Source organism: Chelon labrosus, assembly GCF_963514085.1.
Source record: "Chelon labrosus genome assembly, chromosome: 18".
Classification (NCBI taxonomy): Eukaryota; Metazoa; Chordata; class Actinopteri; order Mugiliformes; family Mugilidae; genus Chelon; species Chelon labrosus.
In genome coordinates this window covers 14932311-15076489 of record NC_140351.1, presented here as the reverse complement: position 1 = coordinate 15076489, position 144179 = coordinate 14932311, and the positions used below count along the sequence as shown (strand labels likewise).

The 144179-nt window shown below is 41.4% G+C and overlaps 2 protein-coding genes across 3 annotated transcripts in view; one reads left to right on the top strand and one right to left on the bottom strand.

Annotated features, from left to right (window-relative positions):
- cdh19 (cadherin 19, type 2) overlaps positions 1-478 on the top strand; it is a 22571-nt gene extending 22093 nt beyond the window's left edge. Inside the window, exon 12 of the mRNA XM_084566682.1 lies at positions 1-478. This exon is cut by the window's left edge and continues 1126 nt beyond it. The gene's annotated coding sequence lies outside the window, so the exon portion shown is untranslated.
- A 23961-nt stretch (positions 479-24439) lies between these two features.
- Positions 24440-127409, bottom strand: LOC311503458 (cadherin-7-like; the record flags this gene model as incomplete). Of its 2 annotated transcripts, none has more annotated exons than XM_084566183.1 (11): positions 24440-24976; positions 34461-34744; positions 39057-39174; positions 53535-53656; positions 57818-57954; positions 58995-59248; positions 62148-62335; positions 64459-64626; positions 78574-78693; positions 88960-89254; positions 127173-127409. In XM_084566183.1, the coding sequence occupies 11 exons, from the start codon at positions 127407-127409 to the stop codon at positions 24440-24442; spliced, it is 2460 nt and encodes an 819-aa protein (XP_084422309.1). The 2 variants fall into 2 exon arrangements, with proteins under 2 accessions (XP_084422309.1, XP_084422310.1); XM_084566184.1 differs by having other exon boundaries at positions 24440-24954; positions 34496-34744.
- Between the last annotated feature and the right edge of the window lie 16770 nt (positions 127410-144179).

The window sequence follows — 144179 nt, the reverse complement described above, 5'->3', positions numbered from 1 at the left end:
CTGCATCACTGTGCTCATGTGTGCGTTGTGTTGCACTGAGCGGGGAGTGCACAGGGGATTTATCGGAGGGTTTTTCTTGCTGAAAATGTCTTCCCGCTTCAGCTCGAAATTAGACTGTTGAGAACAGACTGAAGACCAAAACAAAGAAGCTAAGTTGCTGAGTGGGGACGCAATAAAGATGGCACTTCTCCGCTGGTTCATCAATACAAGTGACTCTTTGAATTTGCACCACAGTATTTGGTCTTAAAATATATTATTTAACCTGATTTTACCAACCGATTTTCTTTTCCCAAAAATAATGATTTGATTTGTGCAGCATTACTGACTTGAGCATTTCTAATTTTCTATGTTATTTGCAATATCGTTCTGTTTTTATCATGTTGCTGTTTTATATTCAACATTTTGGCCCATAACACTTCATATTATATGTGTATTTTACATTATAAAATCTTGCAAGTAAATATATACACCGTCTCCCTTCTTACTGTCTCCCTTGTGCCACATGGGCCTTCTGAGGGTGTCCTGTGGTGTCTGGCAACACAGTGCTGTTAGTGGATGAGGGTAGGGGCCTCTGTGGATCAGGCTTGATCCAGTGCATCCCACAGATACCTGATCAGTTTGGGATCTAGTGAATTTGGGGGCCAGTGTGCCTGGTCTGGTCTCGGTGGGTGGTACATGTCTCGGTAACATCCACATGAATGCCAGGTCCAAAAGTTTCCCAGCAGAACATTGCATTGTCACAAGATGGTAAATGTTATTCACTTCAGCTGTCAGTGGTCATAATGTTCGGTATAATATAGATTAAATTTTTTTTTTTCCTGCTTATTCTTATTCTCACAAAAATGAAAGAGATTATCCATTGAATACATGTATTGTGCTGTATGGCATGGCCTTCTGCTCAGTAATGTGAGATTGAGAGAGGAGAAAAAGTTATCCAAGACTTCATTTGAAACTCTTAAGAAACACAACAGCTGGAGCTGTATGAAAAAATCGTGCATAATATACAGTGCCTGACTCTTCTCTGCTTTCTTCATGGTCATTTGACAAACACAACATGCTCGCAGTTAGTTGTGTGGGTGGCTGCTCATGGGGTGACTTGAGGTAATTGCGTGGTGATCAGGTCCAGCCCCCTTCACCTTCTTATCCACTAATTGGGCAGTTTGCAGTCTGTGAAGGTCGGCCTTTGGCTCGGAGAGGATGTGGTTCACACTAAAGGCAAAAGAACTACACAATTTCATATACAATCTTATTTAGGAAGGTAGCTGGACCACTTGCTGTAGGAGACAATATGACGGAAATAACTAATTACTTGACTCTATTCATCATTTCCCTTCCTGCCGTGGTTACTTGTATGACTAGGTGCGGCAGTCAGCGGGACAATTTCCAGACATCACTGAAACTCAAAGTGGGCTTCAAATAGCTTCCACTGTTGGAAACAATCTATCTGGCCAGTGCTTTTTAGACTAAATCATTGTCTCACAATGGCTCCTAAAGACACAGGTGTTCACAAAAAAAGGGCCTTTTAAAGTCTTTTCAAACCAATCTCCACGGTCCAACATGTAGGGTATTGGATTTGCCCGTAAAGGCTCTGTTATAATTCCCTTTTCAATGGTACCTTAATGTCAAAAGTCATTCAGCTCCTGGTGTCATTTAACCTTCTGAATTTCTGCCATTATCCATGGTGAATATCACGGGTAATTTAACCTAACAGCCTTTTTCTTTGTGTAATTATACCCATTACAGCAACGTGAAGGATTTCACTCCGTCAACTATCTCTGCTCTCTTCTGCTCTCCCGCACAGGTTATGGATTCAGCTCTTCTTTTCAAGCCTGGTGCCAAACTCATCACACAGCGCCACAATGCTCACTAGAGGGTCTTTGAGAAGGACGCTCATTTGGCAGACAGTGAGATGATTGAAAAGATGCCTGAAAGGGTTTTGAGAGCCATTTTTTAAAAAAATCATTAGCAACACGTATGCCTTAAGGTTTGGTTGAAAAGGGAGCAAATCATTCACGTGCAATTTCGTAATGTGAACATAATTATAGAGTATAAAGATTAAAATCTGGATGGGATTCTGAATATCACAACACCATTTTAGTGCATGTATCTAAAAAGCTCTGAAGGAATATGTCCGTACAGAGTCTCAGTCCATATGATAATTGTAGAACGCACACTAGACCAAGTTTTGAATACGCCGTTGTTGGGTATTTTTCTCCCACAAGGCAAGGCACAAAGGAAACAGAGAAGCTGCTCAAAGGAGCCAATGAAACATCTCCAGGAAGATCTCAGGAAAACATAAATGAGTAATCAATCAGTCATATTCTGTCATTTCACCAAATACAGCACGGCTCATCATCAAGTAGTCTTTTGGCGATCCAGCCAGGAGTTGCGGAAGCATATCGGTGTAGACTAAAATGGTTGACAAAAACTAACAAACAAATTTACCTGCACCTTCAGAATTAAAATAAATATTAGATCACAAAACATGGTCAGAAAGAGAATAATAATACTTCCACTTGGTTTCAGAAACAACCTCTGTTGGCGTCGCTAGACATTACTCCACAGACAATCAGAAATCATGATAATGTTAGAGTCGCAGGGATATGAATATTCAAGATGCTTATGAAATCATCAGTGCATGCCAGGGATCCCAGGGATTATTGTGCAGACCAAAGTTTGAGGGAAGTTGAATCAAGCTGAAATATAATGGATCTATTATAGTAATTATTATAATAGAGGCATCAATTCCAAAAACAAAACAAAAAAAAAAATCCACAAAAATAGCATGTAATATGGTCGGGTTTCTGACAAAAGGAAACATAAAAAGTTATTTTTGTGCCTTACACTGCTTGAATTGCCGACGTAATGAGGTGAGTGGAAGGGGAGTGGAATGGAAAAAAATGGTCTCATCCTAAGAAACAAACTTGCATGTAAGCTCCGAACCCAGTATTAGCTGTTAGATCCAGCTATATGGATGGTATTTAACTGAACTGCAAGAATGAAAATTGAAAGTTACTGCGTGCTCATTGTTGTTCACTGTATATAAATAGAATGGATTGGCTGCTGCCTGATGACATTTAGAAGGAAGTTCATTGTGTTATGCTAATTTCTATCTATCTATCTATCTATCTATCTATCTATCATAGGCAACTATAAGATGTCTGTCTACAATGAATGTAAGTGGATCTGTGGCTGTATACTTACATGTTAATATTACTCTTTTATTGATTAGCCTTGTAATGTAAAATTGAAAGCAATTGTGCAGGAACCGGACAAAAACCTGATCTTAGTATGTACCGTAAACATAAAAACCACATTAATCAATATTAAACCACACTCACTACTCTGCAATATAAGCAAACTGGGTTGGCTGGCAGAAATAGCTTCCATGTGTGAGCTCTTACAAGTAATCAGGCTGTTATCGCCACAGCATGTGTGCTGGAGTCAAATCTGACAGCAAATGTGTTAAAAGATTATGCAAAGTTTAATATTTTAGGATTTACAGAATACATTTCCTACAAGTTGTTTCGTGTGAGCCTTTGCTATTCTGGTCCATTAATTAGCTTCCCCTCATCGGAATAAGTCTTGGGGTTTGTCACACTTTGAAATGAAATTAATAAGTAATAATGCCATGCGAACAAACTTTGGAAACTTGTTTTGTTGCTCACTGGACACTAATTGGTGGCAGTTGTTGGGTGTAATATTCTGCACCCTTAGGTTGAAAGTCTGATAACATGTCATGACGAAACTGGATTATTATGAAGCTTTTAGTTGGGTCGATGCATCTGGCTGAAGAAACTGTTTAACATTGCATATTGGCAATTTACTAGAGAACCCTCTGCCCAACAGCAATTGTTGAGTCGCAGCAGAGCAACAAAGTTTGCATTTATCCACATGCCAGAGTGAAGAGGTGTACTGGAGAGGCTTGATTTATAGATATGTGTGGACACTTTCTTTGTGGTCCTCAACAATGGCGACTTTCATTGTCCATGAATGTCAGTGTCTAGGCAAAAAAAAAAAAAGTCGCACACACCTTCTCCTCAGGAATGAAAAAAACTTTCCATCACTGGCTAGCTTTTTGATGGCATAGTCACAGACAAATGCAGACATGTGAACGCAAAAATGTACACGCTCACAGTGTTGGACACATGCGTAGGTTACATAGCCTCTGCAAAGATTCACTAACTCTACAGATGTTACCAGCTGTTGCTAACTGGCTAATGAAGCACCAGAGAAATCAATGGTCACTGCGTAGAGGACTTCTACCTATTTTTGAACACAGATAAATCAATGTACAAAACCGAGAAAATTCAAAATGGGCCATTTACTTTTGGGGACATTGTATGGTCCTCTTGGGACATACTACACTTAGAACTACTGGTACTACTTAAAGGGGCACTACTGTTTTTTACAACCTGGACCTTGTTTCTGTCATAAAATACGATCGTTTACTCACCCATATAACTTCTGTGTAATTTGTATTCCTTCAGGAGATAAGTAGATCAGCGTATATCCATGTAGTGGGAGTAACTGGGGCACCGAAACGCAGCCTCTAAATAACGCATTATCTGCCGCGAAACTCGTTAATTTCACCAATATTTTGTTATCGTACGCTAGTGCTATTCCCCATTGAGTCCGGAATTAGCTGTCACCATCATCTAGGGTCTGTAGTTTGACCTAGATGATGTCTTCTGACCTGGATGATGTTGTCTCTGAGCGTCGCGCACACTCGCGATGGTTGGCTTGTTTACCTGTAATTTGCTACTGCTAGTTTTTTACAACATGGCTGAATATTTTTCCGATTCTGAGGTTGTGGACGAACCATAGCACCAACAAAATATTGGTGAAGTGAACGAGTTTCACGGCAGATAATGCGTTATTTAGAGGCTGCGTTTCGGTGCCCCAATCACTCCCACTACATGGATATACGCTGATCAAATTATTTCCCGAAGGAATACAAATTACACAAAAGTTACATGGGTGAGTAAACGATCGTATTTTATTCTGCTTCATAATAATAATAAAAAAGATAATACAAATTTAGCAATCAGCCCTTTCAAATCACCTCTTCCTGTAATTAACAAATAGCATGTCTAGCAGACTGTCATGTGGTTGTAGAGTTAGTGAATCTGTTGCTTATTGCCAGTCTTTATTTTGGACATAAAATGAACGCATTTATTTAAGTTTGATTCAAAATGGAGATTGCAACTCAGAGCTTACTGCGGCTTATGAAATCAGAGCAGCGAGCTACACAAGTGGCAACAGAGAGGGCCGTGAGAGGCAGAGAGGTCCATCTTTCTATCAGCTTCAAGCCCCATCACTGTGCACCGTGTTTATGTGACAGATAAAAAACATTTCATTGAGAGAAAGATTATTTATTGTTTATCTTTTAAGGTTAAAAAGATATTGCCGTCACCTCAACTGTGGTCCTGAGACTGCACGGGCTCATACCTGAGCACCAATCACTTCAACTCTCTCAGGTTACTGTATCATTTCCTGCTCCTTTTACGTGTTGCTGTTTATTTTTGTACCTAACCTTGCACACTGATATAGCACCTTGTACAATAACTGAGCACCCGTAGCTGTGCCAATTAGGCTACAAAGTTGCCATTGATGGTGCCTGATGTTGGACCTTGCCATTGCTGAGTTTGGCTTTCATTCATTGAGGCATTCCTCTTTCCCTGAGCTGTTTGATGGGTTTGAAGTGGATGTAGTGAGGGGAACTGAGTCAGATATGGCACCTGCTCAACTGAATGAAAATGTGTCATTTGGAGCAGAAGTCAAAACCTTTTTAGCATTCTAAAAAAAACGTTTTGCTTCCTTGTCTGGGGGTTCAATCAAGACAGGCAAACCAAGCAATTGACAGGTCATTCACAATGAACCCATTGGACTCAACTTTGTAATAGCCTTACACAACTAAAGCTCTGTTTTGCTCACTGGATAAATTTAACAAAATTTAAACCTCCATGGAGTATAAATGCCAATAAATGATACCTGAAGAATTTAGTTTTTGCTGTTTAATTATTTATTTGTTTTGTCGTGAATATTTACATGTCCTTAACTCCTTCAATGAAAAGCTGTTTGAGTATCTCTTATTCATGGGTGAGATTAAATTGCACCGAAATGGTGAAGTGGTGCACCATCAGCAGTATTGTGGGCACCATACGAAACAGCTCCGGCGAAGAGGGAGCTGAGTCCGAAGGCAAAGCATTCAATTCGCTCGTTGAGCTACATTTCAACCCTCACCTTGGGTCGTGAGCTTTTGGTATCACAGACACAAATGTAGGACGGCTGGGCTCACCCTCACAGACGGGAAAAGGAGCTCAGGCGTCCAGCGGGAGCCAGTGGAGGTGAAACGGGGCATCTGATTAGGATGTCTCATGAGCACCTTTCAATAACTGGAGGCTTTCTGGACATGTCCAACTTGTAGGAGACTGTCTGGGTAGACCCAGGAGACCCTAGAAAGGTTATGCGGTATATCATCCGATCTGTCTCTCCCAGGAACAGGTTGCTCAACGCTGCCCCAAATAAAGAGCTTTAATTTTACGGGGAAATACTTGAACCTAATAGAATAGATTTTTAAGTTCATATTTTGACAATCAGAATTTTACCATTTTATTGCCTGACTATATTCACAAACTAGTCTCTGACTTTATCCATGTTTCTGTTAGTGCCAGTTTTTAGAGGTTTGTTTTTTAAAAGAACTGCCCGATGCCGAGAAACCAAAACAATGGGCTGAAAGATGCTAAAGGGGAGGCAGAGGGGCGATACATCTCTGGTTAGGTCACATTTGATCCAATATCAATTTAAAATATTGGGCAGAACAACTTTAAGAGTTAAAGCCAAGCAGAAGCAAAAGGCAAGTGTAGAACTGAGAAAATATTTTTTGACATTGTTACCACGTTTAAGGTCAATCTATATTTGCAGCCCTAGCGTATTAGGGAGACGGTTTCACCCAGGAACTCCTGGCTGGAACCAACATAAAAAGCAACAAGTCATGGGTCAAACAGAAAGGTTTTCACAAAGTTCCCCACACGGCTGGATCCAGGGCTGAACTATGCATTTAGATGATTTGTATTCCAGATAAATAATGCAAAGGTTTATCCTGTCCGCACATTCTTTTTTCCTTACATGAAAATAAACAGTGTATGAGCCCTTTGCCTTGTTTGACTTGTTTTTTTTTCCTCCTCTCAACGTGCGCTGCTGAATTTACAAAAAAGAAAATTACATTTCACTTGTCATTCACAACACATCCACTCGATCTGATTTCACATTGTTCTTTCCTTAGGTCTGTTGTATGAAACTACTATTATGGAATACCAAAGGCCTGGGGTCCAAAGTGAAAAGTCCCATTAATAAAGAAGAGATTACTTTCAGTTGCTGTCAAGACCCTGTGCCGCTAAAGGATTGATGCTCTCACATTAAATCAGCCCCTTGAAAGGTCCTTCTAAAACTGTATGAGTGCCAACTGTATAGGTAATTTTTTTCCTATATTATGTTTCACTTTCAGTCCATGTTCGTTGGTATTATCAGGGTATTGACATTGGGATTTTCTTTGTTTTGTTTGTTGGTTTGGTCATTTCGGAAAAAGCGGATTTGACACTTTTTTTTCTTACTTTCTTTCTTTCTTTCATTCCCTCACTTTCCCCCTCCTCGGAGCCACAGGGTTTGTTGTTCACTTTTTGTTGTCTGAGCCATCATTCAAAATGCAGGGCTTTCTTCTGACAGGCACTGAAGCAAGGAAATGAGAAATGACTTACACAGTTTAGCTCCTCTTCATTTTCACTTTCCTTATTATTATCAAACACGCGCACGGGCGGAGCACCCGCGTAAACACGCGTGCGCAGGCGCGAGCGCTCGCGCACGCCCCTCGCACTTTCATAGATGATTAGTGAAGTCTCCTCAGCAAAAAGACACCTAAATCTGTAAAGTGTTGAGAGGTTTTTTGTCAACGTCCACACTCCGTGACGTACAGTACATTTAGCAGACTTTGACACAGCAGAGAGTGATGGCCCCTGCACACCACTAATTAGCTGTCATTTATAATTGATTAAGGCCTGAATGTAAATAATAAATGGAAATTGAATTTTATTTGGGGTGTCTTGTCAACTGCGTTTGCCTAAAGCAAAAGCAACTGAGACTGGATGTAAATATGGATCCATAATTACTAAATCATTTCTGCATCAGATTTGGTTAATCATTATAAATGGTAAAGAGCAACTGGAGGTGTCACCATCTATCTATTAAAGTCATTCCAACTTCTGGCCATGAGAAAACGAAGGACCGGGTTTTGGTTAAATTCTGCCACTCAAACTTGACTTTACACTTTTACTTCTTCCTGCTAAGATCAGTTTTCTTTCACTTTCATCTGGAGGTACAATCTTATGGTGCTTTCACACCTAGTGCGTCCTAGTGCGTTGAAAGCCAGGAGCGTTTTTCCCCACCGGGTCGGTGTGAATACAGCAATCACGCTGATTTCCGTAACAAACCAACCGAGTTGACACCGCTTACATAGAGGAAGTCTTAGCCCGCTTCCAATCACTCCCCGCGGCGGTTTGTTTGCAGTGAGAACACGTGTTAAACACATACTGATATGACTACCCGTGTAATGACATAACCAAGCACTTCACCTGACGTGTCTTTGGAACGGAAACTGCCGGGCGACTGGGTCGTGGCGTGCCTCCAGAGCACATGTTCTCTTCTGGAGGTGTCTTGCAGCAGCACAGCCTAGATACTCAAACTCAACGTGTTGTTCATATACAGAAAGCTGTCACATGAACCACAGAACAGCAATAAATTCCAGTTCCCGCACACACTGCGGATGCATTTTCTATTCGATTACTGCCTTTTTTTCCCCTGAAATCCCAGTTTTTCATAAAAATTATGACCGATGAAAAAATAGTTTGTGTGTAGTGTAATGTGAATAATACATGGAAATTGAATTTTATGTCTCGTCTACTGCATTTTCCGAAAGCAGAGCTGAGACTTTAAACATGGATGTATAACTACTAAATCATTTCTTCATCAGATCTGGTTAATCATCTAAACAGGTAAAGAGAAGCTGGAGGTGGACCTTGGGGTTTTGTTGTCTCCATATTTACTAAGGTAATTCCAAGCTCTGGTCATGAACAGAAAACCAGATGGACCACGGTCTTCTTCTTGGTCTGAACCAGTCACTTAAATCCTGGCAGTGAAAACACTAATAATCACGTTTTTGTTTGTTCGTTTTTTTTGGTTGCAAAATTAAGAAATGAATGAACCATGAGCCCTGTGACAAACTGGTGACCTGTCCAGGGTGTACCCCGCCTCTCACCCAATGGCAGCTGGGATGGGCTCCAGCCCCCCCACGACCCTTCACAGGACAAGCAGGTTACAAAAGATGGATGAATGAATGAATGAATGAATGAATGAATGCACCATGTCAGTGAATCAGTGCAGAGGTGATGTTCTTTGTGCCTGCAGATCTTTTCACAATAGACAAATCCCTTCCAAAATGACCAACAACTCCTCCATCACGCCACTAAACTGTGCAAGATGCTAATACTAATATTTGTGGTCAAAAGTGCATTTACCCAAGTACTTTACTTTTCTTGAATCATTCCAATTATTCTACTTTATGCTTCAACTCGATGCAATTTCAATCGTATTGATTTTACGAACGAAACGTTGCAAAATTGCAGCGATAGTTGTGACTCTGTGGCTCATCAGAACAGACACAGGAGTCTTATATTATTTATACCAGGTCACCATGTAGCAAAGTTGAAATTTGTTTCACATAAAAGAAGGAAAAATGGTTACACTACACTGTTGCCCATAAAGTTGGAATAAAAATATTACACACAAAAACACACACACACACATATATACAATATATTGAACAGAAGATTCTGCATAATGAGAACATTAACCTCTCCCCTTATGTTGGTCATGCTTGGTTAATTTGGACAATATAGGACATTTACCTGTAAAAAAAAAAAATAAAAGGTTAAAACATTACTGCTGTTCTTATAGGATCTAAATATATCTTCAGTAAATATTATATGAAACTGAAACTGGTCAAATAAAACACAACTCTACAATAATGTGCAGATGAACCCTTTCCACTCTAAGGGGAGTCTATACTGGAAACTGTTCACAAAATGAAAAATATCACACTTTTTAGCAGACTTTCAAGCATGGTACAATGAGTGAAAAGACTGCCAAGAACTACCATGAAGTGGACGTAGCATTTCTGCTGCATCAAATTTGACGGAACTGTAATTTTTCTGATTTTCTCGAGCAGGTTTAAAAACACCAGTGTCTGTCTAATATACACTTTTGATCAGACAGGAGCAAAATTGCAAGAAATATTAGGTGATGCAATTAAAAGCAAGTTCCAGCAAGTACGTATTCAGCTGTCGTCTTCACCGCAAGTGTAAAAGTTAACGCGCGGCTGCTTTTATTTTGAAGGCTTAGTTATACGCAGCCTGCGTTACAGTTGGCTTGGCCCTCCTTTGCCGGCTTTGACCCCGTGTTAGAGTGCATTTCAGTGCATGCAAGCAGTTTTAGTAATCAACACCAGCCAGCCCGCGGTCCCTTCTTGCATCTTGGATGTCTGCGCGTCTCCATTGTGTATGCGCATATTGTGAAGAGTGTGCTCTTCGAGTCAGAAAAAAAGCCATCGATGCAGTCCTCAGAAGCAGCACATCATTAATAACGGAGGGACCTTTGAAGATCCCGCATAAATGTCTAATTAGGTTTGGTAACCTTTAGGAAACTCAAGTGGGTGAATACTAAACAGGCCTGGAGATCTTGTACTGCATGGCAAACTAAGCACTCAACATGTGGGAGAGAGCGCTGACATTGAGGAGGTTTGCTCCCCTGCCTGAAAGGGCATGCAATTTAAGGCACATTACAAGCGCGTCTGAACTCATTGGCCAATTTCGGGCCAATTTATCGCAGTTAACCATCCTGTGTACACACGTCATCCTGGAGGTGGAACAAAAATATGCCGTGTTTCTTTTTTTGTGTGTGTGTGTCCTGCCCTTCAAGCTTTGTGGATCATTGTTTTGCATAACTGCGACAAGCCTGCGTGGCATTTAACAGACCCTTAAGTCTGAGTATTCTAGCCACCAGCCATGTTCACACTGATCCAGTGTTAGAATAATGTGACCTAGAAAACATAAAAAAAAGCAACAAAAAAAAAGCACCAGGGTTGTTTTGTAGTACAGTGTCCTTGTCTTGGTCTAATAACACACGTATTAAGAGATGACAGCATGTAACAATAAAAATGCTGCCATGTGTCGTTTTAATACGCCCAGTCTCCTGCTGACACAGAACCGCAGGCAGTTAAGCTTCAATCTTTAAATGCAGCTGGAATCTCATTTTTGCTGAGACTTTTTTTTTTTGTTTCTTGTTACCGCAGATTTACTCCAAAATGAACAATAAATTACTCTTAAGCAAGTGGAAGAAAATGGACGGTTTAATATCAGTCGCTGGAATCTGAATGCGGTAAAAGGGTTTATTAATTGTGAACGTAATCCTTCGGCTTCGGCTAAAAACCGCTCGCACCGTTCAGAATCTTTCTACATTTGGGCATAAAAGTGACCCAAAACGTCAGCGGATTTTTACACCAGCCCTGCAAATAGACGAGGAGAACCCAGTTAAACAAAGGAAACAGAAACAGTATACTTGTACACATGTTTGTTCAGGAAAATGAGCCAATATTACATATCTGTGAGGTGCAAAAGTAAGTGGACTTCGAGAAGTTAAATTCAAGGCCAAATGAAGGAGTCCATCTGTTCAGAAGAACATATTCAATATGCAAGACCTACACACGTTCTTACTGAAGAACTGTAAAACTACGTGTGATACATACAGGAAGAGAGCAGCGGCGATCTAGCGACAAGACACCATGTCATGTTAATTAAATTCAGTGAGCTGAAGTAATTACAGGCGATGAAACCTTTGGGCGACTGAAAGTGGGTAGCTAACGAGTCGAACTTATCTCAACTTTGAGGTCACGACCAGCTGATACAGTCGTGCAAAAGGTTCCTCAAACATTAACCGCAAGGAAACACCGGGCTCCACGTCGGTTCTTACCACTGAGTTACCGCCATTAAGGTTTGTTTTTGTTTCCAAGTAGAGAGACGGCAAGAAGAGTTCATTCTGTCAGTCACTCAAATGTACACCGATCAGGCACAACATTATGACCATTGACTTGAGAAGTAAATAACATTGACCGTCTTGTGACAACAAACTAGAGCCTGGAACATCCAGTAGCGACCACAAGCGCAAGCAATAAGCAAATTGCTTTATGCTGTATGTGCATGAGGCTTGTCCTCTCATTAAAGAGGACAGATTTCAAAAGCTGTGTCTATAAATACACGATTCATATGTCAAATTAAAGAGGAGCTGTGTTTTTCAACCTGGATCTTATTTCTAGCATAAAATACAATCGTTTACTCACCCATATAACTTTTGTGTTATTTGCACTCCTTCAGGAGATAATTAGATCAGCTTATATCCATTTAGCCGGAGTGACTTTGGCATCCAGACACTAGTTTTTTTGCAACATGGCTGAATATTTTTTCCGACTCTGAGGTTGTGGACGAACCATAGCAGTAGCAAATTAGCGGTAAACAAGCCGAACGTCGCGGGTGCGCGCGCCGCTCAGAGATGACATTGTAGATTGACCTACAGACCCCAGATGATCATAACAGGTAACTCCAGACTCAACAGGGAATAGCACTAGCGTATCATAACAAAATATTGGCGAAATGAACGATTTTCGCGGCAGATAATGTGTTATTTAGAGGCTGCGTTTCGGTGCCCCAGTCACTCCTGTTAAATGGATATACGCTGATCTAATTATCTCCTGACGGAGTGCAAATAACACAAAGGTTATATGGGTGAGCAAACGATTGTATTTTATGCTAGAAATAAGGTCCAGGTTGTAAAAAACAGTAGTTCCTCTTTAATATATTAGGTTCAATATTGATAGAATTGGGCCCAAACATGGGTTTTCCGGCAACCTTTAACTGATTGCAGGTTGTCCACAAGATCTAAAAATAAAAACAGACTGTTCCGGCCGTGAGACCTCAAGCTCTGCAAAGCAATATAAACACACACACATCCCGAGACATACATCACAGGCATATGCACTCAAACATAATTTATTATATGCACCCCACAGACACACGTACAAGCAAGCACACAAACACACGGGATTGTCAGAGCGCAGTGTAAAATCAGAGGGGCTGTTAATGGAGGCGGACAGCTTGGCTGCTGTTTCATCAAAGAGCAGAGGAAATGCAGATCTGTGTCCTGCAGGATGCAGGGAATTGGATCGGCTTCCTTGTGTCTGCTGAATTCGAAACACATGACAGCGGGGATTATACAGCCTTTACCACTGTACAGTGACTTTCTAATGGCCGTCCATGGGAAATATTTACTCACCGCTCGCGCATGCTGATACTCCCATCAGGAGCCCAAACTCGTCCCCTGGCCAGATAGCTTCATTTAGCTGCCAGCTATGAGGCAACCTTGAGGATATTTTCCTCATTTGATTGAAGCAAGAAGCCCTGTGTGGCTCCAACCTTTCTTTCTGATTGGGTTTATAATAGCAGAAGAATACTGGGGCTGCAGCAAACTAATGTCATTGATTAATGTGGCATTTATATTTACTGGGGTTGGATGATACGATGATATGTCATGTGAAAACATACATAAACTTGAAAGTCATCACAGAAGGGTACAATCTGAGGTAGCTATTCTAGGCTGACGCACCACATGGTTTGTCCCTGGGAGCAGTTTGGCAAATGGGACTGAAACTTTCAAAAATACTTGGCAGGTGACTGGACACACAACAAGACACAATGCTACCGAGGAGCTTTTAAAGCTAGAAAGGACCGGTACACAGTTCTTGGCGTCTTTGCAAGGAAAACTTGGGCATATAAAACACGCCCATCGCTGCCAGTGGTTCCTCAGAAGATTGGTGTGAACCTTTGTGGATCAGCCACCAGTGCCCGGCTTGAAGCTGGATTGCCGTGCAGTCGTGTGATATCACGAATCAGGCAAGCATGCAGCAAAAAGAGGTATTCATACATTTAATGTTGTTGTAGTTATGTCCAATACATATGTCCAAGCCACGTTTATCTTGGGTATAACAGGAAGCAGCAGCACTACAATTTTATCAACTGCCTGATCAGGTCCTGATCATTTTTGTTGTCTGGTGGTCATTTGTGTGTCTTGTCAACAAATGTACAAGCTAAGTTTGAGGGGAAGGGATGTGTTCTTGTTATTTTATTTCACATCTAATCTCAGAGATGAGTGATGCACATTCACAAACATTTAAAATGCTGGAACTAGAAAAAAAAGGTGTATTTTTAGTATTTAAACAATGGATGTACTGATTTGACGCCATCTAATACATGTTTTTGCACATTTTTATATCATGAATCCTTTCAAGAGTGGCCTTGAGTTAATTATAACGTAGGAAACTGTGAAGACTATACAAGCGCATAATGCTTTAACTGAATCCACAGATCAGACTGTTAGATTAAACGCAAGGACGGGCGCAATGTACACCAAAAAAAATACATTCTGCTTATTGTCATTTTTTTCTTGGTATGTTTGCATCTTGCAACTGGTGATTAAATGTCTTTTATCAATGGCAAATATAGATATACATATATATATATATTTCCAATAAAAGGTTGAACTTTCAAGCTCTGCAGCATTTTCCCTTTGTTCTCTCAGCGATGAGAGAAAAACACAGTTATTTGTGGCACACTTTTATGTCTATTTGGATTTCATTTGAACCTCTAATTACCCCGGAGAAGAAGTGCTTCACGTTACAGCAGCTACCTATTTAGCGTGTGCATCATCAACAAAAACAAGTTAGACTTTGCGCCATTATACGTGTCAAAACAAGGTATTTACAAAGACTAAATGCTGGAGCCACAGCAATTTCATCACGGCGCAAGAACAATCTACCAGATGTTTTGTCATTAGCTATCGAGGCGGCGTGGTTCATCTTCACCATTCAACAAGGACAGGTTGTTTTTTTTTTTTTACTATAGCGTTTAACGAAATCACTCCGAAGCTGATGTTGTTTTAGTAGGAACCATGTCAGCCCTCGGGAACCGTATATGCAATTTCATCACAATCTGTTGTCTTTTCATTTCAAGGTGAAGGTCGGGAGGAGAAAATATCAGCTGTGTTCTTTATATTCCATCAACCGCGGCCACAAACGCGAAGTTTTACAAATTAATATAATCAAGCGGTGCTTGGAATGCCGCTCTTCCGCCCACGCTCTCTCCCGAGAACGACAAAGAGAAGGTGTCAACCGGTTTTTGCCATACTGATGGAGCCGGGGGTCTGTGGAGACCTCTAATTTTCTGAGTGAACGGTCCCAGAAAGAGCTAATGACATGTTAATGCTGAATGGCAGACATTAGGGAGGCCAAATGACGGCAATCCCAATTACCTCCGAGGGACGCGCCCTGCGTGGTTTTGTCACGCAAACAAACCCAGTAAATACAAACAACGAGCTGAACGTCGGCTGAGAGGACTCCAGGGCGGCTGACAAAGTGTCACGGATCCGAGGGGGAAGAACTGAGGAACTGAAGACCATGCAACTTCTACGCCTCCACACTTTGTTTAGCTGTGGGAAAATGAAAAAAAATAAAAAATTTAAGCAGCTCACTGTGCGAGATTTACATCTTCCATTTCCCTATGAGAACAATAATTATCTGCAGTTCTTACCTCTCCAAAAAAGAAATGTCACAAAAACTCGCATGGATCTGAAAAAATAACGCTGGAAACTTTTGATTGCTCCCTTTTTGTTTGTCCTTTCATAACTTTTCCTCAGACTCTAGTTTGGCAGGAATATGGGGATATCATCGTGTTTACTTCGGCGGCTGCGTGGGGAGCAGGACGTGGGAGGAGGTTAGTTTCGAATGGCACATGATTGAAATGTGCCACGGCAGATTTTTGAATTCCTACCAAGCTTCCACACTTGTACGTATACCCCTGCGCGGGTTTACCTGAGAATGGATCTGTTAGCATGTATCTGTTGCTGTTTGGCTAGGTTTAGCTCTAGATTGCCCCCCCCCTCCCCTCCCTGTCCTTTCTCAGCTTCCCCTCCTCAAGTGCGTGCAGCATATGGCCATTGTGATGGAGGGTAAAAGGAAATGACAGGCCATTTGAAGATGCTCTAGTCCCTGCATCATGAATAATGCAGAGGGTGCAGCGAGCAGGTTCTCAGCACAGGCTTCAAAGTTTATCGGCCTCCCCCTGTCTCCCCGGGAGAGAGACTACAGTGCTGCGGGGAGATTAGTCCGACACCGAGCAGGGACCTGGTCAAACTCAATTAAATACAACCAGGATAATTCCATCCTCTCATTGTGCCATTCGGTTTTATTAGAAAAATAAGCCCGGCATGCGTCGCACCTTGAAAAGAAAGCGAAAACAGCCAGTGAATTATTAATCGGGGCTGCTCGCTGTGTGCTCCGTGTAAAAATATGCAAATTAGCGGAGGGCAGAAGACATGATCGATGAATGTTCTCATTAATTATGTCACACAGACACCCTAAGACTAAAAATCCAAACATCATCCGCCGTGGAGTCAAGCTTGTCTTGGACTTTCGCAAATATCAACTCGAGCATCCGGCACTGATTGTACTAAAATGCACAGAGGTGGTGTTAAACCTTTCGCTGATGGCTTGTAATAGCCCCATTGATAGATGATTTATTAGGCATCCTGATTTGAATGTATAATTGAGCCAAGACAAACCCCCCAAACACCTACAGTAAATCTCGCCGTTGGTTTAAATATGCATGTTTCCTTCCGCAGAGTCTTCTGAGATCTAATTAGCCCCGGGGCCCCTCCTGACGGGACACGTAGGCCTACAGAAGCACTCCCCTCCACCGAGGCTGTTGTAGCATGTAACTATTTTCCGTGTCTACATGATAAACAAACACTTATGCCACCCACACATCCAGCGCTATACCAAGCCAGGCTTGGCTAATGATGATAAACCTACGTAAAAGTACAAAGCGCCGCTAATTGGGCCTATGTCGATTATGGCTCATTAATGCTGATGTTGCCCTGACATGTTTTTGCCAGTCATCGGTGGAGAGGCCTTCGGTGCATCATTTTCTAATTACTTGAATTTATCATTGCACCGGTGCTCGTCTGTGTCGGCTCCATGGTGACGATTCTGAATCGTTAAAAAAAACGCCAGGAACTGAATGAACGCTGGTTGCTTTTGCAGAAATCGGACGGTCCAGTCGCTCTTGTTTTATTTGGGATGAGATGACGCGCCTTGGATAGTTTCTTTCAACTATCCAAGGCAAACATTTTTATGATGTAATCAGCTTTCAAAGCAAAATTCTGCAAAAAGAAAGAAAAAAGAAAGAAATTCATTTTTAAATAATTATTTTGAGAACAGAACCATATACTGCCTGTGCTGCATATTAGAAAAGTTTTCTAGCATCAAACACAGCCATTAGATCAAGGAATAGACAGTTAAATGACTGTCTGTGCGTCTGTGATGTGACGCAGTGAAACGCGCGGATCGGTTTGCACCAACTTGCGAATTTCGGTCGACAACAGCTGCATTGTTCCCACAATTATCTTGTTGCTCTCGACCTTTCCGAGACAAGCGCGCTCGCCGCCCCTGAAAGCCGAAACAGTTGTTGATCTTAAATATCACCGCTCGCCTCTTCACGCCTCCGTCCGCGGCTCCGAACAAACAGCGGACATTGACGTCTCAATGATACATCACTTTGGAGTCATTATCCTACATTTCTCTTCTTTTACACTCTATTACCCTAATCTTGCCACTATGACCTAGTTTTCCTCGGCGCTCCCCAGGCGCTCAAAGAACAAGCTGCTGCACTCCCACTCACTCACACACACACACACACACACACACACACCTCTCAAGAGAATTATTTATATTGCCCAGGTCTGGGACCAGTCTAATTTGGGTGGAACTATAGAGTACACAAACCTCAGGTCTGACATTTCTCTTGCTGAAGGCAGGCAAACTGCGAGCGCGGCTGAGAGAGAGAGAGAATAAAACATGGTGTTGCAACGGCCTTTGATCTTCCGTTCCCTCCTTTTCTCTTTTTCAAAGAACCAGCGAGGGGTCGTCCAGCCGAAGCCGGAGCGAGGGGCCCCCGTTTCTCTGCCACCAACAGGCAACCCGGCGGACGAGCGGCCCGCCAGATTACTTGTTTGTGTTTTCGCTGCGCGCGAGGGCGAGAAAGCGGAGACGGACTTTCTTTGGAGTTTTGTTTCATGCGGCGTAATCGGAGAAATAAAAATTCACCCGCGTGCATAAATATGGGAGGACTTAGTCCCCAGTTGGCTTAGAGTTAAGCTTGTATTTCAACCGATTTCACAGCCTCGACGCTAAAGACGAGAGAATCTTAAAACCTGGCAGAATAATATTCCTAAAGCACTTATTTCAAGATCTATAACTAAGGCTTCTCATGATTATCTGCCTATATGAAAAATATAATTTATTGTGTTTTATTTTATTACATACAGGCACAAACATTGCTCGTTTATTTCATCTATTCATTCTTAAAATAATAATTTTAAAAAATCCTAATTAAAGAACACTGTTGCTCACACTACAAACAGAAGAGTGTGATAAATCATGATAAATGATCTCAGGCACCTGTGTTGCATGTGGAGCCAAAAGCCAGCTGCAGAGAATGATTTCTTTAACAGGCAGCCGGGAGGTCAAACTCTATTAGCAAAGTTCCCGCAGACAATCTGAGGGAGAGCGCGTTCCTCATCTCGCCGAGAGTGTCTGAAAATGGGCACCTCTTTGTCAGGGCAATTTGTTGATGATGCATGGTTATGATAAGAATTGAGTGAAGTGCCCGTAGCTGCCCAGGGCCTTCCCTATAGCCAAGGCGCCGGGCCCAACACAAGTAATCAGCCGAAGGTCCCGATTGAGCCCCTGATAGCGGAGGGTCCCTGATTGCTCGTAAGTACCCCAGGCGGCGGGCGTTTAGGACGCTTTCCGCTGATTTTGATTGACAGCTGGCGAATCAGAATCAGCATCTGGTCTCAGCCGCTATCAGAGCCGGGGGTTTACATCAGATGTCTGCATTTGAGCCACCGTCTAGCAGCGGTGATAAAAGAAATCCAATGAACTGTATACTGTATATGATCCACCAGCTGCATCTGGCTATGTTATCTCTGAAATCCATATTGGGATTATCTTCTTTTTTTTTTTTTTTTACTTGGCAAAAATAAAACCCGCGGAAACAAAAGCGTTTAAGGTTCAACACATTTTCAAAGTCTAAACTGAGACCATGAAACTTCCTAGGCAGCGACAATGATAGTCATGGGTTAAATTTCAAATGCTATGATAATTCATTCATTCATTATCTGTTACCGCTTGTCCTCTAGAGGGTCGCCTGGGGCGTGCAGAGCCAATCCCATCTGTCATTGGGCGAGACGCGGGGTACACCCTGGACAGGTCGCAAGTCTAGGGCTAAAGACAGGGCTAATACAAAATGACAAACAACCCCTTCATGCTTTTATCTACGGTCTATTTAGAATTACCAGTTAACCTAACACACATGTCTTTGGACTGCTGGAGGACCATGGGAAAAGCTACCAAGGCACAGGGAGAACGGTCCAATCTTTTCTTTCCAAGTTCCATAAAGAGAGGGTCACAGCTGTCACTGGGCTAGAGGCATGGTACACCCTGAACAGGTCTCCAGTCTATCACAGGGCTAACACAGAGAACCATTCATACGAACATGCACACCTACAGCCAGTTTAGAAACACCAATTACAATTAATGAGACAAGTGAATCTTAGGTTGTGGGAGAAAGCCGTAGTACCTGGAGGAAACCAACCAAGGCACAGGGAGAGCATGCAAACTCCATACAGGAATGGATGGATTGGAAACCTAGAACCTTCTTGCTGTGAAGCATCAGTGCTAACCACCACACCTCTAGGTCTGAGAAAAATCCATATGAGCCCCACCCGTTGCAGAATTCGCAACTTCACAAGAGAGTTTTCGGAAAAAAGAGGTTGTGACGTTAATGCTTTCAGAAATGGAAGTGAATGGTAAGTAAGCATATGCATGTATGTATATGTGTATACGTTACTATATCATTATGTAGATAGGTATGTTTATATGTAGGCGCATGTTTACGGGTATATGTGGGTGTAAATTTTTGTTTCTATAAACATATGTATGTATGTATGAATGTATTTATGTGCATATGTACGTGTACATATGCGTGGGTATACTGACTGTCCATATACTGATCTATTATATTTTTTATACATACTATTATTATGTATTATTATAAAATACTTACGCACGTAACAAATTAGTCATAGCCTGTACAATAGTTTGAGCTTGTTCCCTATTATTGGGTTCATTTTGCACTTTTTGCTGTTCGCACGGTTAGATATCAATCTGTATTTTGTCATTTGTGATTATATCGTCAAATAGTTGTCTTTGTAATTTTATATTTTATATTTTGTCTGAGGAGAATGCTGATATTCCCAGTAGCCTCACCCTTTCATTACGTCTTTGCTTTTCTTAAATTGCGTTTATACGTTTGTTAGCTTGTTTACCTGTTAGCATCGGTTGCTGCTAGATGCCAACAGTTGCCTAGCAACAGCGTTCTCACGACTTATGGCTGATGTTAGAACTCTTAGCATTTTGTGAACGCAACCTATAATAACCGCACTTTCTCAAGTTTAATTTGAAAGTGTAATGAACTGAGTAACTTTGGCTGACTTGTTTTGCTAATTTATTCAATTTATTTTTTACCTCAGCGTAATTTTAAACTGGGAGACCCTAAATTTACAGTAACGCTAGTTTTTCAAACAGAAAGTTCCAGAAGAGCCCTTCTGTTGTTCACAAGTCACCTTTGGGGTTTTAAATACACTATGCGAGTGGCTGTCATGTATGATAACCCCTGAATCTGTAGGTGGAGCGCTCTCCACGTCGTCTCCTGTAGGCCCGCGTGAACTGCGTCACAATGAGAGCACACATGGTGACCTTGGTTACTTCGAACTCACGCTTAAAAAAAATATATATATTAAAAAAATAATAAAATAAAAAATTCTCAGATGTTTTGTTTTTGCCAGGTTCAAAGCTTTGGAATCTGTGTCAATACCTGTAAGGAGACGACATATTTACCAAGCAAAGATGCATAACAAGTTCGTTGCAATCTCTTGCATCACCGCGAATTACACTGTCAATTGTATTCATGAAACTTGCGAGGGGCTGGAACCGGCGAGAGACGCTTGTCGTCTACTTTTGAACTCAGACCTGTTTTTCCGCGTGAATGACACATTTCGAAAGTGACAAAATGGAAATCAAACTCCCGGGATTATTTATTTTGCGTATCAGTTCACCCGTAAGTAGGCGAGTGTGGCGCTGCTCAAAAGTTTTAGACGCGAAAAGTAAAGGGAGGACGCTTTGAAATATGATGCCACGAACAGTTTTTATTGATCGAAATTAGAAACCACCGTGTAAACAGAGATCTAATTCTCCTCTGTGCACTTGGTTGCAGTTTTTCGAGGCACAAAGGTCGCTTCAAGCATCTTGGATTTCTGAGGATTTAGTTTGTCTCTGCCTCTTCATGTAATCCCGGACTGGTTCTATGATGTTGAGATCACGGCTCTGTGGGGGCCACACCACTGCACTCCTTGTAGTGCTTGTGGCTGAAAATAATTCTTTATGGCTACGGCTTGTGTTTGGGGTCTTTGTCCTTGCTGCGGGATGAATTTTGGACTAATCAGATGTCCTTGTGACAGTACTGAGTGCAAATTATCTACAGTGAATGAATGTTTTATGAAACGTATATGTACATTTTTAAGATTGTTTTGTCAGTTATTCATCAGTAGAGTTTGGGATGATGTGTTGGAGGAATTTTGACCCATGACATCAATACTTTTCAAATCCTATGAACCATCATCGGGTATATTTTGAGCAAACCTCAACTAGAGAAAGATAGAGGTAAGAAAGGACGTGGTTTTAGTAGTCTGTCCGTTGGGGAAAGCCAAAAGTATTACTGCTGGGCGTTGGTCCGAGTCTTGTGGGATGTTTCTGGGCAACAGCAGCGTAGCAACATTGATCTGAGAAGAGACAAACCATGAAAGATGTGCTGGAACAAGTCCGAGCCCTGGCCACTGCATTGCGAGACAAAAAGAACTTCCTAATTTGGTGGCGTTGCACTTGGAAGTATTGCAACTTTATTTCCAAATAAAATCTGGAATCACCCACGTCTTCAGATTGTCAATAAACTGTCCAGATTACTTTTTTGGCGAATGTTGTAGCGACGGGTGTTTAGTGTTTCTGGGAATTTAAAGTTTACATTTTTAATGCAGATGCATTTAGAGATGATATTCTTAAATGTGCATATTTTTACACCAAAATGAGGCATCTGATGTAACATTTAGTGCATTATTTTCAGAAAACTATTTATTTATCCTTTAAGTATAGAGACAAGAATATACACAAAGATAAAAATAGAGTGGTGTGTGGTTTTAATCAGGGAGTATTTCTAAACTAGTGGCTAAGATCCTGGATGTAGACCAGAGAAAGAAACGGAAAAAAAAGTTTGTATTCCTATTCCACGTTGCACACTACTCTGTCAGTTGTCACAGGAGTGTTTAAACACGCTTTTAATGGAGCTCCCTTTGACTTCACCATGCAGGTCTGGCTAACTTGCAAAACACTCCTCAAATGGCCAACAGGGAGCCTCGCAGTCATCACATAAGCCTCTGTGGAGCGTGAGTGCTTTGTCTCTATCAGGCCTTTCAACTACAAACGCCTCATCAGAAAAAAAAAAGAAAAAAAAAAGATTTTTACTTTTTTTTTTTTTTACTTTTCTCCTCCTCCCTTCCTCCCCAACCCTCCTTCTGGTTATTTGAGCTCAAATGCGCCAAGAATGAAGCCCCATTTTAAAGTCGCTGATTATTATTTTTAGAAGTAGGCTGTTCTTTCTTTTCATTTGCATATTTCCCTCTGCGCATGTTCAGACGGGCTCAAAGAAATCCTTTCATTCTCTTAAGGAACTGAATGTCAATTTTATTTTCAGCAAAAAGGATAAAAACATTTCCACAGTTCTGCCTCTTCAAAATAAATAATAATACATACTGGCTGTACATGTGCACACCCAACGGTAATGTCATTTAAGCTGAAAAACGGAAAAAACAAAAAAATGAAATAATCGCCACAATATGATTATCATACAGTGTGTCCTTTGACCATCAATATTCGAACCATGGACATTATTTATTTCATTTCTGAAAGACAATATATGCTGGACTCAGCAGCAAACTACAGAAGCAAAATTCATTTACTTACAAACTGCAACTTCACTCAGGTAAGGACCGTCACTTCGGAAACAAACAGCTTTTATTTTTTTTTCTAGAGTCTGTTGCGGCGTGAATCATCGCAATCAACCTCGACGGGGACAGCCGTCGTTCCCTGGGTCCACCCTACCCCGTACAAAAGCAGAACAACTAAATCCTGACAGTTCATAGTTCAGAAATTATACAGTACATTGGACTTGGCAATAGAAAGGCGGAAGAAAAAACAGACTGAGACAAACACTACATTGCAACATCTGCAAAATGTATCGTTAGGAGAATAAGAGAAATGATACGTATTTCCTGTATCACCCAGTGGAGACATCAAACTGACGGGTGTCATTCTTCACAGGATTTCCACAACTTCACATCGCTTCCTATAGCACAGCGACGACTTGTTTGTACTGTACTGTATGTGAGCACTGGTACAGTGTAGAGAGGTATGACTGAGTCCATGAATAATGTGGCTCTGGATTTAAATGTTTATGAAAAACACTTCCTCATCACGCTGCTCCCCGACCCAGAAAAGAAGAAAGAACTAAGAAAAAAAAAAACAGACATAAACTCCCGTCAAGTTTCATATGAACAGTCAAGTGACTACTGATTAGCCGCCAGGGACGCAGCATTTCATGAGAAACTTTTATGTTTTTTTAGCACAAAGATAGCAAAGGAATGCATCAAAGCAAGAGTGCTGGGCCCGTGCCCATCGCTGGAATGAAAGGACAGGTGCCTCCCCGTAAAAATCCTCCACCATGTATGCATTCTGCAGTCAAAGGTTGGACTCGAGCCCAAAATCTGAAACCTTTAATGTCTTTTGCGCACAAGGTTTCCTCCTCAGTCAAGCCACTTTTGAAGTCTGTGTCAAAACTCACCATGGCACGCTTTTGAAAATCCATACAGGGAGGTAAACAAACCCAAAACCTTTGAAGTCAAAGTGTTTTTCTTTCAATCTCTCGTGTCGTCTTTGAATCGTTTCCTCCGGTGCACTAAGGCAGACAAAATCATTTTCTCTGACAATAAATTACTCTTATTTTTTATTTTTTTTTCCCAAGTCTGGTGAAATGTTAAGAGAGACATTTGGGGGCTATGAGAAGACGCTGGTGCCGTCGCTGGTGCCGTACAGGTCGGCCAGCTTTTTGAAGCGAGGTCCCCAGTTGCTGAGATAGTCATAGTTCTGATCTGAGTCTGTACTTAGCGACTCCAGCGAGCTTAGCGACTCAGCTACAGACCCGCTGCCTTCAAAAGCATATGTCTGCAGAGAGTCATACGGCGGAGCTGATGGGTCCACATCAGCGTCCTTCAGTCGCTCCCAGATAAACTCTCGAAACACCACGTTGTCTGGCAGGGATTTGTAGGACGGGCGGGAAGCTGAGGGATAATGAAAAAAGGTTGGAGTATCTGGTGTGACGTCTCGCCGCACACTGGGGTCTCTGATGACGTTGAGGTTGCGTAGAGTGACCATGTCGAAGGCCTCTGTGTCCTCCTCTCCTCCTCCCTCATCGTCGTAACGGACGATGTTCTCTCTGATGTCTCTTTCCTCCTCAAGAATCAGAGGCTCCTTCCTTCTCCGACGCATCGTCACAATCAGCAGAACCATCACTGCAGGGAAAGGGAGAGATGTCTGAGTCAATATTGACTGATGATCTACCTCCTTTCTGTGCTCGTCAGCTGAAAAGACACAGGGACAGCTGAAACACCGACAGTAATTCTTATCCAGGGGTATTTAGCGCTTTCAGCTAGGAGGTGGAAAGTTTACAGAGAGACTCAGTGAATTGGAAAAATATCAATTAGCACTATGTGTTGTGAAGGAAAATGTGTACAAACAGTATGCAAGCAAGTAAAAGGGATACATTTAGCTAAGAGTAATGGACAACAGGTTTAAAATGGATGGTAAAAGTATTTATAGATAGCTTGGGCAAACAGTTAAAGTTAGATAAGAACATTTGAAACAGTTATATAAAAGTAATGAATTATTGTTTGAAATAGATAAAACAACAAAACAATAAATAATGAACACTTAAAATCACTAACTGTAATGAATAAACATAGTAAATACAGGTTAGCTAAAATAATCAAAAAAATTAAATAGTTAAAATAACTGACAAACTGTTGGTATAATATAGAGTTAGTAAATTAAAGTAAATGATTGAAATGGTTGGCTAAAAAACTGATTGAACCTCCTGAACGCAACAAATAGGTGGCTGAATCGTTAGCTAAAGTAAATGACAGAAATGTGTAGCTAGAAATAATGGCTAAACAGTTAAATATCAAGCTAAAGTGAATTAGTAAAACTGTTAGCTAAAAGTGATGTATAAACAGGCTAAAATGTTAAAAGTAAATGCTGGATATTGTTAGCTAAACTAACGGAACAAATGATTAGCTAACATAACTGTTTGAAGCTGTTAGCCAAAAGTAACGTATAGCTAGGACTGAAACTGTCAGTTAAACGTAACAAACAGAGATCTGAATAGTTAGCTAAAGTCAGTGACTGGAATTTATTGCTAGATATAATGGCTAGACAACAAAAATACCAAGCTAAAGTAAATTATTAAAACTGATCTAAAAGTAAAGTATAAACCGTCTAAAAGTTAAAATAAATGATGTAAATTGTTGGCTAACCTAAAGGAACAAATGGTTTAGCTAAAATGGAAATGAAAATGGATAATTTAATTAATAAATGCTTAAAGTTGAAATAGGTCAAGTACATGTTTGAGATCATGAGCTAAAAGTAACGGATTGATTGCTGAGTAGTAAATGACCTAAATTTTTAGCTAGTGTTTAAAGAGCTAAATACTTCAAACAAACCTTTAGCTTAAAGTACTAGTTCAAAATATTTGAAACAAAAACAGCTAAACTAAAATTAGCTAAAAGTTCAAGCAGTCAGAAACAATAATAGACTAACAACCAAAATAGTCTGTGAAGGTTCTCAGTCATCCAGTTCATGATATATCCAAAAAAGGTTTAAAAAAAGGCAACTGGACTTGTAGAGTTTTTTGAGGAGACGTTTCATCACTCATCCAAGTAGCTTCCCACCAGTCCCCTAGAACTGGAGAAGCTACTTGGATGAGTGGTGAAACGTCTTCTCAAAAAACTCCAGTTGCCTTTTTTAAATCTTTTTGGATAAACCAAAATAGTCAGTTAAAAGTAAATGATGGAATATTTGAAGTAAATGAAGGAATTTGTTAACTATAAGAATGAGATAAACAGCTAATGGACACTAATATGAATGAAAATTAGCAACACTTAGCTGAAAGCAATGGCTAACTCGCTTAAATAGCTGAAGAGCAACAAGTTAGAAAAAATGTTTAGTGGTACAAATATGAACTATAATATAATTTACAGTGTTACATCAGAACCCTTTAAAACAATTATGTACACACACACTCACTACGCTTGGTGACAATGAATGTGTGTGAATGTGAGTTCATCTGACAAGGTTGTGGGAGCACGTCTGACAAAATAGCTTGGAATATGCTGCCCCATCAATTCAACTGAAGAGGTATGCAAATTCCACGGAGTCCACAAAGCTAAATCTGCAATGTAATCTGCTGGACTGCACCCCTTTGTGTTTTACACCTCCTACATTTTGCTTGAAGATCCGTACAAAACTCCAGACTGGAATATGCGTCCCTTTGAGATCTTACCAGAAGCCCTCCTCCAGCCCGTTCCCTCTCCCATATATTATTGCTGAAAATAACTCTACGCCCAAGCAAACTGGCAAATGTCTAATGATCCTCTATCCATCAATGTCAAGCTGGTGCCAGTGAAATATCGTTCCGTGGGCCCCGTATTTCTTTTCCTTCCCGGCGTGGAGCTACTGCAGGCAGCAGAGAAAGACGCCCAGGAACCAAATTCAAACACCACTTCACACCCTCTAATAAGGGAGCAAATGGAAGAGATGGAAGGGGGGAAAGTGTCACATGGAACGACTTCAGGAGATGAATGAGTGGCTCTCTGTTGGCTATTTGGTGACGGCTAGCACCCTACTACAGCAGCAGCGGTATTGCTGCACGCCAGTTTTTCGTGGAATACTTGGAAAGGTCCCTCCTGTGTAATAGTACTACCAATATCCATGACACCTTTTACCGCGTTTCAACAATTCTGGTAGAAGATTGTTTCCTCTGATTTTAGGAACTCGAGTCATTCTAAAAAAAAAAATTCCATTCAGTGAGGCTCCTCCAAAGTGAATTACAAAGTGGCACATTGAAATAGAATATTCCCAGTGCTTTCCAGCAAAGCTCTTTAGGGTTTAATGCCTAGAAGGCAGCCACGATGCTTCACAGCCTGGAAATGGGCCAACATCCAATCACGAGCTACTAGGATGAGCAGGTGGATGGCCGAGCATACAAATACTCAGCCTGTGTCAAGCACCAAGGGTCCTTTAAGAAATGATTTCCCATTTAGGCAGTTTAGCAAACGGAACCATGACACGACCGGAGCCCCACTCTTCATAGCACATGCACCGATGATGTACACTAAATGAAAAACAGGAGAAAAGGAGATCAGTTTAGTGCTACAAAGGCTTTTGCTGTAATTGAATTGTTTAAATGATCTACTCCGCACAATCAATAGTGAACAAGGTGAGTTTTCTGCGCTGCCCTTTTCTCACCAGCAGGCATCACATTCTCATTAGAGTATTTTTCGACGCACCGTGTGATTCTGGTGAAGCTGGGACTGATTATTTACTCATTTTGTCAACCCACACACTGTCTGTGCCTCCACGCCGCAGTGCAGTTTATGGGAGAGGTATTAATCAGCAGCCGCGATGCTGTCTGATGTGAAAGAAAGCTTTATGTTCAAATACTAATTTATGGTAGGAGGGAAATGCCATTCGTACAATAAAAAATCCCAAATAATTAAAGTCCCCGAAGATCTGTTTAATTAATCTTAGTGAATAATGAGGTCCAACATGAACATGAACTATTCTCTGCCAACATTTGAAGCTCATTTAGAGTTTTCTGCACGTGTGTTGAAGTGGGCGGGGCTTAGTTGGAAAAGAAGATGTTACATGCTTGCAGGCACCAATCAGGGTTTAGCAAGCAAATAAATAATCTTTATATGTAAGAATAGATATTAGATATTAGATTAAAAAAAAGATCTTAACAGCCAATACATACAATTTGTAAAATAATAAAACATTACAGAAAATGCTAACAGAGTCATTATATTAGCACAATTAGTTGTTTGTGGGAGGCCACTCAAAACACTTCACATTATGTTTGGACCATAAAATTGATTTGTTGGTGGAATTATTAGTCAGATATAGTTTTATAACTAATAAAACAATGGATGGGCTATTTTTATGTACACAGAAAACAATATAATTTGTCTCTCAACAATAGTTTAAATCCTGCATTCTTGGGCCTTTATCTCCCATTACACACAAAAAGTAGCAACACTTGCACAATGTTCCACAACGCAGACCATTATCAAAAATATGTCTTTGCGGTTTGCGTGTGCCGTATTATCCATTCGAATGTTTTAGGGCTACTAGCTAGCACAACTTAACATGGAACTAGAGCTGATCTAGTCAGTTGTAGTAGGTAGCAGAGCGATAATCACGGAATGAGGCGAGTTTAGATAAACCTAGCATAGCCGGACTTGATTCTTACCAGAATATGAGTGGCAGATCTTTCCCGGGGTATAATCAGTTAGTTCCCAGCAAAGCGACGCCAGACCAAATTTTCCCTCCAAAAAAAAATGTTGTCAGAGGAAGTCGGGTTGGTTTCCAAGCTACATTTAGATCTCAGCAAGCACAAAATTAGTTTCTGCTGACAATTTGTGTACGTAATGCTACAAGATGTTGAGGGCTCCGCATCTGATTTGAATTCCTCGACTGCACCCCACCCACATGCACAGCTTTATTCAGTCTGACTTTAAGATGGATGACCTATCCATCTTAAAGATATTTAAAATCAGGCCTTGAAATTGCTTGTTTGGTTCAGCCTAAAATCCAGAACCAAAAGAATTCAGTGTACAATAATATTAAACAATTCTGACAATACACAAGCTGCAAGACATTTTTTTCCCCTTAATAAACAACTGATTAAAAATAAGCAGCTGATTAATTTTCTGAAAAGAGCCATTGTAATATTAACCGACTTCTAATTCGTAATTAGGAGAACAAAGAGCAACACGCATGGAAGAACGCGAGCGAGAAAATAAAGATGTCTGGCCAGATAGAGAGGTGTTATTCCTCCTCAACAGACACATGTATCACTCTTCTCCGGGGATGGCACTGTCTGTCGCTGCGAATGCGCGCTGCACCACCAAGAGCACAGAGACACAGTCACAATCAGCATTTTACTCTTTATCAGTGCCGCTGTGTGATTCAAATAGCTTTTACGGCGTGTTGCTGCTGATCTGTCACACTGTTAACTGTGCATCTGTCCAGATTATGTGCCTGTGCTTATTTACTGTTCTATCAACATTGCTGTTTTTATTTTGTTCGCCGTATCCTCCCGCAAGCTGTTTGCTCTCCAGTTCTCTTGCTAGGGGTTCTTTTAAGCTTTTGCAACGCGCGATGAGGATAAATTAGCAGTTAACTGAGCCGCTCTGTTAAATAAAGTGCTTTTTGTGCACATTTACAAGTCCTGTAACGATATCAAACCATTGCACGGTTTAAACTCACAAATCTCACGTAGCCGTGCGCAGGTTACAAAGTCAAGTTTAAAGATCCGATCAGAAAAGGCAATTGTCTGCCGCGTGAATACAGACACACAGATTTCTATCTTACATAGCAGACAGACAGTTAAATAACAGAGACACTAACGGATGTGGTGATTTATGGAACAAGTCTGATAAGCAATACTCAGATAGAAATAACTGTCTGGAGATTTGGAGTGCTGTGTAATGTCCTAATTGGCCCTCTGGAGGACTGAGCAATGCCTGACCTGTACTGGGGGGGGAAAAAGGCGCTGGATCTTAACGAGATAATGATCGTCTCAGTAGTTTGGACGTTTCATCCGAAAGCGACTGTATCATTAAAAAAAAAAAAAAAGGTCACAAATTAAATGACACTTTTTAAAAACACAGTTATGCTCGGGCATTTTCAAGAATGTTACGTCGAGGACAAGCCCAGTGATTAAATCTAAAAATATCAACCTATGATTAATGACCACTTAGCTCGAGCTAACGGTAAAGTGCACCCAGCTCTCCGGTTTACAGACAGGCAGGTGGGAACGGCACATTTTCCATCAGCTGTCGTGACTGAGGCTCCGCGACGACACTGATGAATACCAAGAGAAGAGGAGGAGGAGGAGCGGCTCTTCTGAAGAGCTCTCCACGCGCAACATGCATTGTAGTTTTTAGACTTGGTCATGACGACAGATGACTACAATCAGTGTCGCCGGTGGAAATGAGTGTTCCTCTCACCTGATGAGAAAGAGAGAGGTAGACGGAGGAAGAAGAGGGAATGAGGGAAGAGACAAAAGCAGATTTAAGACTGACAGCACCTGAGGAGGACAGCGGCTCGGGTCTTATTCCGGCTCATGTCTCATCCACAACAATACAATCACACGCAATCACAGCCTCAATTGCTACCTACAGATTGAAAAAGATCTTGATGGAAGACTATTGAGGAAGATCAGAATGAAGGATTGGACAAAGCGGTCATGCATGGGCTGTTAATACAAGGGAAGGAGAGGTCTCTGGAGGGGGGATGGGTTTGGGGGGGGCGGGGGGTGAATATGCACAAAGAGGAAACCGAGAAAAGAAGGAAAGTGGCTGATCCAATTCAGCAAAACTGACTGATGGGGACAGCTAAGGACACACAGTAACATTCACACAAACACAGACAAGGCGACTTGGAGGTATATTAAACTGGAGGCCATTAGTTCTAAGCCTGTGGCCTGAGGCCATGCCGTGTACAACAGAGCCAGCTTTCATTAGAGATGCTGGGTTCAGGGCTGTGCTGCCACGTATTTCCCCCTGTTGCTCCTTTTCAAGTTTTCATTTATCACAAAAACTATCCTCTGTCGCAGTGAAAAGAAGGCAGACTTCAAGGGGACTAGAGTAAAAAGCGAAGTTTGACCCCATCAAAGATCTCATTTCGGTTATTGTATGTGCTGCTTAGGCCCTCCTCAGCTTTCAATGAAGATCACCTAAGCGTTAAACTATGACTCTGCCCTGATGGGCTAGGGCTTTGTCTGTGGGTTTTACGAGCAATAACGCTGCTCGGAGGCGACGGCTCGGAGCTGCATCAACTTTAAGAGAATGTTAATGAATTCTCATTTACAAGAGCCTTTACTAACATCTTAACATATGGTGTGGCGCCAGAAAAGAGAAGCAGCAGAGTGTCCTTGAAATGTAATATTCCATATTCCCACACTCACATCTGTGACCTCCTTGAGTTATTGTTAATAAAACACACTGACATGTATCTGGGGGAAGCCATCATAAACGTGTCCGTAGAAAATCTGAAATCTCATCAATGACTCGGTCTGCCTTCAGGCACTTCTTCCTCTCAATTAAAATGCACTTGGTGCTCAAACTCAGGAGTACCTGGCAAAAGACAAATAGTCAAAACTGGGAATGGAAAAATCTGACTTGACAATCAGAAAGCCATATTAAGTGAATGTATTCATATTAAATATTCAAAGACAGCTATACCATCACAGCATATTCCAATGAAGTCGAGACAAAATAAACACTGAACATAAAGTCAAGGTGAGCGTATGCGGTGTCATTTTATCGACGGAATGAATTTGGGTTTGGATAAACACAAAATAAAAAAATACTCCAAAATTCCCCTGAAAACTCAGCGCACCAGCTCCAGCTCCGGCTAATTGATCTCGTTGCCAGGATTTCAGCGGTATTCTACCAGTAAACATCCAGGCTGCTATTCAGAGCCGGCTGACCGAGGTCACGTGTATTTACCAAAGAGGAACTGCGAGGGGAGGAAATCTCCCCCCAGGTTTGACCTGTGCGAGACCTCGACGCGCAACTCCGTTTTGGCGAGGCCTCTCTTGCGCACTCCCAAAGAAAATGTAGCGGCGAAGATGCTGTAAATGCCGAGGTGTTCAGGACTGCAGATCTCAGCTTAAATCTCACGTTAACTCTGAACTGCAGATAAGTTCCCTCTGCAACTAAACAGACAAATGGAGTCTGTAAGCTCATTCAGACAACAAGTGACGCTGAAGTAATGTAGTCTATATGCCACTGCTCCCATTTGTTAAACTCTATTATAACATAATGAGAGGAGCTTATTGATGAGCAAACGAGGATATAATTTTAACAGTTCTCATCCCAGAGTCCTTCTTTCTTTTTGAGACCTTTGTACCAAGTGCTACTAAAATAAAAATGTGACTTCCTTATTGATTGGATAGATCGTCAGACCTCTCATCTCAAACACATCAGACTATATCATCATCTAATCTTATTCATAGATGTTTTATTATTTGGAATCTGGAATATGAGCGATGCAGCTCCCTCTGTACCATTTGTAACATTTTAGGGGCTTTTGGATTAGAGGATTCCCCAATCTAGAAAATAATCGGCAGATTAATCATTTATGAAAAACAATCATGAGCAGAAGCCTTATCCACAACGATAAGAAGAACTAAGGGTGGCTTATATGGAGCCATATGACTGTTTGTTCTGTTTTCCTGCATTCAGGGATTCGGCTTGTTTGTCTCCCGTCATATTTGCAATTAGGGCTAAACAGCTTGGCCAAAGACACACACTTCAAGTCCACAGCTCAGGGATTGCAGCGACTCTTCCTAAAAGGTTTACTCTTTGTAGCGATGCGGGCCATCACTGCTTCACTTCGGCAAGCCAAATATTTGCTGCTCGCGCTAATATCTACAGTGACAGCCAGTGTCTTGGCTCTGTTCACTACAGTGTTTGTGCAACATCAGTAGCTATTAGCGGCTGATCCCGCCGCCCGCTTTATTGCTTTTCTGCAGATCTGCTTTTGGACAATGTTTTCGCTTTGACTCCGTGCTATTTTCTGTTAAATTGCAGCAGTCATGCAAGTAATTGAACTGGCATTTATCTGACATTAATTCTGAATAAAGAGCTGAGGTCATTTTCTTTTAGTTGTTCCTTAATTGGGGAAATATGAAGACTTTGCCTAAGTAGAGGAGTAATTCAATAGGCTTTTAGTCAAGTACTGTACTTTGAGGTGATTTATCCACAGTGGAAACAGCACATCTAAATTTCACACATTTCACACAACTACAAACTGTATATTGTACTGCTATGGAGTCAAAGCCTACATGTTCTGGACTTCTGTACTAGAAAAAATCTTAAGGATCTCCATTTCATTATTTTTGGCAGCATCGGTGGTAGTAAGCGGGAATTGCAGGTGTGTTTTTGAGCCTCTTTTTGAACAGAAAAAAATCTGAAATAATTAAACGAAATCAGAAAAATTGACACTTGAACATGCATCAGCAATATATTAACTACCTAAACTGACTGAAAACATCCTTAAAAAATTAACATGTCATGTGTTTAATTCTGCTCAAAACCGTCCACTTAAATGGAGAGGGTGGAGCTTATGAGGTCATGCTGCAGCCAGCCACCAGGGGGAGCTCCGCATGCTTTGGCTTTACTTTAAAGGAGTTGTTTCGTCATCCATCTTTTTTTACAGTCTATGGTCGGACCTGCCTACTGAACCTGGTTGATGGAACAGGTGTGAATCTGCACGGAGCTTGTGATTTTAGGTGGGAATGTCTCCACAGACACCCAGATCTGAATACTGTCAATGAAAGGATTTACGTTTAATTTTATTAGTGGTCCATCTGCTCAGTCGCCACTCTGTTACCTCATTTAAGTAAAGCAGTGACTACAGACCGATGTGCTAGTACTGCCAAAGTAAAGGATCTCAACATTTATCCAACACCTCAAGGCAAATTATAACATTATCACACAATTTGCCAACAAGTTATAATGGTGAGTAAGTAATTACAGTTAAATTGCTGAATGAAATGTCTGGAGATGAAGAAGAGGCTTAAACTACAAGAATAAAACCCAGGCTGTACAAATTGCAGCATCTGTCACCTGAACAATAAAAACACAGCTCACTCTGAGCTTTATACCAATCCCTTCAGCTACAAAAAAAAAAAAAGAAAAAAAAAAAGAAAAGAAGTATTTGTGTTGTGGACTTGTATCTCTGACACTGAGGTTATATAGGTCTTACCCAGGAGTGTGATGATGCAGCCCAAAATAGCCAGGAGGGCGCCGGTGCTCAGGCCAGTCGCCGTGTAGGCCACAGCTCCACAAGACAGGGCCACGCCGTCGGAGTCACAGTCACACACGCGCACTGAGAGCGTGTTGGTGCTGCTGAGGGCAGGACTTCCACTGTCCACAATCAAGACGGGCAGTCGATAAACAGGCTGCTCCCGTCTCCTGAAGCCCCCTCGCTTTGTCAGTATGGAAGCCGTGTTGTCTGGAAAAATAAAATAACAACACATCAGTTATTTCTTTTCTTTTCTTTTCTTTTTTTTAAAGCAGGGGAAGCTGTATTTAATTTGCAAGTTTATTGTCTTCAAATGAACAGTGAACTGCAAATATACGACTAGCAGGAGGCTTAACTTCTATTCTGTAATGATTGCTGTGCTGTGGTTGTGCAGTCTGAAAGGATTTTTACAGTATTAAAAGCAGGAATGCTAACAGATGGTGTCATTAACACAATTCATTACATGACACACTGTGGCGTCTCTCTCTGGTCTTCGCCACCTGTTGGCTAATAACAGCCTCGGCTTGATGGTGAAATCTTATACGAAATCTCGGCGTACGAGGGAGAACGAGGCAGCCTGGAAGAGAACAATGTCCCATTACAGCGGCGAGAAAAGCCATTCCGTGACAGCTATATCAATAGATTGAAATGCACTTTCAAATTGAGCAGTCATGTTTGAAATGTGGATTTCACCATGAAGGACAACTCCTTTGTTTGTCTGAGGGATATTCAGTTGGCTTTCAGAGGTCTGAGAATAAGGTAAAAAAAAAAAAAAAAAAAGGAACATAGAGAGGGAGTCTCTTGAAAATGCCACATTAGTAAAATCATAAAAACTGGTCTCTTGGATGAAAAATACATCTGGCTGGTAATAGCTGTGATAAAACACTTAAAACGTGAAATGTGTTTTTGTCCTCAAGGAACAGACCCATGCAACTAAAGTTAAAGCATTAAACTCCAGTAAATGTCAAATTAAGTGCAAACCCAAACGTCGCAGGTAGAACACGTTACCATAACGGCGCGCACGCTTCTGGAAGGTTCTTCGAAACTGACTGCAGAAATTTGCTCCCGTTCGGCCACAGACACATGAGTGGGGTCTGATAATGGGCGAGGAGGCAAGTAAAGGGTTTTGGGTCAGCGATCCAGTTCATCCCAAAGGTATTGGATTGGGCTGAGGTCAGGGCTCTGTGCAGACCGTTCACGTTCTTCCACACCAAAGAGGGAAAACCATTTACACTAGAACAGATAGCCTTTACTGTCATTGTGCTGTGAATACAATGGAATTAGGAAGGAGCTCTACTCTTTATTTGTGCGGTAAAGGAATGAACAACCTTGTAGCACAGGTCTGAAATAATAAGCAGGTTAAATGGTCTTGTTTTTATACAGCGCCTCTCTACCTATTGGCGCTTTACAGTCACAGACACATCTACCTATTCGCTCACACAAGCACCCACACATTTACACTGGGGGTTCAGTGTCTTGCTTCAGGACACTTCAGCATGTGGCACATTCAGAGATTGAACCGTAAACCCTCTGAACCCGCTCTACCTACTGAGCCACAGCCGCCCCAAGTTAAATAAAGCAGTACAAAATGAAACATGTGTTGTCATTGGGGTGCTCATCATCTCAGGCCAGTTTCTTTGAGAGTTACGTTCATATTGGACAACAATTACACACATTCCCAAAGAATTTTGCCTGAGAGAAGTCTGAGACATGCTTGAAGACGAACCTTCAAAGTCTAGACGTACCAAACAAGTTGATAGAATTGATTAAACACGCTTGAAAATACACTTCCTGCAACGACCAGAAATTCAGATCAGTAGATGATCACATGCCAAAGCCCATTCTTATATGTTAGTGATACAAAACAACCTGGGCAACCACTGGTAGCTTATGCTGTTAAACAAGCAGGACAAAGGAGGAAACACTTGAAGTTCTGGATGGAAAGTCTAGTTGGACCGCAAAAGGCTGCAGACTGGAGATGACTTAGCTCTGCAATCCGAGGCAAACGTTAAAAAAAAAAAACTCACCCTTAGCAGACATGTTATGTCACAAATACAAAGCATGTTTTAAAAAAAGACTGCCATTGTTTGGATCTGAACATGTAGGATTGGGATTAGAATTAAAATCATCGCCAATAACAATCAAAATTGTCTCTAGGTGCTTTGCAGAACCAAGAGCCTGAAGCATCTAGAGCAATCACGTAGGCAATGTAGGCAAGAAAAAAACTCCTTTTAAGAGGAAGGAAAATTGAGCAGAATCTTGATAATATGAAGAAACCCAAGGTAGATGGTAAAAAATAAGATAAGATCTAACACTGAGTACATCCATGTAAGAACACGTTTGCAGACGCCGTATATTTAGATGCTTATGCAGAACTCTGTATCATGTTCCATGTTCTTTTTATAACATTCAATTTTCTTCACATTTCTTCACAATCATCCAAGGATACGGCGTTCCAGGGTAAACACTACCTTCACGGATCAAAAACTGTCTTTCTGCCAAGTCGCTCTTCATCTGCTGAGAGTTTACCTCGAACATTAAGTTCATCATGTAATACGTGCCTGCACTCACGCAGATTACTGTGGCATAACCTGGCTGCTGCTGCCGCCGCCGCTGCTCCTTGTGAAAGGTAACATGGCAGCCTCAGCCGAGCTCCCACACATGTGAACAATGCACTCGACACAGGGCATCATCTCAAAGAGTGTATCAGCTCTGCACACGTTTTTTTTCAAAGCAGTGGGAATTCGTTTAAGTAAGTAATGATGGAGTCAGACACAACTCTCAAGAGCCTTTAAAGCTATATGCAAATTAACACTTGAGTTTTCCTATAGGAGAAGCTAATTTTCTTCATCTGCCCACAGTTTTGCGTGTAGGTGTTTAGCAAATCATTATGGTACAAAGGCAGTTTTCATCTTGTGACTCAAGGTTAAAGTTATTCTGTGATATAGTACGTGAGAGACTCTGCACTAAAAAGAACAAATCTGGAAAACTTCACTGTGCCACAAACTGGGTTATATCCGACGTGCTCTAGTTGCAGAGGAAAGTTTGTTTTTGTATTCAGGTTTGATGAACAATTACAAAAAAATGGGTAGAAGGGGCATTGTCATAGCAGAATTATAGTTTCATTTGGCAGGGCTGGGCATGCCGGGAGGCAGCAGTTACTCTGTGCCTCTTCTCCTGACTCAGGTTGCTGAGTGGGATTGTGGCCAGATGCAGGGCAGATATAGAGAGCTGGAGTGAGCAATGGCCGAAGTGTCAATTGCATTGCTGCCAGACTCGATTCAAAGGAAGTAAGCCGCAAATAGATCGCACCTAACCTGACCAACACCTTTTACAGACTCCTAATACCACCGGCAATTTTCTCAAGGGGGTTTTTGATTTAGCAGCTGTATGCCACGGGATTGATCCGACGCTTGGACTAGGAGGTACACAATTAGTGTATGTTTAAATTGGTGACTGGATTTTTTTTGCCGTTTCAAAATCACACTGGTCAGTGTATGCAAATGTGGCCCAGAATGATTTATTGTATCCAATTTTAAGTACTTCCCTGCAGAGAATAAGAATAAGTCCTCCTGATGTTATTAGTTTTATTAACGTGACCTGGACCTGAATAAGCGGCGGAAAATGGATGGATGGCTTAGTCAGTGAAAAACGATTAAATTTTTGTTCATATAGACACTTTCTTATTATAAGCCAGTGAACCGCCTAATGTGTAGCGGAAGGGATAGTGTCTGCTACATGACTGGTGGTCAGTCAATCAGTATTCAAATAAGTCGAATGACCTGGAAGAACAGTTATGTTGTTCGAACAAGATTCGAACAACATATCAAAAATCGAAGTAGGTGGCATTTCAGCTTGTTCTGCTTCACCTGCCCCTTCCGGCAGTGAAAATATTAGCACAAACACTGCGGGCACATGCGTATGATGTCCCTTCTCTTCTTCCAGTGGTTTCCTGTGAGGAAATGCAACAATAACGGTAACCTGTGTTTTTCCTCCCAATCACTAACTATTTTACAAATGGTGACTTCACAGAACCCAGTTACATTAGTAACTCTCATTTCTCTGCCACGCTCCTACTCTAGCAGATGTAGCTCCCTCTTCAGCTCTGGTAAACAATTAGCACTTGTTGATGTAAAATGCATTGCTACTGTTGTAGCAGAGATTTAAAACCCTGGTATACTACATAATACAAAGAGCTTACCTGTCACTGAGTAGGTTAATCAACATTGCTTGACATTGTTTCCCAAGGACTTGAACGTAACAGAGGCTCATTTACAGTATATGTGAAAGCACAGCACTATAGCTTTAAATTTAAGAGTTTCTGAGGAAAAAACTGTTTGGGACAACAAAGTCCAGATGTTTTTAAGACTTTTCTTGACCTGCAGATCGTCTGACGGTACAGATATCCTGTGCGAATATGGCACAGACATTTCCAAACAAACAAATAACAAAGCAGTAAAATCATGCAGCCAGAAGGTAATATCAAAGAATCACACACACAAAAAAAAAAAGAGTGTCGTACCTTTATTATCTCGCAGCGTGAAGTTGAGGTTTCCAGCAACAGGTGCGGCGAGGGCAAAATAGAAGCGATGACCGCTCAGAGGCTCGTCCTTGTCCACTGCGCTGATCGTCTGGATCACCTGAGGACAACGGGAACATAAAAGAAAACACATATTCAAGATCAGAGAGCAGGCGTGTCGTTCTGTCATCTCTCTCTAATTAACTGTTAACTCAAGCTGTAAACTGTTTAATGTGTGCACGCATTTAGAACTAGCTGTTTTAGTTCACAGTTCATCATGACATCTTACGGAAAGCATTGTCATCAAGCCTTTGTATATGGATCACATTTCGCTCTGTCAAAGATTTATATACGCAGAGACATAAATCTTGTTTAAAAGGCCAAGCAACAGTGTGAGTGAACTGGAGAAAACCAACTTGATTCTGATTGATGGAAAAGCTTTGTTTTATAATGTTTGGCTGAGGTTTTGTGTCATTTATCTCTTGGAGTACAGTAAGTGCTTATTTGGCAACAGCTTGGCAACCTCTTAGGGATGAAGTGTTTTCTTTTGGAAAGTGATTTCTCCAAAGTAAATCATTGTCCGCTGATTATTCTTTCAGACCACAACACATTTAGGGCGTAAGAGAATGTGTTAAAGCAAATCGATGAGTACTGAATGAATATACATGAAATAATTGTGAAGAAATAAAAACTCTAATAATGCAGCCTACACGTGCATCGCAACCGCACAACAATTGTTTTCTTGGCATCACTGAGTCATACCATTCTGTATTTACTGCACCACTGCCCATGGTAATCTACATTTGTCCTGACATCAGTCACTTTCTTTTTTGGAGATGGTGACTTCATAGAACCCAAGTTACATTAGTAACTCTCATTTCTCCGCCATTGCCCTCCTATAGTAGCTGTATGGCTCCTTCTGCTCTGACAAACAATTATTGCTGGTTGATCTAAAATGCATTGCTACTGGTGCACCAGTTTTGGGAAAGTCGCCACAGAAAAGAGATTTGAAACTCTGGAATACCACAAAATACAAAGAGATTAGCTGATCACCCTCAGCTATGACAATCTAAATACTGTACATGACAAAGTCAAACTTAGACTGACTGACACAATTAAAAAGAAATTGAATCAAATAATCCAGAGGCACATGTTTCTGTTGGATAAAATCTTCTGTGGGAACGTACAGCCGTTCTCAAAACCTCAGATTGACATTAAATCTTGACAGCATCAGTCAGTCCCGCCAAGAAGAACAGATTGTTAAAATGAAGTGTTAACCTTCTGTGAAAGGTTCTGCTATAACATGAAATGTCAGGGCTGCTCATGTTGAATCCAAAATGTCATAAATGTCTTCATGTCTACTCATTAACGGCTGTCCCAGACACACCAAACCGACACCAAAGAACTACCAGCAACGCCGCGCCGAATGTGTCGTTGAATAACCTAACCTAACCTAACCTTCTTGGTTCATAGACGACCCCTCTACCTAGGAAACTTTAGGAAGAGCTACAAACCACCAAACAGACTTAGCCTCTCCTGAATCATGCCAATCAGTTGAACTACAGTTTATTCCTTCTATATGTTCATGTTGTTGTGAAAATATGTGTGTATTGGACTGTTCAGATTAGATAAAGGTGAAAAATGAGAAGAGGCTTCTGTGTGCCCTCGTAACTTCCGTCACTTCCGTTCCTCTTCTCATGCAGTGATTCACTAAGCTGAACAGCCAGCAGTAGTGATCTCTGCCACCAATACAACATGCTCACCAGGGGTCTGATTAGTGGCAAAAGGGGATGATTGTTAGCTCGGCGTGTCACAGGCTTAAAATCAAAACTCAGATTCACTATGGACATGTTGATGATGATCGCTATTACGTTAGCACAGCTGTATCCGCTCCTTAACAAGCAATACTGTATCTCAATTCTTTTACCAAAGCTTTGCTCTCCGTGCCAATGGCTATAGGCTGTATCACATCGTAGTACCAGATCTATTATTGCCTTGGATCAGATCCCATACCCTGCTCACTTGTAAATGTATAATTTCCATAATTAACAGTTGCAAAAATAATTGTTACTGACCTCATACAAACCCGGCGAAAACTAGCTTTTCCGATTTGTAATTTGAGCGAGGGAATACACAACGTAGTGCTGCGCCATCGCCGATTATGAAAATGTGTGATCAGAATAGGATAAAATAAAATGACAGATGACTGCTCAACCGTGTTGCATAGATTTTTTCTTATTCTAATATCTTAAGCACAAGACCTGCTGGCCTTGGCTGCCACATAAAAAATATATGCACAGGTCAGCCCAGTGAATGCTGATAAAAATAAATGCGTTCGCTATGCTGTCAGGCATTCCTTCTTCATTATTACAAGTATGAAAATGACTCAAGATAAGAACTGCTCTTGCTTGGGGCGATGCAAGATGAGCATTCATATCTGCGGAGTTAAACGAGTCAATGCTGTTTGTTTCGGCCCACTTTATTTTGCCTCTGAACCCAGGACTAAACAGAATCTTGCTCTCTTTATTATAAAGCAGCGCTGACAACTATAAATAATGTAAGAAATCAAGTTTCCAAATAAACCAATTTATTTACACCCACCAGCATGTGGTGTAATGATTTTTATTTATTTTTTTATTCATGCAAACATGCTATCTTGACATCAGCAAAGAAACACTGGGCTTTAATTTCGGCGTCGAGCTGCAGAAAGGAAGAAAAAAAAAGGGAAAAATCTCACTCAGTACATGCTGTACATAAGAAGCACATCACACGATGAGATGCCATATGGGCGACAAATGATAGCCACCGCGACGGCCATCAAAGTGGGTGTTACTGCAGCAGTGTCCTTATAAATTTAGATCAAGCCTCCCGAATCCTTTGTAGGCAATCTAGAAATTCAACCCTCTGACAACTCACACCCGTGGACAGGATCCAAGAGATTCTTAGAAGCAATTCACACTAAATTATCACTTCTCCCAGCCCCAAACAGCTCTGAGTCTAACATCAAGACAAAAACAAAAATAAAAATTAAAAGGAGGAGAGAAAAAAGCGGGAAAAAAAGAGAAAAAAAGCCAATGATCCATCAGTGCCGAGACATGGATTATCAGTTGTCGGCTGTGATTAAATGCTGCTGGTTACAAGCTGTCAGGTATTAGGGGTTAGTGTAGGTGGTAAACGACATCCTGCCAATTATTAAAACTGGCAGGCGGGGTGAGAATTCATGAATATTTTACTATATTTCTTAACAAAATGAAAATACTTGCTCTTTCATCAGCAAAAAAGTAATCCTAAGTGCGGTTTTTTTTGTTTACTGTTTAGTATTGCAGCGCTGGGGGAATTCATACGGGGAGCAGATATGCAAAAAGGTTATCTCCTCTCGCTCAAGAACATTTGGGATATCTGTGCATGCAGACAGAAGTGATGTTTGTGTCTCAGCGCCAGATCAGTGACAGGTAGACGCAACAATTGAGCACCTAAACACGCAGCGTGTGCATGCTCGACTGCATATCGCGAAAGCTGCCATTGATCCCGGAATCATAATAACTCACCCGCCTCTCACTCTGTTATGGAAATTTCGCATCTGATAGGACCCTTTCTTTGTGGTTCTTACACCGACGATGAATCCTATACACAATTTGAAAGCTTTGATGTCCTTTTGAATTTTGCAGATGGATCCGTGGCTTATCTCTAGGACGGTTTCCGTTCCTCAGTGCTGAGGGAAAGGACTGTAAATCATCCTTAAATCAAACACTTTGTAATGTATAATGCCTTTCATTAGTGTGTGGCTCTGATGCAAGGCTTTCCGGAGAACCTTTGCTGGGGGAATCCTCTAATGGGTTGAGTAGGAGACAGGAGGAGAGAGGCACGGCTGTAGACATAAATTCTCGCTGAAAGACATTAACAACTGACTGGTGTCTGTCGCAAAGGCTCGAATGAGGGGGGGGCCGCGAATCACAGAATTAAAGGTTTTTTGAGTTTTCACAAGACTGCATGTCACATCAAAAAGGATATTAAAGGACAACCACATCACTTCCCATTATTTTGCGGAAATGACATTCAAATTCATACTGAAGGAAACAAAAAATGTGTATTTTCCTCTTCTTAATTTGAGAAAAAGTCCCGGGATGGGTTAGTCCTGCCACTGACATTATACACACCTCTGAGTGGCACAATAAAATATAGTCAGGGGAGCAGGGAAGCAACATAAGACCAGCTGCTACTGGTTTTAGGAAGGTTAAAAATGGCTTAGCAGTGTTTAACGAAACTGGCAAAACGGCAAAGAACAAGGGCCCAAGGGTGCTGCCGTATCAAAGCCTGTCCCGTTTCCCAGCAGGCTCCTTCATTACGCTGCCAAACTCAGCCTGTTCACTCTCTGCTTACAACACAAACCTACCTCACGCTAAATCTTGAAAGGCGACAGTGCTACCCTAAAAACGGGATGGTTAAGGGAAGGGCATTGACAGCAAACATAAGACTGGAAGGGGTGAAGCAAACCCACGTGATTGGTTGGAGTGACAAAAGAAAAATTGAAGCCGGCTCTACTTTCATGTTGCGCGTTTCGTCTCGGCACTTCAGCTTGTTGCTTCAAATTACCGGCTTCCATTGAAAATGTATCGTAGCTTGTCGCTCTCTCATTGCCGGTGTGAACCTAGCATCACAGAGTGTCGGTAGAAAGAACACCGATTTGCCAATTAGCTTAGCAAAGCTTTACACGAGTTGAGAGGGCCCACATGGACTACTCTTCATCTAATCTGAACACACAAATATTTTCACCATAACATGATAATGAGTGAATGAACGGAAGAGCAATTGACCTTTGGCTAAGCCCCGCCCTAGAATGTAGATTGACCAATCACAGCCAAGAGAGCTCCCACAGGGGTCCGACACTTTTTCCACAGCGCTCCATTGACTTTAACGCAGGCGTCTCATATTTTCGGTCACGGCAGGCTATACTGTCGGTATGTATCCAGCATCCAGGGTATGGATAAGCCCAATGATGTGCGCGCAAAACCCTGTGGAGCTAACCAAAACATCACCGTTACAGCTTAAGTTGCATAGTTGTTGATACGCTAGCACACGCTGAAGAAATACAACGTTATACGTGCGTAACGTTAGTCCGTTTGCTTCGTAATAACGATTATAGAAGTGAATAGAGACGTACCCAGCTTTGCATGAACAGTGTTGCTCCTTGATATTGATACCAGAGCCTTATAGATAACCAGAAAACCACAGCACAGAAGAGAATGTCGGACGTAGCAACAGTAACTAAGGGGGGCGGGGCTTAGCCAAAGGTCAATTGTTCAGCATGATTCAGGAGAGGTCAGTGCTGCACAATGGCTTGTAGCTGTTCCTTCCAAGCGGGCCAGCTAATAGGTGCCCTTCTGGTTTCGCCTTTTGAATGGCAAATACAGACTATGGCCACCTGTGGCTATAAAGAGCCATTTACCTTGAAGGAGGCACATCATGCTTTGATTGCCGATATTTTTTTGATGTTGGTACATTGGGTCCGTACTTGGCCATGGCCGTGACAATACCCAGTCCAAGGGACAAAGCTATAAGCCTGCAGGTAAAGGGAGCGCAAATACACAGCAATCCGGAAAAACTTTTCACAAACAACAAAAGGTGAATAAGTTTCTAGTGTTGTGTTTGTGAAGTCTCTTTACCTCACTGTCATCAAAAATGAAAAGTCAACGTTCAAGCTAGAAAGCGGCGGCATTGTCAACAGAATAGGTGAAACCTGACAGGGAACAACACATAGACTCATTAACAGTCTAATAATAGCACATGTATCACTTAAAGGCTTTATCACACTTAATCATAAGCATAAATATGTTGTGATATGGAGCGGTAGAAATGTGTCTGTGAGAAGAGAGCGCTGAAAAAGATTTGTAGTTTTGGCGTCTTATTCTCTCATCAGAGAGTTCCCGATCGAAGCAGCAAATTCAGAAAGGTTACTGAATCGGCGTACGTTTTTTGATGCAGGTTCAGAGTATTTTTATTAAGTGGAGGAAAAGGGCTGGGGATCACACTTGAAAAATGCCAAGACTTGACATTTTGTTTTGGATACTTGTACAGATCCTTAATCTTGTTTTTTCTTGTCTTTCATCCTAGATTATATATTATATTACATGTTTTCCACAGTGGTAAAATAAATAAAAATGATGACCAGCCCTTGATTTGAGCTTCAGCTGTAATGGAAAAAAAAAATCTGGGGACTAGACTTTTTGATTGAACGCTCCACTCTTTGGAGTCTACTTGGACTCAGCTTCCTCCAGACATCGCAGCTCCCGGGTGATTGAGCCAAAACCTCCAAACGCTGACTGTTCACTCAGCGCTCGCAGTAATTCAACAAATGACACCCTGCCAGACGAAATGTGTCTGTCCGCACCGGCGTGCAGTTCAAACGATCAAGGTTTAATCCTCCCTCCTAACACCTGAAGTTTGGTACGGGAGCTGCGATGACCAGAACCCGCCGCAGCCGTGAAAGCACGTGCGCCTGTTTTGAGTTGCAGTATTTAATTCTCCGGCTCAGGCTGCAGAGACGCTCGGAAAATGTGGCCTCTGTAATGAGGAAAGTAATGTCAGCAAAAGACTTTTGTGTGTTGAAATTTTTTTTTTAGAGTGATAACAAGCTCCTTTTCCCCTTTTTGACACCAGCAGAGTAAACACTGCACTGCATTTTAAAATCTTCTCCAAAGTCTGGAGTCTAGTCAGAAGTGTTATACTGTCTTAAAAGCGTAATTATCAGATAGTGAGCGGGATGTGACTGGCTCCGCGGCTAAGAGTCTTTCATTTAAGCCACCTAAAGCCCCGTTGGCAGATGAGTCATACAATAAGATCAAGCCAGCCACTTCAAAGTTGAACTAAGAGTATAAATAAGCATTGCATCAAATAGGTGGCACTCGTTGCCATGGCGATATGACAGCTGTCACCAGGGGTTGTGTTGACGAAGGAAGTGGAGGGCCTGCTGCTTTCACACCCCTCACTCTGCGCTTCTCTGCCAAGGCTTCCCGCGACATCTACGCCCTAAACATCACCCACGCGTGACACCCGTAACTTTGTTCACAGCACCCACTCGCACGTCTCACCCCGCTGTCTCACACGCGCGCGCACACACACACACAGAAACGTTACTGGCAATCAATATGCGCCACTCAACAAATGTCATCTTTCGGCGTCTTCATTTTCTCCTAAGCCCGGCTCGCTCATTTCACATCGACCGTTTGCCGAGACTCGTCCCGTCACGAGCGTTGCTTGTCGGAATGATCCCGGGGCGAGCCGAAGCTGCAGAGGCTGGAGTCGTCTCCTGGTGAGATCTGAGATTAAATTTGCGGCGCGCTCCTTCTTTTTTTAGAATGAGAGCGAGTGAGCCGCCGCGCGTTAATGTTCTCCGTGCCTCTTGGGCCTTGACATGTGTGTTTTCATCTCCCACCTTGATGCGACACCTATAATAAACTGATAATTTTGCTGACACGTGGAGGCGTGAAGATGCTTTTTTGTCGTCTGGTGACTGATGTGACAGCAATTAGCAAACGGATAGAAAATGGTAGGTGAAGTAGTTATTATCAGAGGGAGAAACAACTACGAATGTCCTTGACATATATGTGTGTGGACACTCCCATGACTATGTATAAATTTATTTAAGACATATTCATACGTACATTTTGGAACTAAAATACCCATAATGCTTTGGGGAATTAAAACAGTTACAGCTAGACAGTCTTTATTGGTATATTTTGCTAAACTGGCGCCATTAAGAGTAGCTTTTAGTGGTGCCAATGTGCAATTTACTCAAGGATGTATGGACATTCATCACTACATTGATTTGATATGGAAGAAAACTTCTGGAGCTTTTTTCCTGTCTTCAGGGAAGATGTACGGACATTAATTCGCAATGTAATACCCTTGGCAAGTGTCTGTGAATATTCTCAGCCATCCAGGTCATTATTTTGGTTTTCTTGAAGATGCTTAACCACTCGTCCACGTGTCTTCTTCAGTTCCAAATCACTTGCGGGGAGTTTAGGATTTTAGGTGACGCCTCATGAAACTCACATGACTAAAGTTGGTCAGTGATCCAGCACTCACCTGAATTAATGTATGTATTTAGGATCACACCATTCACACCCCGAGCCATGGCACACCAAGCCATTTGTGCGTCCAACGCCGTTGGCGCTAGCTGGACCCATGTTGGTGGACAATACGTTCAATCGGCAGAACGCAGAACGAGTCAGCCCATCGAGGTGACTTTAGTGGTTTAGTGGTTCGGCTTAGAGGACTACTACACAAGAAAAGAAATGAAGTAACAAAAGTAAACAACAAAGTTCAAAGGACACGCACAAAAGGCTTTGTCCTCTTCATCAATCAAAGGTCTGTAGCTTTTCCTAGCTTCCTAGCCTCCCCGCAAGAAGCCTGAAATGTATTCTTGCTCCTGGGGCTGAACAAGAAAAAAGTTTGTTTTGGACAAGTAATTCATACTTCACAAGAAGCTGTGAATGCAGCATACGTCACACGCGCTATGCATTGAGGGAGATGCAGGAGATGGACGACGAGAGGCACTCTTCTTATTATTTACGGATGTCGGCCAGTCAGGTCAGCATGCACCACCCACACACAGTATGCCGATCTCTACCCGGAAGAGATTAGTGGTCACACTGCAAATATTAGCATCTGGGAACTCACAGACCATTTCCGCTAGCATTTCCGCTTGTCCGTATTAAACACGGCCATTTCAAATTTCTGACCATTCACAGAATAGAAACCGGACATGTAACAGCCTTTATGGTCTCCCCTTTTAAGTGATGAATACAGACCACATGGCAGTATAATTATTTCCTTTCACCCTGGCACAGAAAGTATGTTCCAGCTGGACATACATTGGCCGTGGCGTCTGTATTGTGTTAAAGTGCACCTTTCCAGATATAGACCTCACCACAGCTGGCTTCTGTTGTCTGTAGTTCTTAAGAGTTCCTAATCCTCAGTGTGTTATTAGTGAACTACATACATAGCAACCAGGTTAACCTGAACAACATCCTCTAATACAGGTGAGTATTGCGTCATTATACTGACCATAATCCTTGACATGTGAGTTTTAGGTGTGCACCACCCACTGATGTTCCGAACCCCCACCGCCGTTTAGAAACCAAAGAAGCCGCAAGGATGAGTGGTCAAACATTTCGAAGAAAGCTCAAACAAGTCCAGTTATTATTCTACTAGCTGTGTTTTTAGATACCCCTGGGAAGTGTAACAGCATGCTCATTCAGGAGGAGGAAATGTTGTGAAGCACTTCCTTTCAGCGGCCATGTCTGTTAAGAAAATACCTGCAGAGAACCGTGGCCAGTTTCTGACAAGAAAACACATCATCTATTAGAAGTAGTATCCGCTGATCAGGCATAACATTATGACCACCTTCTTAATATTGTGTAGGTCTCCCTTGTCCCTCCAAAACAGTTGTGACTCATCAGAGAATGGACATGGGGGTGTCCTGTGGTGTCTGGCAACGAAATGTTGTTAGTGGGAGTCTTTGGGTCCTATGGGTGGAGGCGAGGGGCCTCTGTGGATCAGACCTGTTCCAGTGCTACATCCTGTTGGGGATAGCTGCTACTATCAATTGTTATGGGGTTGAGGGAGCCTGGTCTGGTCTAGGTGGGTGGTACATGTCTAAGTAACATCCACATTAAGGTCCAAACGTTTCCCAGCAGAACACTGAATTGTCACAAGATGGTCAAGATGGTCGCCTGTCTATGCCCTGCGACAGACAGGCGACCTGTCCAGGGTGTAACCCACCTCTCGGCCAATGACAACTGGGATAGGCTTCAGCCCCCTGGACAAGCGGTTACAGAAAATTAATGAAAGAATGGTCAGTGTTATTTACTTCTCCTGTCAGTGGTTTTAATGTTGTGGCTGATTGGATAATGATATATTATTCATGACATAAATACATGATTACTACAGACGCTCCGGATGTGGAAATACATACACAGTTGTTCATCCTGGAACGCATAAAAATCTTTATGTGATAAATGAATGATCATCTCTAAGTAGAGCGGAGGAGAAGAAGCGTTTTCTTCTCCTGTTTGAACCCGCTGTTCGTCACACTGAATATAAAATCACGTGTTATCATATCAGTGCTGCAGCTCTAAGCGCTAATCGTGTTTTTAGGACATCGGCATGTCTTTTTCGACTTCACTTCTCGTCTCTTTCTCCCTGCCCCCTCTTCAACTCTCCCGCCCCGCAGTTCGAAATACGTCCGTCCACGACTGCCCAACGTTCACAGACCTCTCGGGGATGCTGCTGGAGTGCAGGGAGGGGCGTGGAGCAGATTGGGGGCAGCAGAATGCCAAGTCTACTCATGTATGTAATGGTTACACTCAAGTGATAGTACAACGTGACCCCCTCCCCCCTCTATCCCCACTGCCCCTGCCCCTTCCACCCCATCATAATATCAATTAATATTACGGCAGAAGACAGACGCACCGATGATCCGTAACAAGTGGCATCTCTGGAGAGAGCCGGTGCCACGAGACGGCCTTAATTAGGCCTGAAAAATGGCAGGTTATTCCATCCCTGCACTCCCCGCTAATCTGTGCTACAGAGCCACGGAGTCAACCCTGGCCCCAACTGGCAAATGTTATTATTTCATCTTTGTCGCAGCTGTGAGTAAGCCAATGGGCGTGACAGCTAGTGGGAGGCCTGAGATTTTTAACAAAGCTTTACAGGAAATCAGATGCAGCCAGTGGAGCAGACTGTTCACCGCTACAGTTGGACATACAGTACACAACAGGAGCATTTTAATTAATTAGGGATCACAAAGGTGGTCGAGCGCATATCATATGAGCCAGGTTACGAGTCCACCCCGGTCTGTGTGGTAACAGACAGCCAACACCTAGTTGTAATTCAGACGGTGTTTTCACATTCAAATGTCAGCCCCTCTCCTTCCCTTTGCTCTGTATGTGTTTTTGGGTGTAAATTTCATCATGAAATTTCCATTTTGCCTGCCTTCATTATTCAGTCTGAAGGTGCAGTCCCATCGGCACACTTCAGTGTTGCCTAACGGAAGGCTGTGTTTGAATGGGACCGAACGGAGATTGGAATTAGAGGGAAATAAAAACAAGCGGTTGTCGGCTGTGGTAGCCATTCACAATAAGAATGAGGTGAAGGAGAGGACAGAAAGCATGTTACACATCCAGATTTATTCTGTGTGAAACACGTGAGGTGGCTCGACCATTTTTGGTCGATTTTCAGATGAAATGGATGAAACTGTATTTCACACACTAAAATTAAGGTGTGACTTTCAAAACAGAAATGTAAGGAATCACTTAAACACAACAATTAAATGTATATTTAAAACATTTGACAACTTTATATGACAATGATGCGGGAGTTGCTTTCGTTCCTTTCATGCCTGTGCTTCATGTCAGCTAAATACTGCATATGCAGATCTCTTCCCTTACCAATTCAGTCTTGTCCTTGGCTGCAGTCGGGAGACTTTTGAATCAGTGGTGGAGAGGAGGACACTGAACCTACTGTTATCAATCATGGATAACCCCGACCACCCTCTCCACCAAATAACAGACAGACAACGGAGCAACCTTCTCCAGACTCACACAACTTCGTTGCCCCAAGGAACGCAACAGGAAATCTTTCCTGCCTCAAGCCATTAGTCTGTGAAGATGACACTGGACTTATTGTTACTGGAACAACGGTTGTTGGTTGTGAAATTCATGTAATTTGATTTTAATATTCAATTATTTTATTATTCTTGTAAATGTTGTATATATAGATTCTTTCCCCTATTTTATTTTGATTTATTTTTAATTTTTTTTATCTATATATATATGGATATATGGAATATATGGAAATTTTACTGATGGAATACAAGAAATTACATGTAAAACAATGATTTCCATGGAGATATCAAATGTGACAACTTCACACGCAGACACCTTTGGTTGTGGACATTTCACGTCCATCCATGGGTATTTTCTGCACTGATATGTCATTGTTCTGTGTTCAGCCATCTTGTTTTTGTTCCATGCAAGTGATGACTTAATCCTGACTTCCTGGAGATACATATTCACAGACAAAGGACTTACTCTGGTAGGACTTGAGCCCACATCCTTTGAATGGCATCTCAAGCCTGTGACTAGAATGCGCTATGCATCCTGCGGGAAATTAATCTGTCTATATCGAGCGCTATCAGTACATGTTTTGTGTATGTCGTAGCCATCTACCAAAACATCTCCATTGCTGAATGGACACCTATTTTGTTGTTGGGCGTCTTTACCTTCTTTAAATGTGGCTTTAAGGCTCAACTTTTAAACACGGCAACCTCTGTGGCCTCGTAACACACCAGTTACTATATGACCTTACAAACTTCCTTGTGCAGCACTGTCATCCCAAATACTCAGGTCTAACATCTCACCGTCCCTGTACTCCCTCCGTTGCAGCTGTCTTCCAGGCTTTTATTCACTGAGTGACTCCCACTGGCTCCCAATTGTGATGAATGTTGCTCCAGAGTGTCGTAAAAGGCGCATATTCCAATTCCAATATGACTGTTGTTGAAGACTGATGGTGAAGTGCAGAAAATATGACCGGTGCCTGATTTAGGATCAGGACTGCAAAGATCAGATTCCGTACAATTTCTTGCTGCTGAGATACATATGAGGAAAAAACAAATCCTACAAGCCTGGAAGCATGTGTCTGCCTTCATCACTTCAACCATTCAGAAAGTCTTCACTCCAGCAGAGTCAACACAACCGCGCATTATTTTATATGTTGCGAGCGTCTCGACTATTAGCAAGTTAAAGCCAGCTCCGAGCTATAGTAGCTCATTCTGAGTGCACCACTTTAAGACTGTGCAGGGCAGAATTTGAATGCATCGCGTCAACTTGCAGAAGGAGGACGGAGGCCTCCGTCGCCGGCAGCTCCTCGCTTTACAGCAGAGTAGCTCCTGGCTACACCTGGGGGTGGGGGGTATCACTGGCATTGAGTAAGCAATCTGTCTGCTTCAGCTGAGTAATTACAGATCTGCAGTACCTTTTCCTGCTGATGATGCTGTCATGGGCAATAGCTGTTGCTATGTCCTGCAGGCTGCTGTGATTGTTGGGGAATGACTTTGTTTTGGTGTCGGTGCCATAATTTATCAGGTGCTGGTGGGTGGAAGTGTACAAACTCTGAATATGAAAGTTGGAATATTGACTGGTGATTGTGATTGTGATTGCGTTGTCCCAAATTCAACAGCACTGAGCGACAACCATCGTCTGAAGATAAGTGGCAGGATCATTAACCAAAAATAGACATTCAGCTAGGGTGTAATGGATTCTTCAATAATGACGGCAACTGATACAGAGGCAGTGTTTACTCCAGCAAATACGACGCCCCACGGCAAAAAAACCTGATGAATTACTGTTCGATTCGGTATCATCTAAAAATACCGCAAGGTAGGCTAAATAGTGCATACAGAACCTCAGTTAGCTGAGAGTTACAAGAACAAAAACAAATAAGAGACAAAAATCAATCAAAGGCTCAACACAGCAAACAAAAACAAGAAAAAACCTGAATACCTTGTAAGGTTCTGTAACCTCATGGGAACATAGAGTCACACTGTGGTCAAGCATTGTGCACACAGAAATAAAATGCACACATGAAATATAGTTTCTCATTTGCTCAAATGAAATCATTTGCTATTTTTGTTCACCCTCCCGTGAGCACTGTGATAAACTACCCCGAAATATGAATGCAAATAACATATTTAAAAGGGCCTAATAGCCATTTGCAATACAATGCATCATTCTGATCAATTGTACTTACTCGGGTCTACACGCCTCCTTTACCCTTCGCCTCTGATTGTATTTTCCAAATGCCAAGAGCAGACGGATCGCCGCCGCAGACGCACAAGTCATTTAGCAACAATGGGGCCAAAATGCTAAGAGCGGGGGAAAATGCGATGCATGTGCACAGCTCTTCTCTTCCTGCACCGAAACTCCAAGCCATGAAATCCCTCTGGTTGCCTTTGCAGGATATTGTGATGCATTTTCTGCCCCGCTGCCCTCAGTCATGATCATCTAATTACTGCACATAAGGCTTCAGAACGGAAATTGTACAGAAACCACTCCATCCCAGCATGAGATGTCACATTAGACCTTGATATTATTGTGGATTAAGACCAGAGGCAGGCTTGAGCACTGTCATTAATTTAGCTGGCTTTGACAGAATGGAATGAGAGTAACATCTCTAATGACCGATAACACCTACAATACCTGCTATTAAATCTAAAGGATGTGTCTCATACTAATGATGCTGTCTCCCTGGAATGACCTCGAGTTGTGAAGGGGATACTGTTGGTGCACACTGGATTTGTTTTGAGGAAGAAGAGAGAGTTTTAATGGCTTTGAGAGTCAGCGGGCTGCCTTTGTGAGTCAAACTTCAGAGAGAAAAAGGAAGGGAGGCTGGACCAACTGCAGAGAGGTTTCTCGGTCTTACCTGTCCTGGCATGGCATTTTCACAGAGGAGAGTTTCATAGTCTATGGCGAAGACCGGGGCATTATCGTTTATGTCCAGCACTGTGACCAGAGCGATGCCTTTCCCAATTTGGTTTGGATCCACTGGAAGAAAAAGAGAGAAGAGTTCAGTCCCCCAGTACATTTTTCAGCAAACTTTCTTTTAAACACTTTAATTCTGCCTTAGCTTTGAAGCACTTGCCCAAATTATGGAATATTGATCTTTCTCGTGTGTTTTAATTAATCACAAAGGAGCTCGTGGAAAGAAAAAAAAAAAGTGCTGCTGTAATGAAATATGCAGTGCGCTTCCAACAGCCGGCGTCCTCACCCGCCCCTCCGTGGATCAGACACAGTGATTGGACTCGGTGTTTGTCGGGGACGGCTGTGAGGGCTTCACGCCTCCGTCCGCCTGACACACACTGATGGCTAAATGGCTGCGTCTGAGCGCGAGACGATGATTTAGCCTGGCGTCGCCACGTTGCCGGCCAGAGATGACGCCGTGACATTCGGGCCGGCTGATTTGATGGTGATAAAAAGGACGCGCGGAGCCCGGGGCCACAGACTTGTTGTCATTGGCGTGGTCCGGGCAGAGCGGCTGAAATGTGAGTGACTGCAGCACAAATGAACAACATCCCTCAACCGGAGAGTCCCTGCACCCTCTTCAGTTACAAAGAGCCCATTTACTATAAATACTGACATAAGGCAGCACAGGGCAGTGGATTCTTCTGCCAGCCCGTGAACTCAGAGATGTTTTCAGCTGAAAACAGTGCCCGAGTGTCACTTCGTGTCAGAAGCCAGAATCTCATGCATGAGGGACTGTTGTGACATTTCATATGGCTATTATTATATGCTGCCGTCTCTTTGTTGCTATATCAGGCTGCCGTTCACACACACAGGAATCAGCCAAGTAGTGCATCCGTGTGCCGTTAGATGTAAATAAAAACACGCCTTTGAAGCAAAGAAGGATAAAATAAGGTTTTGAAGAAGAAGAAGAAAAAAAAAAAAAGAACACTCTTTTTTTCTCACACTGCACTCACTCTGAAGATGTGAAAGCAGAGGAAGTGCCGGGCTGACAGGCTGGTTGTCTTTTTTAACTTATACTGATGTGACGCAGCTGTCTAGAGCGCTCAGCGTATAATGTGCTGATGATTGCCGTCCATTGTGTTTGTGTGATAGCAGTGGAATGATAGGAATGCGAGGGTGGGGAGGGAGAAAGAGAGATGGGGGGGGGAAAAGGTGTTCATGTCCTTGGAGCCATTGACAGATGAACAAAAAAAAGGCACGCGGCACTTCTTCACATCGCATTAACATTGTTCACCCGTGGGTGAGATCGCCCGCCCTTAGTCAGCATCTCGTCCCCACGGCTCAGGGAGACGTGGAGGTCATTTTGACCAACGACCGTCCTGCGCGTGAATTAACATTCCCCGACAGCCCCGCGACGACCCCGGCATCTCCACGCTGAATCGTCCACAGCACAGAAGACGATGGGGCATTATGATGTGGATGAAAGGACGGAGAAGATCTAAGGTTTCAACAGGCTAACTGACAGTTCGCTTTTGAAACAATAAGTCCTTGATTTCAAACAGAGGTCGACAAAATCAAAGGCTTCACATTTCTGGCCTGCGTCTGCTGTTGATTTTGCTTGACGAAATGGCAGCCATCTCTAACACACTTAATCAGCAGTAGCTAGCGAGCTAATTAAACTGTTATTAGTGAGATACATTGAGAGGTTGATTCAATTTGAAAATTCATCTCAACACAAGACTCAGACTGTTGATTGTGCCTTATGAAATGTCAGCTATATCTAATTCATTCAATCAGCACTATAGCTAGCTAGCTAATTAAGCTATCTTTAGCTTCATGAGAAGATTCAGGACTTTATTTAATTTGAAAATGCTTGAATACCTGACGCACACTTTCAAATCTGCTTAATGAAATGATCGATGATGACGATTTAATTCTAGCAAATTTGCTCGGCGGTCGCCAGTTAGCTGACTAACCTAATGTTAGCTGTTGATATAAAACATATATTTCATATTTCAAAACCACTGTGTTGCAGGCAAGGTATTACATTTGTATTCAATGCCTTGTTGTAAAAGACACTCCATTTACTGGTCAGGATGATGTGTCAATTCATAAATATGGAAATATAGAAATGGCATTGTTCTTTTTGTAGCATATAACCTATGCTATTAATATCAACTTTCTCACCAGATTTGCTGATCTTGAACCCTTTTTTTTTTTTTTCACACCTAGCAACAAATCTTGCAACTTTTTGGACAGATTTTAACTTACTTTTCCTAAGGACGGTGGCTGATATTTCTTTGCTTTAATGCTCCCATGTTGCTGCGACTGTTTGAAAGGGATAACACACAGACAGTATACAGCTCCTCAAAAGTGAAGCAAGTAGAGCTCCCCCTGGTGGATGGTTCCAGTATAGGTCATAAGCTCCACCTCCTCCATGTTAGTGGATGGGACTTGCGCCAAACTAAAACACTAAAAAACACGTCAAATAATTTTTTTTCAAGGATTGTTTCTGTCATTTTAGGTAGTTAATATAATGTTGATGAATGTTCAAGTGTCAATCTTTTGTTAGTTATTGACGCTATAAAAACAGGATGTGACATAATGGCCACTACCAATTGCCATGCCAACCGCTCCATAATCGGTCCCGTGCGACCGTGAGATTTGTACAGAACTTTTTAAAAACAAGTACAGTGTATAATCCAACATGTCTTTGTAAGTGGTGGAGGTGGAGCAGAGCGTTGTATTAATTAAACGAAAATGCAAGTGACTCTGGCGGAAGTGTGGTCGGGTCAGACTGTTTTGTGTAAATTTTTGAGGAAAATATGTTGGGATGTATTGTTCCCATATCATCATCACTTGAACAGCAAGCATTTCTTGACTTCCTATGTAGCAGAGAATGCAACAGAAAATGTAGAATGTGCAATTAAGAAAGCAAAGAGCAATTTGAGTCTTCACATTTCTGTAATCATGAGCCCTATTCGCGTAGGACTAGTTTATCTGGGGACCTATAGCAATTTGCAGTAATTGCACAGGTTGTCTGTGATCTTAATCCCGTGAGGTTTTTTTTTTTTTTTTTGCCTCTTTTCACTTTCAAGGCTCTGTTATGAATCAAAGCTTGGGCAGATGTGTGGGCGCAAAGACAAGATGTCACTGCGTAGCATCCAAACCTTTTCACAGAAGCGAAAGCAAGTTCAAAACCACCAGAAGAACGGAATCACAAAGGATGATGAGATGGATGACATGTGCGTGGCAGCATATTTTGACGTGTTGGATTTTATTAAGCGGTGTTTTAATGTGTTCATCGCATCAGTGGAGCTGACTTAAATACCACCAGGTAGATCGTAAATTCTTCGTGTATGTACTTTTAAAAATGATATTTTTATTAATAATCCAAATCTGCTAAGTAACTAAGGCTGTCAGCAAGCGGAGAGGTATAAAAGGTATAATATTACATGTAGTGGAGTAGAAGAGGAAAGAAGCAGAGACGTACTAACCAGGGATAATCGTGAGCTACACGAAACACAGACATGGGAGGCTAATTTATGAATGTAATGTCCCCAGGTAATACTAATCCCATGCGAATAGTGCTATGAACTCACAAGCTGTATTTGAAGGCTGCATTTAATCTAGTTTATGGACCTTCTCTATTCAAAAAGGAGAGATTTTGAAGAGAGGACTTTTGTGACTTTTCGAGCAGATTTAAATAAATAAAAAATATCATTAACATTATCAATTTTGGTAAGGAAACAAATGAAATGCTTCTTTCCTCTTCTGGCTGTATTGCTAACACAGATATTTGTAACATAGAAGGCATTTCTAGGATGAGGATATAGTCACTGTGTATGTAAACAGTGATACCATGCATCAGTGTAGGCTGTTGTTGATGGAGGACAGAGCTGCTAAACACGTAGCTTTTTAAGTCAGGCTGCTACACAGTGGATGTGCACTGGCCGTGAACAAATTAAAGCAGTCGGTCTGTTGGTTGGTTAGCCAGACATGCTGACAACCGCGCCTTCATTTAAGCCGACAAACACACCCTTTAATCCATTCCTTACACTTAACTGTGTTTTTAGTTTTGTAGAGGCTTAAAAGGAAACCCCTGTGCAAAATATTGCACACAACATGTGGGATAAAAAAAACAAAGCTCGACGGCCGCGGAGTTACTAATGGACAGTGGCGTAGTTAGTGTCAAAACAGTGACTGGCAAGACAGGTCTGTGTTCGCTTAGAGTCAACTCACGGCTCTCGATGGCGAAGATGGTGAGGTTATGGACGGAGTTGGCCTCGCGGTCCAGAGGCTTGGCTGTGCTGATGACCCCACTTAGAGCATCCACATTAAAAAAGCGCTCCAAGTCTGTGTTCCTGTCAATGGAGTACCTGGGCACAATTGCACAATCACACACACATACAGTACGCCATCTTAAAAAATTGCTTTTGGATAGTGGTATTGATTTGACATTTTAGAGTTTCTTCTGTTTGTAAGGGAGGATTATGATTATGTTTTTTTTTTTTCTGAAGCTTCAGCTGGACCTTTATTCAATCATCAATAAACTGTGTTCACACTTAAGATGTTTTCCAATCGCTCTCCAAAAAGTACAAATCACGACCACGAGTCTGGAAATCACTTTCAGTTCTGAAATGCATCACCAACTTGGAGCTATTGGAGTTTTGATAAAACCGGAGACTGTCTACTTGTCCCTCAGCACACAACACTGATCAACCCTTTCAATACACAGCAACTCATATTTCTAGAGAAAATTACAACTTCAATTAGCATACATCCAAAGGGTATTATTGCAATGTAATTTGACTCTTGTGGCTGCATTAGTTCCACAATAATTTTAATTCCAACCGATGTAGTGAAATATATTACAGACACTGATAACAGTCGCAGGAGCAATTTACAGCTACAATGGTGGAGTAATTTGATTTTCTGATTAAGATTACGAACAATCCTAGCAGACCAAGCATGAATGCCATGAAATATTTATTCAGTTAATGCAGAATAGACGGGGATCTCGAGAGTGACACCGCACGGATCCGCAATGCGAGTGCTTGTTTTGAGTCATAAATGCCACGGCACAAGTGTTGAGCCTTGACCCTCCCGCAGGAATGCCCTTCTCTTGTTCAAGATGGCATTTCACTTTTGCAAATGCTGCACTCCGTGGCCCTTCCACCATCTGGCCCTGTCTTTGTGACAGCCACGCGGGGACGTTAGAGAGCCTGCGGATCGTGTGTTTGTACATAATGTGAATTAGCTGAATGAATTAACCTCTTTATTTATTTCTTCGACACCAAGCAACTCTGCAGAGTTATTCCTTGGCAACTTGTTGAAACGGTGCGCTTTTATTTTGAAATCTTACACAAATGTCCGTCTTATAACTTTGTGTGTCAGCAGGCCGGCGCACTGTCGGTACCTGATTGCGCTGTTGGAGGTGTCCGGGTCGTGGGCGGAGACTCTCCCGATCGAGGTGCCCACTTTGGCGTCCTCCGAAACGACCATCTTGCTAAGTGGCGTGGAAAAGACCGGCGGCTCGTTCACATCTTGCACTGTCACCTTGACTGATGTCGTGTCGCTAAATGGGCCCAAGCTCAAGAAGTTGGAGTCAATATTCCTGTTCGTGGCTTCGATTCTCAGGGAGAAGCTGCTCTTTGTTTCGAAGTCTAATGGCTGGAGGAGAGGAGAGACGGGAAGAATACACAAAACGGGAGATGGTCTTTACTTGTCAAAATATGAGAGGTAGCTTAAATGTTCAGTTTTTCGTTGGGAATGCAAAGACTACACCACCTTGACACTTTTTCACTCAGTCAAATGTAAAGGAACAGGTCATGTAAAAACGTGTACATCTTTCTTACAGTCTTGAGATATTGATCACAATTACGGATGTAGACTCTAAAGAAGCAGTTACGATTTAACACGCGGTCAGACTTAAACAAAGTTATTTGGTGATGGATTGTAGTTACTTTGTGCTGTGAAAGCAATAATATTGATTTCAACAGCGGCTCACAACACGGTGAACAGCCTCCTGAAATGAAACGCTTTGGAACATTTTTGCTATGTTGTCCGACTTATTGAGCTCCCCATTGCAACATATAATATACTGCGAGAGAACATTGATTTGACGCTTTCGTTGTCAGAGCCCTTTCTCCCGTGTTGTAATTGTCCGAGTCTGGTTCAAAACAAACAAGGTATCAAACTGGTCCATTTGACAAGAACTGCCTTTGGCCAACAATGGCTTTCGTGCAAAGGAGCGGCGGCTGGACTGTCACGTCCGTGTGGCCTGAGGTGACCATGTCAGGTCTCCTGAAATGTGACGCATCAGCCAAGAGCTCCGGAGCACCCAAAACTGTCCTCCATAAATGAGTAAGTGGCTTTTTGCATTTAACTTGACAGGTTTATTTATTCATGCGGGTGGAAGCCAGTGACATTATTTTAGCTGGGTTTGAGTCCAGAGCTGTGGTAAGCCTTTCAGTGACCATGGGATGTTCGCTTCAGTCAGACAGTGGAGATAAATGTTGATTTGTAGATAATGATTACCGCTTAATCCAAATGTGCTGAAGACATTTAAAAATCAAAGTGGAGAAAGGGGAATTGGGAGATTCAATCATTCCAATATCCACTAGTAAACAGTCATTTACTGTTGGGTACTTAAAGGGGAACTACTGTTTTTTTACAACCTGGACCTTATTTATAGCATAAAATACGAACGTTTTACTCACCCATATAACTTTTGTGTCATTTGCACTCGTTCAGGAGGTAATAACACATTATTTGCCACGAAACTCGTTCATTTCGCCAATATTTTGTTATGACACACTAATGCTATTCCCCGCTGAGTCCAGAGTTACCTGTTATCATCATCCGGGGTCTGTAGATTGACCTGCAGACCCCAGATGATGTCTTCTGACCTGGATGATGGCGCATGCACCTGCGACGGTCGGCCTGTTTAAGTGTAATTTGCTACTGCTATGGTTCGTCCACAACCATAAAAATATTCAGCCATGTTGCAAAAAAACAGCAGTCCCGTCTCGGTGCCCCAGTCACTCCCACTATATGGATATACGCTGATCTAATTATCTCCTGAACGAGTGCAAATGACACAGAAGTTATATGGGTGAGTAAACTATCGTATTATATGCCAGAAATAACGTCCAGGTTGTAAAAAACAGTAATTCCCCTTTAAGCATCACAGTGGACTGAGAAAAGCAGGTGAGATGTTATATAAAATAATTCTAAGAGAAACATAGGTCTGGCTTTATTCTGTATTTTCTATAGCAAACAAATCACTAAAACACCAACAACAACATGATTGAGTCTGTCACTCAGACGCCTGCTGGAGACACAGGGGTAAAATTACGTGTTTTTTAGTAGACTCCAGACCTTTTTGCTTAACACTGGGCCGTTTCCCAACATCTTTTGTCCCTATTATAATCATTTAGATCCAAAAAAATAGTGGCGAAAATAGGGGGAAATAGTTTAGAAGCACCAGTGCTATCTTTGAATGCTTTGGGACTGCCATAACCCAACTATGTATACAAACACAAGCTCGTTCTCGCCTATGTTGTAAATAATAAAAATAATTTCAGTTTCAATTTTCAAAAAAAAAAAAAAACTCACAAGAAATCCATGAAACTGCTGGGCATTGTAGTTATAGAAAATATTCGTCTGACAAGAGTAAGAAGAATATTTTTACTTCCGGATTAATACACATGTAGGCGGTGTACAGTATGTGGTACAGAGTGGAAATAAGCTGAAGGAATATGAACTCTAAATTTAGGCCAAGCATGCACGTATAAAAGGAATTTGTTTGTCTGTAATTAAGCCATCCAGGAGAGAGAACACGCATGGGCAGTGGGCAGCTACACCCGCTGCACCCCGGGCAGATGTTTAGGGGTTAGGTGACTTCCTTAAGGGTACTTCAGTCATGGATGTAGAAGTGATTGGGCCCTACCTACACCCCTAAGGTTCACTTGTCTTACCACTACTCCACAGCTTACCCCCATCCATATCCATCTTAATAAAAAAAAAAAACAGTCATCCAGTGAACCTCATTAAAGTGTTTTTCTTTATAGACAACAGCAAAGCCAAGAGGAATATCGGCGTTTAGCTACACAGAAAAATACACGTTTACCCGCAGTTGTCTATTTCCAGGATTTGTCGACATAAAGGGAAATGTAAAAAGCTTTCATGTTTCTCTATGAAAAAGTAATAACTTTAATTCATATTTGCAGGCTTACCAGATATTTCTTCCTGAGGTGTAGGAAAACACAAAACTTAAATTGAGCTTTCACACTCGGCATCCCTAATAGTAACATTTTGAAGCACTTTCAAAGTCAAACTATTCTAACCCATATTCCAAGAAACACTCAGAGCCTCACATTGCGCACAGAGCTTTACAGCCTGAAAATGTTACCCTGTCTCTGACTTTCAAGAGCGGGGGCTCAAATAATTCTTGGTGCAAACAAGTCTCGGTTCACCGGTTCTTTTCACAGTCTGAGTGAGCTAGGAATCCTAATTCCTCACTAGTGAAGCAGTGGTACAACATAAAACCTGTCCGTTCAGGCTGTACCTTTAACAGGAGGATGACCCCCTCTTGCGTGTCCTCGTCTGTTGTTATGTTGAACATGCCGGGCCCGTCGCCGTCCATGATCCTGTAGTCCATCTCGGCGTTGGAGCCTATGTCAGCGTCCACCGCTTTGACTCTGGCCACCACAGACTGCACCGGCAGCGACTCCAGCACGGTGTACTGATAGTTCTCTGAAAGAGGAAGGACAGGAACGGACGGCGGATGATGAATGCGCCTGCTTTGCTACCGGCAAGCCTTTAAGCAGCTTGGCTTTTGCTATGCCCCTTCAGCTTTGATTTGACCGTGGGGCTCCTCAATGAATTCATGCTGCGTAACACGGACGCACCACACATGGAATAAAACCCGCTGCTTCAGACTGTGCACGTGAAACAAAACCCAGATTCCAGAGACAGCAATGGAAAATTAAAATGTGCAATTAAGAAAGCAAAGACCAATTTCTGTATACACCGCTCAGGCATAACATTATGACCACCTTCCTAGTATTGTGTAGGTCTCCCTTGTGCCTCCAAAACAGTTCTGACTCATCAGAGAGTGGACATGGGCCTTCTGAGGGTGTGACAGGCTGCATCCTGCTGGGGATGGCTGCTACCATCAAGGAGTGTCATTGCTATGGGGTGGGGGTGCCTGGTCTGGTCTAGGTGGGTGCTACATGTCTAAGTAACATCCACATGAATGCCAGGTCCAAAGGTTTCCCACCCGAACATTGTCTTGTCACAAGATGGTCAATGTTATTTACTTCTCCTGTCAGTGGTCATAATGTTGTGGCTGTTCGGCGTATGGGGAAAACACCAAATTTCTTAAATGCTGTCTGAATTGAACAAGTTATGAGAAGTACGAAAAGCATAGCAGGTGGTGTCACGCTCGGAGTCCTTTGGTACATTTCACGGGATGAAATGTCTACCTCAAGATTCTATTAGTCCGAAAAAAAATCTCCATTGTGTTCGCCGAGCCTTTGTTTGACCCTTCAGATTTAAAGTACTCTTATGAGAATAAAAAAAGGGAATCATATTCATAATCATAATCTCCCCAATCACCATGGCGGAGCTCATTACCAGACCTTTCTGTGTTCCTCACTGTGTCTCCCTCAGCCACCGTCTAAATGCTAATCTGCCTGACATTGTTTGCCGCCATGTAATCTTTATAATGGCTTTTTAATTTGCCGTGGAATAGCAGCTCTTTAAAAGACCAAAAAATTGCTTTCCTCCCTCTGTATTGCCCCTGCACCTTCCCCTCCTCCTCCTCCCCATCCTCCTCCTCCCCCCAAGCCTCTCTTCTCATGCAGCTAACCTTGGCGTCTTTCCCCTTGGACTGGCTATTGCTTCTGGACTCTATCAGCTCTGATGCTCCATAATGGCGTATCGATTCTGACCCCTGACCCTGTGAGTGCAACAGCAGGAGCAAAACCCAGAACTCCTCCAAAGTCTCTTTCTACTCAGTGTGACAGCACTGGGTTAAAACGACATTGATGACTTGTTGTGCAAACTTGAACCTTTCTTTCGCCCCGGGGACCAGCAAATTGACTCAGCTTCATGGCGGTCCAGTGGCGAGTGCAGCAGCCAGACAGTGACTGGTCTATCAGTGGTAAACCGATTGCCGAGCGCTTCGGATTATCATGAGAAAGGCCGCATGCCTTTGAATCCTAAAGCCCAGCCTGGAACCCATTAGCAGCCCGTGAAATAGGCTGACAACAAAAAAAACTGAGCCTGATTGATCCCGGTATCCAACACCGAAGCAGACAGCAGCTCTGATGAAGAGTAAAGCAGGGACGTGCGCACCTTGCAGGAAGGTTGTTTTCTTAATTTGGTTGTAGAAGTATCAACTTTTACAGCTGAAAATACACATGCAAGGATGTTACAAAGATAAAGGGTTAGGAAGGTGGTTAAAATAATCTTGGAGAACTGGTGAAATTAGAAGATTTAGAGTGTTTTCCTATTCTGTCCATCTTTATTTCACCACACAAAATGATTCTTATTCTAGTTTGCGATTACAGACTGTAAGTGAATGTAATCTTTTCCAGAGATTTCTTTTCAAGGGTGAAATAACATCAGCCTTTTTGTGCCAGTACACTCATTGCCTACAGTAGCCTACAAAGAATGCCCTCATTTGATTCTCAGAGTTCAAGTGGTTTTTCAGTGTTAATAGATCTTTAAAGCCCCATTCAGCCGGAACAAAAAAAACACTGCAAATAAAGTAAGGAGCTGGTGATTTTGTTCTGATTGCTGAGTAGCTGTTGAAAACACGGCATGCACAGGCTTAATCAACCCTGTAGGGACAATCAAGAGCGGAGTCTTACTGTGAGTGAAGCGAGGCGGGTTGTCGTTGACATCGGTAAGCGTGACAGTGACAGAGGTGGTGCCGGAGAGGCCGCCCATCTGGCCCACCATGTCTTTGGCCTGGATGACGAGCACATACTGGTCCCTCGTCTCCCGGTCCATGTTGGGCAGAGCCGTTCTGATGACGCCTGAAGAGGTGGTCAGGACAGGAAGAAAGAGATGCTTTAGGTACAGTAAGTGACTCTCGACATAGTTTGCCCACAAATTAACCATTGCCTGCCATATTTGCATTCATTTAAATTAACTTTACATAAAGGATTACAAATATTTAGCTAATACTTTGATATAAGTATTAGCTTACTTATTTATTTTAGTTTCAACAGCTTATCCATTACATTTAGCTAACTATTTCAAACACATATTTCCACTTAATTCTGTTCCTTTTTACTGTTTAATCTGTATTATTAGCAAACTGTATCAATTGTTTATATGTTAGCTAAAAACAACTGCAAATGACATTTTCAAGCATTTATGTAGGCTTATTAGTTAAAAACCATTTATCTGTTAGCTTACAGTGTCAGTTATTAATCAATTAGCTAAAACATTCAAATATTCATTACCGTTAGCTAACTTGCTAACTGATTTGTTTGTTAAATTCTAAAAGGTTTAACCCTACCTCATTAACATTTATCCAATGTTTTTAGCTAATCATCTCAAATGTTTATTGCTTGACCATTTATTAGGCACTGTTGCATCTGTTCTTGCATCTGTTATCTAACAATGCTAATTACTTATCTGTTAGCTAACAATGTAAACTGTCAATCAATTGGCTAATACACTTAAACATTTATTACGGCTAAGTGACTTGCTAATGTATTTTTTGGCCATTCATTAGCTTTTAACCTTTATAGGTTTAACTCTAACTTTTCAAGCTATTATCCTTTTTTAATTTCAAATGTTTATCAGTTAGTTTACAGTTTCAGTTTTGTTTTGTTTCTTTATTTAACATCTCCAAACATTTATTTGTTAACCAACAATTTGTTAGCTTTCAACTGTTCATCTTTCTGTACTTTCAAATGAATTAAACTACTCCATAATTCCCCTAGCACGGGCTGGGAATCATTGCTTGGAGTGCCAGCTCAAAAATTGATTAAATAAATATGTTGTGTTTCTGTTACTTTCATCTGTGTTTTGCTTGTTTTTCTCCTTTCAAGATGATTGATCATGGTCAGAACTTTACTTTGCTGCTGTGTATGCCTCCAGTTCACTGCAGTACAAAAGCGTCAAAAAGCTTCAAGATTACCAAACAAACAGACTAAAAAACATCAGCAAAATTATACTTCTTGCCCTTAAATTATTTTAACTACTACTTGGCAAGTAGACCACTCAAGTCTTAGAAAGCTCTATTCATGTCAAAATGGATCATCAAAAAAATACCAGTTCAGGCTGGAAACGACTGTTGACATCAATCCTTCAAACAGCCGTCCCGAGAATACACTGGCAAGAGGTGAATGTCCAAAATGGCTGGTGCCTTGTTTACACACCAGCAATGATTTGTGAGCATTTTCTGCCCTCAAATGTGCCGTCACTCCACATGGTTTAGTAGTCTGATGTATGATGAGGTTAATGTTAAGACCCCGTCAGAAGAGTGAGCACATGCAAGGGGACACTTTCGTTGCCAGGGGAGGCGTTATCTGTCTGTCCCTCCTGTCGTGATTGATCAGTATCAGAAAAGAATCAGAGCTGTGACAAGACTGGCGTCAAATGACTGCCGTTTGCCTTGTTTGTTTGCACCTGAGCTGCTACAGACAACAACTATTAATAGTGTTGGCAGACACGCACAAAATATTCATAAGCATCTAAAGAAATCTTTTCATTAATGTTACGTTTCTAATCTTAACGTTATCTCTTGACTACAAAGATGGTAATTCCCCAAAAATTAACACAACGCATATAAATGCAAAGAAAAGTGTCCTAATCCTTCAAAAGCAATCAGTGTTGCTTTCTAAGTTAATGACTTGCCACACAATGTGTTTCATTCATTAAATGGCACTTATTAAAGATTCCTACAGAACATGGGAGATTACTCATTAAGAACCTCACAAAGCCGCGGCACACAGTTCCTGAATAAATGAAACATTTTGAGTTGCTTTATCGCATTCACAGGCAGATGAAGCAGATCAAAGGGGCTCTTTCTTCGAGTTGGCACCTGAAGAATTTCCCATAATCCTTTAAATTACACAAAAAAATGACACATAATTGAGGTCCAATCTTACAACAGGGGAAAAACTCTACATATTTGAACATTACATGTGCTGCAGAATTCTCAATCAGCTGCGCATTTGACGAGACGAAATCTTTCGCCGATTCCTCTGAAGCAGTATTTTTATGTAAAGCTTCACTAACGAACATTTTCATATGTACAGTGGGTCATTTAAATTGTAATAGAAAAAGGTGCGCTCAGTTAAATTACCAGATGGTGCAGTGTTTTAGCATCTTTCATTTATTTTGCTTTTACAACTGTATCTTTACAGCTGGTACAGTCTCATTAACCTACGCCAGAGCAGACAGTGTACAGTAGATTTATCAGAGCCGGTGTGCTGATTACTCAGCAGGAAAGGACAAAGTTATTAACTGTGGAGAACATAAAGGAGTGTTTAGAGGTAAGAGCCAGTTATTTCCCTTAAGATCTGGGTCCAAACCAAACCAGAGCTAACTTTGAAAACAAGACATTTGTCAGGTCACCAAAAGCGCCACTAATGCTTCAAGCCTGCTGGAAAATAGAAGCAGTCCAAACAAGAACTCAACATTGTATGATTGAGAGGTGTTAAAGTGTTTTTTCCTATTTGTAGTTTTGAATGAATATGCTCAACGGTTTCCATCATTCTTCAACTGACGCATGCTTTTTACCATAGAGTCCAAATGTCTACGGGTTTCTGGTGTAGCCAGGGCCTGTCCGGATAACAGATTATGACTATTCAATCAAATACTACCTGTTCCCTGTTTACAGTCCAATATGGTGCAAGACCATCGTTACCGTTGAGGGACTACCGTATGTCTAGGACCGGATGGTTTAGACTCAGGTCACAGTTTAAAACCACCACTGTGACTGTTTACCTGAATGTGACCAGTGTTCACTCAACATGATTGTTCAGCGGTACTCCGAACTACTACTTACTACTAACTACTAACGGAAAGCAGAAAGCTTCCAGCTCTCAAACCTTCCCTACAAATTCACACAGGTACACAACCTGTATTAGACAGTCGGATATTGTCTAATTTAGCCAGAGGATAACAGATATTTAGGCAAAGGGTTGCTTGTTCTGTGTTGATAGTCCAACTTAAGACGCAACATTGGAGTTCGAATATAGAGACTTCTACATCTAAAACCAGACAGTTTACAACAGTTTCAAGACACCAAGACGGCTTTAATTTTTGCTGGTTAAAGGGGAACTACTGTTTTTTACAACCCTTATTTCTGGCATAAAATACGATCGTTTACTCACCCATATAACTTTTTTGTAATTTGTAGTTGTTCGGGAGGTATTTAGATCTGCGTATATCCATACAGTGGATATACTGCTATGGTTTGTCCACAACCTCAGAATTGGAAAGATATTCAGCCATGTTGCAAAAAACTAGCAGTAGCGAATTACAGGTAAACAAGCCGACTGTCGCGGGTGAGCGCCACGCTCAGAGATGACATCATCCAGATCAGAAGACATCATCCAGGGTTTGCAGGTCAGTCTACAGACCCAGGATCATGATAACAGGTAACTCCGGACTCAACGGAGAATAGCACTAGCGTACGATAAAATATTGGTGAAATTAAAGAGTTTCGCAGCAGATAATGCGTAATTTAGAGGCTGCGTTTCGGTGCCCCAGTCACTCCCACGATATGGATATGTGTAGATCTAAATATCTCCTGAATGACTACAAATTACACAAAAGTTACATGGGTGAGTAAACGATCGTATTTTATGCCAGAAATAAGATCCAGGTTGTAAAAAAAACAGTAGTTCCCCTTTAAGTGCCAAAGGGTATGAAAGAGGGTTTGCTTTCCACACTGAGTTTGTGAAAATTCTCTTTCATCCTGGTCATGCGATGGTTAAAACAAGTAGCTTTTTCATCAGAGCTAAGGAAGCCATTTGGATGGTTTGTTGAAACATCTTCAAGAACTTAAACATGTCCAGTCACTTCTGTTTTAGACACTCCACCTGCATGCAAGCAAAGCCCTCTCCAGTGAGATGGTTCAATAGTATTAATCTTGCCTACATATTCTACATACTCATATGCAGATACCATATCTGTTTATAGAGATTGTTTGATGGTTTTGTTGACGCTCTCAGCTCATCAGAACCATGAAATGTTGTGGTGCCTTAAACAGGCATGAAGAAAAAGTATTGGTTTTGATACTGAAAATGTGATTTAACTCAGGATTTATGGATGGCTATCATCGACAGATGTCTACTGTTGTCACTAAGATGATTATGCGTTATGGCAGGTGCTTTTTATTTTATGCACACAGCATCATTTGGATGCCCAGGGCTAAGGTAAAATGCCATGCTCACAAACCTTCTCCTCCTTTAATAAAACTACAACTCTCATCAGAGCATGCCTCAACTAATCCTCATCCTTGCGTCCTTGAGCAAAGATTTCAAAAATGGTTCTCTGGAGAATAGAAGTACAAGCGCACACACACGCACACAGACACAGACACACAGAATTTATAATTCACCTCAGACCTGAAACAAAGGAGGAAGGACAAACAAATCAAGAAAAGTGGGTCAAAAGACTTCAAGAGGAAAAATTAAGACGCCTTTTGACCGTCAGTCACGGCCGTACTTGAAAACAAACAATTCCATTAAGTGTTTAATTTTCTCTCTCTGTCTCTGCCATCCTTTATTAATGTCATTACAGTCACACCAGCTGAAAACGGTTATTGGCTGTTCAAAGTAAATGGCTCAGTTAGTGAAATTATAGTGAGTGGTCCTCTCCTTTTCTCGAAAGCCCTTGCTGGTGGGCTTACAGTGGGATGACAGCGGTCAATAGAACAATAATCTTTAGCTGATGCTCCACACAATACGCCATTCCAGCCCCGCATCCAATAATGAACACTGGGACATTGTCATGCACCTAGCACTGAGGGAAAACACAGCTGCCTTTTCTGTCCTTTGGTTAAGCCTCGATGACAAAGTCAAAACATGCCATGTCTTTTTTTATTTTTTTATTTCCTCGTGCTTTTATGCTGAAAATTTAGCCGTCTATCTGTGTGGATATTCACCCATCTGCTCTGCTTATCCCTTACATCCTGCCTCCATCCATCCATTCATCACTTCTCTGTTGCTTCTCCCACGGTGTAACCTTGTAGCCAATTAAAGAGCACCACCACTGCTCTGGTGCCTGCTACAGGGACACCTATGAACTCTGTTTACTGAGTTGCATCAGAAAGGTTACTCGAAGCCTTCAATCCAGCGAGGCTCCCTAAATACTAACTAGCAAGACACGGGCAGAAGAAAAGTTTTCTGTCCTCCGCTCAATGCAACATCACCATAGGGACAAAGCATGCATGTCTAGACTTGAAGAAGGCATCTTTAAAGCTGAGGAGGAAGCCGGATAATGGTGGGATTATAATACCAGCTGCTATGGATGGCTGCCAAAAGGTGAAATAAAAATATGTTAAGTTTGCGCAGCCAGCGGTGAGGCAAATGTATGCTCCCACTAAAGCAAAGATAGGAATCACACACAACTGATATACTTATTTAATATCAGCTTGGTGTGTTGAATCCTGAGAGATATTGGCTGTGGTTAATGATGCCATGAATCCTGATTCCAGCAAGCTGAAAAGAAAAAAAAAAAAAAAAAAAGAAATAAAAAAGAAAACATGTCTCTCCTCCTGCCTGGCCAGAAGCACACATACTTCTCACCGAGCGACACCGCTAATCCACGCGGCGATGTTGCGAGGCTGTTGTTTGTCTGCTGGGTGCCAGCCCCCTCGCTCTCTATCTCTGTTACCCCGTGCGGCGCTGGTGTCATTCCTGGGGAGAGGCGATGATTAAAATCCTTCTGTCGCTATCACGGCGCGGCCTCGCATTGCGCCGCGACTCCTTGCCTCCGGTGAAAGCCAGACGCATTGTAGCCGCGCATTTATCTAGCTGTCTCCACACCACTGGCGGCAGACGGGTGGGCCGTGCTCCCTGCTAAAGCCCAGATACTTGACATTTGTCTTGTGAGGAGGAAATAAAAGTGCAGACTTTGGAGGAACCCTCTGGCTCTGCGCGCAGCTATGAGAGGTACTGATGAAGGTGATGAAAACTTAAACATGAAGGGTGCAGGATGTGATTTGCTGAACCCTCAGGCGGTCTGCTTACAAGGAGGAGATCCCATAACACAAAAACAGGCCATACAAACAGGGAATAAAACCTGCAGCCCGGGTAGTTTATTACTGAGTGACATTCAAGCATCATGCTCTAATCACGGGTCAGCATACCTACCCAGGGATCTGAGGGTGTGAAAGGACCACATGATGCCACAGTACAAAAGACCAGTGCCGTACGGGAAAATATCATTACGTTCAACACGTCACAGAGCACAGGACCCATTCATTCGTAATGTTAAGCTGAAATGGAGGAAATGTGTTTGTCTGCGCACACGATCGGGCGTGTTTGTGTGTGTGTGTTGTTTGTGATTAGAATTAAAAAAAATTGAACCCCTCTCTCTATATTACCTGTCAGAACAGCAGGAGGCAGCCAGATTTATATCTAGCCTTCAGCTGTAATGTTCTCGATTTAGTGCAGTCACCACAACAAGAAAGCGGCGCAAAGCCTCAGCAGCGACACACAACACTTTTTAAAGAAGAGGGCAGAGAAAGGCACGTACGGGACTTTGATTTTTTGGGATTTTTTTTTGAAAGGCCATATTAATTTCTTAATCACTGCCTGACCACTGCAAACCCCTCTCCTCCTGACCTCAGTGTCCAAATTTCACGGGTATAGAGTACACAAAGAACGGACATGGCCTTTACTTTTATTTGAGCGATTTCACTTTAATTAGATTCTTAGTCCGACGAGAGACGGAGCCCAGTCCGTGAAGGCATCTATCACCTGGGCGCCTGTCATATTCAGATGTCATTCTTGCGTTGTTTTGGGAGGCGCGCCGTGTAACATCCTAAATTCCCCCCTCAGAATGCAATTAATCCTCTCTTACAGACACCTGGCCTTTCCTACTAACCGAGTTCCTCCCTTGTTATTCCAGCCACTGAGGTTTCCACGCATGCATGCTTAGCAACGTTAATGTGCACGGATAATTATCTCTAAAGGACTCGCCATATCGCCAGGGTGTATGGAGCTGGAGGCAGCTGTTCAAACCTCCTTGAGCTTGCCATCAATTAGAACACAGTCCTGAATGGCATTACCATTCCAGCTTCACCTTCAAACTAAACTACAAGCTATCAATCAATATATATTACAAAATGCCGCCTTCACTGAGCACCTTTAGGCGCAGCAACGTATGTATTTGGCCCACATTATGCACTGCGTGGAAGTTATTGGAGCTATTCTGGATTAAGTACTTTTCCCAAGGGCACCTTGTAGATTCAATTTGGGATTAAGAACCAGAGTAAAGAGACTTGTTAGACGAAAGAGAGCCAGGATGTTACCCACCTAACACCGGGTCACACGTATCCTCCTCCCCCCTACCATTAGCCCCCTGCCACTTAATCGCTCGTGCAGTATTGCAGCGTGGAGCTTAGAGTGTATTTCAGCTCAGGCACTTTGTCAAAGTCAGGCTCCGCTATGGCCCAGGCGTGTGCTGCAAATGGGACTAATTAGTAACTTACAAAGACAGAAGAACAATGCTCATCCCACAACACTCAATCCTGGGCTGCTGTCTAAAAGCTAGTGTCACCCCCAGAGTGCGCTCTGTAAGATACATGGTATTGACAATATGTTAAAAACTAACTATTAACACAAACAATGTGGACCCATCAACATCCAGTTTGTTAAGGCGGCAGCAGCGCACACTATTAATACCTGTAGGATTTAGGGTAACTTGAAGAAGTACTAACACAACACTGTTCGCTGACTTCACAACATTTGCGTTGCTTATTTTATTTCTTATTGCAAACATGCCACTCGTGTACAAAGTGGTTCTTGTTCAAACAGGACTTGTTCGCAGTTTATCAGATTTTATCCTCAGCAAGCTACTTTTTGTGAAATCCAAAAATGCCAATTCCTTGTTTATAGTGTTCAACAAGAGTTTATTCCATGCACCTTTCTGAGACCACAGTTTGCATTCCTTTTTGTATTGGACTGTATTTTCCTTCATGTTATTTTGTCCCCAACACAAAGACTAATTACGGTATCAATTTCGTGGCTGACTGAGTTTTATACAGCTGATCAATGTATCCTCCAACTTCCATTAGAGTGAGGGTATAATGTTTGCTAGCAGCCTCAAGTGGCAACAAGTGGTAATTGAAAATATGCTAAATGCTAATATTATACCAGCAGCACAGAAAAAAAAAAATCAGGAAGTAAGTGAACTTGTTCATCTAAAGCTGGCTAACACGAGCCACTACAAGCTCCTGCTGAGTGTGCCCAGCTGGAAAGGGGTCATCGTATGACTTTACCCTTTTATCTTAAAAGCTATAGTGTGAGACTTTTACATGTACGTAAATTAACTTCTGTTACGTTTAAGCCTTTGCCAACCAAGAGCTGAAGGGAAGAGCAAACAGTGATAGACATGGGCCAGTGGGGAACATATCGCAGCAAAACTAAAGTTACAAATGTAACTTGAGTTCTATGAAGTCATCACCTCGGCAGTCTAGACCAACGACGTGGAATCTAAGAAGCATCCGACAAAAATATCTGTTGCGCCAAACAAAGAATCAACTTCAGAGGAAGGTTTAAAATATGTATAGGTCTAAAAAAAAAAAGTGATCAACAGCAAGGACAGACACAGATTACTGGTGGTGTGGACTGTAGGCATACGTCATGTGTAAGTACTCTTCATGCCAGTAGGGGGAGACAGACATTTTTCGCTGTATCTTTAAGAAGAATATTATTAAGTCATTTGGGAAATACCAACATGTTTTAGATACATAGATCTTTCAAAGAAGGCAAGATAATTGTTGTACAAGCATATGCTTGTACAACAAGCCAAATCAGAAACAGTAAATTGCGTCAAGATGCAAATAAATGTCTACATGTAAGCGACCGTCACTCTTAAGATCCGAGGACGACACTCAGCACAAACACAAAAAGCATGTAGACTGGCATTTGTCAACATCTCTTTGCATTGTCTCATCCGTCTTCACAATGTGTACATTACGCACTCTGTACAAATGTACTTAAATATGGAGTTAACTCTGGTTAGTATCAACTGTAGACGAACACAGGCCACTTAGAGGAAGTAATCATAACCCATTAAGGCTTTGAAATATCAACCTTTGGATTTAAAGAACCCACTTAGCTTAATGAAAATTGTCAGCTGAAGCTGTGAAAGTACGAGCTCTGGTCATTGAGCTGAAAGTCTAAAAAAAACATGATATGAGAATAATGGGGACTTTATGGGACAGACATGCTGGTTGAACACCACTTAAGTAAATGTCTGCTCTCACTCTAATTGGCATTAGTCTCATGAAGTCTCATTCAGTAGTTATCGATGGGTACAATTGTTCTGGCAAACTTTCTTAATCGCTGAACAGCCAGAGGCGAGCGGTCAAATTCCAATCAGTCCTGAGCCCGTTTTTGATGTTTCTGCCGGGCATTATGCGATAAATGAATCTGATTTTTAAAGCTCTCAAAATATAACTTTCTCAGGAGCAACTGCAGAGAGTCTTCAAATGAATTCAATGAAAAAAATAAATCACTAAAAGACACAATAAATACAAAAAGTGGCAAGTCTGTAACGAGGTGCGACAGCGCTCAGAGCTGATGACACAACGGAATTGAGTTTTACAGGAGACCAGTGGAGCATTTTAGTAGCATACATTTTTATTTCCCCAAGGATGTTCTTCTTGAAAGGTAAGTAAATGAAGATGAGCCCAAAGGTAACAGAGTGAACTCTTCCTAATATTTCTCTCAATTACAGACATCTCTTTTACAGGGAGCAATATACTGTAAGGGGGAAAAATGCAAAAAAATAAAAATAAAATCAAGACATTTCAACGAACCAACAGAGACTTTTTGACACTAACAATGCTGCTATAAATTGAGTACAGAATTCCCTCTTGACACAAGTTAGTTTTCTATAAGTCATATTTTTGCTGTAGGCTGTTATTAAGGTTACCCCTGTCAAGCAAAAGAACATGCTTCATGCTTCCCGGCATTGAGTCCCACATGGAGCGGTACCTCTCTGACGGCCATCCCCGCTATTCAGCTCTGACACCAATATTGCATCTCATAACCGTGAGATCCGATCACCTTCAACATGAATGGAAAGAGAGCCAAGTATAATCAGTTGTGGTCAGACAGAGACGGGCAGCAGAAAGCAGAGGCGCTGGCAGGGGCCCAAGGGCTGTATCTGGGCGCACATTTCGGAGAGTGTGTGTGTTTGTTTGACAGGTTAATAAACCAGCCATTGTCCTACAGAAAGAGCACCATTGTGGGATTTATCTGTGTACTCTCGGTGGTTTAAGCTTTATGCTTAAAGCTGCACTAAGCAACTTTTCATGCTTAAACTGAAGAATCACTTGGCAGATGCAACACTATTTTTGTAAGGAACTTCCTTTTTATGCCCCCTTAACACCAATTTGGTGTCCAAAGAACCCCCACAATGTGTTTAGAATACCCGCTCAGCACCAAATAGACAAATTTACAAAGACAATGTCTGCGGCCAGAAGGGAAACATTAAGTTTATCAGCTAAAGAACTAGATATTTTACACCTCAAGAGATGGTGGTGGAGAACAAAGCGGAGGTAAAAGAAGAGTGCCTCTACAAATTGTTGTAGGTTATGTCTTTCAAGGCTGGGGACATGGTCCGTTTAATGTTGTAGAGTGGGAAAAGGCTAGCCAGTTCAGTGGTTCTTTGTTGTTGTTAGTGACGTGGACTATTGTAGCATTTGTGTACGCTTTGCTGGAGTTTCTACATCTGAATATTCACAATTGGTCCATAGACAATACTAAAATCTAATATAAATTCAACTCTTTTCACTTAACTTAATAAAGACAGTTGCATTCTACATGATCAGCACAAAACAACAGTGAATATCTATTGAACATAGTTTAGCATTTAGCATCTAAACGTCAAGATAGTTCCCTTAGGAGATGGTGAAGACCACATCTGAGCTAAAAGGAAGTTACCGTTTGGACTTAATCTGGCAAAATTAAGAAACTCTGCTGTAACTGCTGGAAATGTGAATAGGCAATTGATCCCCAACACACTCACCATACTGTCATTACAAGTGGAGACGTTCATACTGTGCTTACAGCTTGTTGTGCTGCCCACAAGTCGCCATTAAAATCAGACCCTTCAGGTTTAATGGATGTCAAGGCATATAAATTTACATTTGGTCTTCAGCTAGCTTCACTTTTATTGTAAAAGCTTTAAAGTGTTGGCTTGTTGTGACGATGACATCTAAATCATCAGTACAAGTTAATCTGTGCAATATTTGAGGGTCAGTTATTTTTTGACTTAAAGGCTGGCGAAGTACCAGATCAACCAACATCCACGGATGTCAGACACTTGATCACCAGCTGCGTTCATTACGGAGAAAGCATTGAAGTTTAAATTCCAGAAGCTCCAAACTCATCTTAGGGAAGGTGATCAGAGCGTTTTAACACATTAATTAGCCCGCAGAAGTTTTGGCTTCTAAGGAACTTCACTTATAATCAAACATTAACAGGCTCAGAGAGGTCCCAGTGGAACTGCTGAAACTTAAATAGTATCCAGAGGAACTTTTTCATTTAGACTGTATAAAACATGTAAATGTTCGCCCAAAAACATGGTAACATGGAAATGTTCGCTAATGAAAGCTCCAGCGGGAGGCTTCATTAGTCGAAGGTCTCCAGGAAGAGAAAAACAACATAGAGATTCAGTGGTACTGTGCAGGCTTCACTGCTAAATGTGTTGATGAATTTTGATATTCACAACATATTTTCCCCCTCAGACACCACATCCATATTGCCAACACAGTATGAAGTCATTTCCTTTCTTATGATATACACTCATTTTTCTTGAATGCTCCATTTTCCTCTGGTGGTTAGGCTTATTGAATGTTTACAGTGAACCTTACAGGTCACAGCAGAGTTTGTTTTGTCGAGCGTCGCTCTTATTTCTGTGTCTGCCAGAGCGTGAAAAATAAGCGACATAAATCCCCGCAATGCAGTGGCTTTCACCACTTCATGAATTAGAAGCGCATTCATAAAATTGCAGCATGTGTGTATGTGTTGCTCTCGAAAGCAGAGGATGAAGCCTAATATTATGGGATGGCCCATATTTTCCTCTTTTCCTGCACGAGTGCTTTGCTTGAAGTAGTCGAGCCTCGGCAGGCCAGCTGCTAATGAGCCGGCTATGAAGATGTAGCGAGGACTGCTGCTGCACTTTCTCAGGGATAAAACGGCCCACGAGTCAACAAACTACCTCACATCTTGTGTTGCAGTTTATTTTAACCCTTTTCTCAGAGTATTATTTTCTTTCTTGAAATCTTCATGACATTTTTTTTTAAATGGTATAATTATATATAACTCCAACATGCACTGTGAGTAAGTAATGCTTAAAGCTGCACTATTGATAGTCAGATGGTTAAGGTGCATATCACGTAACAGTCTGTTAGGACTTGTTGACAGACTTATAGTCAGTCCCTACACGGTATGCTTTTAAATAAAGGTGAAAATGCAGAGCGTATCCTCCCCAGGAGACATGTATGATGTTTCCGGCCTGCTGGATTGCATCCCCTCGGCTCTCAGTCAGGTCACCTGGCAGAGATGTTTTTATAGAAAGTGACTTAAGAAAGCCTTGGGAAATGGAAAAAAAAATTCAATTTTGTCCCATAATTGAATTGCCACAGCGGCCACTTTTTGTCAGAAGTTACAAAGACCAGGCGTAAACAGAACATTTCACGACATGGTCATACTAAATCTTAATTTTAAGAGGGATTTCATCACATAATCATAACTCTTCGGGGTCAAGCCCTGCCAATATATGAAGGGATTACCTCGTTGCACATCGCTTTGCTAGTGGATATTCCAAGATCCGGTTGCCTTGACGTATATTTCCTACCTCAAACTATACAAAATTGTTGTCCATAGCGTATGGACAGAGCTAGGTGTTCTTGCTGTCATCGCAAGAAAATACTGTCAGTGCCGCCACCGCTCCACATGGGTTCACCCGACGCTCCAAGCCCGCTATCAGCATGGTGAATTTGGGAGGTAGGAACCAAGGCACTCAAGGGTGTTTCGCTGCGGTAAACATTTGGGGAACCCCGTGCTTGCGTCACATGTTATTCAGCCGTTGAAAAGGCTCCCACCGGTTGTGACAACAATCGCGCTTGTGTGTAGTTCAACTTGGTACTCGCCCACTTGATGCTACCAAAGGTTTTCACACCTATCATTGCTACAGCTTGCTGAATTTTATTAATATTCTTTCTGCTATGTCGCTGCTCCTCCTATGTGTATGTTCGTTAAGGCTTGAGTCTACTTTAGCCACTACTAGTATAAAATGCCTGAATTTCTAACACAACCATCAGCAGTCTAGTTTTGTCTAGGTAATGTCAGTGCCAGGTTTTGAAAGTAAAAAAGAACTGATAAAGCTTGACCATGTCAGAGCACTCACTGAATGGGTAGAGTACTCTTGTAAGCCCCAAAATATTTACGGTAAAATTGAGAAAGAGGAAAAACTCTGCTTCATTAGGTTTGACTGGACAAGACTGCCACTGGCTGGTAATACAACACAACTATGTAGCTGATCGGTCACCAAGTCTTGATATGAAAGAAATGAATTGTGTGACATTAGCATTTCTAAATGAGCCCACTTCAATGTTAAGAACTCAGACAAAACTATTGACTAAAAAATAAAATCTGAGATATTTCGACAATGGTAGATGATTGTTTATATTCAAAAAATAAAATGACTGATGCCACATCTGTTCACAGAATACAAACCATTGTCGTGAAATGGCTGAATTTCTCTGCACCTACCCGTCTTTGGCTCCACCGAGAAGTAAGGCTGTCCGTGGATGATGCTGTAGACCACCCTGGCACTGTTCCCATATGTCGGGTCATCTGCATCTGTGGCTGCCACTTGCACTACCATGGTTCCTGTGGGCAGACAGCCCTTCATTAGTTTCCAAGACAACATCCAGAAGCCAAGTCAAACAGAGCTAAATGTGGAAATAGCCATCATATCAACAGAGCGTGTGACCAATTCAACTTGAAAGCAGGAGGCAAAAGAGAAAAAATGGAAATATCATTTTGTAAGGCAGCAAACGATCTCATTAGTCTCTGCAATTGTCTTCTTTTGTTGGAAGTGCTGTTTGGTTTTTCTGCTTAATTTTTATACAAAATGTCTGAAGTGAGTTTGAACAGATTTTCACCGAAATCTTTAGCAGAAACAGAAGCTCTGACACGTGCTGTGTCCTTTCTCTTGGCCTCAGAAGCTGCAAATAGCCCTTTAATTTGCCATAATTTGCTGGGACGCTGCGGTTGAATTAAAGTGTAACTCCTACCCTTTAAAGATCATTTTGTTGCTATTGTTTGCATTTGCCACGCACAGATCAGTGAGAAGCAGCCTTTTCTGGCAACTTCAAACACCGGGTTTGCAACTCATCTGTTAAAGGTAAAGAGACACTTGACACCGACAAAAAAAGGCAAAGCCAAATCCCTATTATCCATTAAAGTGATCAAAAAGTATAACAGGTTTTTAGAAAGTAAAATTTTTAGTTATAGTTCCCCCTCTAACAATGTTATCAGAGGACGCTGGAATTAATTATTAGGGCTCGATAAAACCCTAGATTAAAGACTTTTATGACACAAAGATTTAGAAAATGACAGTTGGGTAAATTCTTTTTATTCCGTTCTTTCTTTTTCATATAAATCTTTGTTGCGATCTGTGTTAGCGAGCACAGATGGCAAACCATCCAATTACTGATTTAGGGTCCGCTTCTAGGGAGTTCTGAAGAAGGGAAATTGTATGATTGCATAAAATCATATCTGAAGGCGACAGACAAGGACTGCGGCAACATCGTGAGTGTTTTCTGTCTAGGATGCTTTGTCAAATTTTAGAGTTAGTGCCCAGTATACAGGTACTCTGGTTTAAGTACGCTAGCTGGATGGACGAACTTTACTCCTCTGAAAATCGATCAAATGTAAATTTAATCAAAACAGTGTTATCTGTCGAGAAAACTGGGCCTGGAACCCAACTCTCAGCGGTTTAGTTGTCATAGATGCTGGTATTTGGTACGATCCCTTTCAGAATTAATAAAAAAATATATATCAAAAACTGAACACATTAAAACACATATGACACACATAATTGTCTGATAATTATCAGTTCAAGGTGTCAATGTACAAAACCTCAGCAAGCCACTTACAGTTTCATTAATTACAAAGCTTTTAAAGTGTCCCCTTCCTTTAAAATCTGCTGACTGCAAATAATGTTCTAGATTAGTCAGAAGACATGCCAACAGACCAATCAGAAACCAAAGGGTTATGTTCTCTTTTCTCATTGGTCAGTTCTTCTCCCAGGGATCAGATTTAAAGTAACTCTTTCATGTCTCCATAGCAACTCCCGCCCTTCGTAAACCACACCCCCAAGAACAGCGCTGCTGAGCCATGCGGCAGTTAACTACAACACAAACTACATTTTTATATGATTATATTATTTCCATATTATTGCAGTACTATTTTAATCCAGGATGTAATCCGGTTCAGTATGGAAAGTTTAAAGAGATGGCTTGGTCATAGCTCAAATCTGTGGTCAAACAACAATCTGGAAAGCTAGCAGGCTAAGCTACCAGTCAAGCTACTGCTATAACTGTCATGTAGGAACTTCTATTTAATTCTTAAAGCAGTGTCTACACTGTGAAAAACACTGTAACACATGTGCACAGTCGTGTAAAATACATATTGTTGCTGTGTTTATCCAAATTCTCGAGTAATCTCTTATCTATTTAGCCATTAGCTAGATTTAAAAGCCTAACAAGAGCTGATGCAAATAAGCTTCATCTAGAAACCCTATACACACACTATATTGCAGTACATCTGTTGTGTTGCATGTTTTTAAATAAACAAACTAATTATATAGTTAATTAAAAACAACAAGTCCAATTTCATGTATTAGCACGACATAATGGGCACATCTGTTCGCTAACACGCCGCCATCAACCAGCTATCAGCTACTGAACCAAGGCAGCTAATGACAGCGGCTATGGTTTGATAGACGAGGAGGAATCTGAACATAGTGTATAATAAGTGGTATATATATTTTAAGCCAGCAGAGAAATTTTGTCATGTCACACCACTCTCAGGACAAAACTGATTTTATGCAGCGGAGCGCTGCCGATGAAGTTATAAAACTAGAGCTATGAGAGCATGATTTTATAATGGTGTGCAGCCATGCCCCCGAGTCCCCAAACCTCCTCTCAACCTACAAGAAGGAAATTTGTTTTTAAACTCAACTGTGAACTCTGCTGACAACTGACAACTGTTGTCTCTGCGTGCAGTACAGTTTTGTCCTCTCCCACACTTCCTGCGAGGCAGAAGAGGCGACATAAGACATGACTCCCCACTGCACATCCCTTTAAACGCACCGACTGAACGTGGCTGATGTGACTCGATGTGACAGCCGTGGCTCGCAAAGTAAGGTAGGAATGTGTCTGAAGATTTCACAGAGAAAACATAATCAGCGCCAATCAATTTCAATAGGTCATTCATTATGGTGTAAATGAGCCTTGTAGCTTCAACTGGACTCATTTAACGGGTACAGATTTATTTTAAGGCAAAGTAATTTCAGGTCAAAGACTTCATATCCATCTGATAATGGGAAGGAAAAGTGAGTTAATAAATTGCTGTATTAACACAAACAAGCATTACATTTGAGGCTACTGTCTGCAGTTAGACTGTGCGTCAGTGCTGGTCTTAAAGCTGACGTCTACTGTAGTCCCAGACTTGGCAGCGGTGAAATCATCAACAGCAGACATTGTTAAAACAACCTTGAAGAAAAACCCACGTATGTGGCTTTTCCAGTTTGTCACATGAATAAGTGGTTGACGCTTGAGTATTTCACTTTAATGACTAGCGGCACATATCTGGCGAAGCCCAAGCTCACACCGTAGCATTTGACGAAAAGTGCTCTCTTACAGGTTGGTGATATTTTACTTTGAAGCAAACATCCTAATAAAAATCTCACATTCTAACATGAGGTGTATTTTACAGGCTTTTACAGAATGAAGTGATCATGGAAATTGAAGATTAGAGTCCTCCATTCTGGCCATAAAGCAGAATTAACAGGCTCTGGCCCTGGATGGGAACAATATAATGGGAGAAAAAAAAAAAAAAAAAGCTTGGTGAAGCTGGAGAAGTTATCACCAGGCCGGTTGTAGAAGGACACCTAGATTATATCATCACCTCTTAGTCATGACAGGTTATATTACAGGTAGTTTAAAACACCAAGGTCAAAGGATGACGGTATGAAAGAGAACTCGGGCGACGTCTGAATCTCTATTACAGGTTGATAGTTAAAATCACACTGGATGCGGTAGACGAGGCTGTAAATTAACATTCAATATAGACTCGGATGGAGCACAGCTTTTAAAGGTTCTCTTTTTTTTTTTACTGTTTTCCGCAGGTCGCTTGGCCCCTGAGTCCAACAAATAACCTGCTCCAACAATAATAATGTCAGTATGAAAGGTAACACCAGCTGAGTGAGCTGGATGTCAAAAAAATAAAAAAAATAAAATGATGAACACCCTGAAATTTGACTCTTTCTGCTCCACCAGGCTGTCATCTGCCCTGTCAGTGTCCCTTCAACATTTGTCCGTCTTTATTGACGTGAGGGATCAGATCTTAACATTTTGGATTTATTCCGTGCACAAAACAGGTTTGCGAATCAATTCCGAAATCTCCGGTCAGCATCTGTCATCTTCCAGTAATGAAAATAAATCTCGGAATGCTTAATCCGGAGCGGTGACAGGTATTCTCCAGCCACTTACACATACAGGCACATGCATGCAGATGTCGAGAACAATATGGATTCGTGATTGCACTCTCACTCTGCGTATGTTTTGAGGAATGTGAACCAGCACTTTTGTATCAACACAAGCCGCGTGTGTGTTTTTTAAATGAAGAAGGGCCGTCGTCTTCTCCTTGAATGCGACCAGAAATGAATAAATTCACGCCGTTACGTACACGAGCAAAATCAATAATTAAACATTTCGCTTAAGCTCGGTCCTTTTGCAATGCCTTCATGAGTATTCAGAGCTGCCGGCGTTGATTAAGTTGATTATGTTCATGCACATTCACACCTGCTCCCCGCTGTTTTCGGATGAGCGGGGATTATTGCTTAGAGTTCAATTCACATTTAGCTGAAAATTAATTACAAGACTTTTGAAAGGAGCCGCAGAGAGCGCGCTGATGTCGCTTGACACTTTTAAAACGACAATGGATTCGGTGTCCGCGTCTTTGCGGTCCTTGCAAAGTTCTTAATGCGTTTGCTTGCGTGAAATCCTCGAGCGAATTTGAAGATTTCAAAATGCCACCAAAAAAATAAATAAAATAAAAACACAGATTATATGCATTAAAATGAACTTGTTTGGAGAAATTAAACAAGATAGTGTCTTTAGAAGGGATAGGTGTATGCAAAGATACAACAGCTGTAATAAAGCAGGTCAAAAAGTCAAAGAAAAACAGTCACCCTAGCCATTATTTGGGAACTATGGAGAGAGGACTTCCACATTTTTAAATAGTTAAACTTGTGATTATTCTTTTCTGTCAGCTAGTGCTCCCTAGGTTTCACCCTGTTCAGAGACAAAGACAGACATAAGGCACTTATTCTAATTCATGAAGCAAGGACTGTACGACGACAACGAGCGCCACAGACAAAGGAGGGTTATCTTGTAGAATGTGAAACACCTGCTTAGTCACATGAGTCAAATGATCAGTCAGATCTTATTCTGAAACACAAGCTAGAGGTGTTTTATTTTCAGTGGTCAGGTCATGATGATGTTGGACTGGACTGCATTATTGTCTACCGGGAGGTGATCCTAAAGCCTAACACATGTTAATGTTAAGGCCAAATAACTGGAAACACTTGTAATTAACATGTACTTTTTTTTTAAAACAGTGTCGACAAACACTCAAACCGTTGAACCCTAAGAGCTTTGCATAAATAGTTGCTATGGCAGAGCAGTTTTATTGGATCGTATTAAGTTGTACACGTGTACCTGAGCATATATTTATAACCCACAATGAATAATAACAGAAACGACAGCGAACCTCCACCAGTGGCGTCGGAAAAAATAATTTAAATCAACTTTCCCTAAACCCGAACGCCTTTTTCATTTCCAGAATTAAATGACTATCCCATCCTTGATCTCCGCTCTCATGAATTAGACAGGAAGTGTGACAGCTGGATATAGGACTGGTGAGTAGTAAATTCAAGAGCTGTGGCCTTGGGTTGACATTACATTTTCTATGCTTGTAATGAGCCCTCAGACTGTTCCTTTGGCCCTGCGCTGTGCTGTGCCACGGGAGAGAGCCAAGCCTCGCGATTGTCACACCTCCAACTGTCCTCAAGCTTTCTTGTCTTTTATTTGACATCCCGGGCCGTGATTAAGACAAAAGCCTTCAGAGATCCTCAGGCCATAAGGTCTCAGCGTATATGGACGAGCACGGCCTCTAATTACTTTAATTAATTAAATTCATGATTTGCTCTAAATTGAACCCATTTATCAGCGGTGCAAAGCAGTGACCATTAATGATTTAAAGACATCTATAAAGGAATTATTGAGGACAAGAGGTGCTTGGCCCTTCCCCGTTCTTTACTGCATTGATAATTGCTTTGAGCATATATTTACAAAGAGAGGCAACGCATTATTCTCCTGTTGTTCTCTCGACTTGTGATGAAGACCTTCACAGGAGATGGTGAAGTAAATAAAGCGTCGGGTGTGACCCTGCATCTCAGAGCTCGCGGTGTGAACGCACCCTCCTCTGCGGTTGATGTACCGAGTTGCTGTCTTATCTTGCGTTGGACACAAGACTCCAAGCCCTTGTACTCTAATCCTTTCGTTCCTTAAGCCTGAGCTCTGTACCCCCCGCTGACAGCCAGCTGTGTAATCCTTCAGAGATCTCCGTGCCTGTGTTGTAAGCGAAGCACTCCTTCCCTTGGAACGGCTCCCAGTGCCACTGTATGCCAGATGAAATTATCAGTTTGACTTTGAACAATCTAAAACACCCATAACACTTTTCTAATTGCCATCTGTAGTGATACCACACGTACTTTTACTGGCGATGAGATTGCGGACTGTGTGGGTTTCCTGAAGAGCAGTTTTGAAGCACATTCTGTTGGCTTAGGCCGTCGCCATTGTGGCAGCGCCCAACTCCTGATAGATTAAAAAACTGGGTGAAGAGGTGGAGTATGAGAGGAGCAGAAGTCTGCAGCTGACTTAGCAGACATCTAGGGAACTGTGACCGAGCCTACCTGTCACTCAAAGGGGCCACTACCTTAACTATGGATAACCTTAAATCTTAATTCAACTTAATTCAATCAAAAATCAGCCTTGTACAGTTATTATGAATGGGGAGATTAGCCATGGAGACCTAAAACCGTCTCTTGTGCCAGGCTGTAAAGATGTTCATTTCAGCTATAAAGTTGGGCATGTAGACATTTTTCAGTCCCAGAGCTAGCTGATTGGCTGAGACATTGAGGTTTTTCTTAGCTCTCAGTGTTTCTCCATATTTCTTATGATACAGTCAGTTTGTCGACTTCACTGCTGTGCCATGACGATTTAGGCATCATGTCGACTACAAAAACATAAATTTCTCCGAGAAGACAGGTGGGTCATTGCAGCAAACTAGAAGAGGTTCACCAAGTGTGTGGAAATACTTCACAAAAGAGGAAGCCCATACTACCATGACATGCAAAATATGTAAGTCAGTCCTGAAATACGCCAAAAGTACTACACTCATCTAAAAAAGGCATCTGCTAACGCTAGCAGAGGAACGGTCCAAATGCTCTTGACAACAGTCGATTAACTTCTTCACTAAACACTGTGCGTCAACAGTTTGCTGGTGAATTTCATTGTCAGAAATATTAGACCTTTAGCTGCAGAGAAATACATTTTTTTTCTTACAACACGCTGTGGAGTTCCATTAAATGCTATTGATGGTGCTGAGCTGCAGCCTGTTTTTATACAGGCTATACATATCTACAGCACACGGTAAGTAGCACCTGAGCTGTCTGTTCTCAGAATAGTATTCGGGTCGAGCACATAGATTTTTTAGATTTAGTCGCAAAGAATTACATTCTACTGTCTTCTTATTAGTTAGGTCATCAGCGACCAGTTGGTGTCGACTTGACTTGATAATAAATTTAAAAAATTATAAAGTAATGAAACCCCTGGTATATGATATTGGTGGAGGCCTGAAATTCCATTCATTCATTATCTGTAACCGGTTATTTTCTAGAGGTCTGCCGGGTTGTAATTGGGGGATAGACAGGGTACCTACCCTACAATTAATATATACTGACAATCAACCACCCTCACCACAAATCAAGAGCTCACTCCACCAGCTCACCTCAGCTATCACGAACAACTTTTACACCACTTGCAGCTCTGACAGGGACTGACTCCGTCCAATTGTGCCTAGAAAAGGACTAAGGACTGACAGTAAACTGGTAGCACAATGTGTTTATAGTGACGTTTTTGACAGTACATTTAGCTCTAGTGGATACAGTCTCAGGTCAAGACAACCTCCAGCACTAAATGACGCTTGTTATACTTCTCACTGTGCTGTAATTGTGTTTTCACGTACACTATTCTTCAGGTCTAAAATTATCTCAAACTTTGGGATTGTATTATTTTTTTTTAATCAAAAGACAAGCTCAGGTCATCTTTTCAGTTTCTTAACACCTAACTTCATTTTTGTCTCCATCCCACCAGTCACAGCTCACTTGTGATTAGACCACAGCTCCCAGCATGCCTTGGAGCGCCTGAGGAACCCCTGGGAGGAGCTGGAAGGAGTTAAGGATGTCTCTTCTTACTGTGTCAAGACTATGAGGAGGCAAGAAATGTATTCATCTGAATCAGATGTTATTCTGAGACATTTTCGGCAGATGGCTATCTGGAAGTACCGGCCAGCATGAACTCTAAGCTCAATTTGAGGGGGAAAAAAAATGCCTTTGGCCTTCAGTCTGATTCAGACCTTAAGTTTGCTTGGGTTGAGTTTTAAAACATGCATCACTCATCAGCATTTCTAAGCCTAGAGGTCTGCAGGCATATGTGAAGTGATAAATATTTAAATGAAGGCAGATCAGACTTCACAGCACAATACACTGAGTCTGGTTGATGTAAAAGCACCATGAAACAGCTTGTTATGCTCAGCAGTGACACTATCTCATTGACCAGAATGATAAACATCTGCCGCATTAATGGAAAACTGGAAAACTCTAAAACTCTGTCTTTCAAAAATAACATAAACCAGCTTAAAATGCAGGTACATTTATTAAATACTGTATTTTAAGTATATAAACAACACTAAATGCATGCCATGGTTTATCAATATGGAGGCCACTCTCTATCTCTTGCCAAATTGGAGACCACCTCCAAAACATACAAGTTAAATGGCCTCGGGATGTTGTTGTCACTCATTTGCATTTACTCGCATTTTGAGCATGAGTGGGACCTGTTTGAAACCTTGGAGGAAATCTTGACCATGCAGCCAGTTACAGACACGGACTGATATGATGGCTTCCTTCAGAAGTGTTTTTTTTTTAAAAACAGATCTATCTGCGGTAACAAATGCTGACGTGATCAACAGAATATGAATTGCTTACATCCTAGGACAGCTATGGTGGGGTGTGTAATGCATTTTAGCTGCTCCAGCTATAGAAATGACGTGAGTGACGTGACACTTACAGACACTTATGATCTTCAGAGAATGAATTATCATGACTTTGGTAACTATTTTTGACTTTTCACTATGAGGATGGCATCTTTTGTACAGTGGAATTTGAAAAATCCTATCATAATATTGTTGGTGATCTTCACAACCAATGAAATATCTCTAGTATTATATACCTAGTATTTTAGGTGGTGATTACATTTTCATCTAGTGCAACTAAGGTTCAGCTAATTTTTCTTTGTATAACAGTCCTTACATTAGCGCTACTTGTGTTGTCCTTTCCTAAATGGCAAATTTTTACCAGCATTCCTATGCTAACATGCTAATATGGAATGCTGGTAAATCTCACCTGCTTAGCACCACTAGGTTAGGATTGATAGGGTGAGATTAGCATTTAGCCCAAGCCACAGTGTAGCTAAATGTACCCCTGACAGAGCTGCTAGCATGGCAGTAGACTAAACTACATGAGATAATCGTTATAACTGCTCAACGCCAATGTGCCAGCATTAGTATTTGTAGAAGGTTAGCGTGCTGAGATTAGCATTTAGCTCAGAACACCAGTGTTATTAAATATAGCCAGACAGAGGTGTTAGCATGGCTGTAGACATGAAATTATGCCACAGTCATGCTAACAGCTCTGTCTGAAATAGGTAGTAAAGGTCTGATAGCTAAAACAAAATAGGTTAAACTTCAAAATAATAACTAATTTAATTAAAGCAGCCAAAGCTCACATTAGTGACCATGCTACTAAAATAATCAACATGAACTTTGGGAAGATTTGAGAATTTGAAAATATTTATTTTAATAATTAATTGCAATTAGATTTTATTGGGCTGTTGTAACTTTTATTTATGTCATTTTTTTCTGTTCTTTTATTTTTTTCTAAATGTCTCCTGGAAATGACTAAACTATTACACAAATAAATTGCATTTGCCTTGAGTCAAGCTCCAAGGGCATCTCTGTATTTGAATCTTCATGCTTTCAACAAATGAATGAATGACGGTTTTTGAACGCCTAGAAAAAAGTTAATAGCAGAGAAGTCCATTTCCTTATTTATCAGCATATTAAAGGGACAAAAGGAGCCAGAAGACCTGCATGCACTGACCAAAGGTTGCCCGAATCAAAGAAATTTGACATGGACCTCAACTTGTGTGGAGTCCATGAACAAGAAGAGCTCCGTGCAGTTTAAATTGGGCCCAGTGTGATTAGCACATATTCAGACTTACAAAGTGAACACATTGGTATCCAAATTAATATTGCACACGTCCCGAACCCCCCCCCCCCCCCCCAGACCAGAGGAATGAAGGAGATGAAGGGTGAAATCAGTGAGGTGGAAAATTATCAAATGCAGATGTTGGAGAGAGTCAAGTCAAAGAGAAAGTCAGCGTAAGGCAGAGTTTAAAAGAGAGAGAGAAAATGACTGTCTTATGTTAAGGGATTCTATTTAAGACAAACAGGGAGGCTTACCTAAGGGGGACATTTCCGGTACACCTGCCAAGTATGGTCCATCGAGAAATTTGGGTTCATTATCGTTGATGTCCTGAACCTTGACTACAAACTCAGACCTGGGCTCCACAGGTAAATTGGTGAGTCGGTCTACAGCTTGAGCTTGGAGGGTGTAGTAAGCTTGTGCCTCTCGATCGAGACGCTTCGTAGCATGGATGTCTCCTGTGTTCTCATCAATGGTGAAGATGGAGGTGGCACCCTCGCCAGATAACACATACTTAACCTTGCCGTCTCCTTTGTCCACGTCTGAGTGTAACTGTTGGAAGAAAAAAAGAGAGTAATTGCAACGATGTGAGACTGCAAATAATCTATGGGAGCAAATACATCTTAAATGTTTTAGAGGTAATGCTTGGCTTAATAAAGGATGACTTGAGGGCTTATGACTTACAAGATTATTTCACTAGCAATGATTAAATAATGATTACACAAGTGAGGTTGATAGCTTGCATTTCCCATTCAGAGATAAAAAGGGATCCTGATTGAACTGGACTGGGATTTAAGCATTTTAGTGCACTCCATGTCGCTCGCATTATTTCATACATCTTTCATAAATACCAAATACGATTGTAAATGCTTTATAAAATATTGAATATTTAAACCATGCAAATTTCGACTGTCACATCTCTGCCGATATGTACAAACAACACAAGCAAAGGGAAACACGTCGTGTTTATTGGATAAAAATTCAAATCAGATCAAAAGATCAAAACATGCACGATTTATGCATGAATTACGTTACAAAAACCCCGTCGGGATTTGCATTTTGCTGCGAATAATGGGATGAAATGAAATACTTCCACTTAGTGTAATGGCAGTGTGGCTTGCTAACTAATGTGACGGTCATTACAAATGAAACCACCAATTTTCCATTAAAAATCCCTCAGCAATAACAAGTTCATCCGACATAAAAGGGAGTTTGAACCAATAAAACAATGACGAACCAAATGGTATTTCGTGCGTTTTCTGTCCACGGGTCCGTCATTAGGCTCGAGATAAATGGTTGCTAAGGAGACATCTATCATCTACGTTTTGCTTAGCAAGATTTATGCAAAGCTTTCTAAGCGTGGCTCAATTGTAAAAAACACCTGCTCAAACCACCACTTTGAATATTTGTGCTTCCATGTTCCTCTTGTTTATGCTATTTGGATTACAAAGTGCCCAGGCGGTTTGATAGATATGAATGTTCCCTGTGCGAGTGGATTTATTAGATGAAACCCGGATATTAAAACTCAAATATGTATATTAGTTCCTTCTTAGTGGCATTAGGAACACCGCACAGTGTGGCTTTGAGCTTATCCACAAGCAAAAAGGATCCGACAGGTTTTTGTGCCTCCGAGGATCGATAGCAAGGGTCGAGTCGAGTATCTGACAGCCACGCTGTCTGATCAGTCCTTTTTAATCACCTTAGAAAGCATCCTTCCTTTAGTGGCAGACCAAATCTTTATATCAAACCTTGTTGTTCTCAAAACATGTGGGTCATGTTTCTTGGAGCGGCTAGGATAAGTAAAATTAAAAGCAGTTGTTAAGACGATCCACTCACAGGCGTATTGTATGGTTTTACAAAGAAGACAAGACAAACTTCATTTTGTATCGGCGAGCCTTTGTAGTCACGACGACAACGTTCTACGTGTGTCAGTGAGTAATTTCTGAAGAGCAAGTCAAGGCTTTAAAGATGACTTTAAGTCCCCTTCTCAAAGCACAACTCCGACCGAATAAACCTTGAACAGCCCTTTAAATTATCATGACAAGTAACCAACCTTGAATAATCGTGTTTGAAGTCAGTTGAGAGCTGCCTGATGACCATCAACCCCATCAACATGGATAACGTCAGAGTGATCACAGACACTCACTTATATCTATGGGGAAGGTCGTCACTGGGATTTAAAGATGGGCAGGCGGGCCATTTTTAGCTGTCAGTATTTAGCAGGTTGTGTATTTTTGTCTTTATCATCTCGCGCAAGACAAAACGCCTTTAAGTCAAGGCGTGCGGAGGGTTTATTCTTAACATTTGACTTTAAAAGTTGACAGAAAAAAATCAGTCGAGGTTGTAATAGCCTTACTTCAATAATGCTCTCAAATTACCAAGTGTTTTTAATGTTGTTGCCTCCGAATAAACGATATCAAGAAAGGATCGGGTTGAGTACATCTAAGTTAAAACAGTTTATTCTTATTGGAGGCGAGCGGTTTCCTGAAAGCATCAGGTACACATTGCCAGTGATTGCAAGGTAAACACTGCAAACTTAAAGGGCTACTCCAGCGAGTAAGTACTGCACTTTGACAAATCTGGAGGACTCACGAAACTCAAGAAGCTCTGAAAACATTTCACACTTCCACTCTGCAGCCAAGATAACGTATGAATTCCTCCGATGCCGGTTTGTGCACATTCCATACATACCTAGGAACCTTTTGCGAGCACTAGTTTCTTGTAGGACCGGTCGGAAAATTAATAATTATTTTTTTTATATATAATTGTAAATCAACTCAGGCGTCAAGGCGCCAGCATCTTTCTTCACATCTTCTTACCTTTAAAGTCTTTTTCATTTGTAAAATGAAATTTGTGTCTAAAATAGTTGGAGCGCTACCAACTCCAGTTTTATTGGATTCACAACAGAAGGTCACGGCTCATGTAATCTGCATAAACAGATATCCGGATATGAATGCAGACACTGTTGCTAATGCAAACTGAACATTTTCTACTGCTGCAGGTAAACATGAAAAGCACAGAAATGACAAAACTTTTGAAATTTTTTTTGATAGAAGATCAGTGATGAAACAAGAAGGAACAGCTACAGTGAGCTGTTAGATGAAGAGCTACATGCGACCACTGAATCAAGTGGCTTCATCAGTTCTAATCGGGGTGAAACCTCTTAAGTTTCACACCTTCAGACTGGAGTCGCTGGCTGATAATGGGTCGTAAGGAGTACCATTCATTGGAGCATGCTCCTGTTTCAACCCCAACTCCCGTTCTTATGTGAATGAAGAGGCTACTTCGGTAAGACGTGAAACATTTTCAAGAAAAATCAAGTCCAACTGCCCTTGTTGCGGCCTTTTTAGACATAAAATGAGAGTCTTGTTTTGTCTTTTGCTGCCCTCAAATTTCTGTAACTTGTCGTATTCAATCACATTTGTTGTTACCACCAGTAACTACTGGTGTCTCCAGGGGTGCACCATCAGGACAAGCAAACAAAGCAACTGTCTGGGGCCCCATGAGAAAAATGAGAAAAGGGGCCGGGTGGCTTCCCTTTGGCGCCACTAAGGGCTCCTTGAATAGTTTAGACTAGGAGGGGAAAGCACATGTACGTCTTTGCCTGAAGCCCCACAGAACCTATAGTCGCCACTGGCTTTATGGCGTGGACCTTTATTTTTGCGCAAACAGCAGCAAGGGACCTCAAGAGTAAGTGGACACTACTACAACATTAACAAAGACAGATATCGCCAGTCAGAGCTGCATGTGGAGACACACCTCATTCTTCAGTTATGCCTTGAGACTTTATTACTGCACGTGTTTGTATCGATGAGAAAATGATGATTCAGCAAAATGTTTCCATTTCGTCTCCGCAAGAAACGCGTATCTTCTACATAGTGCTAAAGGTTTAATGCAAAACTGTTAATACATGCAAAGAAAGATTTGGTAGCTCATTACAGGCAGGCTTCAGATCCTCAAAGGTTCAAATGATCAAAAAGCTCGTATGCCAGTTAAAACGGGACATTCCACACTCCTTGTCTTAGCTGTGCCTTTGGAGTTAGTCACTGAAATACCAAAATGCACTCAATTCACTGCTAGAAATTAAACCACAGCTCCAATGCCACATACATCCCCAGCGGTCTAAGCATGGGGAATACTAAAATAAACTTTACAAAACCAATTCAAACTGGTCAGGCAAATTCCCAAGACAAACTCTAGTTTTTGTGCAACGGCAAAGAGCTGATAAAGTTTTCGAGAAGCGGGACTCAAACCACATTGAGTCCTCCTGAATCTGAGATTTGTCAGTCACCTGGAACCTCCTTTGTCAGCACCCTTGTCAGCCTGGTCTGTTTCCTCCAGGAGCCTGAACTCCCAGTGACACTGAAGAGGAATGTTACCAGTGACAGCCAGAAAACATCCAGAGCCTTTTTCGCATCTCCGAGTGAATTTCCACCACCCCCAGCACCACGCAGCTGTGGTGCTTCTTAACTATCTTCGTAAACTCATAGAAAGAAGCCTGCCATTGCTTGGGCAGCGTGACATCTGGGTTCAACAATTCGTCACTTCCCAATCCCAGCCAACTACTGCTGATGAGAAAAGTCAGAGCAAAGCCTTGGACCCTCCCTACAGGAGTCATCCGAAGGTTTGCCAGAACTGCTTTACAAGACTTTTAATATCTGTCTTCCACCTTACCCACAGCTTCAGAGCCCAAACGGTGCAGGTGCTGGAAAACTCTGTGCTGCAACAGTTTACAGAGATAATATTTGAGTCATTTAACAATTTCTCTTATCGTATTTATTACTGTCGACATGGGAAAAAAATAGTATACATACACTGTGTATCGAACTTTTCAATTAAGTACTAACCTCTCTTGCTGTTTGTTGTGTAGAGCAATGACAAAACTCTTTTGTACAGCATTTCTTTTTTTATACAGCAATGTACTCATGCAAGATTATTGGCGAAACTCTTCTTTCAATTTATCTGTAAATGTCAACATCTCATTATGGGATAAATAACAATGGTATTTCAGATTGGAGCCAGCGCTGCAGGGGCGGAGAATGATTAGGTCAATATTATTTTGGTGGCTGCTGAAGTAGTACATGCTGAACAGAGGATACATCACCAAAGGTCTCTTATTAATGGAATCCATCAGCCCGCTGATGGATGCCACGCTGGGGGCGCGATGATTGCGCTGGCTGTGTCCTCAAACCCCGGCGCGCATACGTCGCCTCTCTTATGGAGCCGGCCGTGTTTATTCACCATCTCCAGCAGTCAGGAGCAAACCTGAGGTAAACTGTCAGTCTTGGAGAGAGTCAACATTTAATCTGGAGGAAGCCATCCGTGGCAGTTTGTTTCCAGTAAATGCCATGGACGAGAAGGACAAAGCCGACTGGCCACAAAGCATGAAAGCGGGGTCAGGGGTCGAGCACACTGTGTGGTCTTTTCAGTGAACTGTTTGGCTTGCTACATTTCCAAGGACACCAGACAGTGCAGCGACCGGCTCCACATGTTCCAGCTCCAAACCTCTTTGGCGTGGCGTCTTAAAAGTCCACTCTTGCCGAAGGCTTTTATCTCTCATCAATCTAAACGATTACATGTTCAAATCATATTACATTTACTGCTTCACTTGCCAAAATGTAAAAACTCCTTCTGTAATTCTTTTATTTGCTTCCCTTGAGGTAAGTGTAACAGTGTGCAGGAAGGAGCTGCACGGCGGTGCTCAAAGGCACTCCCAGGGATTGCGGGGGGGGGGGGGGGGGGGGGATCTGAACACGAACCCTTCTGAAATCAGCGCTGACACTTATCATCGCTTTGTATGCAGGCAGTTCTCCAGGGACCAGCCTGTTAGCTTTGTGTTTGCTTGTTTACCTTGCAGCAAGGGAGAAGGGTAAAAAAGCATAAAAGAGCCCATAACAACGCACTGATTCATGCTTGTCCTTCCACTAGAGCTACTGCACAACATGTTCAAATTGTTCTAGCGTTTGAATTTCCATTTCCCCTATTGTGTAACATGAAAATGCATGTTGGAGGACGTTCCTCTATTTGTCCATTTGGGCTGGAGACGCTGAAAGGAGAAAAGATGGGAGTCTTCAAATGAAACAAAAGACAACAACAACAAAAAGAGAAATAAAAAGGCTCAAACCCCAAGATGCACTTTTAAAGCTTTGTATTTCCGTCTCTCTTGAGGAGAGCGCATTTTCCTCTATTCAACGGTCTGCGTATGACCCTAAAAGGCTATAAAAAGAGTGAGCAACACCGGATACAGTGCAGTGGAAAAAAAGAAAAAAAAAAAGCCTCTGCTGCTGCACAAGAGGCCTTAATCAACAATCGCCCTCGAGATATTTCACAGAGCAGTTCGAACAGCGGGGCTTAACAGGGTCTCTACAAGCAAGGTAGTGAAACATGCGTCTCCAGCAACCCCAAAAAGAAAATGGTGGGCTCTGAAATCAGCACATAATAACCCGCCCCACGGTGTAAATCATACGGCATTTTGTTATAGCCAGCAGAATTCATGAATGTGTCAGTAAATGATGGCTGTTACCGGACCCTTAATACGTGCCATATGTAGAGACAGGAGGGCATTCATTAAAGAAAACATACATGAAACAACAGCAGACGGGGCAGAGACGGGTCATCCTGCCACGAAAAAAAAAAAAAAGAGCTAAAAATGTAGACGGGGGCTTCAGTGCAGCTGTCACCAACATCAGCTCCCGACATGCTTGGCTTTTCATCTATTCACTCAGCCATGTTCTGGTGAGTAGCCATGGTGCTGTGCTTTGAGAGAGGCTCGGTGGCTCAGGCTCTCCTCTTTCAATTTCAGGTTGGGAGGTCGTGGGATCCGCACACATAAGCTTATGCTTACTGCTTTAAATAAATAAATGGGGTTTCGCTTTTACACTTTTTATTTATTTGTGGAGATGGTTGTTGCAGTCTGTTCAGACTTTTGATTAAAAGCATTGTCAGAACTAGACAGTTCAATAAATGTTAATCCTTTTTGGCCCGAGTGATTGCGTTTGACACCCCTGACTTAGGAATACTGGGTGCGCCCGTACAGTGGGACCGTGTCGTAGCCACGCCCAGTTTTACGGTCTATTTTACTATAAATGCATTTCAAAATCAACATCATCTGATTTAAAGTGCACACCTGTTCTCGTACAGTCCAAATACCTGGATGTGTACTTGCTCCACCGGTTTTATCAAGGATGCATTGGGAGGTAACTTGGTACAACCAGGTATCCCAGAATGCACTTCGTATGAGTCATCGAGTACACTTCTGTCCCAATTACGGAACGACCGCACTGCGTCCTCTCGTCTGTACAGAGGCAAACTTGACAGTATCGAACTACCAAGCACACAAGTCAAAATTTGACACAAAGACACGTTGTACAGATGACTCTTTATGATCGATGGTGGTCCCACTTCATGTTCAAAAAAAATGAAAACATAATGTGCATTTTATGAGCACTTAAAGGCACTGGCTTCACTTTTCAGACCTAGAGGCTACATCCGTTTTTTTTTACACTATTTCGGATGAGATTACACTGTTTAAGGTTGTGATTCATTTGTGATTCTCTCTTTCTTCTGTCTGTACCCGGCTGGCCTTAGGCAGATGGGTCCCTCCATATGAGCTGGGTTCTGCTCAAGGTTTCTTCCTGTTAAAAGGGAGTTTTTTCTTGCCACCGTCGCCTTCAGCTTATCATGTTCCAAAATTTGTCCCATGTCCCTACGGCACATAATATCACTGTTTGTGGTTCTGAAACAGCAGTAGCGATCTAATGAAGATGGCAGCTGTTACAATATTCTACTGCGTCCCAAATGCCGTCTGTGTTTATTTGTACAGAGAGCATGAAATTGTAATCGGATCTTGACTTGTGGCCCGAGATGAATGTGACGCAAGCATTTTAATACCATGTGCGAACACATGTACTTAAGCCTGCCCACCAGGGATCAGGTTGCTCAGGATGCATGTTAATGCCAGGTTTGAACAGGGCCTTTCGGTCTGAACACGCATTAAAGGGGAATTACCGCTTTTTACAACCTGAACCTTATTTCTGGCTTTAAATACGATCATTTACTCACCCATATAACTTTGGTGTTATTTGGTGTTGTTCATCAGATATTTAGATCCTTGTATATCCATATAGTGGGAGTGACTGGGGCACCGAAACCCTGCCTCTAAATAACGCAGTATGATGATGATGACAATAACAGGTAACTCCGGACTCAACGGGGAATAGCACTAGTGTATCATAACAAAATATTGGTGAAATGAACAACAAACCGCTGCAGATAATGCGTTATTTAGAGGCTGCGTTTCGGTGCCCCAGTCACTCCCACTATATGGATATACCCGGCACTCCGCTGGATCTAAATATCTTCCGAACGACTCCAAATGACACCAAAGTTATATGGGTGAGTAAACGATTGTATTCTATGCCAGAAATAAGGTCCACGTTGTAAAAAATGGTAATTCCCCTTTAAGAGATAAAAGAATATGTAATCAGTGTTGTTTAAATTGTAATTTCATGTTTAATTGCCAGTTGTGTAAAAGATAAAAGCAGTTGCACTGTCAGTTGAAGGCAAAGCCCTAGAAGTTGAAGTGTGTATGTTGGCGGTGAAAGCAGTTTATAGTAGATTTAGTAACTGTGTCATTTTATTGTCATCTTAAAGAGTACCACACGTTTTTGTAATTTAAGAGAAATACTTCTTCCTGTCCCAAATGAGCTGATTACAAATGGGGCGACAAGACAGCTTAATGGACTTAAATCTGTACAAACAGATGTGTGTGATGGCTTGACAGCAGGTACAAAGCAAGTGCAGACAGCTCTGTTCAGAGGATAAATATGAAAATGCTGATGAGCGTTTTTTTTAGCACGGACGAGGCAGGTTTCACTGCTTTCTCCCCGGCGTGGCAACTGTTCACACAAAGAGAATCAGCTTTCAATCAGAGTCAGAAAAAATTACTTTCAGAAATCTGACTGCTGTTTGTACATTTGGTTTTCACCTCAGACAGCGTCGGCTCATATCTGCACCTGCTGACTGAGTCATAACACCAAAGAGATAATGGGTTCTGTTTCAGTGTGGGGAAATTGAAACAGGATTTTCAGAGAAATGGACCTTAACACCTTCAGTCAAGATCCCTAATGTTAAAAATTTCTCTGAACACATTCTTTTAAATCCAACCCCTTATCCGAATTTATTAAATCATGTTTCTATCAGCAAATGGGCATTAAATCGAAAACTAGCGTGGATGCGGGTGTCAGTTACATTTATTCATTCGATGATCTGTGCTGGATCTAACTCCAAAACATAACAACGCCGTTGAAGTGCACAAGAGGCTCTGCTTTTGACAAAATAAAACAAACCGATCTGACGAAAACCATGCAGCCGTCTGTCATGTTGTTGAATGTAACATGCTGTGCAAGTCCAAACTACGTCTGACTCCACTGGAAAAATAACTGACAGCGCACCGATTAATGATTAATGATTTTCGCAAACGCAGTTTTACCCACCAGGGCAGGCTCTTTTAACTTTTATTGCTTTACATTTAAGATATCTGCGATGCATTTATGACCAGATGAAACCTGATTTCTTTACATTCTGACTTGTGAGGATTGGCTCACTTGTGGAACAGAATCACATACAGTATATGTAGAATTTACTTTTGCCTATCTAAAATGTGATTTCTAATTAGTTGATCACCTTATAAATCTTTTTAAAACTCAGATTCAAGATGTCTTCGATGTAGTTTTATTCCAATAAAAGCAATTCCAATAAAACCTTGGGGCCTGAAAGTTGAAGCCAACATGGAAGTGCCAACAACCGTAGTTCCTCTAATGGCCACTTGAGGGCTGCTCTGTAGACCTACTCGTCAAAATGTCCAACTTTATAACGCAAATAAACACGTTTACAACGTGATGTGAAAAACAGTTTTGGCATCTTTAGATCATTTCTCTATTCGTGACAACTATCTGGTAATTTCTTTGATATTACACTCCTGTTTAAATTAAATCGAGGCTTAAAGGGGAACTGCTGTTTTTTACAACCCGGACCTTATTTCTGGCATAAAATACGATTGTTTACTCACCCATATAATTTTGGTGTTATTTGGAGTCGTTCGTCATATATTTACATGCGCATATATCCATATAGTGGGAGTGACTGGGGCACCGCAACGTAGCCTCTAAATAACGTGTTCATTTCACAAATACTTTGTTATGATACACTAGTGCTATGCCCCGTTGAGTCGAGAGTTACATGTTGTCATCATCCAGCATCTGTAGATTGACCTACTAACTTCTGACCTGGATGATGTCATCTCTGAGCGTCACACGCACACCGTGCGGCTTGTTTACTTGTAATTTCCTTCTGCTAGTTTTTTGTAACATGGCTGAATATTTTTCCGATTCTGAGGTTGTGGACAACGACTTTGTTTATGATGGACGCCCTTACTGTTCTGAGCCAGAGTATACGGATGAGGCAGAGAGAGGAACAGCTGGCCAAAGAACAACAAACTGCTGCACATCCGCGAATAGATAGCAGGTAACTCCAGACTAGCACTTGCGTATAATAACAAAATATTGGTGAAATGAACGACAAACCATTGCAGATAATGCGTTATTTAGAGGCTGTGTTGCGGTGGCCACGTCACTCCCACTATATGGATATACACAGCGCTCCGCTGGATCTAAATATCTTCCGAAGGACTTCAATTGACACCAAAGTTATATGGGTGAGTAAACGATCGTATGTTATGCCGGAAATAAGGTCCAAGTTGTAAAAAACAGTAGTTCCCCTTTAAAGTAATGCATTACTAAAGGTTTGTCTGCTTTGAGTGATAGGTGGTTGCCATGAAAGGCTGCTAGTTGTTTGCCTAGGAGTAACTCATCTTCCTCTTCTCCACTAACTCTCCATTTCTTTGCCTATTTTTGAATTAGCCAGGGGGGTAGGCAAAGTCAAGTACTGTCAAGATGGCGACGGCCGGAGCCAACACACTGAGCCTCAAAACTGCTCTTTGGGAATCAGTTGGGATTTGTCCATTTTTATAAACTGGCAAAGAATTAAAGGATTCTTTAATTATCTCTTATGAGATCATCCATTCAAAAGACAAAAAGATTATGAAAATCTTACATTTGAAATCTTAATATTTTGAAATTCAGCAGTGAACTGTGGAGTAAATCCTGCCAGTGTAATACATGACACAACAGCAACCGACTCCTCTGCCATCACCATATACTACTGCAGACAATAACAGCATCACTTGTATTTTGAAGGCTGAACAGAAGTACTGTACAGTAGTATCAGTGCTGATGTAAATGCTACAAGTAGTGTGATATCACACAGATGTAAATAGCTCATTCTACAGCAGGAAATACAACATCCATCACATCAAAGCTGCCCAACGTGAACTTTTAAATCCATTTCAAATGCGCCTAACATTTTCCTAATTTACTTTAGCACAACAAGGACGTGTTTAGAGGATCTCCTGACACACACACACATGTTAATTAAAGACATGCAGGAGTGCTTCCCAGGCCTTTCAGCCTGATGCCCCGCTGCCTTTTCTGGTGTGCCAGTCTCGCCACCATGCCGATTTGTCATCCACATCAATGAAAGTAATCAAGCTAGCAATCAGGGCAAGCGTTCACTTTATTTTTTTATTTTGTGTTTTTGCATGTGTATGTGCATGTGGCATTTAGCTGCCCTCATCACAGAGATGCACATAAATGGAAGACAGGAATAGGCATCCTTTTCAAAGTATTATGGGGCAGGGAATCAAAGCTTTTTTGTCACAGAAAGGCTCCTTTAGATGCTATCTTTTTTTTTTATTTCACGTGCAAGTGAGAGCAGGCTACAACTGACAGCCTATTGATGGACTAAATGAAAAAGAGGAAAGTGAGAAGTAAAGTGTATTTCCATATCGGGCGGCATCAGGCCGCAAAATCATCACTGCATGCTGGATCTAGACATGATTCATCTTGTCTGCAGGAAGCAGAATAAAAAGAGGGCAGAAAACTGGACACAGCAAAGTCCTCATGAGACAGCAATTTGCATTTAACCTTTCAGTCCCAGACTAAAGACCGTTTTATAATAAAATGACTCTAATTAGCTTTATAAATAGACGTAATGCACATTCTATTATTCAGAATATAACCAGGATTGTTTAAAAAAATCACGGTTTATATGATGTGAATAGAAAACAACTGCAACTAAATTCATTAAAGGACATTAATCCAACTAATTTGTTACATCTGTATGGAACTGATGAAGTAAAAAACAACATTTTTGATCTATATTTCAGGACTTAGTGCACATTATTCCTAAAATGTGCATTATACTTACAAAAGCATTATAACTAGGAATCCAAAGGGGAACTAAGGACATCAGCAACCACTCATAACTCCATGTTCTGGATTGAATTTTAACAACTACATCTGCAAAGTGGTCTCCAATAAAACTAGAGAAATTTCTTTGTGTGACATTGCTACAGGCATTTAAGTCACACAGACACAAAAACCACATACCAAGCAATAAAAAGACCTAATTTTTACATCTAAGGACAAGTACAGGATATAACAGTGCAGTACAAAAGGCTACAACGGGCTATAAATATCATTTGACACACTGTTCCGAACCTCTGGTCCCAGTCTCAGAGTTTTAAAAGCTCCAACTCTTCTCATCCAGTATTAAATCCCTTTGAATTTACAGAAACACTGTGTTCCTATAAAATTCCCATTGACCGAGGACCCAGGTCATGGATTATGAATATTATTTTATTAATTTATCACACATTGACACGTTATCTTTCAGAGTTATGATCGCCTGCTTAAAATGTAAAGCAGCATATCAGTCGGTTACATTTTCAGAGCCCTTTGGTCATCTTATCGGGCTTAAAAAAAAAAGGCTAGAATATTAGATTCGACCGAAGGAAGCACTCCTGTACGGCCGCACCGTGGTCGTTGTGGAAAATTCACGATTCTATGATCGTACAAGATCCGCAGTGAAAAAGAGTGCGGCATACTCTGGAGGGCGTGCTAATGATTTGAAGAAAGTTGATTTGAATATAAGTTTTAAAAATGTATGCTATGTAGGTGGGCTATGCAGTTTTTTGTTAGAATATGATTAACAGGTCTATGTGGAATAAAATCACGATTCATCCACATTTTTTAAACTATAAAAGCCTAAATAAGAACAAAGACGTGTTAAAAAGTGGATGGAAGTCAATAGGTCACGTCCACGTCCATTATGTGGTGGGTATGTGGAGGCACAAAAGTGTCTCTGTTAGAGAAGGCATAAAAAAGACAAATATTAAATAAAACTCTTGAACCGTATTAAAGATTTAATATGTAGGTTGCGGTTGCAAGCTCTTTTTCTCATAGAATCTTCCAGTTTATGCATGTGCATTATATTCTAACGAGATACTCAAAACTTAGCTCATACTTCTTCCCTGCTCTTAAAATTGTCTTACTGAGATCAAGTGTTTGGTTTTTTTTCCTACAAAAAGGCCTTTGTTATGTTAATGAACTTGCTAGAAAGGTGAAACAAAATCCAAGAACACGTTCAATCCATTCAATCTAATGCTGTGTAGATTTCTTAGGACTGAACTGAGTAAGGTCTACTGCACTTAGTTCCTCCATAGAAAAGCTTTTTTTTTTTTTAATCAATTACATATTGAGCAAAAAATTATGAAAAGGTTCACACAAAAGTTGTTCAGCAGTCGCAGAGTGTTGCTCCGTCACTGCCTTGCCATTCACTTATTATAACGTGTCAGCTGTGTAAGGTGAAACCTCCAACACGTCCTCTTCCTCTACTCGGCTCACAGAAACAGCAGCCTGCTTTGTGTGGTCTCCTCGAAAAAGTTAAAATGTTGTGCAACTTTGGAAAGTGCTCCACTCTGCCAACAAAGATGACAGGCCTTTCCAAAGTGGCTCCATTCCATGTGTCTTGCAGCAGCTTCCCCGTTGGCTGTCGTATAAAAAACGCCCTGGCAGTTTGTTAAAACAAATTAAAACTGAATTTTTAGAGGCTGAAACGACAGATCGACTTTTTGTATAAAGATAACAGTAAACAGCGACATAGATCGTGTAAAGTATGCTGTGTATTTTTGTACATCTTAATAGAGTTGTTGTTTTAATCCAAGTCATCTAAAGGGGGCATTAACACGTTAACACACACATCATAACGGGTGATTTGAGGTCGCAGAGATTGCGGTGCTCAAGAGATCTGATCTCAACAAATCTGAACTAAAAAAGAAAATGCATGTGAAGGCTTTTCTCATCAACTGACTTGGATCGAATAAATGAATAAAGGTTTGTCATAGGAAGATGATAGGGTAGCGTAAGTTTTGCATTGGCTGTAATAAAGAGAGGAGAGTTTAAAAATGCACCTTAAAAAGATTAGTTATAGAATGCGGCCTGCAAAACTGAATAACACAACAACTCGTAAGCTTCGGGTTAACCCTAACCTTTACCAGGCAGTTAAAAGGTTAAAACTGTAACCCATTCGATAGCCCATTTCCATATAATAGTAATTTGGGTGTTTAGTCATCCAGTAATATAAAGCTAATAAACTTTGTTGTTAAAAGGTGGTGTAAGAGGCTTCAGTAAAACTAGTAGAAGAAGTAGAGGTCCAAAATGTGCATCAGCATTGGTTATGGAAACACAGCTAGTGAGATAAAGCCTCTCCCCCCAGACAATCCACACACACTGGTCACTCGCCTGCTCTGTTCTGAATTTAACCTGACAGAGAAAACGGCAACTCACGTAGCATGTGAAGCTATTTGTGTTGTTTGCTAATAAAAATCGACATTAGCGCCACTTTTTAAAAATTTGTGTTTGGGCTCTTGATTATTTAGACCGTAGAGATTTAAAACAATTTAAAGAGAGATGGTCAAAACCCGGAAGAAAAGACTCCAGGTGTAACATGAACTAGCTTAGAGCTAGCTAGCAAAGTTAGACTGAAAGTCAACTGTTTACTATGAATTAGATTTATTAGCAGACACTTTATTTACTCTTACATACTATTTGCGTTATTACAGTAATTTAAAGATTAGAACATTAGCATTGCATGTTAGCTACCACGGCTTAGAGACTTTTGTTAAACACTATTAGGATCTGAAGCCGCACGTGATTGAAGCTAGACAAGAACTGTCTCATGGTATCAGCGTGTTAGCAGTTAGCTTATAGCTCAGTGCACACCACAGCAGCCTCAGAGCATGGCTGTCCATTCTGGTTAGGATGTGAAGATCCAGATCCAGAAGGCAACTCTTATGTATTCATTCATTTCCATTCTTATTTTTACCCTCTTTTTTGCCCCATTGTGCCAGTAATAAAAATCAGACCGCCTCGATCTATAGTTATTCTCTATGCTCTCTGCAATGTTTACCATTTGCATATATGTGCATACGTAATGGAACACTGCCAACAAATATCAGACGGGTTTTATATAACAAATAGCTGTGAACATGAGATAAAGTGTCTTATTCAATAGCTATAAAATGATCGCACACAGCATCCTCACATTTAAATACCTCTCTACTTCCCTCTTTGTTTAATGATTTGGACTCAAAGCTTTGTCTTCATGCCGTCCATGCATTGTTTGAATGCTTACAGAGCCATAATTGCTGTTTACTATTGTTTCGTTTTTCTGCACTCCGGCCCTCTACAGCAAACAGTTTTCAATGGTTTTTGACACACATTATTTTAATTAAAAACTTGTTCAGTCGAGAGTCCTCATCGCTCCAAGCACTCCGAGGTGACCGCCTTTTGACAGCGACATCAATAATCTCTTCTCAGGGGCTCGTCACCTACAATACACGGACGAAGATGACCGACAAGGACAATGAACAATCCAAATATTGGAGATGTGAATCGGGAGGATGATAACCACCTTATTATTGGCCATAAATCACAGTTCAAGAACCGGGGGCTGGTATTACTTAATCATTTAAGACTCTAACAGATAAACTCCTTCTTTAAGCCATCCTGACCTCTAGGGCCTTATGGATTTGAAGCATGTAGTCCCAGCCTCCCCGGTTTGAGCCACGGTGTCATTTCCCATCGCTCTCTCCACTCATTTATCTTGTGTCAGGCCTGAAATGTGTACCAGCTAGTAAAGCAAAATAAAGCCAAAAAAAATTCCTTTCTTCCAAAAAGATAACTCTTTTCAGATTGAATCCTTTGGAAACCCAACAGCAACTGAACACTTCTCAAAAGACCACAGATTCTTTTTATGCGTCTTGTAATAAAAAGGGAGAGAGAAAAAATGTTTTTAACTTCAGAATAACACCAAAATACCACTGTAAAAAATATGTCTGTTAGATGAACCAATAAAATATTTTAATGGCCCTCTCAGACTCAGAGGAAAGAGCAAAGCCGGTATAGTTTTCAAACTTGCCTAACAATCAATACTTTTTTTTATTTCGCTATCTTAATTTGGAAATTTGAACAGTTCAATAGAGCTACTGATGGAGAAACACATAACAAACCAAAGCTATGCTCCCACATGTGGCCACCCTACAAACCTGCTCATCATTCCTACTTGGATGGAAACCTGCTTCCTTCAGACAAATCAACCTGGTATCATCTAACAGCACGTGAATAACATGCTAATTGACATTGCTCAACGGCTGCCTTCCCCTGTACTTAGCCGTAACCATCTCACATGTCATTTAACACAGTAAAATGCCCCCATAAAAAGCTTAAAATGTATTAACATGACTCATGAAATGGGCCTGAAACAGCCAGCTTTTTTTTTTCTCTATGCAATTCAACATATTATAAAGAAACAGTTTAAGAGCATCAGCTTTTTCTCCACTTCACCATCTGTGCTTGGCTGGTTGCCTTGTTTCTATTCACAGTTTACGTTCGGTTAGGTTGAGCTTTGACCCCTGCGCATGCCGAGCACCAGAGGCGCAGCACAACGCAAACTATCGGAAGACATTTCAGAGCTTAGCATGGGGCTTTGCACTGTGTTTCTTTGCACAAAGGAAACCCTTTTCTTGGAATGTAACCTTACATTAATCAGACAGCTACAAGAATCTGTTGGCTAACCCTAATAAGTTGCAGTTTTTAAGTAATTAAAGTTGCCTTGCTTGCTGTAACATTGTTGTGATGAAGGTGTCCATTGTTAAATCCTAATTTTGCATTGGTGCCTAATGTTATTAATTTAATATACATTCTAGGTATTGAATATTAGGGCTTATTTCCCCAAATCATCACAAAATGTTGCATGTCTACAGTGGTGTTGATCTCACAGTATATACCATTAAATTTTAAATAAGTAAATTATCATGCATTTCACAAGTTGTATTTTGTTGCAGTGGTTTCATTCATGTTATTAATAGACTATTTTACATCATAATACCAGTGTCAAAAGAATATAACTGACATTACATCTGTCTTTATTGACTTGGGAACTAATTGTGTTTTCATTATGTGTAATCCAGCGGATATGAATACAATTGAGGGCAATCAATATGCGATTATTATTATTAATAATAAAATATCGCATTCTGCTCTTGGACCTACACCTAATGTTACTCATAAAATAATAATAACATACGTGGACATGTTAATTAGTAAAGTGTAATTATAGTGTGTTTACTTGCCAAGCAATCCTTCAGAACAACGTGACAAAACCCTATTCATGGCTTTCCTCATGCAAATGATGGTAGAGGTGATTTCTATAGAACTGCATCAGTCAGAGCTCGGGTGCACATCAAAAGCAGGAGGAGGAGAAAACTGCATGATGCAATTTTTTTTAATGTTTTTTTATTTTTAATTCTCTGGATCGGTGTTTCAGGAAAGTCAAAATGTGCTGAAAAGCTAATCCACAGAACCTGAAAATATATATATATATATATATATATATTTCATCAGTCCAATGGGCTGCTCTCCCCTCCAGAGCTGGTAGAGTGAAACGAGCCCTTGTCGGGTAATGGGACGGGGCAGGGAGGGGCTCAGCGTTTGGACGAGCGGGACGTGAAGAGAAAGGGCAGGCCTCCTTCACGGGTGGGAATAAATACTGCCGCCACCAGTGGGAAATGCTCCATTTGTTTAATGTGCCATTTCCGAAGTGGAACCCTTGTAATCCCACAGACATGGCAACCTCACCATACCGCCCTTCTGGAATTTGATCAGAGCTAAAACTGTTTACCAATGTTTGGAGCCTGACATTTATTGAAAGTGGCCTTTAGTAAAAGTCATAGCTAAAGCGTGAAGAGGTTCTCTGATGAGCCCTGTGAAGTTTCTCTGCCGTCTGGGCCAGTAAGACAGCTGGTGTGTTCATAGCGCAATAAATCAGTCACGTCACCTAAGAGCACTTAGATCTGTATTTACATGTGCAAATCAGTAGCAAATTTAGAATCAGCTTGGGGGTGGGGGACTGCTTAGGGCTTGGGACAATTTCAGGAGGTTGTCAATTACGTGTGCATGAGGGAGATTTATGTGCATGACCATTTAGCTAATGGCCTAATGCAGCGTTCATGCCATGTTGGAGTTGTCTTGATTATGAGTTTCCCATTTCTAAACAGCTTCTTCTCCTAAGTTATGGGAAACACATACACTCACTTGCCACATCATTAGGTACACTAGTGAAAATGAATGCATTCTGTTACAACAGTCCTGCACTCAATCACACTGCATGACTGTTATAATGTTCAGTTTGTGTTGGAACAGATTTAGAAAGGTGCTAATTCTACTGGATGATCAGTTTGGATGTATGGATGAATGTAGTTTGTGGTGCTAAAAACTGAAATGATTAAAATACTGTTTCTGTTATTTAGTGTAGGTGCAACACAATGTAGTTCAATAGTACTAAGAACCACAGACTCAACAGCTCTGTCAGTTATTTCAGACAAATGATGAATACTATAACCTTGACTTCAGGACTGTTATATTAGAATGCAATTGCTTTCATTAGTCGACCAAATGAACCGTTTAGCAAGTGCACACTGATCGGGCATAACATTATGACCACTTTCCTAATATTGTGTAGGTCTCCCTTGTGCCTCCAAAACAGATGGGACTCATCAGAGAGTGGACATGGGCCTTCTGAGGGTGTCCTGTGGTGTCTGGTAACATAATGTTGTTAGTGAGGGCCTTTGGGTCCTATGGGTTGAGGGGAGGGGCCTCTGTGGATCAGGCTTGTTCCAGAGATACTTGATCAGTTTGGGATCTAGTGAATTTGGAGGCCAGGTCAACACCTTGTGCTGGTTTTCATTTTCCTGTGTGTGCCTGTGTCAGGCTGCATCCTGCTGGGGATGGCTGCTGCCATCAAGGAGTGTCATTGCTATGGGGTGGGGGTGCCTGGTCTGATCTAGGTGGGTGGTACATACCTAAGTAACATCCACATGAATGCCAGGTCCAAATGTTTCCCAGCAGAACATTGTGTTGTCTCAAGATGGTCAATGCTATTCAATTCTCCTGTCAGTGGTTTTAATGTTAATAAGTGTATAACTGACTTACAACTTATGGGACACACAGAACATATTTTGTGGATTACACAATTAATTCATATAACATGCAGCCTGAATGACTAACATGGAGCTGTATCTAAAAATCTGCAACATTTGGATGAAACTTGTAAACCCTTGTGGACATTCAAGGAACAGACCTGTGAATGTAGTATAACGGGTTCTGTGATCCATCTGTTGCTCACACGGCAATTGGGAATCTCACTGTCAACAACTTTGATTTCGTCTGCCACTTGTGGTGAACCAGTGTTTCTATTCTTTTTTTTTCCCCTGTCGCCGTTCCGTCGCCTTAAGTACCCCAGACAGCACAAGAGCGAGCGTGACATCTCAGCTGCCGTGTGCCACCGTCTGCTAGAAAAAACCCCGAGGCCAAGAGATGAGGAGTCAGCAGGAGCTTCGGCAGCACAGGGGAAGTCATGACTCCTCGAGGTCCGTGATTCTAAGTCAGATTCATGGAACCGCATGACTTGGCCGGACGTACCTATTTTTAATCTTGTGATTTTATTTAAAACAGGATGTGTCTAACTTTCACTTGCAAGAAGTTTATGTCAAGAAGTATCCCTTCAATGCCCATTAGAAAGCATAGACATTTTATATTTTCCTTTGAGGCATTCATATTTTACCTTTTCTAACTACCTTTTTCTAACCTTTTCTACACAATCCCAAAGGCAATTCGCAGCATGTGCAAAAAAGTAAAAAATATGGCTGCCCCCAAATAATCAGAAAGATATACTACTGAATTGGAGTTTTGCATTGTTGAGCAATACAATGATGGCTGATTGTAATTAATATGTATTTTTATTGAACTGAACTTTCAAAAAATCTGTAGTTTCAAAAATCCTTCATCAGACTATAGTTAGCATGAAGAGATATTTCAATTAGAAAAGCACATTTTAAAGTGATTAGTACATTAGACTATGGAAGGTTGCTGAAGAATATGAAAGACCGCATAATACTATGGAACACTATGTTAATAATAATATGTTAGACTATGGAAGATCACATAATACTACGGAAGACTACGTAATACTATGATAGACTACGGAAAATCACGTAATACTACGGAAAACTACATAATTCTATGTTAGGCTACGGAAGATGACAATACTATCGAAGACTACGTAATACTATGTTGGACTATGGAAGACCAAGTAATACTACGGAAGACTACGTAATTCTATGTTAGACTATGGAAAATCACGTAATACTACGGAAGACTACGTAATACTATGTTGGACTATGGAAAATCACGTAATACTACGGAAGACTACGTAATACTATGTTGGACTATGGAAAATCACGTAATACTACGGAAGACTACGTAATACTATGTTGGACTATGGAAAATCACGTAATACTACGGAAGACTACGTAATTCTATGTTGGAGTATGGAAAATCACGTAATACTACGGAAGACTACGTAATACTATGTTAGAGTACGGAAGATCACATAATACTACGGAAGACTACGTAATACTATATTAGAGTACGGAAGATCACATTATATTATGGAAGACTACGTAATACTATGTTAGACTATGAAAGATCATGTCATACTACGGAAGAATACGTAATACTATGTTAGACTATGGAAGTTCACATAATATTATGAAAGACTATGTAATATTATGTTAGACTACAGAAGACCACATAATACTATGGAACGCTACGTAATTCAATGGAAGTTGAGAGAATACTACAGAAGACAATGTAAGGCCAAACCCTAGAAGATATTTTTCTGCGGCTAACATCCTGAAATAAACCCTGTTGTACGGTGACCTTGGGTGTTTTGAAAGGCGCCTATAAATAAAATGTATTATTATTATTATAAATCCATGTAAAAAGAAACCTTTCCGAAAACCAGTGTGATTTTTAGCCAAAAAAAAACTTATAGAAAATAATTTGATCCACCAAACCACTAGAAAAGGCACATTTCTAACCACTCGATGCCATGTGAGATTTAATCAATTAGTTTAAATGTGTTAATTCATCATGTCTGAGACATATGTGTCAGGTTGAAAGCAGAGTATGTTTGTATCCACCAAACCTTTAGGCACATATTCAAAGATTTTCTCTTTTTTTATTTTTTATTTTTTTCCAGCATAGAGGTCAAACAAAAGCAGAGGCTCACACCATGTTTATCATCTATTATTAATGGTCCCCTCTGTAAAAAGACTTTCCTGCATTTAATTTCAGCTGACCTTGTCTTTGGGCTGTCTTCACTAAACGATTTCCCGGAATGCACAGACAACGCACGTGAAGTTGAGTTTATGTCTAGAGGTATTCATGTGTTTTGAGCCTGAACTTCTTAAATCTTCAAGGTGCATCCTGGACTTTTACTTTCTGTTTTTCCGCCATAAATTAAATCTACCATTGGAGGTGGTGTTTCGACATGAAACCCTGTCAGTATTAATATCCGTGGATATAATAGATAGAGATTTTAAACCTTGTGGCAGTTGTGATTAAATTCACCAACTTTTAAGCTAGTGTGCCAATTCGGGAGGTGAGGAGAAAGAATTTAATTTACATTTAATGAAATCGATCTTAAGACCGTGTCTCAGAACAAAAAAGAACAGACACGGCAAATAAAGACTTAAATTTTTCATAATTTAAATGTACAAACTCTATAGGCTTTAAGTGATTAGATGCCATGTAAAGTAGATCTGATCGTGTACAGGGGAATAAAACGAGACACAAATGATCCCACAGTGCATTCTCTCTGCTGCATAAATGTCCACAACTAATTATCATGAAAGCCTATACAGCCTCGGCCCGCGCCCGTCTACACTATATTATATGAGCGTGCGCTGACGTCTGTCTCTTAAATAACTCTATGACACACACACTACATCATTCTCTGCTTTCTCTTCTCCACGTATAATGTTCAAATGTGTGGGAGATACAGAAAAATCTGCCTTTTTCCTCAGCTTCTGTCAGGGGAGGAGATTTTATTGTCAGCATAGATAATGTCACTTTTGCTTTCTCGGTTTAAGGACCCCCAGCAGTTTCCCTGCTGCAGGCTTTTGTGTGGATATAATTTAAAATTGTCAAGAGCAGTAAAATAAACACAAACAACAACAGAATAGAGACTAACACATAATGCTTTGTTTTATCCCCAATTTAGATGTAGGATTACCATTAATTTATTAATCTGTCACTGCTTATTTAGATTTTTGATTATAAAAAATAATTGTTTCTCAGAGCCCAAGGTGACAATAGTCAAAGTGACGACACTATTATATAATATGAATAAAAGCAGAGCATATACATATTAAAAAGGCTGGAACTGCTGAAAATTTTATTCTCAAATAGATCGGTATTATTTATGTGTATTTCTAATCTCATCTAAGCCCTTTCTGATAAATTGTCACATGCTATTGCTATCATCTGGAAAAGGGTTCAAAAGCTACTGTAAATGCTCTGTCTTTTTGAAATCTGCTGGACTTTAAAGTCAAACTGTGCTCGTACACTGGGTAATATTTGGTGCCAATTTTTCTTGTCAGATCTCCACAAGGGAGTTGTGGACCAGTCTAGTTATGTTCCGCAGCCTGTCTACTTTACTGTAGGTTTCAAACATAAAAGGAGCAGATTCACAGTGTGGTCCTTTCCTCCACATTATTGGGGGTGTCTTCAATGCAGCTGTAACTCTACTTCAGTTTGTGTCATTCTCACGGCAGTGTACAGAAGAAAACAAAAACAATGCTACATGACTGATCCCGAGACAGATTTTTAATAACCCTGTATGCTGGCAATATTTTATGTATTATTTAAAGAAATTTAAATAAAAAGATTAAAAGAACCCTGCTCAGAACTTTTGTTGACTGGTCTATTAGGGAAGGTTAGGCTTTTGTGCATGCTGGTTCATGGCCATAGTTTACATGGTTATGTGATGTAATAATGTGATAATACTCTAGGAAAATGTTGATATTCACAACAGCCTCATCCTTTCATTGTTCCTCTTAGCCTTGATGGCTTATACACTCCAACAATTGTCTAGCAGTGGTGTTCTAATGACCTGAAAAGTATGTTGTTTACACGACTTCCCACGTCGCAACCACAAGCTCACAAGTTCCATTTGAATCAACAGATGTGATTCCCTGTCATGCTTCTGAATCGACTCTATATGGCGACCTTCAAGCTTTAGTTTCTGTAACTATAGGCTTGAAATGAACGATATGAAACCGAGGGCTGCCTGACAATGGGAGTTCATTCCCCGAGACTGAAGCTTGTTTTCCCCTCCAAACTTAAAGGGAAACTACTGTTTTTTACAACCTGGACCTTATTTCTAGCACAAAATACGATCGTTTACTCACCCATATAACTTTTGTGTTATTTGCACTCCTTCAGGAGAGAATTAGATCAGCGTATATCCATATAGCGGGAGTGAGTGGGGCATCGAGACGCAGCCTCTAAATAACGCATTATCTGCCACGAAACTCGTTAATTTCACCAATATTTTGTTATCGTACGCTAGTGCTATTCCCCGTTGAGTCCGGAGTTACCTGTTATCACCATCATCATCATCATCATCATCATAATGCGTTATTTAGAGGCTGCGTTTCGGTGCCCCAGTCACTCCCACTATGTGGATATACGTGGGTCTACGATCGTATTTTATGCCAGAAATAAGGTCCAGGTTGTAAAAAAACAGTAGTTCCCCTTTAAATATGGTTAATTGGAAACAAAAAGCTCGAGTTTTGCCAGAAATCTGTTACACTGTTGGTCATACAAAATGATGTAGAAAACGAGGCCTACTGTATTATTAAGAAAACAAACCAGTGTGTGATTTTCTTAATCTCTCTTTTTTTCTCTTTTTTCAAAATTGTTGAGAATTTCATATTTTTGCAGAAACATTCTGTGATAATCAAAACTGACAGCCATTTTTCAAAAGGACAGGCATGGAAAGAATCCCACGAATGGAGTAAAATATGTGATTTTGTTAACTCTTTGAAGGACTGTGCAGATTCAAACAGGTACACCTCAATCAACCATGAGAAGCTCAAGGTCTACGCTCATGTCATCTGAGCTTGTTCAACTTTCCATGCACCGTGCTGCACCTGCATACCACAACCAATAAACCCATCTGCTGTCCACCACTGGCTCTGAAGTTCATAACATGAATCCAGTCCCCTGTGACTCAAGCCTTCCTCTGGGTCTATGGGGAAAGAACAAATCAGCCCACCTGGATTATAAAATGTATTCCAGTGCTGGTGAAAAAGAAAAGAAAACACAAGAATAATACCGTCTCTTTTACACTTCCGACTGTGCTGCGACGATCCAAAGGGATTATAAACAACTCAAACAAGCCGTACTACTTCAGACAATAAAATACCTTATTAAACCCCAACATGAGAGGGCCTTTGGGGAGGAAGACTTTTGATGTGTACACAATCCCTCCAGTTGTGAATATATTTAGTCTTGCAACGAGAAAAAAGAGCAAATCACTCTCTTGACTCCATTCTTCATTCTGAGAGATATTGGGAGCCAAATTCAATAACAACCTTAGATCATAGCCCAATCCATCTCTGAATCATCCCATAGTCTTTGCATAGCCTTACCCCCTCAGCATAATTTAACACTGTCAGACTATGAGCTCATCTTCCGCCATAGAAAATGAATGGGCTGGCTTCCAAGAACAGGATATCTTCACAGAAATCCCTCAAACTTCTGCGGAGTCACTGAATTTAACAGAATTTCTTTTCTGTGTGCGTCAAAATGATATCTGCTGGCAAGAAAAAAAAAATGAGATGGAAAAGAGGCGAAATAATTTGTCTTGCACCTTTATTTTACACGTTCATGGGCCTTAGCCAATTGACAGTTTAAGGCTGAGGTCCTTTTGACTGAAAGTTTAATGCAGGTCATTTTGAGACTGCCATAAAAGTATGCAATTTTGTTTTACGGAAAGGTGCATTTTGATGGAAGACCAGACCAGACATGCTAATTAAACGAAAATTCACATGGTGTGTATAAATTCCTCACAGGGATAACATCCTTGGTTTATACGAACATAAACTAAAAGATACTCTAAAAATATGACAAACGCAAAAACAAATTACTGCTAAGCATCATCGGCACCAGCATAGACCCCCTTATCTCTGCTGTCCCTGGAATTGAATACATTCTTTCGGGTAGGAGAATGAAAAGAAACAGAACTGATTCAGCCACCAGCGCTTTTCAATGAGGTTATTGTCGTTCCATGAATTAGCCTTGGGCTCCGAAAGTCTGATCCTAACTGCATCAAATTTCCAAAGTGAGTCCTGTGGAGTCATTAATGCGGAGGGTTAGTTTTGTTCACAGAAGCTGAATCTGGCAATTATGGTTTTACTGCCACGCCTGCACCTCAGCCGAGGAGAGAGAACGCCAAAGGTCACCGCTTTCATTTATTTACTAGATCATTTGGTCATTAAGATGAAGCTTTGAATGAAAAACCTTTGAACACACTTTGATTCCTTCGCTTCGCTTTCATGATCATATGTAGTTTACTTGTTATAGGTTTTGGTGATGACATGGCTATGGTTTGAAAAATGATTCAGTCCAGAGTTTTGGTTTAGACGTAAATACCTCAAGAATACAATTACACATGGTTCCCAGGGTAATCCCAACACGTACATACATCCACGTCTTCAAAATGGACGAATTTTGGTGAAACCATGACATTGATTTCCACACACTTGGTTGCAGATATTCATGGTCCCATTGGGTTGAACTTGTTTTTATTGTCAGATCAAAATGTTAATTCGTCTCAAACTTCGATATATGACCTATTACATGGAAAATCAAAATGAATCCCATTAAACTCTGTTGCAATTTGTGTTTAGTGCATTTTAGCAGATGTGTAATATGTTTAACACTTAAGATGGAGAACATGGGTAGCGTCATACCTGCTAAACCTTACATTACAATTTCAGCCTTGAGAGGGTATGTTAGACTGTTGATTTTAACTCAAACCACGCACCACTGTCGCTACGTAGCAGCTCACAGACACTTAGGACTCTTGGAATACATTTAGAAAATAGCATGCAATCTTCATCTGGATATCTTATCTTTAGTATAGTATAATGTAAATGCATGATGGGATCGGCTAGACCACATCTGGAGGTGATGTGGCATTAATTACACAAAAGTAAATGCACCCATCTCCCCCTCTTGTTGTTAGCTTAAGCTAGAAGTTTTCCCTTGCATGATATTAGCGTATAGCATTGCTGCTAGCCCCCACCTAATTTTGCAGCTGAGCGCATACCAGGCAGAATTGTGATAACGAGAAGGCATATTCCACGTTAGACAAGAAAAAGACGTGCAGAATCTACCAAAAGCGCAGTCAAGTCAGTTTTTCAGTACCACATGATTGATAGTGCAGCCCCATTATTAGTCAGGAATAAAAGCTTGAATTAAAATGTGACATTCGGTGATGCAATTAGTGGCTATGTGCAATTAAATAGGAAAGAATAATGAACTTAACACGGTGATTTAAACACAAAACAAAAGACAGGAATTAATGGACTTCCCTCCGTTGCAACCACTGTTCCGTCCCTATCTGCGGGCGTTTAAAACCGAAAAACAAAGTATGCATTATCTTGGTGTTCTCCTGCTGCCAAGTGCATTTTTTACACAATGAACCGCTGACAGTATCTTGGGCTTCGACCAACACGGCCTGCAAATGATAAAATACACCTCAAAGAGCAGAGGTATAGAGGCACCGTTGTGAATCACTAACATTAGTCTGATGACTGGCTCATACAATACCCTAATTGCTTCGTGGTACGATGCGCAGATTATTCTTCACAGAGCAACGAGCACATTGTACGGAAGCGTATTGCTGCCACACTGTAGAAAAAAAAAAGGCTCAATATTATGTAATTACATGAAAGTTTCTTGTTATAACATGATATTTTTCACGTTTTAACAAGATAAGTATCACGTTATTACATGAAATGATCATGTTATTTCATGAAATGATCACGTTATTTCATGATAATATTTTCATGTTATAACGTGAAAATATCATGTTATTTCAAGATATATTTTCACGTTATAACGTGAAAATATCATTATCATGAAATAACGTGATAATTTCATGTAAAAACGTGAAAATATTTTATCTTGAAATAACATGATATTTTCATCATGAAATAACGTGATAATTTCATGTAAAAACGTGAAAATATTTTATCTTGAAATAACATGATATTTTCACGTTATAACATGAAAATATCATTATCATGAAATAACGTGATAATTTCATGAAATAACATGATAATTTCATGAAATTATTACGTAATAACGTGATACTTATCTTGTTAAAACGTGAAAAATATCACGTTATAACAAGAAACTTTCATGTAATTACATAATATTGAGCCTTTTTTTTCTACAGTGTGGCAGCAATATGCTTCCGTAACATTGCATCTCCACAGTATATCAAATAAATAAAAATAATAATTAAAAAAACCTTAGCTGAACATTAAACGTACAAATAAGTAAGATTTTTTTGACCACGAAAGCTCCCAAAGTGTGACATGATCCGCCGTGAAGCTTTTTAATGCTGCTACCTGATTCTGTTAACTGCACCCCGTGTGATATATATAAATGAAGAGCACTGATATGGAAATAAGCACGCTGCACTTGTCATTTACTTTCAACACGGCTCAAAGTGAGGTTTGTGTGTGTTTGTCATGCTTTCAGAGTGAATGCCAAGAAAGGGAGCTGTAGCAGAAAGGGCTACACTCAGAGCTTTTTGAGTACATGTAGGTCATTTCTCCTCCCTGTGGAAATACAGCCTGTTTTAGGATTAGGGGCTATGATTCATTATGACTGAATTTAATTACAGCGAGAGGTGGCCAATGCATCCCCGGTTTTAGCATATTAGGGTTCCTTCATCCAAAGCATGGTAAATGTCTGGATGAGGTGGTGGGGGATGGGATTTATAAAATGTGTGTGTGGGGAGGAGGAGGGGGAGGAGGAGGTAAAAAGCTTTGAGTTACTTTAGCAGAGCTGCAATTTCAACACGAACACACACTCGCACAAAAGCAGATTACCGCGGAGTAATCAGGTTAAGGTGAGAAAGTCGGATAACTTGTTTATGTATTTCCCTAAACCCTTTCTAAAAAAGGCTTGTTAGCGCTTGATGGTGTTAGCCTCAGACAGCTGTAGCGTGGCTGCAGACTTTTTGTCTTGTTTAAGAAATTCAGAAGGTCTAAACAGATGCCACAAACAAACTGCTGTATCTGGTGACCTGGCTCGGAAGGAGGTTGATCGGTTGTCTGGTACGCATATGTAATAATACGCATTGTGATTGATATGTTCTGTCGTTACATGCACGTGCAGCTAAACTCTCTGAGTGATTGCGCATAGAGTTTGAAGTTAATAACTTTTGGGGTTTTTCTGTTTCTGGTAATTGAAAATTGCAAGTCAGCTCTGTCTGAGAAAATGGACGTGCAGTCATCCGGTACCTCGGTCTCAAGGGCTTATCGCCCAAGGAGGTCCACAAGGATGAAGGGAACACTAGGGGAGGATGCCTTTTTCTTGAGCAGAGAGAAGGGCGCCTTGTTAAATTCAAGGAGAAGGAGTTCAGTGGTTGCTTACTTTTGACGCTTTCCAATCTCAACAAAGAAGGAATTCGTATGGTCCACTGGATTAAGGGTCTAAACGTCTAAAAGTTTTCTACATTTGAAGGCTTCTACCGTACGCCACAAACTTACCGATCATCCCTTACGTACATTGTATTAGTCATTCGTATCAGTCATTACCTTGTACCTAACTGGACTCAGACTACTTGAGTATCTGATTTTGAAATCATCTCATCACGGAGAAATTGATGTAAACAAAAATGGAGAACTTGCTTTAAATTCCTAGTCTTGCATAGCTAGACTCTGGTTACATACCATTTGGATTTAATTATTAGGAAAAAAATAACTCAGCATGCAACTGGACAGTCCTACAACCAATCAGAACCGGTTTGTTGTTGCAAACAAAATCAACTCCACGGCGCTCGGATGTCTACACTGTTGTTACCCTTTCCAAATGATTTGATTGGCCCAGCAGATCTTGATGAGTTCCCAACGGAGCAACTCCAGACCAGGTTTCCGGCTCAAAAATTTTGTTCCTGAGGAAAGTTGGTCTGCCTTACAGGCTAGTAAATTTATAAGAATTGAGGAAAAAAATAAATAAAGGAGAATGTAAAATAAGTGTGGACAAGAAACTGGCTGGAAAGTCTTCTGTCTGTCCTTCAACTAAAGTTTGCTTCCAGCTTCAACTAAAGTTTATCGTTGCTTGACAATGCCGTCCTTGTAGACTCATTTGTCTCACTGGTTATTGTGAAAGGACTGACATAACCATCCGGATTTTAAATCCTAAGCATCAAACATCTTTCAAATTAATCGGGAGCAAGCAGTAAAAAAGGTTTAAGAGACGATCTGTAAATCCACACATTACCAAATAATTGGGTCTGAACCTTTGCACCAAGCGAGGTCCGACCTGTCAAGAGGGTTGAACTGGGGGGATAAATCGACCTAAAACCCCTGCCGTGTAAAACCCCTCTTTCCGGCATGACGTTACAAACAGCAGCTCCCATAAAATGTAATTGTCTCCCTCAGATATCTAACAGTTTTAACTAGATTACCGTGCCTCTCTTAACCTGAAAGAGGAAACCTGTTTTCTCACTCAGACGGATGTTTCTGAAATTAGCCAGCCTCTGAAAGTGGGGAACAATCAGATTATCATAATGTTTGTTAAAACCAAATTCAATTTTTTTCCCCTCTTTATATACTTCAAACCTGCGCTCCCATAAGCAACGCAGGGTAATGAATCAATCTTAAAACACACTTGACTCAATGAGCAACTCTCTGAAGGTTTCTGGAGTAAAGGGGAAATAATAGAGATGGTGGAAACTCAATATCTCTATTTAAGGAAACATTTGGATTACGCTATGTCTCTTGTCTAGTGGCGTATGGGGCTGCATGAAAAGCAATTCCAGATACAGTGAGATGAAACTGCTTTCGTTTCATACAGATATTCAGGTGAAATGCAATTAGTCAGTCAGAGAAAAACGAGTATCCTTTCTATGACGCCTCATTAAATTTGGAGGAGAAGAGTCAAGTAGCCTCTCGTTTAACCAACATGTCTCTCCTGTTCCTGTCATATCATGTCTTTTAACGTCTTCTCAACTGGCTAAATATATTTGTTCAGCTTTATATCTTTCTTCTTTGAGGAACATGTGGCCGAATTTCACCAACTTCTTTATCATACGCGTCTCCACCTAAGCCCAGCTGCGCTCACTGAGGTGGAGAAAGATGCTTGAGACCACCATTACAGCAAATGCAATAGCCTCCGAGCCACCTGTTATTCACTTTGTCGAGGAAAGATTAACTTTTGTGTGTATTCATAGCACCTCTATACTCTCAGCACGGGCTGAGGATCTCGTGAATTATTCAAGATCAGACCTGTTGGGGATGTCGAAAATTCAATACATCAGCACTTTGGGGAAACTTCAACAAACCCGCATTCAGACGAAACTGCACATAAAAGAAGACAAAAAAAAAAAAAAAAAATACTTCAAACAACTTCACAACTCACTCTGCCCACCACGTCCCTTAATATTTAATTGAGTTACAGTATTACAAGCCAAAATGATGCACATCTGTTTTTACCGAGGCACCAACAAACCACAGCAAATCTAAAGAAACTTGCTGAAAGGCAAGATGAGGGGAGGCTGAGTGAATTCAACCTCTAAATAAGTTGCCAAAAAGACAAAATGCTTCTGTAATAAAGGCAAACAAATTTAGAAAAGCGGGGAAAATCACTGAGCAGGGCCAGTGCTGCTTTGTCAAAATGTCTCATTGACTTTAACTTGGACCTGTCCTTTTTAATGAACATGTCCGGCTGTGGTTTAAGGACAGCCATTTATCAAATTTATGTGGAAGAGACATGGATTGCAAGATTCTCAAAAGGAGAAGAGTTTCGTCAACAGCCTTCCCAGACAAGACAAAGAAATATTTGCATCCTGTTTGAATCCTAGTTGACAGAGACTCCACTGATCAACCGTCAAAACAGAAAAACAAGACAACGGCTATCATTAGAAACATTAGTGATGTGTTGTACGCGAACGAGCCGGCTCAACGAGACGACTCTTTGTAGGGAATGAGAAGAGCCGATTCTCTTTGGGGAGGGCCAAAGTTTCAGACGCTCCTGAGAGTTCCTGTTTATCTAAAATGTCATAATGTTAAGACTTTGGCCTGTATTTATTTAATTTGTTTGCTGTGGTTCAGTTGTTCATTTAAACCTTTGATTAAAATGTTGAACAACTGTAACTGTATTTTTCTGTAACACAAAAATGCTTTTATGAAAACCATGAAAGAAAATTTTTTGACCAACACACAAACCATTCACAGTCGCTAAATTAGGCTTAAACAGAAGGTTATGAGTAACACTAAATGAAGAGCCGTTAGTTAGCCGTTTGAGAGTCATAAGAGACGGATCTTAGAAAAGAGCCCGACTTCCCATCACTAGAAGCATTCTCCACATCTTTTTTTGTTCACAAAATGTTAAATTTGTGGAACTTCAACATCAAACGCGCAATATTCGTATTGTAGCTATCACAGACCACGTGCAGTCAAAGTGAACTACTGTATTTTCAACACAAGATTGATGTATTCAGCCTCTCCGACTGACAAAACTCAGCACTGGCTATACTCGGCTTAAGAAACTGCAGGCCCCCTCGAGGTTTCTGTCGCCTACGTTTGCAAGATGTCAGAGCAAATCGGGATCAAGTGAGGCGAAAATCAAATGTAAGCCGCGATCGCCGAGTGATCGATTCTAAGCAGGGCTGACTCGTCTCGGTAGTTTGGTTTGACATCATGTACTTCGAGGCGAGGCTCTGACCAACTTCCGCCTGAGTGGAGGTTTAATCAGCCCGAAGGATTGAAAACACCCGTCTGCAGGTGTGTAGCGTCTTTAAACCAGATGACTTGGTGCTTGGCTAAACTTAGACTCCCTTTTGGCGTGCGACGTGGGGGATATTTTAAAGCTTGATCAGACGGTTTAGAGCTGATAAATGTTAAATGACTGGATGAATTACCCCACAGTGCATAACAGGGAACATAGCCACAATTAAGGAGTCGTAAGCCCAACAAACTTTGCAGAGCCATAAAATAGTTTTGGACAAATTACAAACAAGATATAAGATGTTCACTCGTTAGCTAGGGATGCTGCTAGCGGGTGTTGCTGCTTTGCTGCCGTGCTGTTTCCCCGTTTCCAGTCTTCGTGCTAAGCTAATCTTCTGCTGCCTTCATATTTAGTAGATAATCAGTATATCTACTTTCACCCCGTCTCATTCTTTCCAAACCAACCTTTCTTGTTTGCCATGAAATTATCCTGTTGATAGCCTGTTAGAATCTATGCTAGTTAGAGCCCACAGAGAGTCAACTTCCTGTTTCCTGTAGTGAAATCTGACAATGATTCCTGGTGTGATCACGTAGTTTTGCTCCTTTTAAGATATCAGTGGAGTCTTGTTCAACCCATTCTCTGTTGGTAAGTAGACAGTGAATCAGTTTCCACTTAAAAGCGCTGCCTTGACTTTGTTCTGACCTCCTTCTGGACTTTTGGTTGAACTTCTCCGGGCTTTTATCTAAAAACCGCCCGGCTGACGTTGAGAGTCCGGCCCAACAATGTTGCGAGAGAACTCACACACTTGTGTAGTTTACGCTGCTGCTCCCCTTCCTCTTTGATGGCCCGACTCAGATAAAGAAGGCTTTCCCACCATCCCAGCTGCCCCTGGGAGGCCTCGCGAACCCTACCCTACCCCGCCCACCCCGTGCTACGCGAGCTCTTCTCCCTGGGTGCCGCGTGTATGATGCCCCCCCCCCCCCCCCCCCGTCAGCTCCGATCACCATCCTCTCCGGCTCAACACGCCGCTCTCACCGCTCCCCAGCTGCGTGTTTGCAGCACCAGCAAGTGTAAGTAGATGCTATTGAGATTGACCTTTGCAGCAGCGCCCTGTGCTCTATGATTCTAACCCATTTGACAGTGGACGTCTCACAGAATGCTAATGAAGAGCCTTGCATAGTAACATGCTCGCCCCGGTGTAATTATCTTTGGGACAGTCCCTGCTGCATGATGCATATTGTTTGACTATTAAACTGAATTACCGTCACTCAGAACACCAAGTCTTGCCACCAGGTCAGAAATCACTCGTGATGCACACTCATAAAAACATCTAATGCATCTGCAGTGAATAACATCAAGCGCTGACACTTGTTGCATATATATCGGACAACAAGATTCTTCCATGTTTTCCAGTTCCTTGCTCCTCGCTCTTTTATTTGAACTGGAAAAAATCTTTTTTCAGCAGAGCCCCGGCTACTGCGGCCTGAACGCAGCTTGAATTATAAGGTGAAGCAAGTCCATCCATTACCCGGATGGTTAGTCAGACTGCCAATTTTGAAGACATCTCTATAAATAAGTGAGATTAAGCATGAGGCCCGTCCGCGTCTGTGGGCCCGTACCTCCCGCGATGTGAAGCGGCGCTCTTGCCTCAAACGGAAAAATAGCATGTAGGCTTTACAAAAGCCACCGAGCACAGGAAGCGGATCCCAAAGCGAAAAGGCTCGACGCATTAACGAAACAAAGATAGCGACATCGAGCTGTCTGTTTTTTTAACGCGGCGCCAAATTGCTCCTAACGTTGCTTACTCAGCAGGCGCCACTGACTGGTGCGTTTCCACACAAATAGTTAGTCACATGAATACCCTGCAGAAACTGTTTAATCACGTCATGTTTACCAGTTGTTAAGCGTGCGAGTTGTGCCTCTCGCTTGTTTAAATATGCGCGTCACCAGTTTGTGGCGGAGTCTTTAATGTATGTCTCCACTGTCTCGACGCGACTGCAGCTCATTCCAGGCCAGTACGCTTACCCGAGGCTGAGTGCCAAGGCATAATGAGACATTTGGTTGTGAAATTCAGAATCTGACAGAATGCATTAAAGCCAAGCAGACTGCAGATGCGATGGGAGCAGCCAGGCCAAAGTGATGACTTCCCATTTCCTACAGACTATATCATATTTCCCTTTGCTTCCAGCCAAACAAATGACCAAATTGGGCAGCGACCGTGCCGCCGTGTGGACACAGATTCCCATTGTTTGTCGCGTTAGATACCCAGATACGTCTGACGAAAGCAATTACAGCTCATGTCACTCTGGAGATTTTTGCTGCGGACCTGCTGAAAATTTTTACAGCTGACCATAAAAATAAAATAAATAAATTAAAAAAACCAGACATCATTTCTAGTAAGGTCATTTTCTTGACACAGCGGGACCTTCCGTGTCGCTCACACTGAGTCACGAGGTCGGGGTGTCCCCGCCCAGACTTTTTTACAGCAGCAGAGGGCCCTTGTGATATCAAACAAACACACACTCTGTGACAACTATGATCTAAGGGAGCAAATAATGTGACAGCTTCTCGGACTCCCAGGCAGCCCGCTCTGCCCGCTGGGGAGTAAATGAAACTGATTTCTTTATATTTCTGATAGGGTGGGATTGAGCCTGGGCCGGAGGTCAGATGTAAAGATGTAGCCAGTCTGGCTTTTTTTTTTTTTTAATGCCGTCTTCCAACGGCCGCAACGGAGCCACAGAGAAACAAACATGAGATCAATGAATGCATGTATGGGAAACAATAAACCTCTTGGAAAGGGGCTCGCAAATGAGTTTGCATATATTCCATGCGGATAAGCTGATCTCTACACATCTATGAATAAGTAATCAGTCTGTTCGCGTCCTTCGGGATTTACTAACAAGAAAAGCAATCAGACACAAGCATGTGTAAAAGGAAAGAGGCACTCGAAATTCCTGACTGTGTTGGCGGCCTCTCTTTTTTAACTTTCAAATGGGCAAAACAAGACAAGGAGGAAAAAACAAACACAGTCCGGATGTTCACACGCAAAAAAAAATACTCTTCCCAGAAGTCAGATGTGACTGATGACTGTTTTAGATTAGCGTGGACACTTGGACGGGACGTGACCTTCAGCTGAACTCAGGCGCTATCACAAATATGCTCGCTCTGATTTAGATGCTTTCCTCCAGCATCCCTCTGGCGAAGAAACAGAGAGGAGAACAATAGGACGGTGAAATGTATCCTAATTCCAGCTGGAGACGCTAATCCAGTTCAGAGACAGCAAGGAAATGGGCTTGCGAGAGCAGACCCGGCAAATACATGCAGATGAGAATGATTATCCTGCAGATGAGCGGAAAGATGAAAACTAATTTAATAATAAGACCAGAAAATTCTCCAAGATAACAGGGATCTAGAGACCAATCCGGGACCCATCTGGCTCGCGCCGCACACGGAGCAGCCATTTTCCAGCAGGAGCTGTCCGCTTGTACTGTGGTGCTGAAAGCTGGGGAGCAGTGCTGGTGGTTTGCACTGAAAATCAACAGCCTTACAGAAGGTAACACGTATTTGATTTAAACGAAAAATAGTGTCGGGGCTTGTGTTTCACTTGAGTATTGCTTTATTGTTAAGCTTTTTATGTCACAATAGTTACTAGTTTATTTAACCCCATTGGGCTTCAGCTAACTAGAAGTACATTTGGAAGTGTTTATTTCACAGTAGTGCTAGACAAACTTTTTAAAAGTGCATAAAATGTGCTGTATAGATAAACTACCCCTTCTTTGCCAAGTTAAAAATATATCTGAATCACTACAACGTGCTATAATTTAACAGATTTTATCTTTTAATTACATTTTCATGTGTTATAAACTCTTTCTTGTTACATACAGCGTGTAGAAACTGTACTTACTGTATTCATTCTTAAATAATTGTTTATAACTGCATTATTACTACGTTTATCTCTCTAAAGCTGCATGTTTATTTAATATATATTACATTCATCTGTGTATTTCTTCCACTTTTGGTCCGTGTCGCTCCACAACAGAACAGCAGTGCAGGTGAAACCTTTTAAAAGTGCATAAAAAGAGCAATACAGATAAACTTCCCCAACCTTGCCAGTTTAATAGATACTTTAGAAACCCTGTTATTTATTTATTTTTATTTCAAGTACAGGCAGTACAACCTGCTGTAAAGTAATAAATTCATTCAAAGGCATTTTAAAGACTTTGCACATACAGTGTGTTGAGCCTTTCTTATGTGCCGATAATTAGAACTCCTCTTACGAAGGTGGTGGAAGAAAACACACTTATAAATCCTTTAAGTGTGTAATGTATTATTATATGGATGTTCTCAAATCTGCTTACAGCAGCTATATTCAAATGTTAAAAAAAGAAGAATGTGCGAATGCTAAAAATGTCCATGCTTATCAGTCTAGGTCATCTCACACCTGTATTTTACCAAGAATAAGCAGTCCAATCTACTATAGGGTAGTACATTTAAAGGCATTTAAGTGCCCTTAAGCTTTGCATACGTCTTAAGACCTTATTTATTTATTTGTCAATATCTAAACTTCCTATGAGGTGCGTTAAGAGCTGTTTATACAACAGCAACGATGCTGGATGGATAGATGGATGTCCTCAAATCGCTTCAAAACTACATTTCTAGAGTGTTTCAAACTATTTCCTGTAATTGCTAAAAAAATGTCCTTGGTCTTTACCTGAGGACATGTGCTTCACAATAGAACAGCAGAAGCCTATTCTTATCAGAACACGAGTCCATGGTAGCAAACCATTTGGATTTCATTATGGAGCGTATTTCAACTGATACAGGGACAATAAAAAATAAAATAAAAATGCTATTAGACAGTCCTACAACCAATCAGAGCCATTTTCTTGCAAACAAATTAAACTCCACGACGGTCATGACGTTGAGGATTATGTCACCGCGTTAAGCCCACCAAATTTGATTGGCACGACGGATCTTTGCCGGAGCATAGTCAGTTCCCAACAGAGCGGCTCCAGACCAACTTTTCAACACAAACAATTACAGGTAAGGAAGTTTATCTGACTTCCAGGTGCATGCAAAACCTATTAAATGTACATACAATGTGCAATATAGATACTTCCCCGTCCTTGACAACTTTAATAGCTATTTCAGTATATTTTAACAATTAGAAGCAGTGCAACCTTCAAAAAGGCATAAATACATTTATGTGCACAATGTATACCCACCAAGCTTTTCTTTAAATACGTCTACCATGTATCATGCGCCACCATGTATACATGCTGCATGTGTATTGCACCCGGATGCAGTTTATCTGCTAGTCTGTACTCCTGCACTCTTTCTGCTTACAACTTCATTTTATCATGTCACAAACCATTCCCTGTATTGTCGCGTACAGCTCACGAATGCTACAAATGCCCGAAAGCATATTTTCTTGATGGTTTTTGCTCTTAATATTTTTTTATTAAGTGATGTTTCATTCCGTTTCTCCCACTATTGGTCTCCACCTGAGGAAATAACAGAGGAGCGGTGTTGCCATACCTCATAAAAGCATGATTAGTCACTTTGTCAGTGCACCCTCACGTTAACTATGCCATTTGTGCCTTGCTTTAAATGTCATCGGGAGGGTTTCATACTTATTTACCTGCCAAAAACAGGCATTACTTTGATCTATCTGCTTGTACCTCGGCAGAACACGCACTGTACACAGACACATTTGAGTAATATATACATTTTCTAGGGGGCTGATTTCAATGCAAATTACCTTGTCACGCCGTACGCCGATCTGTAAACTGAGCCTGCCACAAGCACGTACTTCAGCCAGGCTGGAACAATATGCAGAATAGCTTCTCACACTGTCTTTATCATTTGTTTAAACATTTTTATATAGGACAATGGGAATATACAACTCCGGTGTTGTGTCCCAGATTTTGTAGGTCATTATGGTAAGAGGTTATTGATATGTATAATAACTGTACAGGTGCACTAACCCTGCGGAAAATAGGGCATGTGCAGATGTGTGAATCGGTTTATCTTTTCTTTTTTTTTAATAGTCTAATGTGATATTCTTCCTTTTGCACGTAAGAAGAAACATTGTTGTGCTAATACTGACCCATTAAAAGTCACAGATCACTTACCTTGCCAACATAGAGCGGCTCATTTCCTGTGTACTCCTCCAATACGAAGAACTGGTTCCATACCCAGCTGCGTTTGTGTCTGTGCAGGGCCTCCCAGGGGTCTGGATCAGAGTGTGGGGACTTCTCCAGATCCCCAGAGCTGGGATTCAGCCCCCAGCAGCCTTTCTCCCGCAAGGGAAGCAGGAGCGCCAGGAGAGCCAGGGCTCTCCATATGCCTGAGCAACACCACCGCACCATTTGGGCCACTTCCAAAAAGCACTGAGGCCAAAAGAGGAGCAAAAAAAAAAAAAAAAAAAGACGGAAAAGCTGAAATGTCAAAACCCTCAGGGTTTTTTTTTTTTTTTATCCACACAGTTCTGACCCTGTGTTTCACCAAGCAAGAGCAGTCAGACCCTGCACGGAGCGCACACGCTGAGAGAGGCTCGATCTCTGTGTTTTGCCGCGTTGCTCCTCTTTTTTTCTTGATTGGAGACTAAAACTGGGGTAATTCCCTCCACTTTGGAGCCGGAGAGTTGACATTAAAGCAGGCTAACAGGGTCAGGGCGACTGGGGAGCCGTCAGCGCTAGGCCTTTATAATTGGCACCTATCAGAACAGAGGGAGAAGGAGAAAAAAAAGACAAAGACACAGAGGTGAGAAGAGACAACGGACTGTCAGCAAAATTGCCTCTGTGACCGCAGTCACTTTAGACGGCGAGTAATGTATCTGCTGATGCAATGATAATGACATTTCTCACCAATCACGAAGAAATTGGTCGAAATATGAATAGAGAGTAAATATGGTGAATACAATCAACACCTAGCCCTTCACCTACTCACTGACACGCACGCCCGAGGAAAGATTGCATGAGGTCAAAATGTTAATGAGGGGAAGATGGAGGTAAAAATGACCTGGCTTTTCAGCGCACGCCAGCAGAGCGGTCTCATACCGAACGGGACGACAGAGGCTGCTCGGAATAACAATCAAACGGCGTTCTGCTGGCTCTCAATTATCTGGGCTTTACCTCACCAAGGTCGTTATTTTGTCACATTTCCTTTGTGTAAGATCGCAACGGCGGACGGGGCTCGCCACTCAACGCTAACAAGCCACATGATCTGTGTGGCGGCCTCTCATCGGGCGGGATTAAAAATAAATCTGAGCTGTCAGCAAGCAGCACGATGGCCCGGGCGCTCCTGACCTCTACTCCGAGCAGGCTGTTGACCGGCCCGGGCGCATGCGAGGGAATCTGTCTCCCCGCCGCCGTCGAGCTGTGACAGATCCCCCAAGATGCGAGGACATGAAGACTTGTCAAAGCAGAGAAAAGCTCCTGACAGATAATGTTCTTCATGTCAAAACACGTCCTGCCAGTCCCGAGTAGTTGAGCAATTACATCAGCTGCACAATATTGCCGCTATTATCTGTCTAATTTGACACATAATGATGACTTCAATGAGTTCCACCCATAAATATTGAGAAGGAGACACGCGACAGCTGGCAAAGGTGTGCATTATCCTCGGACGATGCTGCATGTGTTTACACTGACAGTAATTCTGGTTCTGAATCAGATTCAAATTTAACTGTTTACATGGACACTAAATAAATGTGTTTAAATGCCCCAAAACATTCATCAGAACCTTTATTTTTTTACGTGCACAAAGTTGTTGACTGAACCCTGCCACGAGGGGCAAACGTGCACAGAAAGAACGGATTTATTCCAACCACAGAGGAGCGACTGGATCAAGTGTTTGCATCAGAGACTGTACCATTATGGACGAGTTCCCACTTCCTTGCATTGCCCAAAGTGATGCTATTTTCACGGGGATATGGGCGGCGCCATCTTGCAACTTGCGCAGTACGATCCGAGAGTAGCGTCACGAGAGCTGTGATATCGATGACCCGACCACACCAGCCTGCATGCATCAACCTTATATTAACTACCTAAAATGACTGAAACCATCCTTCAAAAAATGTATTTGACGTGCATTTTAGTGTTTTAGCTCGGCCCCAAGTCCCATCCACTAACATGGAGGAGGTGGAGTTTATGACCTATACTGCAGCCAGCCACCAGGGGGAGCTCTACTTGCTTTGGCTTCACTTTTGAGGAGCAGTTCCGGTTGGTTGAGCGGTTTGGTTTACAAGGCTATCAAAAGTTGTAACAACAACTCACTGGCGCCATCGATGACGGTGAGTACGTAAATAAGACCATCTGCATGGAATACCTCAATGCGACGCAATGTTTATTAAAAAAAAAAAAAGAAAAAATACTTTGTTGCTGTTAATGCTTTTATCCTGTAGAGGGCAGTAATACGACCAGAAGCTCAAAACTACCAGAACCCGTGAAGAAGAAAACAAACATGGTTGAACACTAAATAAAGTTGCTCCCAGCTGTAGCTGAACTCCCGAATATTTGGTCGATTACAGTAAATTTAGTCTGATGGTTGCGTCCTCGTCAGCTGGTTTTGAGAAAAGACTCAAGAGCAGATGCTAATTGCTATCACGGCAGCGCTACTTTTCAGTGCACACACAAGTTGAAAGCAGTCTATAAATTTCAATCTTAAATTAAATTTCAATCAACGTTACGCTCTAAGTGGGTGGAGGTAATCTTTAGCAGTGATTTTTAATCAGCGTTAGGGTTCTATGTTTTAACCTTTTGGGCATCTGGGGTCTTTCTGTGTGGAGTTCACATGTCTACTGTGTTTCCTGGCACATAGACATGCATGTTAGGTTAATGTGAGTATGAATGGTGACCCTCTTCAGGATAATGCAATTAATGCATTTCCACTAACAATCAGCAGAAATCCTTCAATTTAAATCATGCTTAATGAATGCTGATTAATGACAGAACATAGTAAAAACATATTTTCTAATTATGCTCGATAAATTTGAACTGTTGTTGGTCAAACTTTCCAGTTTGAAATGGGTTTTTCTTTAGGTTTGAATAACATAACAAGGTTTTGTTATGTTGTAGTAGATTAAAACGATGAATCGATTCCTGCTAAAGTAGTCGACACATTAATTAGAACAAGCATCAATTGCTGCAGCCCTAAAACGTTTACACCACCCCTCTCAATCCAATACCAAAGTCCTTCACACTGGACCAGTCTGTCCTGACTGAGGTGGTCACATGAGGCATTTCACTCTGATCGGGCTGTTAGTCTGATTATTAGCAGAGCACCCCGTGGCAACAGACTCTGAAAAGCCACTTAAACTTCAGGAGGTGTCCTACAAGCAGGCGTCCAGAGCGTTTGACCACACGTGTGTCTATTGCCTCGCTGACTGACCTCTCTTTCTCTCTCCTCTATGTTGAATATTGGCAGGGCCCTGCATGAGGAAGGTAATTGCTTTGGCATACAGTGACCTCTTTCTTCCCACACAGATTCCTGACTTCTCATTTTACTTCCTCTCTGTTCCCGCCTTTAGCAAAATAAAAACAGCACAATGCACATCCTGTGGAAGTGAGCTGTTCTACTTGCCAACGCGAAGTCATTAAGCCGGCGCTAATAATTAATGCTGGAATAAACCACAGCAGCATGACTGTCACCTCTGCAGACACCTAGAGGTTTGTGACGAGCTTCTTCAGCACATGGGAAGTTATTTTAAATCTACCTCACAAATAGGTTTGTTTTTTTTTTCAGTATATTTTCAAAGTTCAACTGCAGGGCAGAACTTTATCCAGAAAGCTATCCTAACATCCCGATCTGCTTTTAATATTAACACACACTAAGGCCGCAACGCGTGGACGTGCACACACTAGCGCACTGGTTCAAAGTCACTGCCTCTGCATGACAATTTAATGGTGGAGGTGGAAAGTGGAGCAGATCTGGCTGCGGGGCAGCACGAGTTGCGAAGGCAGGTTGCAGCGGTGGTACTGTGGGAGAGAAGATCGGCACGGGTCAACTCGATCCGAGCTCCCAATTAATAGTTCTCATTTCACTAAACCCTGCACGCTAGAAGAGATGGGAGTCAGATACAGGCCGGAGATAATGCTAATGCAGTAGTGGGCGCATCAATATAAGGCACATATTGGCTTTTTGTTTAATGAGTTTCTGCCGATTTGCCGTCTAGTTGATTTTTAAATTATTAGCCGATTCATGGCGGCAGGGAAATCAATTCTTTTCCCCCAATACAGTTAAGTTGTTTGTCATTTTAAAAATTAAAGCGTCAAATCTAGCTTGAAATTAGCTGCTCCGCTGGCGAGCAAGGAGATGGCTGCGACAAAGGCGTTTCGTGAGACTGGTTTCCATTTTGTCTTCCACTTGATGCCAAGTGATTGACAGTAAGCAGAGCGTGACGTGAGGAAGCGCTGCTATAGAGAAAAAAAAACTCAACAAAAACAAAAAATAAGGCCTGATATCTCCGTATAATGACTAACGATGGAGGTAAAATGTAAAGTATAACTGTAAGACACCAAACTGCTCATTATCCTTCATTTAGAAGCTCTTTGAGTTAAGTAACCAGAAGGTTTCATCATGTCTGAAAGCCTTGGATGCTTCAGTGCCAGGTCCTGCGAATGCACCAGAAAGAAACACATGTTTTCTTGTTATTTAATAATGTTCAGATATCATCACAAAATATCACCATTTCTCTGTGGTGCTGTGATAAAAGAAAATATCAGCCCTTCAACGGGGGACAGAGTCAACGGCGGCCTGCCCGTCACCCTCGGCGGCCAGAGTCAGAGCGACGACGCCAAATTAGGTGAAAATGTGAGATGAAGCGGCGAACGTAAAGCCTCCCAGTCATCCCCTGGCTCTGTTTCTCTTACACTCTGTGTTCTAATCCTATTTGCCAGTCTCACAACAGGATTACCAGTGCTACAGCGCTCAGTAACCAATCACACGCTCGCTCTGATCCATATTCTCCTCCATCACCGCGCAGTGTCGTCCTCAAACTGTTGCGAACTTAAGTCAATTACGGTTTGGGACACTTCATGAAGACAGATTATTGTGTCATTTAAGCGCATAGTTGATTTATTATTCATTTCTGAATCAAACCGACGCGAGGATGAGATCACTCTTCGTGTGCTTGAGTGACATTTCGAGCTCTGTTCAATAAAAAAAAGGCAGAAACTGAGCAGCTTCCGTATAAATAGTAATAACATGACACCTCATTGATTTTCTCCGAGACCTTCCCTCTTTGTTTGTCTATTTCCGAGGAAACTGGAGCACGGGGTCAGCTACGGAGGGACAATAACCGCGGACCTGGTGGGTCTTTAGTTTTGCCTTCAAGGACGTCCACGGTACACACAGAGCAGACTCTTGCCGCGGCTGGAGCTCGAACCCGAGCCCCGCGGTTGAAAGGTGGTCCTCCCTCTCACAGCTTTTCTGATATCTCGCATTCATTTGAATTCCTCTCGTATCCTTCGGAGGCAGAACTGAACCTGGCTCTGAATGCTTCTGATGCTGCATGGAGGGGGGGGAAAAGCATGTACTGTAGGTGGAGGTGAATCTAATAGATGATAAAGTCAGAAATCAGCTTGGTTTCAAACTAAAAATTCGACCAGACTTGCAGAATCAAGCACTGTTTGCCCACCAATGAGAATTTAAAACCGTGTCAGGATGTTTTTAGGATGGATTTTTTTGTATTTTTAGAATAATGTTTTTTTAAAAAAAGTTCCTCTACTTCAGCTCCACATCTTCACCAACGCACGTCTTTCTTTTCTTGCAGCTGCGTTATAATAGACATTTCAAGAGGACTGTAACCTGTGCACAGTGCTCCATCGCACTGTACATTCCACTCACATGTGGTGACTGTGTGGCTTAAAGGACAAAAAATCATTTGAGTTATTTTCCTTAAACAAAAATAAATAAAAAATCTCGTACTTGCAAAACCAACAAGAAAAAAAATACATCTGTATCAGTAATTTCATTGATCCATATTCAGCCATTTCTCTTTGTCCTGAAATGGAGCATTCAGCCGATTTCTGGGATGCTTCCACTTATTCCCACTGCAGTTATTAGTTTCAGGGATTTCCTTGGTTGAGTATCTCAGCCTCTTGATTTTTAAAAAAGTCTTTGTTTCTGATTTTTCTGCCGTTTAATGTGGGAAATCTGGACAAAAAAATAAATAAATAGATTTTGCAGCTCAGTTTTGCAATAGTGACTCTAAATCAGCAGGGTTTAGAGTCTCTCTGGTCCTGCCTTGCGCACTCATGTGACCCGTCTGCTTTGACCCTCCTGTTAAGCATCAATCACTGGCGCATTGGCTGTCAACATCTGCACAATGCAGGGGGAAAGTTTGCAGGGCGCACCTGTTCCCTAATCGATAACGAGACGTTTTTGTTGTTGTTTTTTTTTTTTCACCCTCAATGAATAAATATTTATATAAAAAAACAGCTCGGATCATTAAGGCAGATCGATTGAACATCTTCACAACTTCGGTGCGTACAGAAATAAAGCAGGCGAGGACGCAAGGTGCAGGCAAATGAGCGCACGGTGGGAGAAAAAGGCAGCTCGAGACCGCCGACAGTAAACATCTCTGTGAGCGACCGCCGCAGGAAACCAGTGTCCGTGGAATACTAATTACAGAATAAGCGACGGGACACACACACACACACACACGCACGCTCAGACACTAGGAAAAAAAATGCACAGCATACCTAAGTAGACCATAAATTAACAGAGGCGCAGTGTGGCAAAGGAAAAAAAATAACTCGAACCATGCTCGCTGCGCTTTGGAATCTATTAGAATTAGTACTCACCCCTTAAAGAAGATGGGATAACTTCACCGCCACGCAGATGGCGTCTGGTGGCAAAAGTTGAGCCTTTTTCTCTCCCCACGAATCACGCAGCAGAAAAGCAGCTTATGTGGAAATGGGGAGTTGAAAAGTTTTCATGGTGAAATTAGTCCTGATGGCAGGGCAGAGCTGCTGGAGATCGGCTACCGGATCGTGCGTAAACGCTCACCCATGGCAGGGATATGGCAAGTCTGATTCTCTCACTCTGTCTGTCTCTCTCTCTCTCTCTCTCTCGCCTTCTCCCTCCCTCTCTCTCTCTCCCTCTCTCTCTCCGTCTCTCTTCTCTATCCTGCGCAGTGCCGCCTCTGTGCAGGGAACCCCAGCTGCAGGCTTTTGGGTATGTACCTATATCTCCCCTTAACATCGGCAACGAGGGACGCACCGCCGCAGCAGCAGCAGCAGCAGAAGAAGAAGAAGCAGCAGCGAGCAGTCGGAGCAGGAAACGCGTCCGACCTGAGCCAGATCGTGGCTGACTGGAAGCGGAGGGAGCCTATCGGAAGAGTTTGACCAAAATAAGTTGGCGTGGAGGGAGCCAGAGACACACGCGGCGCTCCTGGCAGACGGAACGAAGAAAGCGAAATTCAAAAGCTGCCAAGTTTTTTGGCAGCAGATGGCATGTGTACTGTCAAATGATTGCCTCCGCGGTGAAAATAAAAATCGATACAAAATCCCTGACACCTTTGGTCCGCGAGAGGGATTTGGCACACCCGTGGCCCCACCTTGACAATTAATTAAATCCTCATTTCACAAAATAATTGTTTCCTCCTAAAAAAAAAACAAACAAAAAAAAAAAAAAACGTCTAATTCATTAAGTTTAGTCATTTTAATTGCCCGTTTTTGTATCAGGGAAGTTTCACGTTTGTGCTCAGAGTTGTTGTTGTTTTTGTTTTTTTGTCCAATTAGATGCAAACTGAGCTCCTGTGGTGGCAGAAGAGTGCCGCGCAAAGCCGGCCTCTCCAAAACTACCGCACCTCCGCGCTCACCCACCATCCACAACAACCAGTATTAGTTCCTAATTAGTGACAGCAAGCACACAAAATGCAACCTACCCCTCCAGTTAATAACGCATGCATTTGCAAAACACAGCCAAGAGTTTGGACTTTGTTTGTTACACTTCCTCTGAATACATAGTTTTTTTAAAGAGCGTACACCTGTTTTTACATTTAAATACAACCCTGGGCCTTAGTCACGGGTGGATTATTCTTAATATTTATTTTTCTTCTCCGTCCTATTTGCATTTTTGGAGACGGAATACATTAGAACAGCTGCTTTTGTCTCCCATGCTCTGTCCTTTAGGAAAGGAGCACTGACCCAAACTAATAGAAAGAGCAGCCTCTGTCTGTCGTACCTGGAAGAGCAGTTAGTAAAGTTGAAATGGATTGGGTGGAAAAATAAGCCGTGGGAATGTTGCGTGGAGCTGTAGGGAAAGGAGCCGAGGATAAAACGAGGGACAGCGTGCAACTTAATAGGAACTTAAGGGTTGTGTGGAGACAGAGGGAGAGTGGGCGTGTGGTAATGGGGGAAGAGGTGAAAGGGAGGAGACGAGGGAGGTTTTATCGCAGGAGGAGGAGGAGGAGGATGGAGGAGGATGGAGGAGGATGGAGGGGCAGCAGTTCAGCGGTGAGAGTTATTTAATTGGAGAGTGACATTGGGAGCTTGGCTCGTCAGCTCTTCCCCATCAATCACGCGCGGTCAGGAGATGCCTGAGGTGATGTGGCCCGCGTCCCGCTCCCCCCGGATCCCGCGGCCGGCCCCGGCATTTAACCGCCATGCCTCCATTACATCTCCTCCACCCCTTACCACGCCGTACCCAGCCCCCAACCCCTTCAGGATGCTCTGACCTCTGCTCACCTGGCCTACAGTTATCTGCTCCCCTGTGACACGGCGCTTGATGGGTCTTTTTGTTTCACACACTAACAAGAAATACAGTGAAGGGGATACTGTAGGTAGCAGGGTATGGAACATTAATAAAATCTGACCTCCAAGGACAGCCATGTTTGATATTTATATAACGTGTGCCACTGTATACCGCCTCCCTGTAGATTTAGCAGTGAGGATTTACATGAGCCATGATAAAGAACTGAGGCACCATGTTTCAAATGTGTTAATCTGAATTGATTTGAACCAGAATGTTATTTATCACTATTAACGTACTAGCCTTGCAGTTAGTCTAATGTTACCTGCCATTGATTAGTTGCTCTACTTTGCAGTTCTTCATTGTTTTTAATTTAAGCCATTTATCCATTAGCGATTAACATTAGCCCTCATGCATTTATGCATTACATTTTTACATTTTAGCAAATAATTCAGTTAATTTAGCTTACTATGTCAAGTGTTGAGGACTAGCCAACATTTTAGCCATCCATGTCAACCATTTATCCTGTTCTGTTTATTACTAGACTGTTTTGACCACACATCTGTTAGGCTACTTTGAGCTAGTTCGGCATCATCTGTTTTAACCATTTAACCATTAGCATACTTTTAGCTAACAGTTTGAACCCTTTTTTCTTTTATCACTTTCTGCTACCAGACTGTTTTGACGACATATCCATTAGGCTACTTTTAGCATTACAGTTTTACATTTTAGCTATGTATCCAATACGTTAAGCTAACTATATCAAGTGTTGGAAACTAGCCAACATTTTAGCTATTCCTGTCAACCATAATCCTATTCTGTTTATCCATTACTAGACTGTTTTGACCACACATCTGTTGGCTACTTTTAGCTAATTTAGCATTAATTTCTATACGTTTTAACCATTTAACCGTAAGCAGATTTGTTCCGTGGTCAAGACAAATTAAGACTAAATTAAGACTTCTGAGTAAAATGAAGTCCTACCTACCCCCACATCAGTTTGAGAGGATAATTCACACTTTTATTACTTCTCACTTAGACTACTGCAACTCTCTGTATATTGATCTGGACCAGTCATCAATACGCCGCCTGCAGGCTATGCAAAATGCAGCAGCCCACCTTTTAACAACATGACCACATTACACCAATACTGTCCTCCCTACACTGGCCTCCAGTTCATTTTAGGATTCATTTAAAATTTTTATTACTTGTTTTTAAGAGTCTGAATTGCCGGGCACCATCTTACTTGTCAGAATTACTTCGTTCCCGCACTCCAGCCAGAGCACTGTGATCAACAGACCATTTTATTTCCATTTGAAACCCATTTCTTCTCGCTGGCATTCAGCCCAAGTTGAGCAAGATATCTTGGATTTTATTACGCAAACACAGGTTTTACTCACAGGTTTAGTTTAGTTTTATTTGACGTTTTATTCTATATTATTCTTAATAGAAATATGAGTAATTTTACTTTTAGCTAAAAATATCAGCCACGTATCCACCACTTTTAGCTAAAGCTACTGTTTCAACTGTTTATACATTACATTTTGTAGTCTAGTCGATTAGCTAATTTGGGTAACAATCCATTTATCCATTATTTTAGTTAACTTTATTTAACTTTTAGCTGACAATTTCAGCCATGTATCCCTTACTTTTAGCTAATTGTTTAATTGTTCATCCCTTGCATTTAGCTTATTGTAACAGTTCTTTTTTAGCTAGTCATTTTACCCATTTGACCAACTGAATGCTTTGAGTTAAAACTGCTCCAATTATTTTTATTATTTTTATTATTATTATTTATTTAAATGAAAAAAGTACTTTATTAATAATAAAATACTTTATTACTTTCTTTTGGCATCAATTTCAATTATTTATTTTAACTAACATACATTTATTCCCCCACACTTATTTTTTTCACACACTCCCCATCACCACACATAAAGTTAACTACATATATGAATATATATCATAATTTTAGTTTTTTAGCTGGGCAACTGCAGAAGTACTTCTTGGACTACAGATAACATACACTTGGTTGGATATCACTAACTGATAATACATAATACTGTACATGCATCTACAGTACTGTATGTGGACTGATACTCAACATAAGTAGATAAACTGATCTGTTAAGTCCTGGTCGGTCTGTGACCTGCTAAAAGACAGCTGACATTGTGATTCCAGAAACAGCCATTTACTGTCATTGGAAACAGATGATTGTACCATTGACTGGTCAATTTCAGCTCTAAACAATGTATTGATTTCCCCAGTGGACACTGAAAGAAAACATGTTGCTGTGCTGACAACTAAAGAGCTGTCATAACATATGTTGGCTTTTTAGAGCATCAATGCACTAAGCACTGCCAGGCCCAAGGAGACCAGCAGAATAATGATGAAATAGCCACGTATGATCTGTTTGTTCTGATTATGCAGATACAGACGATATAATCCACAGAGATGAACATGAAAATCTTCACTCACAGTTTAATTAGGTTGATTCTGCTTTTTAAGTTTATGAAAATAGAATTCACTAGGCTGTGCCGGCCTTCGGATTCTTTGCACTGGCAGAGCAGTGATTCAAAGCGAGTGACCTTTCTCACACCGTGATCTTGACAGCGAGATCCTGATTTATCATCAAACTGAATTCCATTTATTGGTGGTTCTAATTCATCTCTGACTCCTTCACTCCTCCATGATTGCAGCAAGACATCTGCACACGACTTAAAAAGCCCCCTTAATTGTTTTATTTTTAATTCTTTTTTTTTTTGTGTGTCGATTGACACTTAGCAAGTTTCACTTAGCAAGTTTGAGCCGGTTCTGGTTTTGCATGGCAGACAGTACGCGTACATGCATTTCAGTGCATCTGGAGTTCATAAGGCTGCAGAGAGCTGGGGATCAGAGGCAGCAGAGGGGCCTTGATGTTCAAGGGACAAGGCCGGCGTGTTGACGTCCCCCTGACTCCAGCGCCATGGGCAAAACACAAAAGCCGGACTTATTTGCATACGATGCATCAAAACAGTCGCGCTCCTTCAATTTGAAAAGCGGGGATTTGGACTAATCATCCAGCAAGTATTGAGTAATTACTTTTTTTATCAGATGCAATGTTAGAGGGTTGAAAGATCAAGTGAACTAATGGATGACCTAATCATGGGGGATTGGCTGTATTGATTCAGTTGGTCATATCTTCGTTGTCTGTCAGGCTGCAGAAGCTGGAGGCGGATACATCCCTTCACTGGCTGAAACCACTATATTCATGAAACCCTCATTCAGATTACACTAATTTAGCCCATACCTCTCCTGTTCCCCTGAGGGTTAAATAGATTACAGGGGACGAATGGTAATCTTGCTGAATTGCAGCTTAGAACTTGTCTTGCAGAGGGTTAGACTTAGAATAATTTAACAGGTTGTTATCAACCATATCTCTTTTTAGATATTTTGATTTTCTGGAATTTCCTCATGTGGAGATTCTGCAGCACACATGGCCTCTGCTTGTTTCCTCCATATATAAATTGTCTTAATCCTCATTGATATACAGCGCGTTTAAAATGTTGTCATGCTTGCAGATGCAATTTTGCACGCAAGCAAAATGATGACTTGCTGGTTGGTGACACTGGCTGCCAGCGCTGCAGAGACAGTCATTCTTCAAGGACAATCTTCTGCATCTGTGTGAATAATCAATGTCACTGAAAGTTTATCATGAACTCGTGGCGTGTTTCAAATAGCGTCGAGCGACATCACTCCCGCAAAGAGCATCTAGAAATGAAATGACACCTTCCTCAAGAAGATTGAGACAGAGAACTCTCTGGGAAGACAAAAAAGAGAAAAAAAAAATCAAGGTAAATACTTGAGATTGAGAAGAGGTGCAGATAACAGATAAGTACAGAGGTCATTCTCAGCAATTTCCCTCCAGACGCGTCACAGCAGGTCCTGAAAGAGAAATGTCTCACTGCAGACAGACATGTTCATTCACTTCAGTTTGTGTCGACCGAGACAGCGTCCTGATCCGAATCCTAATGACGCACCCACTTGCTAGCATTCAGCGGTCTGTGTGTCACAGAGCAAGAGAGCCGTGGCAGCTCAGGTTGTGCTCTCAATTCACACTCAAATCTGCATCTACAAAATCTCTACAAAAGGGAAATAAGGTTGCCAGAGAAGATTGCCCTTGTCAACACTTCCACTATGATATACTGCAATATACGCTCCATGGAAGTGAGAAGGGGAGTATTTTTGTGGGTGCCATTTTTTTGCCCACTTAACCAAAGCTAATCTGAAAAGAATTCCACTCCACTAACCTGTATTTTTTATCAGCAACAGATCAGATGACTAAATCTGAAAGTGTTTATATATATATATATATATTATTTGTGGTGACAAACCCAGAAGCTTAAAATCCAAAAATGTATCACTCCGTAGGTCTATGGCCATGTTTTTTTGTTGTTGTTGTTGTTGTTGTTTAGTTTTAGCTGTGCAGCCTATTAATATGAGCTCATGAACCTTGTTCCCAGAGCAAAAAAAAAATTAGAAAAACAAAATAACTCCTCATCTACCAGCTGTATTCTAAAAAAAGTGAGTGATTTTTAGACGAATTATCCAGGCGGCTAATATCGCAATTAACTGCAATAACTGCAATAACTGCAATACAATGTATAATATTTAGTGGTAATGCAGATTTAAACATACTTGCAGTGTTACAAATAGCAGAACTGACTGAAAGTCAGGTCTGTAGCCAACATGGAGTTATTATTATAACTTAAGTTCAAGAACCACACCCTGTGTCATTCTATTTCCCTAGCGAACCTATAAAGGCGTGTCTTAACTCACTCCCTCTCTGTTTATCTCTGAAGACCATCATCCATCTACTCATTCCACCCGTCTGATCCCTTCCCCTCATCCTGTCAGCCAATAAATTTCCATCAATTAAGGTGTGGCCTTTGTCAGTGAAAGTTAGTTTAAAGGATGATTAGTTTCTTTTAACATGGCTTATTTTCCATAAACGTGACTACTGTGGATCAATGGGCCAGACTAATGTAGCACTTTCAACTTCCATTGTTGCGAGAGACACGGATTTTTCGTAAAACAGAATATATTGGGGCAAACTCTTTGTACTCAGGCTTTTTGCAGACTTTACGAATATTTCATATGGAAATTATGACTATCAAACTCTAACCATTTGCACACGCAGTAGTTTCCAAAGACTTGAAGGTTGCATTCCCACTACAGGTGACAGAGCACCAAGGTCTATCAATGCATTTGCAGTAGAAACAGTAGAAACACTGCATATCAAAGATGAGCTGGCTTTTTTCTAAGCCAGTTCATTTTTAAATTGACCATGTCCCCAGCTACCTCAGCGAGCGTCAATGACAACATCAATGACAGTGTAGCTTGCCACCCTTGGCCGTTGTAAAACCTTTGTTGCTCGTAGTGTGAACGCCAGAATATGTCTATGGACTACTTTGGATTCAGTCAACATGTACGACTTTGTCCAAGCGCACTCGTTTGGCTAGCAAGATAAACTTCTGAAGGTGCAATCAAACCGGATTTTATCTGGCTGTGATAAAAAGGACAGGAACTACAAGTACTGATGTAGCTAGTTGACTAACACACATAACAAAAAAGGTGGTCGATCTTTCGTCTAAGTGGAAATGTACCAACATACCAATAAAACTAATACGACTATGTCAGGTAAGCCAAGAGAGGGCTCTTCTCTGCCCAACAGAACAGCATCCTTTCTTGAATACTAATGTAGCTTTGAAAACGTCCTTCCTACGCAAGATCAAAGTGTATTTTGTCATATTTAGGTGTGACTATGAGTCCTGAGAATAAACGATGATGAGCAGAGATGTGCTGCAGGAGTAGTTTGAGAAGTTTGTATGGATATTTAAAAGTTTTTAAAGCCCGGATTCCTTTTATCTCTTGTAACTGATTTAAATCCAAGGTGACTAAAGCTGCCACCATCTGAAGTACCTATAACCTACACCAACTTTCTAATTCTGCCTCTCAAGTCTACAAAGGTGGACTGTTTGATACTTAGAAGATAGATTTTGTGTGGAAAGAAAAGTTGCCTCTCAAGCCGTCATTGTCCTTTGCCATTAACACACACCATCACTGGAGAAAACTGCTTGAGTTTGCACATTAGCTGGCATCAGTATTCATTTCTGCTTTATTTGTCGTACCTCCAGCACCAGGCTTTTCAATTAGGATTTCCTGGAAAGGTGGCAAATGTTGCAGACTTTTGACAGCAAGCCTCGGCTGCATTTCACCCAGATGCTTTTCTCTCATTGTGGTAAAAAAATAAATAAAAGAGGGAAAAATAATGTCACCTTGTGTTATACACAATGAGAGGAAAAGAAAGGGAGAGCTAACAACGAGTACAAGCAAGACAGAAATGAGGACAGGATGAGACAGAGGCATAGATGGGAAGCGGGAATGGACAGTGAAAGAAAAAGAAAAGGCAAAGACATTGGCTTTGTCATGACAGTCTCCTCTCCCATGGTGGGGAAGATGTGTGTTCACATGCTCCAGTAGTCAGCCTGAAAAAGCCAGGCCTGTTGCATTCACTCCAGCCGAGCAATAGCACTCATGGTTGCCTGGTTGGCAAAGAGCTTGTTATCCCCCCATCCCTTCATCTGCTTTCTCCTCTTCCTTCCACATCCCTTTTTCCCACACCACAAGCATCTGCATCCTGTTTGCTTCAACAATCCCCTGCCTTTCCTGGCCACCATGTAACGAAAAAACAAGCAGTGCCTTTTTTATTCTTCTTGCAAGACACAGGTGAACACAAACAGCACAGGCAACAGCTCAGGTGGTGTTTGCATCAGGTGAAAGCGCCCTGATCCTGAAAATCAAATGCTGTCCTGTCAAGCCGAAGCGCCCGCGGTGCCTGAACCGCCCTGCTGATGACAGAAAAGAGTCCCCAGTCTTGGGGCATGAACAGTGATAATCTAATGGACTCAATCAACCAACAAGCGTCAAAACAGAATGCACCGGCACAGACGAAGGGATGAGAATAACTTTCTTCCTCTCATTGGGCATATTTCAAATATTTCTCCAAGAGTTTCTCTTCTGCCTATTAAATTTTCTTCCCATCGTTATGTGAATGGGATACCATGAGCCAAGAACGCTTGCTGAGTCAGTGGGTGGAGGGCGAACAGAACAAAATACATTACCAGACTTTCTTTTTTCTTCTCGAACACAGGAAGTGAATATAAAGTAATTCAAAATGGGAAAACAAGGACGAGTATTTGCTGTCAACTGTGGAAAATCCCCGTTCGTTAAAACGACGCTACCTTATAATGAAACTTTCAGCATAACGGCAGCGTAATTATAAAACTACCTGTGTTGCCTGCAAATGAAGAAGGAAACTGACAAAACAGTCTTTGGCAAATTGCTGATTTCCCTCGGCCTTAGCGAGTTGCTAAACAAAACACCAACAAACATTTTTAGCTTCGCAATCATAACTAGTTACATGGATGGACGTCCATTGTTGAAGAGGTTTGTATGATACTAAGTATACGGACGGGTGATGTATTTTTTTTTTAATTCTAAAATTATAAATTAAAAAAGCAAAAGTGTAATTAAATACCTTATGCTAATATAACGTAACAATGTGCCGCTTACTAGTTTACGAGCAACATAGCTATTTATCCATTAGCCTTTCATGGCTAATGGATAAATAACCAAACTAAATTAACCACAACATACAGTATTGTATTTTTTAAGTTTTAAAAACCCTTAATTACCACTAGTATATCTACTGTGTATGATGCTACGAGTTGCTAGAGGATGCTAACCTCTTTGAGGTAGCGTCCCAGACAGCGTTATTTTACAAATGTGAATGTTCTCTGTCATCCAGGTGGAGTTGTGGAGTGGCAAAAAGTCTTCAAGAAACTCTGAAAGTCCAGTCGCCCTTGTTTTAGCTTGTTTTTTTTTTTTTTTGTTCGTTTTTTTTAAATCTATTCTCTTGCAAATGCAAAACCTGCCGTTTGTTATAAATCATAATTTTGAACGTAACCTGCAGTTTGTCTTACTTATTTGTATTATTTTACCAGTCATATCAGGGCTAACTTGCCTGAGTACAAAGCACAGAGTAAAGAGCACTTCTGTTTCATTATTATCTTTTCTTCCACGGATCATTATCTGGTGAAGATGATGACTTTTTGCCCGAATCGCCTTCAGTCTTTTTGCATATTTATACATATTTAAGACCACTTTGCAGGGCTCCAGTTCTCAAATGAATCAAATGGAAAAGGTCCAGAGAAAGTGTTTCCATGGAGCTAACATAACTAGCATAGTTAGCAAAATACATCAGAGAAACTTAAGGGAGGTTGGGGTTGCCAACTGGAAATGAGGAACATGCTTTAATTTACGTGTGTGCGATATAAAGGACCCATTATTTTAATAATCAAAAAGGTTTTTAAGTGTATAATTGTCATTGTAAACGTGTG